The following is a 144,179-nucleotide window of genomic DNA, read 5'->3' as shown; positions in this document are numbered from 1 at the left end:
CTGTGTATATCTCTACTTGTATGAGAAGACTCATTCACTACAGTGATACATTCCACTGAGAATGTTACTCCTGTGCATAAACATGATAGACAAAAAGTTTGTTTATGGATGCAAATATTTCAAGTGCACATACCCATAGCTGAGAGAAAGAGGCAAATGAAAAACAGATTACTAAAGGTGTAAATGCTGTGAGGTATCTCAACTCCATTAATGTGCTACAGGAATTGGATTTCATGACTCTAAGTAGCTGTAAAAAACCTGCTAGCATATCTGTGGATTTGTTTGTCCTCCCTAAAACCCTCTAAAGAACACCACAGGGAACTGTACCATTGCAAGGCTCTGTCTTCATCCTCTTGAAACTCCATCTTGTGCAGATGTCCCTGGTACATAAGGCCAAGCATTTAGAAGCTGATGTCTTGACTGCTAACACTGCTAAATGCACAGAGGTTTACCATACCAGAGAAACCTCATCTTGTTCAGGAAATCCTCTGCGATGAATGGAGGCTGGGAGAGCGCTTATGTGTCTCCTGTTCCTGTGTTCTTCCCTAAGCATCCACTTAATACAGGACGATGTAGTAGGTGGACCTTTAGTCAGACCCAATAGGGCTGTTCTGGTGTTTTTAAACAAGCCCTTTTTATCATTGGGTATAGAGGCAGCCTAAGGCCTACTCAGCTGCAGATGTCTACTTTGCAGTGTCTAGAGTTACAGGAAATTAATCATACTCCTAAGAACCTTCTCTTTCTTTGAAAGTATCCCTGAGGTATTTTAGCAGCATGTGGAAGACTATTACTTTCTGCCTTCTGTGGAAATAAAGGGGAAAGAGTTAATATCAGAAGGGAGATATAGTTGCAGTCTCATTATTAATCTGCTCAAGCAGACTGCTTATCAGTTCATGACTGTGAACATGGGTATGAAATCTTCAGATGAATCCTCAATGTGTAGCCACACTTCAGTGGGCATCAGGTCTCTGAAATTTGTGTTAATGAGCTAAAACCAAGATTTCTGGCTGAGATGGGTGGCTTCTTATCTGAGCAATTTGTTGTCCTTTTTTTAATATACATATATGTATAGAATTATATACATACATATGTATAAATATATATAAACATCTGATTATTTTAAGAATAAAAAGTGTCATTGTGCTGAAATTGTCCTTCTTCCAGTAGCCACTGGGTGAACTTTGAAAACTTTGAGTTCTAGGATTTTGGAGTATGATGGGTGGGTTTTGCTTTAATCTCTCCAGAAAAATATATCCTGTTCTCTTGTTTGAGTTACTTTAAAACTTTGAACAAATCTCCATTTTACTCATGGATAAATAATGTCAATGATTTATGCAGGATGCTCACCATTTTTCCCCCCCCTGTTTCTCCTAGGGGTTTTAAAGACTTGAGTTTCAGAGGGGGGAAATGCTATTTTAAGTGCCACAGTTGTCACCTAAAGTGCTTGTCATTTCTGCTTGGGAGAGACTGCCCAATTAAGTCAGACCAGGCTGGTGTTGTCTCATGTTGTTTTGATTGATTACTGTTCTTCTTTTACTTAATTTCTTATGAGCTCTTTTCAGATCCAAATGTAAAACTCTTATTAGCAGAAAAGAGAGAGTTTTCCGAGTTGTTATAAAATAGCTTGTTACGCTAGTTAGGATACAAATCTCTGAGATAAGTGATACAGAAATTCACCCAGTATATGTACTTTTAAAAAAAACAATGATTTTTTATAAGATGACAATCAAAATTAATATAGCTGTATATGTTATTAAACTTTTGGCTACTATTTCCTTAACCTCGAGGATAACATTATATGAGCATTTTCAATAGGGTGACAGAGAGCTCAGGGGCATCAGTGGAAACACGCACAGTAGAAATAATTATACCTTCTATTTTTGTATTATAATGATTAGAATTTCATCAACATCCACAAGAAAATGAAATAAATGTGTCGATTTTATTTGAGAAAACACACAGTTGAGGAAAAATATATGCAGTATTACACAGTATCTATTTCTTTGTTTTTCTGCAGTCCCATAGTCTACAGATGAAACAAGCAAAGAATACTTGATTTTTGATCTGCATTGCGGATTTCGGAGCACTTTTTAACTCTTCATCTCATTTCAGGAGGCCTGAATCTGTTATGGATTATTTTACTTTAAGTCCACCATTTTCAGTTACTTCTTGTTTCCAGTGTTACAACAAATAGGAATATTTTGTTCTAGTTAGCTTTCCATAGTTTAAAATTAAAAAAAAATTAATAGTGAAAACATTCTTACAGAATCCATGGAAATTGAGGAGTGGATATTTTTATCTCTGTTTTATATATGGTGAAAAGTTAAATGATTTGCCAAGAATTCAAAGCCAATCATTGGAGGAATATTAGAACTTGGGACATTCTCACTCTGCAACCTGCCTGCGGTACTTGGTTGGTACTAAAAACATAGCAATTAAAAGTAAGCAGCTGACATTTTTGCATTGCAAAAGCTTTAAATATTCCATGGTAGCCTTGCAAGCCCATGTGCAACATGAGAACTTTCTAATTTATTGATGTAACTGGTCTTGCTTTTAGCTGGAGCTCTTACGTGTTGATATTTTCATTTGATCTTCTTCAGAAATCTTGGAGGCTCAAAGGTGAAACTCACAGTTATAACTTCATGGAAAAATAAGGGATTAAATTTGGATTTCGGTGGCTGGTGTGAAGTTCCAGGGAATAGAAGTAATGATTTTGGGGAAGGGAGTGCAGAGGTGTTCACAGGGAAATATTTAGGCAAGGGAGATCTTACCCAAGATCACAGTGTTAGCTGGAAGTGGATTTGAAATTCCTCTCTCTCTGTCCCATGCTCTAATAACGACTCTCTTCCCTTATGAAATGTGGCACTTGCATATTTTGCTGTAAAGAAAACAGCGCAGATAGATACATGTTAGCATGACGCTGACAGTGGCTGGCACGTTATATGCTGTAGAAACATCGTTATGCCATACTAGCTTGCAAAAGACCTGATGGTATTTAAAAGGTTTGCATTTGTATGTAGCAAGGGTAAAGCGATCAGCATAATAAAAATGCCTGTCCTCTTTATCTGTTGCATATATAGAGCTCTTGATTGATATGTAAATGCTACTTATGGGTATTCTGAATTGTCATGGTTGTTGGATAAATATATTAGCTTAACTAAATAATGGTCAGTGTAGACAAGACTGTGGTGGAAGAGAATAATGATGTGGGCAAGCCAACAACTACAGAAGTCTTCCCTGACCATGTCCAGCCTTCATCTGATCATCTACAAAGTTGGCTTTGAACAGGAGCTGGAAATTCTCAAAAACCTCAAAAAACCCTGACAGGAAAAAACTGAAACACAGGCCAAGTGACCTGAGTTAAAGAAAGGGGGTCAACTGTGAGATTTACCTCAGAGAGATATGTGGCCGAACATCTCAGCACATGCAGTTACAGAGTTTAATATGAGACAAAAATGCTTGATACCATGGCAGCCTTCGGTATGTACAGCGGTTTTCTTCCTGGAATCTCTGAGAGTCTCTCTTAATAAGCATCAGAAGTGCTACATTCTTAAGCTCTTTTTTTATTTCTCTTCATGTCAATGCAGTCTGAATCAGTGGTTGCCTTCACCTTCTACACTCTGTTCTTGGTAGCTCATTTGTTGTTGGGCCAAGTGCAAACATAGAGGCTCAATTCTGCTCCCTCATAAGCAACATTGTGGGCCAAACACTCTCTTCTCATTAGGACTTCTCGTACTTCTGTGGCTGCCAGCAGACTCCATCTTGGAGTGCCACCACCTCTGGCTTCATGTAGCGGAATACCTCTCCACATGCTTTTTTTCTCCTATGCTTTCTTTATTATTTTCAAGGCCAAACTTAAAACATTTTTTGTTTTCAATTGATGTTTTTTCATTTAGCCTTTGGCCCATGGTTGCATTACACTTTGCAAATAACAGTTCTGCTTTGTAATTACTACACTTTGCCTTCTCCAGCTGAGTTACCAGGGTGTGGAGGAGACATGGCCCAATTAGCTAAGTGCCACCAAAGACTTTGTATGGAGAAGCAATGTTTTTCTTTCCCAGCTGTATTATCATGGGTAATTTCAAGTCACTGTTGTTTCAATTCCTTCTTCCCAGTGCTTTCCTCTTTATTTATTTTTTGAAATCAGGAGTAGTTTTGAAACAGTGTTTGCTTGCAGATAGGTGTCCTTGTCCCTTACAACTCTGCAGCTGCCGCATGTGTTGCGTAGCTGTTCTTCATTACTCTAGATTGTGCGATTGTGATTGCCTGTGGTGAAATAAACTTGCTGCTCCTTGCAAATTAAGAGATTTGGCTGAGCTGGTTCCTGATAAAGAGCAGAGAGGGTAAAGAGTCAGTGCTAATTTGGAAATTTCACTGCATAGGAAGGGGCTGAGAAGTTGGGAGACAGACAGAATGTGTCTGCCTCTTCTCCAGGGTCTTCCTCTACTCACTCTCCTTTTTCCTCCTGCTCCTTCACAGACTCCTGAGATATAAGACATCCTATCTCTCACTCCATCCTCCTCTTTGGACCCACAGATCCTCCTCTGCATCTTCCTTGTTGCAGGTGTCTAGAAGACCCCACCAGTCCTTATTCATCTTACTGAGCCTGCTGAGATGTTAGAAAGATGGGGGTGATGGAGATGAGATAGAGCAGGATCTAGAGCTGGGCTTTGCTCTTAACATCAGGGCTGGGATGGATATCTGGAGATATTAAGGTTTTCTTCTCCTGCTGCCGTTTCTGCACAAGCTCATTGGTTTAAGACTTAATGGAGAAGCAATGGTCATGGGATATTGCTACCAAGATTAAAAAAAAAAAAGCTTTTAAAACTTGTATTTGTGTTTATTGGATGCTACATCAAGGTCATAGTTTAAATCTGAAATCTTTTGGTACATCTAGAAAAACAATATTTTCAGTAATTGTTAGCATGGCAGAGTATTTAACAACAGACACTCTTTAAAAGTGTCAAGAAGCACTTAAACATGGTCTTGTTAGTAAATTAATTTCTAAATATGACCTAGATTAAAAATAACAACACATAGTAGCAGAAAAGCAATGTAAAGCTAGTAGTGTGAGTATGCACCTAGAGTCAGTACCTTTTCTTTCAGTTCCCCTGATGTACTGAGGGGTTCACAAACACTACATATAATTACAGTCAGAGTGTTTGCTATTCCCCTCTGTTTAGGAATTTCCAACACAAATTCTTAAGGCAATGATAGTGTAAAATTTCCCATAGGCAAAAGCAAACTTAAAAAAAAAAAATCCACTTAAAATCTTCATACTTCTGATTGCTAGTAGATCTCTAAGCAAGAATTAAAAAAAAAGTTACCTTTAGGCAGATTTTTACTTTGTAAGATTTTGAAAATATTTTGGAAACTACTTTCAAGTGTATTAAAACCTTCAGAAAAGATAAAACAGACCTCACTTAACTGGCTAATTTTTTTTATTAAACATTAGCCTGGAAGAAAAGCAGCAGGATGTTTCACTTAGGGTACAGTCAGAAAAGTATTTGTTATCACAACCTATTTTTAAGAAGGCATTTCTTCCCTCTCCTCCTTTCTTACATGCTGAAACTGATTTAGGCAAAGACGGTTTACTTTTCATTCTAGCTGATGGTCCTTTGTTAGGTATCAGAAGAGATGAAACTTCTCAATCTTATAATGATTGACCACATATATTTTTCAGTAGTTGACTCATCTGTTGACAGACGAGTCCAGTGAGAGTACAAAATATATGGAGAGAAGACCAAATAACCCTCAGGGGGGATCAATAATACTCTGATGGACTCTTCACTTCCTGGCATCCATCGGGCATGGGTGGGTGGTGGAACTCCCTCTGGAGCTCACCAGTTCTTTTCTAGACACATCCCAGAGAAGTCTGCTGACTCCCGATACCATTTAGAACAGGGTGAATGTTTCCTTCAATATTCCTTTTAACTCTAAAACATACAGATTTTGACTTTAGGAATGTGTTTAATTTTCAACAATTACTGCCAGAGGAAAAAAAAATCTGGATTTACATAAATGTATATGTTTTCTTTTGACAAGGTAAAAAAAATCCAACTTTGACATATTTGGAAAATCCATGTATTAGAAAAATCGTATTTAATCCATAAATGAAACAAACCTCCTTCAAATAAATTTCTTTAAGTTATGCCTAATCAGAAGATGAAGGGAGAGGCTTGTCTCAGTAAATTCAGACATATCCACACTTTGAAATAAGTAGGATAAAACTCACTCTCCACTGTGGATGCCTGAAATTAGGTGAGATTAATTCTATCCCACTTGTTTGTACAATCAGGCCTTTTCTCTGCTTACATTGATTTCAGTCCTATTAAGGTATCATAAATAGTGTTTTTTTTGTAGCCTTTGACCTGCATTTTTTTGTGTTTCTCTCATAAGCTGAATAGGAGTTATCCAAGGAAAATGCTGTTCTGAAGAACTACGGGGTTCAATTAGGGAAAGCGGCAAATGCATTTCTGAGAATGATAATAGAAGCATAGAGTCATAGAATCATTTGGGTTGGAAAAGACCTTTAAGATCACTGAGTCCAACCATAAGCCTGACACTGCCAAGTCCACCACTAAACCATGTCCCTAAGTGCCACATCTACACGTCTTTTAAATACCTCCAGGGACGGTGACTCCACCACTTCCCTGGGCAGCCTGTTCCGATGCTTGACAACCCTTTTGGTGAAGAAATTTTTCTTAATATCCAGTCTAAACCTCCCCTGGTGCAACTTGAGGCCGTTTCCTCTTGTCCTATCACTTGCTACTTGGTATGTAATGTTTCTTTTCCATTGCTATGGGCTTCTGTCCTGCTTCCACAATTTGTATACCACCGAAGATCATTTTCAATGATTCATAACGAAGGAATCTACTTTAATGCTGAAAAGATACCATTTTTTTATCGTCAGCACACCGTAGTGTAGATTATGTAATTTAGAAGCATTTACTTCCTTTTGGGGGTCACAAAGGTAGGGGCTATTCATACTTTTGGGTTCTGAGAATTGAAATGGTTGTTAAAGTGCAGATAGGCTTCTTTGAAAACATTACAAAACTCCTCTTTTATCAGTAGAGAAAAGGACAATTTGAGTCACGTTATAAACACAAGGACGGCCGGTTATGTTGCTGCAGGTGGGAGAGAAGAACACGTGATATCTGAAGGCGAGAGCATAGCCTGGAGGTGTTTGAAGAAGGACAGGAGAGATGCAGGGTATGTTTCTGGTCTGTTGGGGCCTTGCTCAAAACACTTCGCCTTCTTGGAGAGGTACAGTTCACCCAAGTGTCTGTCTACATCTGTGCTAGTCACTAGTCTTTACAGATCAGTGGTACAGGCAGTACACAGAAACAGGCACCTCAAGAGGGATAGTTGCCATTAGGAGCAAATCACAGGACATTAGGAGAAATTTCTTTACTGAAAGAGTGGTCAGGCCTTGGAACAGGCTGCCCAGGGAAGTGGTGGAGTCACCATCCCTGGAAGTATTTAAAAGACGTGTGGATGAGGCCCTTAGGGACATGGTTTAGTGGGCATGGTGTGTTGGGTTGATGGTTGGACACGATGATCTTAAAGGTCTTTTCCAACCTTAATGATTCTATGATAAAAGAAAATGAATTTGTGTTCCTGTGCAGAACATAAATGGAAGGTTACCAGCTCTGTCTTGGAAACCTTAATTTTCTATACCTTGCTCTCTGCAAATCCATGTACACTCTGTGTATGTAGATTCCCAGCTGCTTTCCAGAATAATAGTTTTTCCTTTATTTTTGCTGTTTCAGCCTATTAATGAAAGCTTTTAGAACACCAATGAGTTCTCATTTTCTGGGGCACTTCTAATCTCAGAAATGAAAACTCAAAGTCTGTCTTGTGGTTATAAATCATATTGTTATTGTTATTATTCATTTTCTTATTATGATAGTATCTAGAAGCTACATTGGATCAGCATGTCTCTTGGGATAAACACTGTGCAGATCTTAACATGCTCAGAAAGGAAGAGTTTTTTATCCTTTAAGCAGTAAGAGTGTATAGCTGCTTATTTGCCTCCTTCCTTCCCTTTGTATTTATTCTGGAAAGCATGGGCTTCAATGAGATTTTCTACTCTTAAGTAATGCTCTTAAAATTACATCAGTCCCAAACTGATGGGCTATATTAATAGTGGAAGTGGGAACTCTGAGAAATCAAAATCTATTTTTTATGCAAATAGAATCCATTCAGCAGAAAATCCCCAAACTCAGCACTTTGCAGTAGCTCGATATTTTCTAAGTGCTTTGTAGGAATCTCGGAATTTTCTCCAGTGATGCCAAGTTCTTAATCCTGAGCAGTTTGACTCCTACTTGGTCGAGAAAATGTGGCAAAATGGGTTGTTTTGGTGCCGTTGTTTAGCTGGGTAGTTTGTTACAGCCTCCTGCATGCTCAATCACAGACCATGAATTTGTGAAGTCAGCAAATGCACTTAACGGCCATTTAGCTCACAGCGTAGAAACATCCTGTATAGGTCCAGCTGCCTCAGGTTTAGCCCTGTGTATTAAGATGGCTATTGCTTCAGCTTTCCCACAGTGTGTTTTACTGGGCTGGGTTGTAGCATGAGACAGCTTTGTTTCCAAATTCAGTTAATCTTAGGCTTAAAGCTAATCACAGAAAGGTCGGTCTGACACGAAGGGTGTATAGCCTGCTCTAATTCAGTGCTACAGGTACTGAACACATTAAAGGTGCATTCAAGACACCTTTTCATTCTGCCTGTGCCCAGAGTTGGGTGTGAACAGATGTCAGCTGGGTTAAATCATTTTAGTTTGGTCTCTGCAAATTCCCATGAAGAACACTAATTCTTTTGCAATATAGATAATTACCTGCATGATAATTACCTTATTTCCTACTTCAAAGACCCTGGTAGTTATTTTGGGGAGCAGGACACAGCTACACATGCCAATGAAATGAAAAGCTGCACTTGATCTCTTGGAGCAATGCTGGTTTTGTTGTCTGGTTTGTAAAGACCTATCCATCAGGAGGCTCTGAATTTAATGAGGGCTAGTATTAGAGATTAAAAAGCCAAAGTCATGCTGTTTGAATTATGTGTAAGTAGAACTGTGGAAGTTATTTCTAATTCATTGTTCACTTTCCTCTTATTTGGTGCTATTGGTTGGTGAAAACCAATCATTCATTAAATAAAGACACTGTGATTAGGAGCAGGATTCCTATGTAGCCATAATAAACATCATCATGGAAAATTTTACAAAACTAAAACCAAAAGCAAAGACCCAATAGAAGTGTTCAGCTCTCCACAAATTGAGGCTGTTTTTACAGGAAAGATTTTCTAGGCCTGATTTTTCTTTTATTTTCCCTACAGATGGGATTCCTGTCCCTAAGTTTAGTCATTTATAGTACAGACATGTCCCAGTGAGCAGGTCAGCCCAGATTGCCTTTATAGTTAATGGTAAGAAAGAGAGACTTTTAGGAGACAATTTATCAGACCCAATTTAAGTATCTTCTTTATAGTGACAGAAATCATCCTGTAGAGTCCACTGACTGCACTGACTAGATACCTCTTGACTTTTAAGGGAGCCTAGAGATTTCTCTGCCACTGACAGCTACTCTATAGGCTATTAAACTGAGACAAACGATCCCATCCGCATCATCTGCAACTCAGAGCAGAACTGGCCTGAGCAATGCCCATCTATCAATTCTTTTATGGACTACTTGGTTTATATTTTCTACAGATTTTGCCTCCAGCAAAGACTTTTAGGGAACAGAATCCATAAAAACTAGTACAATTCTTCTGAAGAGGAGTGGTGTTTTCTTCTAAAAAATACAAATTTCTTCTTATTCTCAGAAGCTTCTTATAAGGAGGTTATTAGTTTTTATCTGAGGAGGGTAAAATGGGCTGTTCTTTTATCTCCATAAAATAATCAGTTATTTCAAATGAAACCATGGCTTTCTTGGTGTGGAGGAACACTCAGCTACTGATTTCAGTGGAGACTGGAATTTTAACATTAAACTCACAGGACTGTATTGGAGGAATAACCTTTGCTCATAATCAGAAGTGGAAGAAGAATTCAGCTCACCTGACATTAGATATGCATAATGTAGACAACTGCAATTAAGTCAGACACCTCAGGCTCCTCTTATAGGCAATTGCTAGTGAAAGTGCATTTATACATTCACCTGATTTAAATGTACACTTTATAATGAGATGTGCATGGTTCTTCCATGGGCTGTTAAGGGAGTCCAGGTGGTTAGCTCGCAGGCAGAGACTACTGCACACCCACGTGGTCAGAGTGTTCTCAGCCGGAGCTTCCAATTGGTGTTTGTGGATGACCTACTGCAGGTCCAGGCACACAAATATTATTATTAACTGTAATACACCAATGATATCATAAGGGCCTTTAGCATAAGCTAATCAACATCTAAAATTTAAGGATCCCAACCATTTATTTCATTCAGGAAACTGCAGATTTCAAAAAAGTCTAGGAAATAGATGTAAACTCCTGCTCCAGATTTTACACCTTTGTTCTTCTCCTGTCTACATTTTCTGTCACCTGGCAAACTAAAAATCCCATACAATTCAGACTAAATAATTAAAGTGTAATTTAAATGACGCCTAGGATGTTCCAGCCCAACTCTAGCTAATCGTATATTCAAAGACAGAAGCAGAGTGACAGAGGCCAAGAAAATCCATTCGTCCATTATTGAAGGTAGTTTTTCTATCTGTGTTAGACTATCTCAAAGGATCTGGGATAAAATGATCACAGTCAGGACTGTTAAGGTTAATCCAAAGCTATTTCTAAGTCGAGGAAAACAAAATATTTTCTGCCATGTGTGATTGGCTGGCTGGCTTATATCTCATTTACAGTTAAATACATTCAAAGTAACTCAGAGAAGCAATACCAGGATAATGGCAAAATCCACATCCTTCCGCAGCAGTAGTGACAAAATTGTAGGAAGTGGCTGAAGGGTGTTTGATCCTTTTTTGAACTCTCGGGGCCTGCAGCAGACTTCACTCTTTGTGATTTTGGTCTTTTTTACTCAAGCCACATATGGTGTATTTGGGTGAATAGTGGGTAGTCCTGTAGCTATGAAACTCAACTGAGAGGTTATATTTTGTCATCTGTCTCATTTGAGCAGATTCATCTCCCACTCCTCAGAGAGGGGAGGAATCACCAAGCTGGTGTCCTTCTGGAGGTGGACATCTTCCTGTGAGGCCTGTGTGCCTTGGCACGTAAATAAAGTTCACTTTAGTGGGGTCAGGGAAAAGAGAAAAGAGATTTTGATTCAGGATATACCTAAGAGTTTGGCTGAGCTGTGAGTGACAAAAGTATAGGGCAAAACTGAGTGAAACAGGGCTCTACAGCTGGTTTTCCCTCATCACAAGGGAAAGTTCATCCCAAATGATTATTCTGGGATGATCAAAGCTACTTGTCTCTTATTTTGGAACTGGAAATACTGTCCTAAGAAAAGATATAACAAACTGTTCTGTTTCCACAAGACTATTTAGCTTTAACTAACTCGGTCCTTTTGATCAAAAAGAAAAACAGGAAAAAAAGAAACACTTTATCAGAAATTCTCAATAGTCTGCAAGTACTCACAGCAGTGTGGACATAGCGTGCCTCTTCCCACAGGGGAATGGAAAACCTTACATGGTCTCCCTTTTCCGCAGGACCAGCGTTAATGTGAAAAGGTTGAGATGATTGATCCATCAGTGTTTCCATCAAAAGCAAATTGAACCAGCCAGAGAAATAGGTCTCGAGGTGGGGAAATAAGTTGGAAAATCATATGACAGAGGTCTGAAGGCACACTTACTTGAAAAATGAATTGAGTTGTGCAGTGATTTCAGAGTGAAACTATGTGGTATGGGGAGGAACGGGTGATGAGGACAGACTTTGCTGTCCATCTCAAACCCATAATCTCTTGTGCAGTTTATAATCCTGTGTGTAAAAGATAAATTTCTGTTCAGTGAAATTCATCTCTTACTGTAGTGACATTTTTGCTGTTAAAGAAGGGGCAGTAAAATGCACTTCGTCCACATGCGGATCTTTGTATGAACTAGTGGACTTTCCTGTTATGTTTGTTGTTGGTTTTGTATTCAGGTAACTATAAACAGGTTTTCTTTTGTAATGTTTTTAAACTCAATCAAATGTTTCTTTTGCAGTAATGGAGAATTAGGAGAGCCCTCCAGTGGCCAAGCACAAGAAATCAACATTGCTCTGGCAGTGAGCCAAACAAGTCTAGAAACTAGGGGAAGAAGTATGTGCTACATATTTCAAAAGTAGTAACTTCCAGTCCTGTTAGGGATTACTTATGTCCTGCTTACATTGGTCCTTCGATCCAGAAGAATTCCATAGCACTTGAAAAACTCTCTGTCTATCCCTGAATGAAGTAGTATGTATTTATTCATTTGTCATTTCTGTCTAGGAAGGGCTATTTACATGAAGGGGAAAATACTTTAGGGATAAACTAAAAGGTTTTATATTTAATAACTTTACAGGAAATGAAAATGAAGAGAATATGGTCCTCACTGAAGTAATTCTTAGTATTCAGACTGCAATAACTGCAGAAAAATCTCTTCACGAAAAATAATTATTTCTTCATTAAATAGCCCCCAAAGGCAAAGTTGTAATGACCAGGTGCTTGTTGCATGCAATATTGCTGTAAATAATGATTCTGACGATTTTATTAGCTGGGGAAGGGAAGAAGTGCTGAAAAATAATACCTTTTCCAGGCATTAGTCTGCAGAGTTTGACATCCACTTATGATAACTGCCAGTTAGCAACATTGTGAATGGCTACGCTGATTGGAGGTAGGAGATTTTGAAAGGTTAATGAGGAGATTTGATGAGTCCGTAAGAGAAGCAGCACTTCCTTAGCAATAAGATGATAAGTTATCTTCTCTTTGAAATTGAGTGTGAGAGCATATGAATGACAAAATGTTTAATCAGGATGTTACATGTTTTCCCAAAACTCTTTGTTTAATATTCATTGGGGTGAGATGTGCAGTTTACCAAATACAAAACAGATTAACACATCATGGGAAAAGAAACCCATCTGTGCTGTCAAGTAGATTGGAAGTGCCACACTTCCCAGGATTAATTTTTTGCTGCACCTGTTATTAAAATATCTATCACAATATCAGCTGTTTTATTTTACTTGATGACAGTTACATGTATTTTATATCTATGCTGAAATAAATCTATTTTAATGTTGGTGCTTATTGCAGTCTTCAGCTGTTTTGCATTGAATTCTTGGGGACTCATCCTTGGCTTTTGTAAAAAACCACTGTAACCAATGCTGATGTAACCAGTTATAGATTGAGCTCTCCCTACCTAAACACTTGGTAAGAACAGAAAAACATTGTTTTTGAGGCTTTAAACTGTTTTCCAAGGTTTATTCTCACTTTGAAAGTTCTCACCCATAAAATGGACACAGTCAGTTTACAGGTGGCTCAAAATGTATGTTTCAGAATAACAAGATTCTATAAGCTTTATACAAGACCAATAAAATTCAAAGGAAAACATAATATTTGAACAAATATGTGTGCATTTCAACCAAAGCAGCACTTAAGTCCTAATTCAACAAATTATCTCTATTTACCAAGTCACTCAAACTCCTCCTTAATTGCTGAAGTCAGTGAAAGTTAAGTATGGGTTTAAAGTTAAGCAATGTTTAAGCACCAAAGAGCCCATCAATGAAACTGACTTTGAACAAGGAAACAACCTTAACCAAAGATCACATCCCCCAGCGATGGACATGCTTAGGAAAAAACCCAACAAAACTAATGATAAGCCTAATGCATATTTTTCAGTATTTTACAGTGTGTCACTATAATGTGAGTAGGGCATTTTTATTACACAAAATTTTAAGCTATGTGACCTGAATGATCTTAAAGCATTTTTCTGTTACATAGTGTGCAACAAGTGAGTATGATCACACCGACTACTTTTTTCAGAAACTGCTGTATGTGAGCGTGAGTGTGTGTGTGTGTACAGTAGAGTTCCCCAACACAATTCAGAGTACACAAGGCTCAATGAAATGGAGGTGTTTCTCTGCCTTCGCTGGAATTCTTCCCCATCAAACCATGTCTATGAACAGTAGTTAATATAATTTATCTTGTAAAGATGATAGCTTAATGTAGGCATTTTTGTTTCTGCTTTAAAACTGTGCTGCACTGCATGATTTGTCCTCTTCAATTTATACCTAACATGTATCTACAGCTCCAATATCCATCTCGGCTATGTGACGTGCCAGCAGGAGAGAGCTCTATCTAAAATACAAACGTATTTAGCCATCTCTGGGGCTGAATTACATCCTACTACATAGAATATCTGAGAGTTATGAATTTGAAGAAGGTATTTGTCTCCAAATTAAATGAATCACCATTCTCTGAAAGTGGCCATTTTCCTGGAGACTGTTAGAGAGCTTAGATACCTGTCTTAGTCTAGACACCCAAATTTCAGATGGCTGAAATTAGGTGAGATGAATCTCTCTGCTGCTATGGACCTCTCAAATATCCAGCCTATACTTACGCAAGACCTGAATTAACCTGTGGTACAGAATCGGAAATATTGGCCCTGGTAATAAAAAGGTCAAAGGATAGTGAGTCAAGCTAGGGAAGAGATCTGAAGATCGATTTGTTATCCCAGGAGGTATCCAAAATTATGTAGACAGCAAGGGTCACTGATTCCAGACACAGGCACAAACTAATGCTACAGAGATAATGTCCTTCCATCCATTCTGTTCTTCTGGGGCTGCAATCTCATACGGTAGCAGTTTGAAAGCACTTTGCAAATCACAAATCAGGGGGTCATTAGGTTCTTTTTCCTCAGTTATCTTGGCCCTAATATGATAATCCATTTTCATGCCTAATCATTCCAGCTTCTGTCTAGTGTGACTGGACCCTACCTCACTGTCTGTTACAGAATGATGCTCTGGAGAACTACTGTCTCACTTCTTGAAGTTGGCATGGCTGTTCATGATTTCTTCCACTTAATTTCCAGGCATTTTCTCTGGTGGTTGCTGACTCTCCTGGACTCCTTATAATATTCAGCTGGCTAGCAGAGAGATACAAATCTATTATACAATGTTTGCATTGTATTGGTTTCCTCTTGTAAATAATTACATTAAAATTAAGACATGGAATCTCTAAGCATAATGATATGTTGCTAACATTGTGATAGACCTATCATAACAGGACGTTTTTATTCTCATCTTTATTCTTTAATTTAAAATATTTTTGTTTGATCTCCCATGAAATGATAAGACAAAACTCATGGGAGTACAGTTGCCAAATGCTCTAGGGAGACAAGGTGCTGTGGGCCAGTGGGGAAGAGCTCAGCAAACAATTTGATCTTTGTTCTAGGCATCTGGAATGGGATTCACTTGACTAAATGCAGACATTTTACATCAGTCCAAGTTGTTATATGTTCCTCTTACAGACAGCAGAGATCTACTCACGGTATTGGATGGAGCTGAGGGCAAAATTAATCTCATCCTAACATAGGTGATTACAATAGATCAAGTGAATTGCATTACAAAAGTTCCTATTTCTTTTCATTGGCTGCAAAGGAAACCTAGGTCGATTGGCACCTCTGGAAACATCTGCATTGGTGATACCGTAAGAGATGTGACATGTCCAGAACTTGTTTCCTCTCTGAGAGGATGTTATAAGCATGACAGTTCAACCAAGAGAAGAAAATTGTCAGGAAAGCTTCATTTGCTCTACAAGGCTACTACTTGTACTACTCTTCGTTTGTTTGTGTTTTAGGAGGTTTCCCACATTTATGAAGGATTCAAGTTAGGTAACCCAAGGAATAAAAATCTATTACATAGGGTAAAGCCTAAGTAATAATAGTGAAAGACTCTCCCTTGTGACATGCTGATGGTGGACTTCGTCCCTTCTGTGGAAGGTCCAGTTTTTGCTCAGTCTAATATCCAGTAGCCTGGGAGGAGGTACATACTAGAAGACCAAGTGCTTATAAGAAAATTTGCTATTGTTGCTCCTTGTCGAGTTTGACAGTGGTGAGGCACTTGTGGGGATTTAGAGGAGCAGTGTGCACTGGTATTGTCCTGCTAGCTGGAATTCAGATTAAGTCTTCAAGACTATGTGCCCATGCATACGTATCTTCAAGTGAGATCTGATCAGCCCTTATAATCAATGGATATCTGAGGCTCTATTTGGTTGCTTAGATACAGGTGTCCCAGAACATTTGAGATGCTTGAGGACAAAATGCCTGGCCTCCAGCTGCTGCTTCAGAAGGGGTGGGTCTTCCCTAGGTCCTGTGTTTATCTGCCAGCTTCATGTGGCTATCTCAGATATGCTAGAGTATCTCACATGGTGCTGGACATGTATTTTTGGGCAGTTGAATCAAAATCTAGATCCTCCTTGGCTATAATGGCAGCTTAAATACCTCATGAAAAGCAGAGAGTGAAAGCAATCTGAATGTGAGAGCTGGCAACTCTGCAGTGTTTAAGTCTGCTACGAGTCCTGGGTTTTGCACCTGGGTTGTGCATAGGTGCCCCAAGGAGTACATAAGCCACTAGCCCAGAGTCTCAAAGCCAGACTGCTGATGCTTCTCAAAAAAACAGGCAAATACGAGTTGGATGGTTTAAAACTATGAGTTACAATACTGTAGCTACAAGGCTGTATGCTGGGCAATGAAGGCAAGACCCATAACCCAAAGAATTAATTCTCTTACTGCTTATGTTAAGGTTGCTTAAGATGCCCTAGTAATTAGATCATGGCAATTTGGAGCAGACTGGTTTTGTTGGTGGGCTAAATAATTTTCTGAAGCATCTGATTTTGGTCGTTGTCAGAGATGGAATACTGGGCAACATGTTCATATGTTATTTCTATCTTGTTCTCTGCTTTCTGAGCTATATGATGTTTCAAAGTCAGTTATCATGCAGAGTGTCTGTGTGTTTTCAGAGGAAATGGGGGATTGACTTCTGAACATTTTGTTACCCTCTAACTTTTCTTTCTGTGCTTCCTCCCAGCTTAAGACCATATGGGATGACTACTCGCATCTTCCCAGTGCTGACTGAAAGTCAGCACAGCGAAGCAGAGTGGAAGGCAGGGAGAGCAAAAGCTTGACTGGCATGGCCTGAATTAAGCCACAAGAAATCTTGTTGACTAATGTGTTGTAAGGAGGAGAGCAGGGCAAGACCCCTGATTCTATACATCTTGTTTGGCAATGATCCCGTTGTACTTAACAGAAAGAAAGTGGGATTAATGAGACACATGTCATTGCCATCATTTGTTCAGATGTGACTAATCCCCATTTTTTTTAAATTTTATTTGCTTACGCTGTAAACAGAGGACCGGGCCATTGCCAGGCATAAATAAATATATAAAATGGGTCCTTTGTGTTCTTGTATGTCTGTGAAGCACTGGCCCTGAATTTGACCTTGTATAAAATCACAGTTATTCTGGAATGAATGTTTCTGTGCTCTCATATGGTGGATGGTGTTCTGCACATTCATCCAAAACACCTCACTTTAAAAAAAATAACATTGGCAGTTTATGAGTGTGTCAAAGTTGGTTCTTTTGTGTGTTCTTATAATCTCCCTGCAATGTCTCATCATTTGTCTCATGTAACATGATTCACTTGTACAGGTTTTATAGCTGTAGAGAATGACAAGTGTATTAATGTGCTGAAAGAAATATATTAATGTGTAGCTACAAGCCATTTATTACTTACGCTGTTGAATCTTTTTACACCCACAGTAAATATTTTCTAACATCAATGAAGCTGCAAAGATTCATCACCACAGACCTGCATTTTTGAATTTTATCTTTGCTCACTACAGTCATACTTCTTTTCTAGCAATAAAGGATGTCTCCTGTTTCTAACAAATGAGTCTATCAACTGAAACAAAGATCTGTATTTATCTGTGTCTGATATTCCTCTCCACATACAACAATCTGCATCTCTGCACATTCTGTATAAATCTCAAGTACATGCAGTAAGGACCAGATTTTGATTAGAAGTGTAGTACTCAATTTCTTTAACAGTTTGCTCATGTAGCAGAGTATAAGTCATTGTGAGAAGCCATAGCATGGTGTGGCACAGAAGATAGCCATATATGACATTCCTCCGGTAGTTCTAGAGGTGTACTGTCTGTGAAGATCTTTAAGCTGTTGTCAATCTCTTTTGCTGCTTGAATTGTCTTGCTCCATATGGTATGAGGCTGTCCTGTTCCCACTCTGAAAATTGCCTTTACATTAATTGCTGGCATACCTGGAATGAGAAGGAAAGATAAATATTTTATGAGGTAATGGTCATGTTATCACTGCGTTTGAAAGTGCAGTCAGATCAGTTTTGCAGTGCATGTTAAGAAGAAGGGCCTTCAGGTTTATGGTCCAGAAGCCACTCTGGTAAATTAGTACCTTCCTTAAAATTGTGGTCTTGCATTCCTTACCTACCTGAATAGTCCCACTAACTTTAAAGTCAGATGCTGAAAGGTCATTGCAATAATTAAGGATTACTGGGGGACATTTTTCAAACAGAAAAAGGAGAGATGAGAAGAAACTTATTGTGCCATTTGAAACCCTCTTGCCTCATATTTAAAGGTAACAAAAATGTAGAGGTAGACAAATGCAGAGGTAGACACTAAACTCCAAACTAGAGCAGCTGGGCTGTATGAGCAATTAGTTGATGACACTGTATTTCTGCCATCAAGCTTAATTCTGCCTCTTGATTGTCCTCTAGGGATTGAAAGACTTCATTTCTACAAATAAGAGATATGTTTATTTCTCCTGTTCCTTCTCCTTCATCTTTCTCGCTGTCTGCCATTTTTCCATCAAAACCAGGGTAGGGAATCCTTTCTTTGAGTTTTTCCCTCACTGAGGATGTGATAAACATCACAAAGTGTTCATGGCGTTTCACATGAACCTGCATTGACTCCATAAGGGCCAGACAGAAGTGAGGTTCAACCAGAAGGCATTGTACTTGGCCTGCAGACCATAGCGCACTTGTGAATCAGTTATTTGGGTATGTAGCTGTCTTGCTCATCTCATGCTCCAAACACAGATCCATGACTGTGTTAACAGACCAATTTATAATGTTAGATGATAAGTATGGATGTGGATTTACTTGGATTAAAAGAAAGACACCTAAAGAGCCAATATTCAGACCGTGACTCCATGTGACACTTCCATATTGGTGAGGTAAAATCCTGAAAGCCAATGGAACTGAAGTAAAAAGGGTATTGGTGTAACCAGGTTGTTTGACGAATGATGTGCATTTCTTGTTCTAAGCTTTGTGTTACCAGAAGAGATGGGTGACTAGGGTGCCTGGAAACCATGACCTCTTCTCATCAATGGATAGGGAAATGGATGATAAAAGCATCACTGTGTGGGAAAAGAAGGTTGGATGAGGTACAATGGGCTTTTCTTTTTCTGAGGAAGGGAAATGAGAAGAGAACTGGTGGGTTTTTTCCTTTTTTTTTTCTTTTTTTTTTCTTTTTTTTTCAATACCCATCTTGGTCCATTGATTTTGTGGAGATTGAGTGTCTGAGGAGGAGAGGTCTCTCTAGCAGACATGACCAAGGAGCACTCAGCTGGTTCTAGAGGTACTGCCACCCCACACAAACACGTATGTTGGCTGCCTGAGTCTGCATAGAGCTGAGTTTTGGTGTTGCTGGTTAAAGAGCACAATGTCATCCTTGTTAGTCACTGTTAGTAGGGCAGACTAAAAGCTATCCTCTGGCTAATTCTACGGGTTGGGTTGAAGATTGAGAATCCAGCTGTGTAACAGTGGTGCAAGGGCCGGCATACAAAGATTTCCATTACCAGGGAATATTGTATCCCATTTATGAGCAGAGCTCATTCCTTTACTAGAAGAGCTGTAGGTCACTTTCCAATATCTCTTCTGCATAAGAAGCTTACTGAGCTGTGTATGTGCTTACATCTCTGTCTGTCTTGTTCACTTCCATAACATTGCACAGAATGTTCTTATATAGATCGGTTGTGCGTATGTCTTGCATACACACCCAAACAAAGCAATGAATACCACCACACAGGAACAAGCCCACTTTTAAGGTGGCAAAGTTTTTCTGCATGCCAAGTGCAATTGCTAGCTTTCTTTGGTTGCTTAGTAATTTTGAAGGCAGATCTCTGCTACCTACTGCCTGGCAGAATCTAGTGGTTATTTGTATCAAATGCATCATGGAGGGGTACTGCATCAGCAGAGAATCAGCAGTGTCAGCAGCTACAATATTTCTGCAATCTTTCATTTAATTGAATTTGCTTCTGTTATAAAGAGCAACATTTTCATATCAAATGAGTCAAATTGACGTGGTCAGGATTTGACTAGATCCAGCCAGAGGGAAACTTTCACTAAGCAGTTAATTGTACCCAGGGAAAGTTGCAAAAGTAGCTTTTCATCAAGAGGCTACAAAACTGGGAAGAGATTGTTAAACAGTGGTGCTAATTTGTGAACTGAGGAACAACAAATTATTTTCTTCATCTAGACTTACTCATAGACAATTTGTTCATCACTTCTATATTTATTTCTAGGGTGGGTTTTTTTGGTTGTTAAATATATGGAATGCAATAGTATTATATGTGCGATATGTACGGCTTCTGATTTTGTAAAGTTAGCTGAACTGAAAAGACGGAGGGAAGAATCAATTTAGATTTCAGATTTTCTAGCTCTTCTCACTGAAATGAAGAAACCATTCTCTTAATCCTGAAAAAATATTTAGTTTAATTCAGGGCTGTTGTTTCGGGTGTTAACCACTATAAAGAACGGTTTTGAAATTAAATCCAGCTTAGTGTTTGACTCTGTAATGTTTGAACCATTTGAAAAATCTTCAAGTGTTTATGCTGGAAAATACAGGGCAGCATTTAGGAAAGTGAAACATTTACCAAATTTAAAAGTAGTTAATTTTTTGAAACTGTCTTTCTTTTTGTAATTTGTTAATTGATGCATTCCTCCAGAAATTCAGGAAACTCTAGTGCCCAAAGCCTCCAGCCAAGTTTTTGATTCCAGTGTGGTAGGTGCTGTACAAATAGTGTGAGAAAATAGACAAGGCAGACAGTAGGTGAGAAATGAAGACTTTTGCCCAGGCTATGTGATTTTTGTCCTGCAGAGAGGCAGCAGAAGCAGGAAAAAAAAAAATCTTACCAGCATCCTGGACAAGTGCCCTACTCACTGATCAGTTCTGCCTCAATTGAAATGGCCACTGGGCTCGGCAATGCCATTGGGCATGTACAAATGCTGTCTTCTGAGCAGCTCTCATAGACATCACTGAGAGACTCTGCTTGAGGAACAAAAATAAATTTTCTGAACTCAACTGCACTATCAGGAAGAAACAAAGCAACTTAAAGTGTAGAATTGAAGATACTTTGAGGGACAGATGTCTGTGAATTGCTTAGAGGTTTAGAGCACCCTTTATCCCCCTCACTTGAAAGTTCCAGAAATAGGGTTTTCTCCTCAAAGCCCTGTTTAAAGACAACTAGTATGTTGGTCGCGGTCATGTTGTGTGAATGATGCTAAAGAAATTTTCTCTCCTGATTTTTGGGATTAGAGATGCGTGGGACAAAGAGATTTGGTGGTGTTAACAAGGGTCAATTCGTTGAAATGCAGATTTCTCAAGAAGGGTTGCAATTTTGGGAACATTCACTTGGGAAGGAGATCATGGCTCCAGAAAGAGAAACAGAGAGATGCATTCATTTGCCTCAGAATATCATGCTGCCTAGAGAGTTAGGACACTTGTTATTTTTGTGAGGTTTTACATATTTAAAACAGAAATACTCATCCCAAAACCACGATGGCACTCCTTCCCTCTCCCTGAATCTGAAAATGTTAAAAAATCTCCAGATTCCCGGATGGCAAAATAGCTTTCTGGCAGGTTCTCTCATCAGTGCATGTTGTTAATTTATTTGCCCTTTTAACCCAGTAATTTTTTCTTTCTTTGGATAACACAATTCTTTTGGTCCTCGAAGAGTAAAGAATTAAGCCCTTCAATCTTAGATGTGAGTAAAGGGAAAGCCCAGGCCATTGCAGGGTGGGAGATAGGTGTTACCAGAAGTTCTATACCATTGCTTTGAACTCAGTGTAAGCACCATGTCTGATCTAAAGCTGTGAACACAGACTGTAAACAGGAGTTCATTTCTGGATCCCTTTTTTTCTGTCAAAGCTTCTTTATTGTCCTTGCCTTCTGTTTCTGCATTCATCTCTGTTACTAGCATATATACTTATCTTGCTTTTCTCCCTTACAAGTCAGTTTTCTATTTGCTTCCTAAGATCCTTCTGAATCCGTGATCCTAGATGATCCTCCTTAGCAAGTTTTTGCCACTTTTCCATAAAGATTTCTTCATATCCTAATGTAGCAAGTCAGAAAGGCTGGTTAGGTCTAAGCTGCCCTCCAGCATGTCCCAGAGTGCAGAACTTCACCCAGCTCCTATTTTGCTGAGCTTTCATTTCCCAAAAGATGACCAACCATCTGGGCAGCTCCCTCCAAACTTCTCATCCTTCCCCTTCCCCAGACCCTTCTCATCCTGTTCCATAATGACCTCAGTTTGTCAAGCCCTTTGCTCTTCCCTCTGTCCCCACATCATGCTTTCCTTGCTTAGAGGCTCTTCCTCCTGCTTCCTGGATCGGTCTGGGTGCTCATCCTTTCTGAAATACTTGCTCCCTCCTACCACTGGAAAATGAGACCGTGACCTCTCTTTTCATCCTTGTCCCCTGGATGATCCGTCCTTCTCTCCAGAGCTCTACTCTGCTCTCTGTGCCTTGCCCTACTAAACTGTCCAGCCCATCCCACCTGCATGAGGGGCTGAAGGACGTGTTGCCTCTGTGCCTTGCTTTTCCCAGGCTGGGTTCCCAGGCTGGGTTCCCAACCCTTTTCTCAGTCTCCCCACTCTGCCTCTCCTCTGGGTTGTTATTCTAGATTCCTTTCTTCTGATCCCTCCTTTCTGTCAGACCATCTCCCTCATCCCAGCTTTTATTATTTCTCTTCTTTCTCAAGCCTGCTCAGGATCCAGTACTGCATCTACAGGACTGGGTCCCTTCTTCCCCCTCCCTGTCCAAGCATCTCTGCTCATCCTCGGTCCCACACAATAAAGGCAGGAATTGCTTTGCTTGACAAAAAGCCAGAGGAGTTATATTCATCTGATGGCTTTTCCTTTTCTCCCTGGCTCTAATTTGCAGCAAGTATTTTTGCAAAAGTGCTCATCCCCGAAGCTAACAATAAAACTGTCTCTGTGTGTGTGTGTGCGTGTGTGTGAGAGGGAGTGAGAAGAGGGAGGGAGAGAAAGCAATACAACAGTCTGGCAATGTGAGGCGGCATTGGAGAGCTGCTAGACCAGGGAAGCTGGCTAAGAGACGCAAGCCCCTTACTCTGGGCTCAGTGTGATCCCATTGGTTCCTGAGCTGCTGTTTTAAAGCAAAGAAGAGGTTGGAAGATTGAACTGCACAGCCAGACACAGACTCTCAGCCAAGTTGTCAGCACGCTGGGAGGAAGAGAGGCTCACACACACGAGATTGCAGGGTGTCCGCAGCTTGATGTTCATTTGTTTCCAGAAAGGAAGAAAGGAAAGGGGACAAAAAAAAAACAAACAGAAAAGGGGGAAGGAGCCTGATCCAGTCCAGCAGTCCCGGGGGCAATAATGGATGTGACCGTATCTCAGTTCATCTTAGAAGAATTTGATGTCAACTGCAGCCTCCTGGATCGTTTACAAGAGACTTTTTTAGAGAGTTCCTCTATCCCTTTCCTGGGCTTTGATGGTAGGAAGCATTACCTAGCACAGGGCTCAGAAGAGCTTTTTAAGTGCTAAGATTCGGTTTGCTTTGTGATGCAAAGGGTGTCGCTTTTGTGCTTTCTCAACTGCTTTTTTTTTTCCTTTTCTATCTCCTTTTTTAACACAAAAGGTCCGTACTGTAATGCCACAACTGATCAGATCGGGACCTGTTGGCCCAGAACCTCCGCGGGGGAACTAGTAGAGAGACCCTGCCCGGAGTTCTTCAATGGGATCAAATACAACACCACGAGTAAGTACAAACTCCTTTCCTTCTCCCACAGATCTGTTGTTGAGAAGGCACCAGGGGAGACCCAAAATATATTTTCTATTTTAAAAAAAAAAAAGTGTTGCCTGGGAATCAACATTTCCTCCACATTCCAGCCTGTATACTCAAAATTGCTGCCTGGAATTCCTGCAGATTTCTCAAAAGCACAGACTTTTGGACACTGATTCCTCTTTACTTAAGTGTATTTAGGTAGATCTGGGCAAAAATACCCTCTGCAATCTAAGGAGGGTATATTGTGCGTTGTGTGTTTGTTCATGTGTAGATATGTATAGCTGAATGTATTTGTAGCAGTGCTTCAGCCATTTAGATAACTGAAGATCCTTTGACTTGTGAAGTACTGAGTCTTAACACCTAAGAACTGTATTTTGAGAGGCTGTCTGTGTGAACGGGGAGAAACTGGGGTGGAAGTTGTATCTAACAAACAGAAGGCTGGGGTCTGGAATCTGTTTAGTAACTTCATCAGCGGTTGGCTTATGAGGCTGGGGTGGCTGCTTCATTACTGCAAGGGAAACAGTAAGGAATATTATGAGGCAAATAATATTCAGAGCAAGGGAGTATGGGGGCTCCCTAGAAATCTCTTGGAACTGATGCTTTACTCTTAGAGGTAAACAATCATGATGACTCACTAAAAATTTATTATTCATGCTGTCGGACCCAGGCACTCATTTCCTTTTCCTTATCTGTCAATACTGTTTGGACCTTTCATTAAGAGTTTTTAACATATTAGTTCCAAATATGTGTACCCACTTGTTTGTCACTCATTTTTTCAGGCTACTTAGTGTACTTTTGACTGTGGGGACATTTCATTCCATGTTTCACTCTGAACTGTTGCTCGGGTGTTAGTAGTCTAATTTTCAGGTAGCGTTAATTTTGTGGGGCTAGCATTCTCGATAAGTCCCATAAAACAATGACCCTGTCATCTTAGACCTTACTTTTTCACTTGTTGAAAGTGAATTTATTTTTTCCTGAGCTCTAGGTGTCAAGGGTTAGATAACTAGACAAAAGTTCTGTGTATTTGCTATGCAAAACAAAGCCCTCTTCCAATTTTGTTCTTAGGGACCAGTTTCTGTCATCCTTGACTTTGAGCAGAGTAAGGAGGTTACCTCAGAGAACTGAAAGATAATCCTCAAACCCTATATTCTCTGACCTGTGCTCTTTACAATAAAATAGGTAGGAACACGCAAAGGGCTGGGTTATGCTGTCTTTGATTATAACAGATAGTCCACTACCTTTACAGTCTCAGTTGAGATCAGAAGAAAATTTCTGAGAATTAAGGCAGCTCAGACAAGAGCAAGTGTATCAGAATGGACCCTAAAAGAACAGCCATAGAAAAGGTACCTCAAAGGACTATGGCTTTTTTTTTTTTTTCCATTTCCTTTTTTTGATGGAGGATGTCAGTATTTCCACTGCCTTATTTTTGTTTCTCCAAAAGGAAAGAGGGAAGGAGAAAAAAAAAAAAAGAAATGCATTATGGATGATTCGTTATTTATATCATAAACACAGTGGAGAGAATTTAAATGCTTTTTCTGTGCATAGAAGAAAAAAAATCTTGAATGCCTCATTTTATTTTGATAAACGCTCTTAATGCCTTCAGTAGTTCATCAATGACCTGATTTAAAGTTCTTCTCTGCTCCTCTCCTTCTCGATGGCGGCTAATGCTTGTATTACAGTGCTAATAAATTTTAAGTTCTTTGCTCTTAAAACAATGGCATGTTAATTAAATTAAAGAAAAGACTGATGAAAATATGTTATTAAATGCTGAAGGATTATTTTGTCATAGTCTGGGGAAATGGACATTTTTCTTCTTTCAACATAAAATGTGAGTAGTCACAATCAGAACATGTATGTCTGCAGGATTGATCGGTAGTGCATACTGGTGCCCAGATGTGGTAGCGTATGTAGCTTGCAAGAGACAACTAAACTACACTGAAGCCACTGTAGGTGGCTTTCAGTTGATCTTATACTCTTCCATGTGTGTAGTTCCTCCAAGTTGTGGCACAGAAAAGGAAGGGAAGGACTACACTGAGATTTGAGTCAACTTGTAAAATCAGTAGTTTCTTGGGAGGTAGTAGTTGGTGATTAAGGCTTGGGAAAGCAGTAGGACAGCAGGTTAAGATTCGAATACAGAGGTGCAATCTCTTTTGTGATTTGAAAGATGTGGCAACTAGTACATGCAGAACATGTCCCATGTTTGGGAAGGCCAAATACTGATACGGTCTGACTACTTTTACTTGCATGATTTCACCAAGTTAGTTTGTGGGCTGACTAGAGGGCCGTTTGTAGTGGGACTCAATGTGCTAAAATCCTAGGCTGTGCACCTCGTGTGGATAATAAAACAAGCACAGACAACTGATAAAAAATGAAAAACGGATCTTGCAAATTTCAGACGTGAATAATCCAGCTGCAAAGTGAAGGTTTGATCGGGAGATGGCTTGGATCAACATAAGATGTCTGGCTAGGACATGTAGTGTAGTTTTGTCCTGTTTTGTTTTGCATTTTGATGAGGCAAAGTGAGAAATGATGGTGTGTAATATTGTACTGAATTGTTTTTGAGAGCGAAATCAGACAAGTTTAGAAAAAGCACTGTGCAACACCTTTCTTTTACTAAGGGCTTATCCAGTTCTAGGTCTTAACTCAGCTATTTATTATACTGTCATGTATCCCGTGTTTGCGAGCTGCCACCTTTTAGGAACTATAGTGTATCTTTAGTTTGGTTTAGTATGCCTATGAGTATATTTCTTATTCTAATCTGTATAAAACTTTTGGATCAATTTCAGTAATTATGTTTTTTTTTAGAAATGAAGATCTCAAAGATTCCAAGTTCCTACCAGTTTCATAAAAGTAGCTCATCAGCTGGAGGGAATGACCCCATTAGCATTCCCCATAAACAAAAGCTTTTGCATTGTAGATACTAGAAAATCCGGACTTGCAAGTGCCCAGACTGTATGAAAATCTTATACCAGACGCAGTCAAGCACGAGACACTGATCCATGGCAAACCAGGCTGCCCAAGTTCTGGTACTCATGGGGCTATTTCTGTGCCTTGTTGTAGTCTGTGCACGTAGTGTATAGAATCCAAGACAAAATGCAACAAGCAGGTCGCTCCACAGATCAGCTCATCAAAGGCTTTGGATGGACCTACCCTGGCTTGTTATCCATCTTGTCAACCATCATGCTTTGATTGTCGCTCTGTCTAACTCAGAACCTCTTGAGTGCTCAGATGGGGAATGCTATCAAACCCTGCAATATGCCAGCAAAAGGGTATTTGAGTCAAAAAACTTAAGAACAAGAACCGGTGCATAAAAAATCCCCTTCTGTTTGCCACTATAGAATAAACTGTTTGCATAAAATATTTCCATTCTAACTGCAAAAAATTCCCGTGGTGATTTTGTGCATGTGTCTCTGTCTCTGTGTGTCTCTTGGGAACTGCTGAGTGACTCAGATAAGTTTCAGCTGGATTCGTAAAACAAAGTCTGTCAGTCTGTGAGTATTTTTCATCTCCGACACTTTGTTATTTTGGTGATTTTTTTTCTCCTTCTTTGTTTGGGAAATAAAGTCGTGCTGACAAATCAAGATCTGGTTACCCTGTAGTGTGATTTGTGGATATAGGCAAAATGTTCTTTGACCAAGGATCTGAAAATGATGCCATCCACTTACAACTTTGCAATTTTGCAGCAAAGCTTATGTATTATTCTCAAAGGGGAAAAAAAAAAAAGGGAAAAATGTATGTGTTGGTGCAGTGTGTGGCTGTGCACTTGTCTCTGCTTAGGATCTATATTTAGCTGAAGATGACAATATCATTGCTGCCCTCTAGATGTGTTTATACTTTGACAGTGTGAAGCTTTTATTCTTGTTTTAGGAAACAGATTAATTCACTTATTAGGATATCCTGAAGCTTGATTAATTCAGCAAATGGGCAATAATGAGACTCTCTTTGCTGCTTGCAAAAACGTGGTTGTACATGTAAGTACTTACAGCATGTTACAGGTTAAAGTATGTCTACTTCAGCTCTTTCCTTTCCCCAGAAATTGCCCTGTGTAATGAGGAAATCCAGGATTAGATATTCATCTGATGGACAGTAAATGTTGATTCTTGTAGCCTTAGCTGTCTGATTTGAGTTTGTCTACAACAGCCAGTGCAGCGGAGGGGTGTTCTATGGTGAGACCTGTCCATCAGGGGCTGGTCAGTTTGGTTTGTGCTGGTTGCAGGCAGGAGGTGGAAGCATTGGAAGGCCTCCGGCTTGCAGATTAAGACATACAAATCTAGGTATTTCCATGTAGGTATCATTAGGCAGCTAATTTAAGTATCTAAGCTGTAATACAAGTTAGTGGACCTCTAATTGATATAGGGGATGAAGCCTAGAGTGTTACTCAGCTCAACCTAAATGTACAGATCAGTTCAAGGAACCCATGCAGAAGTGCTAGTGCCATTTGATATGTCCAGGGGTGTCTTGCCTGGTATCTAGCTCCTGTTTCAGAGGGCCCAGGCCTTGTGTAGGTTTGTGTTTTATCATCTTCCAAGCCACATAGGTGTTGCAGATACTCTAAAACAAATGATACGATGTCTGTGTTTAGGCAGCTGAATTCATCCCTGGGTGTCTGTTGAGCTAAACTGAACCCACACCTGGGGATTGACATTAGGAGGGCAGACTGCTTTTGTGATCAACAGGAACAAAAGATCTCTATAGCTCTAACTCCCTTTCTGCAAATCCCCGCCTCTCTCTCTCAGTATAGGAAAGCTCTTTGACTGAGATAGCCACTTCAGATGAGTGTTTTGGGTATTGCAAAAAGCATCCTCATCTTCTCCAGGTTCTCTGCTTATGCAAACAGGCACATAAGCACTGCTAACCTTGCACTGGGGATTTGGTCCCTCAAGGGGGCCGCAGAGGGGGAGGTGCTGATCTCCTCTCTCTGGTGACCAGTGACAGGACAGGAGGAAATGGAATGAAGCTGCGTCAGGAGAAGTTCAGATTGGACATTAGGAGAAGGTTCTTCACCGAGAGGGTGGTCGGTCACTGGAATAGGCTCCCCAGGGAAGTGGTCACAGCACCAAGCCTGTCAGACTTCAAGGAGTGTCTGGACGATGCTCTTAGTCATATGGTTAATTTTAGGTAGTCCTGCGAGGAGCAGGGAGTTGGACTCGATAATCCTTATGGATCCCTTCCAACTTGAGATACTCTATGATTCTGTGATTCCTTGGTGGCCCTGTAAGCAGCTGCCTTGTTGAGAATGATTTGGAGAGGGTTGGTGACTTAGCAACTGGACTGTTGTTCACACGGATGGACGTGGGAGAAAGAGCCATTGGCACAGGTATCACAGTTGTATCTATTGACATGGCTTACTCCACACTGAAAGAAAAATTCCTGCAGTTCTTTGTTGTCTTATCTTGAACAGAGGCAAATAATCTTTTCTGTGTGTCGTGGTTTAACCTGGCAGGCAGCCAAAATACCACGCAGCCGCTCGCTCACTCCCCCCGCCCCCGCAGCGGGACGGGGAGAGAATCGGAAGGGTAAGAGTGAGAAAAACTCGTGGGTTGAGATAAAGACAGTTTAATAGAACAGAAAAGGGAGAATAATGATAATAAATAATGATAGAATATACAAAATGAGTGATGCACAATGCAATTGCTCACCACCCGCGCTGACCGATAACCAAGTAGCGATCGGTACTTCCTGGATCACCCCTACCCTTCATATACTGAGCATGATGTCACATGGTATGGAATACCCCATTGGCCAGCTGGGCTGGCTGTCCTGATTATGTTCCCTCCCATCTTGTGTACCTAGCTCAGTCAGTAGGCACGGGAGCTGTCCTTGGACTAGGAGGGCACTTAGCAACAACTGAAAACATCAGTGTGTTATCAAAATTCTCCTCATACTAAATCCAAAACACAGCACTAGGAAGAAATTTAACCCTATCCCAGCCGAAACCAGGACACTGTGTTAAGGGAAGGGTGAAGAAGTGAATTCATAGCTCTTCTGTTTTGCATGATCCCTCTTTTGAAAGGGGTTAAAGAGATGATTTAATTTTTAAAAGAGCAAAAGAGCTAATTTTCATAGGTTAAACAGCCATTCTTTTATCAAGATCTAACCTCTGCTGCCTTTCTTTCTGATTAATTATTGTTCAAAGTTCTTCTGGAGTGGTGGCTTCAGCTTGCATATAAAACATGAGCCTTGCTTGGAAATCGTTGGTCACAGAGTCTTGTTCATACTGTATGGGTAAGACCTGTCCTGATAATTACAGAAATGTGCACTTTTATAAGTGGCTAGCCTAGAGGCTCAATTAACATTTTCACTTGTGTTTTGTCTTGTGTATTTTAGTGTCTTGAGCACTTCTGTTGATCACATTAGCATGACTTACTTTTTCGTCAGAGGTTATTCTGGTTTAATTTCTAAAGGGTACGTTTTTGCAAGTCCCTTTATAAAAGACAGAGACCCTTTATGATCTGGTGGCCTTTCATCTTTATTGGAGAGAGAGAAATAAAATGCCCATCAACACAGCCTTGTAAGCACAAGTGGTGATTTCTAGAGGTACAGCTGGATGCAGTGAAGAGATGCAGCTGAGGTGTGGGCTGGGGAAAAGGACAAGGTGAGAGGAAGCCTGAGAGGCAGCAGATGCTAAGCAGTTCTGGTGCACTGCCATTTGGATTGAAGGGCTCTTTGTATATTTAAAACACATTTCTGAAAAAAGAGTTTCAAAGATCAAATACACAACTTTCTCTTTTTGCTAGGCAAGTGTGTTTTCAAACTCAGAAGAGTACTACGAAGCCCTAAAACTACTCCCACCTCATCCCTCTTCTGAAACCTTGTTAGATTTCCAGAGGCTTTTATTCCACTGGACTGTTTAAAGACAGAAGGAGATTTGGGGTAAGAAGAGATGTTTTGTAGCCAATTTTAATTATGAACTCACTACAAAAAGGCTGTAAAAAAAAAAAAGGACTCTGTAGTCTTGCAGAAGCCATGTTTTAACCATCCTGGGGTGACCAACACAATATTTGTCAGCTAGGGAGTCAAGAGCACATTAAATTTAAAGGAAGGAGACAGATGAGAAACCAAACAAACACGGCAGAGGAAAAAGAAGGCCGGAATTGGAATTCTGGGGGAGGGAATAAAACATAATTTTTAAGCTCATAAAGCTTCTCTCTGAGGAGATCAAATCTGCAGTTGATTAGGTCAGCTTGACTCCAATAGCACTGTATCCAGATTAAGATTTCAACCATCTTTGTTCATCTTCTCTTGCTAGTTTAGGTTAAATTCTTCCACGAATACAGCAGTGGAAGGCTCTTGATTTCAGTGCATGCACAGATGGGAGAGGCTTTACTTTTTTTTTCCTCAAGTTTTTCTTCTTTTTTTCTTTCTATTGTGAAGCATAATTTGTGGTAAGAGATCGCTCTGATTTTGCGGTGTGGAAAAAGAATGTTGAAAGCAATATTTAAAAGGAGGAATGAAAATAACCCATCTTTCTTGCTCCCACTACTATCATCCTGTGAAATGTGTGATTTCTTCATTGAGTGCAGAACAGAAGTTAATTGCGTGTAGTAAAATAAGAAGATGGTTAATGTTACTTCAGTCATGTTCAGGGACTTTTTCTCCAGCTAATTAAACGCTGATTAATATTTTTGTTCTTCACTTGTTATGTTATGAGGTGGCTTTGCTATGATCCTGTTGTGTCTGATTGGGATTCTCTTAAGCAGGCTTGACTTTTGAGGCAGACTTCACATATTTCCCAGAGCCAGGAATTGCTGCTGCCGTTCTGCACCAAGCCCATCTGATCCTCTGCCGAGGTCAATCAGACCTGACAGCAGTAGCAGGAGGCCCAGTCCCTTGCTTTGCCCTTCAGGGTGGCGACCCTGAACTTGTGGCAGAGGAGTCATCACCCAGGATTGCTGGGGAAAGAGCGATGACGGGTCTCTGAGCAAGCTCTGAACCTTGTGGCCGTCATGAGGGTCAGCAAACACAGGGTTGCCTACATTATTTTTGGAGGCTTCGTGACCCCTCTCTGAGGAAGCTGCACCATCCACTTCTCTGTCACTTGCATCAGATAGTGAGCTGTTGTCTAAGCTGACAGCAACTACCAGCTGGCAAACAGATGGACTGAGGTTCAATTTCTTCCCACAAGTTAGGAATTAGATGATACTTGCAAAATCGTGTGCTTCTGGGGCCACAGGAGGAGTGGAAGAGGGAATGGCTCAGGAACCTACGGGGAAGGGAAGGAATCAAATGCATTACAAAGAGAGACAAAGCAGGAAATCCTCATCTCACAATGTCAAAATGAGAGAAAAAATCCCACCCAGCTACATCTAGTGTGGGGACTCTTGTGGGTGTGGGATTTCTTGTCTTATTGTGCCGTATGACCTATTTTCCATCCAGCCAAGCTGTGGGAGGATGAGGTCTGAAACCCTGCTGGGGAAGGTGGAATCAGGCTGTTCCCTCCAGTCGCTGAACACTTGACACTGTCTGCGACTCACTGGGTTTCAGCCTCTATGTTTATTGTCACAAAACCTTAGGGAGAGTGTCACTGAAGGAATGGTCACCCGTAATTCCTCCTCTCAGCCACAGGGTGTCACTTAAAGTGCAGGTAAAGTAAGTGTCCACAGGCATCTGCACTGAGTCACTTGGGGGTGGAAATGATGGATGGGGTGAAAGAAAACTGGTGTGAATAGTGGTCCTGGACTTTGTCCTGCTATGGTTACTGACAGTGCTGCTTCTGCAGCTTCCCCATCCTGCTAGGTGGTAAAAGAGTCTCACTGAAGTGAACTGGGGACAAGGACACAGTGGAGGAGGATGGAGGATGTTCTGGAAGGAACCTTGCTGTCCCTGCCATTGTGGAGCACTTGCTTAAGAGCAGGTCACTGACTGAAGGTAGGTGGTTGGTGGTGGTTTCACCAGGGCTGCTCTGAAAGGCTAAAGGAAGGGAATCGCTAAGCTTTGTTCCCAAGATGATGTGTGTTATGTTAGAAGATGTGGAGCTATGCAAAGCATAATGTAACCATTCAGGGGTGAAGCATCTCCATCGAAGAAGCTTAAGCAGTCAACAAGAACCTGCATTTGGATGATACAGCGATCCCTCCTTGCTGTACACACCATATTCGTTGCTGTACTGCTTCCTATTACATCAACCTGATCTCTCCTGCCTGAGTGCTCTCTCCTGGCAGGTACTTTTAGATTCTCCCTGTGGACCCTCTGACAGATGCTCTAAGTGCTCCGGCTTAACAAGAATAACAAATAGGTATATTAACAGTGGGACAATACCTTCCTCAGCTGTGACTGCTGAACTTGCCTGTTGCTCATGGGAAGAGTGTTCTGCAGATCAGTAAATCCATTCACCGGATTTATGTTCTTTCTATTTTCCTCTGTGTTCTTCAGTGACATGGAAGTATCTTTGCTGTTCATGTAATGGTGAATCTTTGCAACTTCTGTGGCTTGGAAGAACAGTACTTCAAACTGTGTCCTGGTCCCAGTAAACTTCTCAGACTCTGAAAGTCATGCAAGACTTTGCTCACGTCAGCTGTCCTGTGAAAGGGAAACACTTAGTTTTGGACCCCAATATTCCTTATGACTTGACATCCAGGTTAGAATAGCCACTCTTAGTAGCTTGGGAAGGCAATGAGAAATATGCATTCCCATGGAAATTGGAGGGGAATGGATTTTTTGTAGATATTTTCCTTTTTCAGTGCTGTTTCATGCCCCTCAGATGTTATTCGTGGAGCTTGTAATTGGTAGCTCTTGGGACAAATTCATAAAATCAATAAAACTCGGATTGCTTTATGCTGACTTCTTTCTCTGCAGTGCTGGGAATAACAGAGAGCCAGATGCTGCTCCATATGAGACTTGTGCAGTGAGAAGCAATCCATTGAAGCAAATGATAAGAACAGAAACTCAGTGTTTAAAAAAAACAGAAAAAAACTCTCTGGGAAAACGGAAGAAGAAAGAACCATTCCCAATGCGGTTGCATTGTCCAAAACCTCTGGTGGTTGGAAAGCACTGGCCATAAAGTGACACAAGAATTAATGCAGTTCCTTATCCTCCTGAGTCAGCCAGGGAGCAAACAGAGATTTGGAAAACAGAAAATGTGTTATGGAAATGAGACAAACAAACAAAATAGGAAATTACTTTCCTAGTGTATCATCACCATTTTAACTAAACTTACATGTGAACTCCTAGTGATTCTTTTTCTCACTGCTAAGAATTTTAATTTAATTTAATTATTGTTGAATTATGCCAGTAATACCTGAAACATCAGCATTTGTGTATTCAAAAGTACATGATGAACAGTCATTACTTCTTGCAGAATCTCCAGGCTTGCCACATTGATTGCTGCTTTTCAACTAGAGCAGATAATGCAGAGTTTGGAAGCAGAGGGTTGTCATGGTTTAACTCCAGCCGGTAACTAAGCCCTACACAGCCGCTCCCTCACTCCCCCCCGGTGGGATGGGGGAGAGCATTGGAAGAGCAAAAGTAAGAAAATTTGTGGGTTGAGATAAGAACAGTTTAATAGGTAAAGCAAAAGCCGTGCACACAGGCAAAGCAAAACAAGGAATTCATTCACCACTTCCCACCGGCAGGCAGGTGTTCAGCCATCTCCAGGAAAGCAGGGCTCCATCACGCGTAACGGTGACTTGGGAAGACAAACGCTATTTGTGCTATTTTCAGCACAAATCCAGAACAGAGCCCCATCTAGCTACTGTGAAGAAAATTAACTCTATCCCAGCCAAAACCAGTACAAGATCCTAGTTTTTGTGCTGATCTTAATATACTTGACCAACTGAATGCTCTGAGCTCTGCTTGGAAACCAGTGGGGACAGCAGGTGTTTAGTTTCTGGAAATGGATTTCTAGGTATCGTAAACGGGGGACACCCTATTCCTTTCCAAGACAATAGAGTAAAAGGCAGGGGACGATGGGGGTGATGAAAAGCAGGAGCACTTCAGAGAGACATCACATGTTAGGCTTCCACAGAGAAAGCGCATAGCAGGTTCCTGCCTGGTAGGAGTTTCTTCTGTCCCAGGAGCTTGGGGAGAGCGGGGGGGAGAGAGAGACCCCTGACTTAGGAAACCCTTTTCTTCAAGGGCTTATGTTCCTGTTGTGCGAGCTCCTTGCCTCAGGATGTGGATGGTGACATCTGGGGTGGGAAGTTGCAGGGATTTGCACAGTTGTCCACCTGTCCTCTGAGTGGCATGGGACTGTGTGGGAGCCAGGTAACACTGCCACCCGCTCCCAAGACCTCTGTAGAATGGACTCCTTTCATTCTTCCTTGTCAATGCTTTGTACTAAAGAAAGCCAGGTTCCCACAGATCCACATTTGGTTCATTTTGGCCGTCGAATCTGATCTTCTGAATTTCCCACTTCATATAAACCTCATGTATAAACTCAACCACTTGCCCCATTATTGTGCCAATAATTAACAAATGTCTCCCTCTCGTTAGGCCTCTCTAAAAATGAACATTTCCACCTGTCAGCTGGCAGCACTGCGCCAAAGCTGACTGTGACTGAGGAAATCTTCTTTGCAGCACTGAAATAAGAAGGTTTTTTGTTTTGTTTTGTTTGAGAAGTGAGGGAACAAAGTACTATTTGGATCTGCCTTCTGTTTCAAAGCCTAAGTGTCAAAAAGGACAGGGATGGATCCAAATGCAGCTATGGTGGTGCGTTGCATTGCCCAGCCCAAGGGAGAGTGGCTGTAGCAGTATGAATGCTGAGTTTTGCTGCTGTTCTTATTCTTTCTTGAGGGAGAGCTAAAAGATTACCACCAAGGTCTTATCTTGTAGTTAAGTCATCCCTATCCACCTACAAACCCATTCTTAGCCTGGCCTTGTCTTTTTTGTCCTAATCTGTTCTTAACCCCTTCATCTCTCCTGTATTCACTGCACGTTTCTCCTGTAAAATAAATTCTGGCAACAATAATAAGAGTGGTTTTATTCTCACACTTTGATTTATACCTTCAGCAAATGCTGAGTGGAATAGAAGGGTCTGTGAGCTGAACAGGAGAGGCGAGTGTGTCAGAACAGCACAGGCATCACAGTAGTGTGTTTCAGTTTATAACGTCATGGGAGTATGTAAAACGCTCTCCTGTAACTAGAAATATGATAGATTGGATTCTTCAGCAAATGGGTGTAAAGTATTTCCTAGAGATTCCAATTTTACTGCTTCTCTGTTAGGTCTCAGCTGCAGATCCATGACTGAGTTACGGTGATTACATCAGCAGATGGACGAGCAGAGGTGGAACACCTGACCACGCTCGTTCCAATTACAGAGCCTCGAGAGAATTTGAGTTGTTATTTTTTCATCACTTCTTTGACTGGTTAGATAACTGCATGCCTCCTGTCTGCCTTCAGTGCATTACCTCTTCTAGGCTCTCTATCAAAACCCCAGTCCTGTTTTCCCATTCTCTGCAGTAACCTGACTAGGCACAAAAAGTACCGTGAATGGGGCTGACACATGAACAAGTCACTGATGCTCCGGGACCATATGGAAATTGACTGCGTGTGCATTCAGCTTCTGGTAAACCAGAGCTACAATTCACCTTCTGAAATCTCAAGGAAAGAAATTGATTTCACTGTGGTCAGTCAGTTATGTGTCCAAGTCCTTAAGTTCATGAGTAGCTTTGAAAACTTTACTCTGGTTTTACCAGTTTCTTCTGGAAACGACGTGTTTCTAGTGATTTTGAGTGCTGAGCTGAGGAAGTCCTGGCTTTGCGTGGTGAAAATAAACATGGTGTGGCAATATGACATATTGCAAATTGGACTAGATGACTCTACTGCTCCTTCTAGCAGCATTTCTATGGTTTTGTGATATCTCTACAGATTTCAAATGGATCTTTCAGTGGTTTCTATCATCAATCTTTTGTTCTTCATGGACACCTGTGACATGGCACTTAGTGGTGATGGGTTTTAGTTTCTAGGACACTTGAGCTGTAAGCAGAATATGAAGAATTTATATTACATGATGTGCAACACAGTGAGAATAGTCTTAGTCTCTTGTTTTGATTCCATATACCTATTGATGTGTAATTTTTCTGCACCATTTTACTTGTTTTAGTTCATCCTTTGCTTGCTTTTAGGGGAATCAAGTGAGATTCTCAGGGCACTGACCTTTGTCTAGTTGCCATGTTACCTTAATGAAAATCAGCTGGAAAAGGCAGGGCTAATTGCTTTGATTTAATACTGAAATGTTGATGACTCATTGATGGCTCATTCAGAAAAGCTATCTGCTCAAGGTAGAAGGACCAGATAAAAATAGCTTCTTATGAAGTTAAGAAGGTTAAGTGCTGGAAGTTTCAAATGTCTAGGTCCTGAGTGTTGCATACTGCTTGCTGGAAACTTGAACTCTGACTTTGGTATTCACATCCTTTTCTACCTTGGGGTAGGAGGAATAAACTTTCTGTTCAACTCTCAGAAGAGAGCACCAGTGACTTGGTTCAGATGTCCCCCTGACAAGTCTGGAGCTTGCATCCAAGCAGTGAGCTAAATGTCTGATGCAGGAGGCCCACCACACCTGAAAGATGATGCTTTCTGAGACCATCTGGAATGTGAAACATATGTGGAACAGTTCTCAGAAGTAGAAGATTTTTCATTTCACTGGGACGGACTGGCTTCCACTGCTAATTTATTCCTCTTCTGCAATTACAAAAGGTTGCAGGAAGAGGGGAAGTATGAGGGAAAAAAGGATAGAGGAAGAGCAGAGCATCAACCAAGCAGACTGGGAATGTAAAGAGAAGTTACTGGTTGAGGTGAAAGTGAGCAGAGAGACAGAGACCTTGTGCCTGGAGAAGAACATGAGTTAATGGTCGCTGCGGGAATGGGTGAGGGTGGAGTTCCTGCAGATGTTAGTGAATGGGTTAAGTGATTTAAAATGTAGAAATGCCATTGCGCAGGAGTGAGAGCTGGCAGTGTAGCATGGCAGGTTGTGCGGAGGTGAGAAGCAGCAACCAACTCCTAGACAATTAAGGAAAAATGTGAGGTTAGATGGAAAGATGGCATAATAGAACACAGGTGGGGAATGGCTCAGACGTTAGTGCTGACAAAGAATGCAGTGTGTGAACCCTGACAGAGGGATGGGGCAAACACGAGGAGACATGCAGAAAGCATTTGTGGGGAAGAACTGGAGTGCCATGCAAGCTGGCTGCCAGCTGTGAGACAACAAGCCAAAATCTGAGTTGCCATCCCAAAGAACAGCAGGTGAGAGAAGGGAAATGTTGGTTAAATACCAGATACAAAGAATAAGTGTGATACGTGCTGTACTGCATCCAAGGCAGGCAGCATAGAATAACAGACGCAATTACCAACAACGGTGCCACCAGAGTCTCTGAGCAAATTAAAACTCAACAGAAGAAAATGTCAGAGCCAACATATCTGTCTGGTAAATGAAAAGGTGATATGCAGCTTTATTTTTAGCATGTTTGGCCTAAGTACTTTCTCCCTTTCCATGCTCCTATGGGAAGAGATATTCATAGACTAGTTTCCTTCATGATCTTTTCTTGCCGTCTCCTCTCTGGCTTTCTTGTCCCCTGCATTGGTGGGCAGGCATGTGACAGGACCACAACCTCACATTAGAACCACTTTGGCTCTGACTATGTTGCCTTGAAAGAGCAGCTTTCAGTGGGAACGCAAAGACTTGCCTGACCACGGCTTGCATTGATCCGTCTGGGACATCACTAACGTGTGGGGTTGTTCTGGTACTCTGCTGCAGTCAAGAGACAGCGTTTGTGGTTGTGTCAGTTTGAAAGGGATAGGACTAGGGTAGTTTCATGCTGAATGCAGCTTGTGACTGTGAGAATAGACAGTACCTGAGACCTATTTCATACCCTTCAACTGACCTCAGGCAAGCTGCTTCAGTCTCCCGTCCTTCGGTCTTGCCCTTTGTAAAGTAACTTCGATAAGTCAGGAAATTCCAACTCTATAAAGACTTCTCTCCTGCTTTTTTGATTTAGAGTGCAAGAAGTTCCCTGGTAATATGTCACCTTTATTCCTCAGTGTCATTAATTTCTTTGGGGCTGAACAGGACTGTTTTGAGGACAGAATCTGTGTTTTGCAGTCCTTTATAAGAGTTTTCATACAATGACTTTCAGACGTACAAAGTGCTAATCAGGCAGTTGAATTTCAATATCTTAATATCGTTGTCTCCAGGACTGTTTCAGCAATAAAAATCTTCTATTCTCAGCATGAAAATGTGAACTGAATGGAAAGCATCCCTTTGCATGGTCTGGGAAAACTGAAGTTATTGTAATTAACATCTTCAGAGTTGCAAAAATATCCATGAGCTTGGGTATTTAATCTGTGTAAGGGATCGCTACAGTTACCAATATATTTCTGTGTTTAACCATGTTTTCACAGCTCATCTCTATCTCTTTATTTCCATGCCTTATTGTCTTGGTGCAGATCTGCTGGTCTGTAGCACCTGCAATTTTTCTGTGTGCCAAAGGAAATGCTTAGTTATCAAAATCACATTTATTCAGCTATTCGGTGCTCTTCTCTGCAATGCAGAGTTGTTTCCTAGGCTACATTTGCTAGTATAATATATATTCTGTTGTCAGATAACCCATCAAGTGGATTTTGCCTCATTTCTTGATCCAGTAAAGATAAATTATTGAACTGTCCAGCTTTATCAGTGGGGATTGTCTTCATTTTCCATAGGCTGTTTAGTTTTTCAAATATTTTTTTCAGAAAATACACTTCAAATACATCATGCAACATTGTAGCACAAATGAAGAAGAGGAAGTCAAACTCTCAGGCAATGATGTGAGAAAGACAATATGTTAGAAGAAAACAGCCTTTGATGAGGCTCTGCATTGCCTTTTCGTGCTAAAACCAAAGTAACGGTATATTGATTCTCTGAAGGCTTATTGCCTGTTTGGTATCAGCCCCATGAACGCAGTTGCAACTTGTCTGTCTGTGAGCAGTGCAGGTGGGTGATGCAGTGTCGCTAGGGTCTGGGCAGCCCACAAGCGTAAGAAATAAACTGGTAGTGAAACCAGTAGCTTAACTCTAGGTTAAAGAAAGTGCAGAATCAGGGCTTGTACTTGAGTAAGTAGTAGAAGGAGAAACAAAGCTATTGTCAGGACAAGGGGGGAGAGAAAAGAAAAGAAAACTAGAAAAGGGGAAGGATTACTTTTTTACTGTGCATTGTGGGGCTTTGATGCATCAGTGGGTCTGACATAGCCTAATACAGAAGCTGACGATCCTGTCTCTAACTGTTCAGCCCATGCCCTAGCTCACAGACACTAATCTGTTTACGAGTCAGCTTCTGGTTTGCTGCAGTTTACAGCAGGTATTTGCTATAAATCAGTGTCTTTTGAGTGCCTCTAGTTAATGGTCATCTCAACTCTCTGTGCTCTGGGACAAGACAGCTGGAGCCAGTCAGTTTTACAGTTGCAATTCTTATTCGTGAATGGGTGTCATTAACTTTCCCCTCTGTTCAACCTTCACAGCTATTTCCATTGCCAGCAATGATTGAGATGAGCTAATTACACAGATTATGCAATTTTGCTGTACATAATACATATAATTTTGTAATGAAGGAGTAGTCTATGCAGAAACAGTTCACATAAACCTGTGTTTGACTAGAAGGGTCTGGCAGGAAGCTTTGCAAGAGAAACTTTGCATAAAAGAGTTAAATAAGAGTCAGATCATTGATAGGGAAAAAGATCTTGAGACATTTCTGTGTTCTTTTGGAAGAAAGTGCTAATATATCCACAAAAATATTTTTTAATAAGTAAGTTTCAGCTCCAGTATTAGCAATGTCCTGAATGCTTAAATGAATCTCACGAATGCATGCAAATGTAAATGATCCTTTGCAGTTTTAGAAGAATTTATTTCATTTTTTTGCAAGATCAGGCAAAAGATTTTGTTTGTTTGTTGTGATGTCGTGGTTTGTTGTCGTGGTGTTGTTTGTTTGTTGAATTATTTTTTTGTTTGCTTCTTCCTGTATGGACCAGATTATTGATGATTATTGATACTAAAAGTTACCTTCATTTTTCTTGCACTGTTGTGGTGCCTAGGGACCAGATCTCTTTTTGGTAGGATCTAAACAAATTCTGGAAAATATGTGCTGCCCCAGGCAACTACTAGGAGGCTCTAGAAGGCCAGAAAGTGTGAGAGAGGAAAGAGGAGATGTATTGGGTTTACATAGCAAGGTTGTGACAGCAGGGGGGCTGCAGGAGTGGCTTCTGTGAGAAGAGGCCAGGGGCTGCCCCCATGTCAGACAGAGCTAGTTTCAGCTCTTTTTTAATTAAATTGTCTTTATCTCGACCCACGAGTTTTTCGTCTTATTTTATGCACCCTGTCCTGATGAGGAGAGGCAGAGAACGAGTGGTCTGGTGGACACCTGGCAGCCAGCCAAGGTCAACCCACCACAGGAGGATATGAAATAAATAGAGAAAAATTAATGCTGACTTTTTTTTTCAAAATTCTTAAAGCTTGGAAATATGGTTATGGGGACTGAATGCTACAGAGCACAGGCTGTTGTCCTAGGGAAGTGCTTCCAGTAAGATAAACTGAAGCAGTTGAATGGAATTTGCAGATTAAAATTTCTATGCAGTCTACCCAAGTTGACTTAATTTTTAGTGACATATCCTACCTTGAATATTTCTCTGAAGAACTGTGCAAGGGGATAGGTTTACTCTGCAGTCAGAGGTGTGATTGAAGTTGTTGACTGTTAGAGATGCACCTAGTGTAGCTTGAGTTAGTACTAATAGCATCAATGCTGTAACAGTTTCTGACGCTCTAGCCCAGCTAGGACTAAAAGGCAGAGATGTCAATGCTTGGGTATGCTACTGCAGTCTCACTGCCCTGTTTGTCTTGATTGTGTTCCCATCACTTCTCTGTAAATACTCCCTACAGCCATGATCCTCATATAGCTGTTTTGGTGATCTCTGGCTGTATTTTAAGCCAGGTGTAAATGTTTTAAATTCAACACATGGTCTAAATACACTAACTGGTTTTCGGTCGCAGAAAAGAATGAGGATTCAGTGTGCTGACTGAAAGACATTTTTATCTCGTAACAGCTTAGTGAAGTCACATGGAGAAATTCTCTCTGCCTGCAGTACATATCCTTTCCCAAAATAGACACCAGACTAAACTGACTCGTTATTTTTACCTGAAGTTCTAGGTTGGTTGTCTTACTTCAAAAGATTTCAAAACTGATCTTTTTTCATTGAAAGAAACTCACTGTTCTGTAGTAATTATCTTCATTCCCTACAAATATTTTTAAACTTTCGGGGAGTTTCTGATATCATGCCCTATTTAACATGGTCCTTAAAATTCCACAGGCCTGTGAAAGCTGAATGTGTGTTTCTACCTTCTCTAACTTAGCTCCAAAGACGAGGCTCTCAGTTTTCAGACAGTCTGGTGCCATCAGCTGATTGTCAAGGAACTATACCATGACACCTCAGGCTTTCATTCACTAACTGCTCTCCATTCAACAGATCTTGATGGAATTCTGTTTCCACTGTTTCAGCAGCATTTGTGAATCCATCTCCCTCACAGTTATCACATGAGAAATTGTCTTTTTACACTGCTGTTTCACAGGACATTGGAAAGGGCAGATAGTGAAGCTCTTGCTCTTCAGCATTTTTTTTTCCCTTTAACTAAGTGCCTAAAGGCATTCTGAATGTCGCTAAAGGAACCAGCACTGACGTATAACTGCATGAACTGCTTACTTCTGTTGATCCAGATGTTTCATCTGGTTACAGAATGAAGAAGTGTTTAGAAAGCTGCAACAGTTAAGGATGTGTTAGTGCTACTATATGGCTCACAAAATCCTTCTACAAATGTATGTGTAACTCAGTGTTTAAGTTCTGAGATCAGCTGTTTTGACTGATCATGAACAACAGTATTCCAGGATGGAAAAATGTGTAAGTGGAAAAGGGACTAGTGAAAAAGCAGTAAAAAGGGTAAGGTAGAAAGATCTAAAGGAGGATTTGTAAACTGGCTGTAGTCACATGTAATCAAGCAGCATTCTTTGAAGTCTAAAGCATCCTGTGAATAGTTTTCATAAATTATTTTCAATACTAAGGTAACAGAGGCACTTGAAGTAATTGATGTATGCGTACTGCATTGTAAATCTATTTAAACAGAGATAATGAGCTATATTCTTCTCTTAGACTAAACTAAATCCCAAGTAATTCTCTGAAGCTAAATGTTTCTTCCAATCATGTTCTGGATGTACAATCATGTACAGCTAATTATAGCAATTAACTGAATTTCACAGATGATGACTAGAAGAACTGTTACATGACGTATGTTGCATCTTCTTCATGTTTCAAAAATAATGAGAACAAATTTTAGTTAACATTGTACTCTCATTAGAAAGTCTGCTAACCTTCTTGTATTGATTGATGCAAAGATAAATTCTTGTGCACAGGAAAGGAAAAGACATTTTATCCTAAACTCTTCATGTGTAATTACAAAAAGAATCTTCTATCTATATAAAGATTTAGATTCTATTTTAAGAGGAGAAGAGTTAAAGGGTAGTGCATTGAATTATCTCATTTTACACGATATAATTAAGATCAGATAGCTGAGAAGAAAAAAATTCTTGGTAATGATTTCCGTTAAAAAATCTTTAATGGGAACTCCTCCAGGACATTGTAACTGTGTAAGTGACAGTAAAGTTGTCTTATACTCACTGACGTTTCATTTGGGAAGTGTTATGCAGCAAATCTCTCTTTGTAAGTTACAGCAGGTGAAATGAAGGTTCATCTGTGAACTTCCTAATCTGCTTTTTTGTTATGGATGGGTTGAGCCTGGCTTTTATATGAGTTTCAGGAGCACTTACGTAAAAGCCATCCTTCCCTTGGTGTGCTCGCTGTGATCATCGCTTCTTTGGGAATGCAGGTTTGTTCCATGCTGTGTGGGTTTGATGGAGGCTAATGGCAACTCTGTCCTGAAACAACTGTGTTCGTTATTAGCTGTGATTTGTGACTGGTTTTTTCGTTATGCTATTTGCAGTCTTCTCACTGTCTGGCTTGGATCCTGCACCCTACCTCCAGTTTCTTCTTCTTATACTGTTTCTCCATAACCTTAGCTCATAGAAACTTAGGAAAGGTGCTGTTTTCAATTTCATGTGAGTACATCTTACAGCACAATCAGGGCCTGGGTCTCTGACTGAGGCTTCTGCTACTGTAACTGAAGTCAGTGCTGTACAAAACCTCAAGATGCCACTTCAGAAGAAAGAATCTAATTCAGAAGACTCAGAATGTTCTTTTGTGGGTATTAATTTGTCACTACTCCTGCAAAAACCATGGAGGGATCAAAGTCCAGATTCAGGAATTATTAACTTCTCTTCTGCAGCTATGGCTTGCTTCATGTTCTGTATGCACCCTAGGTGACCCTCCCATATCACGCCCTTCCTGAAAGATGGTACAATTCCATTTAGATTTTATTACTCTAGAATTCTTCTAGGCTCCATGCTAGAAAACTGTAGCATTGTACTTGCTGAACCACAAGATCCAAAATAAATTCTTTTCTGGACCATATACATAAGGTGGGATTTATCCCACTGAATTTTAGCCATCTCTGAATGATGAGTAATCTAAGCCTGTCATCTCAATAACATTTCTGATCAACAGAGAAAGATGCATAGACCAAATTACCCTCTGGACATGCCCATCTTTAGTAATAACCCAAGAAGGTTCCACATCTGTACTGCTTCTATGATTAAAAGAAAGTGCATGAGGAAAGCCTGTTTACCTTAGCTTGAGGATGGAAAGATTGTTTGAATGGGCTCTTAAAGCCATCACTGCAATGCAAGCAAAAGGGGGAGCTCAAAGAATTCTTTAGGCGTAGTTTGTGACAGCTAATTAGACAGCCTTGCCAGACTGGCTGAGATGCTAGAACAGCTAATTAGAACTTAGCACTATGGATCTTTGTACCACATTTTGTTACTTTTTAAAAAACTTTGTTCCTTTTCTTTATTCCTCTCCTTCTATCTTGTCTAGAGATAAAGTCTGATGCACATATGGAATTATATGCCTTCAGGGGTGGCAAATGCATTACTGAAGGAAAAACTGCACGTCTTCCAGAAGGTCTTTGCCATTTTGCATTACTCTGTGAAATGGAGATGGTAGAGCAGTTGGAAATAGACTGGGTCTCCCTATTGCAGTATTTTAAAATAAAATTCATAGAGTAAAAATGGAAAGAAACACAGTGTTAGAGCTTAATAGAACAGCACTTACTTAGTCTCTTGAGGCACTGGGCCAGGATGAACATTTCCAGTGGAAACTGTAAGTGACGGCTTATTTTTCTTGCAGAAGAGGCTTCAGGATTTGGATGCTCATTTGTGCAGAGGTTTTATGTTGCACTGCAGATTTTTTTCCTGTGCACATTAAATTAAAAGTATGTTAAAACTGTCAAGCTAACATTCTTTTCAACAGTATTATGTAGCTTTTCTGTACCCCAATCATAATGTGCACATGAAGGTTGTATTGCTATAAATGTAATTGCAAAGGCAATCAAAGTTTCACCCTAAATTTAAAAAAAAAAAAAAAGTATAGAAGTTACGTTTTAATTCATCTATCAAAGAAAACAAGCCTAATATCACCTTTTACACATTTGATATATAAGCCAGTAGCTCATTGTTATTTGGCAGATGAAGTCAAAGCTGTGTTGCTTTGAAAAGTGTTACAAATTTAAGACACCTTTTCTTGCACCTTGGATTCTTTGAAGTCCAATGCAGTTTGTCTGCCCATTTATACATCTCTTTTTTTTTTTTTTTCCCTTCCCCCTTCCTTCCTTCTACAACACAGTTGTTCATGGCAAACTTGGGATTTAAGATTTTATGGTTTGGTGCCATGCAGAACATGAATTAAGCAGTCCTCACTTGAATACCCAATGGTTAAATAGTGCACACTCAATTTGCTCACCGGGGGTTAATTCTGTGGTTGAAATGGAAATGGCACTGTGGATAAATCTGCCTCGGTGTAAGAAATGTAATGTATGAATACTCAGTAATGTGTTTCTTTTCATAAGGCAAAATCTATTACCAAAGAAGGTAGTAAGTGTCTAAATGGGAGAGTCTCATCTAAATGGAAGTGAATGATGAGCACTAAACACTTCTCCTAGGTGAATGAGCCTTTTCAAACATATTTTACTTGATCTTGTTGCTCTCTTTGTTGAAAGGAAATGGTAAAACTCTTTAAAGACACTTTTCTTCTTCTATTTCTCACTGTATTTTCTAAAAATCCTCTTCTTGCAGTCTCACTGTAAACAACCAGTCTTAGTGCCCATCTTCCATGCCTGCATGACAGGAAATCTGCAACTATTTAAAGAGCAAGCAAATTCAGCTACTGAATGATAGGAACTTTCTACAGCATCCTACCGTATGGTCCTTTGTACAGTTATCGGTATTGAACTGGAAATCTTATGTGTGCTGAACCATCCCCAACTCTTTTACCCTCTTTGAAACACCTAGAGCATTTTCCTCCACCTCGAGTTCTTGGCTGATGTCCTTGCTGGATGCATCGTTTGTTTGGGGTTGGTGCTAGGGTAAGACTGCCTTGCTTTCCTCTCACCTCTTTCTTTCAATCTTTTGTTTCCCCAGTGCCTCATTCATGCTTATATTGTCCTTTGGGAACCACACTAGGCTCTGCAGACTGATCTGCATTAAAAAAAACAAAAACAAACAAACAAACAAAAAGCAAAAAAACCCAAAGCCTACACATGCCCCATTTTTATTGGTTATTTTCAGTCTGGATCCAATTGATGGTGTTTCTTCAGAATCCCTGGAGCCAGTGTTTACCACCTTCCTGGGGAACATAAACCTGTGGCTGATGAAACCAAGAGATTTGAGTTCTGAAAGACTCAATTCTAGAACTAAAGAGACAACCTTCATACTCAGTTTCAGAAAAAGGAAAAAAGTGAAATATAGGGAAAGGTTTTCTTTATCGTTAATATAGTCACCTTTCCTTCTTGGTTAGAAGAAGGAAATCTTCAGCAATCACAGAAGTGGAAGGGGAGTTTTAGCTTTCTGGGACAAGGGTCTGATGGCTTGGAAACAAGCACAGACAAGCCTGGGCTATAGTATACATTTATAGTATACACCCGCCAGTCTCTTGCAGGACTGGAGAAATTGAAGAATAATAATTATAACCAGAAATAAAATTTACAAAGATGGCCTGAAAGTGAAGAATTAAAGGTATCAACAGTATGACTTTAAAGCAAACTAACTAATGTCATTCCAGACTGGTACAGAGTAAGAGGAACTTGCTTGGAAACGAATGAATGTTGAGGAAAAACCTGAGCTGAGTTGAAACAATGAGAAGTGTAAGCAAGAAGTCTGTAGAATATTATGGGGGCTGATTTGTCTTTTTTTGTACTGGAAGGAGAGTTGTATCACCAGCATAAGATTAATGTCCTGTATGTAAAGCAGTGTATGTAACTGTTGAGAACTGGATGTGCAGCATTTGCAAGATGTGCAATGTTTTGTGCCAGCATGAAATGAATTAGTCTTTCCATCCACTTCGTTATAGTCATGGAACTATGTGGCGAATTAATCAGAAGGAATAGTGTTCTTTGCCAGCTTCCGTAGTACCAGTTTTGGACACAGAGTATCACCAACCTTCACTTTTCAGACACTTCAGTACCTGCAGGTGACACATAACTGACTCTGGGAAGTTTGCATAGTGGTACCTGTTACATGGTTCTCTTCTTCTGAGCTAATTCCAGTGGTTATCAAGGACCCACAGCAGCACCTGTTTAGAGAGCATCTTCTCTTCCACCACAGGTTTGGGAGAACAATTTCTGTTCTCGCTGTACACAAATCCATACCCCTGTTTACTGCAGCAGTTCCCAAAACTTCCATTGCCATGGAGTCTCTGTTGCCTTTTGGCACTAAAAGGCTGCCCAGATGCTTCTCTATTACCTTGACTGGTGCTGGGAGAGAAATACAAGGACATCTTTTCTACAAGAGTAGCCATGGTCTTTCCCTGAGGCCGGCTTCCACCAGAAGGTAGTTTGCATTCAGGGAATTGAATGCACTATACTATTATAAGGATGGCACTTGGCCTGGTTTGAAATCCTGACCCTTTTCATGGTAGGGCTTTATGAAGAGTGTTACAGACAGCAATGACATCGCATGTATATGGGTCTTAAAAAGGTGTATGTGATGATGGTGAAGCTGCCACACCACGTTTGGCAGGCTATGGTGAACCCGAAACCAATGGTTCAGAGGTGGCCTACTAATCATTCCTAGTTGAAATGAGCTCAGGCTCTTAAGATTCATCAGAGAGCTTAGCCAAGAAATGAAGCTGCTGAAATGCTTTTCTTAGACTGTCACAGCATGTGCTGACAGCACCCATTATATGCTATAAAATTAGAAGAGATTTTAAAATCCCCTTTCTCCCTCCCATGCCATTTCAAACCCCCAAAGAGACAATAATTATCAGGTGATAAGAAAGCACCTTCCCACATAACAGCAGGTTTTCCAAATGAGTGATGCATTGTATTAATCAGGTTATGTCAGGGGAACAGCCTCTTTTCCTCTTTTCCACCTGCCTGAGCTTTTGCAGATTATTCATGCTCTTCCTGGCCAACATGTGATCACTCAACTCCTTGTGCACAGGGGGTTTCTTCTGAGGAGAAAGATCACTTGTGTGCGAGCTGGGAGATGTCTTGGGAAGCTGGACTGAAACAGAGACAAAAGGAGCACTGCAGACAGTCCCGTCGTGCACTCAGAGTGCCAAATGCATATCTCTGATCTGCCTTTTCTGATTCATAAGGTGGTGTGTGCATGAAAGCAACCCTCACAGAACAATATAGTTCTTCACAGTTCCCTCTCAAAATTAATCTCGTACTTTTTCACTTCCTTTTTGATATCATTTGCAAACCAAATTTCCTGGTATCTGTCCAGTACTAGAATGTATTAGATGAAATATTATTTCTCTCAGGTTTCTGATCTCACTTAAAGTTTTGACACATGCTGTCGTAGAGGAAAGGATTGGCACATGATCCATGTTTCATGCTACATTTTGGGAAAGCATGCAAATGCAGCAGTGTTTACAGCAATGGAAGCAGTAGTATAAAGCGTAGGAAGGGGAGCCCTGGGTGGTTTAAACAGTTGGTGGACTTCAAATTCAGGCTCTAACAAGTGAGGTACGTTAGCAGTGTAGCACATAGCATATCTACAAAGTCAGCTAATGCCTGCCACCCTTCTTACCAGATAAAACATCTTTGGACACAGTGTTCTCCATAGCAGTGCTGTGCTTGGTTTATATGTTATTTATTCAATAAACCTTTGGCAATAGTTTCAAGGATGGGAAGAGAAAAACTGATAGACAGGGAGGCAAAACTGGAGCTCAAGCCCAGTGCTCTTTAAGGTAATTTCTTTAATGAATGTTTCCTGTTCCTCATTGTGGCTGTGTAAGAAAGAAGATCTGAACTGAGTGTTGCTTTTCTCCTGGCAAGTGTTTTCATGCAGTTGTTTTTAAACCTTATCCTGCTCCCCAATGGGAGGAGGAGGGTATTTATAGGGAGAGACAATCAACAGAAAGTATAGTGCTATTATTAATTGTAATAGGACTTTAAGACTTAGAATTACTGTTGTATTTCCCTGTATCTGCAGGGACTTTACTTTCTCATCTCAAACAAACATAATCTGTGATGGCTTAAAGAAGCTATTTATAACCTGTCACATCAGCAGTCATCTCCATAATCAAAATTCAGGCTCTTGGTGTTGTTGAATATTTTGCTCATCCTGTAAAATAGTATGATTATGGGGGATTTTGTATTAAGAAGAATCAAGTTGACTTCACAGAAATGGGGAGAACTTGCCCATTCTTATCCCCTTTTTGGAGTTACATTTTTAGAAGGAGAATTGTGGTTCCACAAAATGGGCTCATATCTGCCAAGAAGCATCTGGAATTTTTACGCTCTTATATCAGGTTTAGTTATGAAAGCTGGCAGACGTGACTTTGGCAAGTGGTCATCTCGTGCTTGCAGTCTGTTTTTTTTTTTTTTTTTTTTGTTGTTGTCTTGTAGATGGTCTGTTTCTTCCCTGAACTCCCCTGCTTAGGCTTAAGGAAGACACGGTGCTTTTTGGCGACCAAACACAGCATAAGCTGACAGTAGCGTATGTTGTGTTTTTGTCCAGACATCCTAAGACATGCAAGTGTGACAGGATCTGTCTGAATCATCCTGTAAGACTGTAATTTTCTAAAAGGCAATGATTTTTATAAAATGCTAGATCTATGATCTGGACAGGAGTTTGACATGAAAAAAACAACCAACAAAATAAATCCCTGTAAATCCGAACAACTGTTCTCGTTCCTGATGGATGTTACTGTGGTATAGACAAAACCCCAGTGCTGACTCTGTGATAATCAGGTTTTGTAGATCCTCTTGACCTTTTAGCAAGACTCATTCCCTGTGTAGTGTGAGATATCTTTCCTTGTGTTCCTGGGTTGCTCTTATTTTCTGAGGACCTTTGTCTCTCCTGTGTGCTGCTTTCCTCTCACAGCCTCTGCTATTGAACTGGACATTTCATCTGAATTCCATTTCAAACAGTATTTGAATCTTACCAGGCAAATATCACATGAATGGGCCCATTTTGGAATCCAGTCCCATCCCTAGCCACCACCTCCTTCTTTTCTCAACCACCTTTCTCATTATTTTTACAGAGCTCTTAACTGGGACCAGGTCAGGATTCCTGGTGGACATTGACTTTATGCTCCATCATGAACCATTCATACAGCTGCTGTGCTTTGCTTACGTGATTGCAACTCAGATTTCATAAGGTCACCAAATTCCTGAATAAATTCCAGGCAGTGAAGGCTCTGTGAGAAGAACATTGCTCCCCGCATTCCCACTTACCTCAGCAGAAATTAAACTAGAGGGAGGCTGCACACTGGGACTCATTTACCTTAACAGACTGTACAAATTGTCTTCTTGAGTCAGCTGTCCTAGGAGAACTCCAGCTTCGGGCTCCTTCCTCCTCTCTCCCACTATTGTGTTAATCAGATCATAGTGCTGTTCAATTCCACTGTGCTTTACTATGGGTAATAAAGTACAGTTACACCTCTCATTGTCATTGCCACCTCTCTGTGCGTTCAGTAATTATGGCAAGTGACTAATTGAATTCTGAATTTCAACTAAGAGGCAATTACTATAAAGATCAAACATCATTATCAGCTGGTGCCCTGACAGCTTTCCAGAAGGGGGTTAGGCAGGGAGCTTCATAGCTCTGTGCTCTCCTAGTCTGTCAGGCTGAGAAACAAACTGTGCTTCAGCCCTGGGTAATGACTTTCCACCTCCAGACTTAGTGCTTCGCAGAAACTCACTGCCACTGCAGAACGATGGGAGAATTAATGACCTGTTGGACTAACCAGCAGTGAGAACCTTTTCTTAGACTACACCTTTCTTACTCATGTGGTTTTTAGGTATCTACATAGGTGGATGTTCTCACGTGTTCTGGGCCATAGAAGCTTTCCTAGCAATTTGTGCATGATTCCTATGAACATTAGTTGGATGATAGCCTATGTTTCTTAAAACAGTGACACCATCCAGACTCAAGTGGGGGAAATCTTTAAAATAGACATAGGAGTGGTTGTTCAACATCAAATTACAGGCCCATCCAGGCCAATATTTTGTTTAGCCCAGACACCTAAATTTAGTTGTCTATATGAAGGTGCTTGTATGTGCTCTGGGTGATTAAGTTCCCCCTATTGTCAATCGAGATGTAGTCAGTGGAAGAACAATTCAGTTCCATGAAGTAAACGGCCACTGATCAGCTGAATCTCAGTCTCGACTGTGCTGCCTGCAATCACTAGGGGTCAATTCAATTGCTTAAACTTAAGAATCTATCACTATTTGGATGCCCTAGATTGAGTAGATGCCATGGACATCATGGGCCATCTCAAATAGTACGAGATGTTTGTCTAGCAGCATGTACATTATAACCTTAACTTACATATGAGCATCTGCATCATGACATCAGAATTTATATGTCTTAATCTTGAGCTCAATTTCATCTGTAGGGAGGAGTATAAAGATAGGGCAACCATGAAGAAAGATTGCTCTTGGGTGCTCTTTTAGTTTCCAGCAATCCAAGTTTCTGTGACTTTCTGAACTAGAGGTGATGTCTGTGCATGTTAAATGAGTGACAAATGTCTGGTCTTTCTTGTGGATGCTACTTGGCCTTTCAGCAAAGATTAATTTGAATAGGTGTGTGTGTAAGTGGTAAGCCCAGCATGAGTTTCAGATTTTTCTCTCACAACAGGTTTTTTGGGAGTCAAATTCCGGTTTCTGTTCAGCTGGAATGAAGAGGTTCAGTATTTTTTTGCCTTTTTTGCCCTTTTTTTTTTTTTTCATGTGCTGACAACCAGGTGAAAGGAAAAGGTGATAACCTGAGGAATAGTTCAATACAGGTTGCTTCATAATCTCCCTCTTTTATCTTTCTGCTTAAAGATACATGCAGGTCTGAGTTGAAAACCATTGGGTTCTATGTGCATTCACGTTTGCGTATGTGCTGTCTCAGGGAATTAGCTGCAAAGTGCAAATAGCCTGGGAGGTTGCAAATTCACCCTGCATCTTCATGTCAAGTTCAGCACAGTAACACAATACAGAAGAAAGTAACCTCCGTTTGTTTCAAAACGATGAACTTTGCAGGCTATCGCAAGGTACACTTTTAATTTCAGGTAATACCGCACTTTTTGACAGATGCTGAAAAGGAGGGATTATTTTCCTTTTTGCCCTTCCTTAGTGCTTTTGACACATGTGGCCCAAACTCTGTCATGTCAATCAGTATGAGGAAAAAAACTGTGCACTTGCATGTTTGTGAAAGCAGCATTAACTGAGCATTTATCAAATGGTAGTGAGCCTGTTCACTTGTCTGTCTCTCCCTGTCTTCTTGACGTTCCCTGAGCTGTTTCTGTAACAGAATGGTCCTGGCATTTCAAAACAAGAGTTTTCTTAATCACAAGCCATGAAATAGTTTCCTAAGGAAATTAATAGTTTATAGGGATAACAATTACAGATATGAATAATAATTCTGTTTTGTTGAATGATTAATAGAAGGGTTACAACAGGAGCTGTAAGGAGATGTGACAAAGAAAGCAGCTTCCAGGATAATTCCCCAATCATCCGTCTAAGCAGTGATCATTTTGGGAAAGGGCAACCATTTGGGGATTCCCTGCCACTGTCCACACCTCAATCCTGAAACAGTTTAAAATGAAGCTGTAAAGCAACAGAATGTGCATTGTCAAAGAGGTGTATTTTATGGAACAGTTTTTGTTAACCCTGGAGAAAAGAGCAAAAAATATTGCAAGAAATCGTGTTTTTATTTCCTGAGGAGAACTGTGTGGGGTTGACTTACAAGGGATTGGAAAGTCAAAAAGAATGTCTACTTTCTTTTGTGTATAGTTATTAACAAGTATTTCATTGAACAAAATTAAAAAGAGCCACTTTCTTGACAGCCCTGCGCAATTTAGTCTATGGGATCTTTCTTAAGGTTCTGAAATGGCAATGCTTGCTGCCAGGCAGCCCCAACCTAGGACAAGAGTGACCTGCTGAGCACAGTGGAGATACATCAGAATCAGAAACTCTGGATTGAGACCTACTTACGTCAGTAATGGGAGTGTGGAGAAAAGAGGTAGGGACACAGAGGCCAGACTGTGGGTCCTGGAATCAGCTGTTGTTAAGAAGGTGAAAGCATAGCCCAAGATCTAGCCACAGCTCAGCAGTGAGGCGCGTCTCAGAAATGAGAAACAAGGGAACAGCTGGCTGGCCCAGGAAGGAGATGCACGTAGGATCCAGGTCTCAGTACAGTTTGCAGTGGACAGGGCAACACACCAGGTAGGTTCCTAGCCAACCTGTCTAGAAGGCAGCCAGGGGTTGCCTGGAGAAGATTTAATAAAGGTTGATTCTTGGACCTCAGCATTTAGGTGAAAAATAGGAGATGGAGAAAGAGGTACAGACAAACAGAACTGTATACCTCAGATGCCCTTTTATACTCCTATAGTCCAGGAAGCATTAAACCTGCTCAGCTTGTCTAAGGAAAGTTGGGTTCAGAAGTGCTGTATACGTGGGTGAGAGGATCTGTGTAAGAGCGGGCACAAAGGTGTGGGCAAGACTATAACCTTTATCCAGATGCCTAATGGAATAGGCCTTAGGCTAGAAATCTAGAGAAATGTTTTTCTAAACTGGGAAGTCTGAAGAACTTCTAAACTTCTAAAAGGTTCTGTTCCTGCCTTTGCTTTTGACATGTTATATGACCTGGGTGAATCACTTGAGCTTTTTAGCAGATAGGAAATCAATACAGAAAGTGAGCATAATTAGACTGCTTGAGCTTCTCATAAAGCATTTTAGGACTTCTTGGCAAAGGAAAACAATAGAAAGCTGGGCAAAGTTTCTTACGTTTTTGAAAGGCTGGAGACACATCAGGTTGGTGAGCTAGACAGAGCTGAGGTCAGAAATATTTATTTTTCTAGGCGAACGTTTCTTGCCTGAAGTATTATTTATCTGCCTTCCAAGACTCTCTTATAGGTGCATTATAATTCTACATAAATGTCAAAAAAAACCCAACCATGACATCGAAAAAAACTTCTCTTTGCACAAAGCTTGGCTTTCAGGATGATGTTGGCAGATGTACAAAGTAATAAGCATTGGTTGGATAACCGTTCTTTCCTCTCCGTATTTTTGTCTGAATGTCCCTCATTCAGAAATAAAGTATGTGGAGAGAGATTTTTCTTTTCAGTCTCATGGACGTCTGACTGCTGTTACAATTATACCACTGTCACTTATGATTTCTAGAAATAGCAAGCAGTGTACTGGTGCATTGTGAATCCTACCTGGCTCTAGCTTGTCACTGCAACAATCAGAAGAAACCCACTGAATAGGAAGGATGGCACATGAATAAATAATTTATAGCCCCATGATTCAGTCCCTATTTTTAGATGCTTGGTGTTTTTCTGAGACTTTGAAAAAGGGCTAAGAATAGTATATACATGAAGTGACATATCCTTTATGCAACACAGGTTTTTTCTGTCTCATTTAATCTGAATCCTGTGAAATCTGAGTAGCCAATCTAAGGAATTTGTATACGCAGTTCCTGTTGGATTTACTGGGGATCATGACTGATAAGTACCCAAGAGAAAAATTTTTGCTTAACACCAAGCAAAATGTCGTATTTTGAACATTAAATGAATAAAAATTATTTGGAGGAGACACGGGGAGAATCTTGCAATATCCCAGTGATTAGGACACTCTGAAAGGAAGGAATCCATTGAATCGGGTTCAAGTTCCTCTTGAAGTCCAACAGTGGAAGGACCAGGTAATAGTACTCCATGTTGTGAGTAACTTACGGGCTACAATGTTCAACACTGGAATGGTTTGGTTTGGTTTACTCCTGTGTTCTTTGAAGTTTTCAAAAATTTTTCTTTTTGGGGGGTAAAACCTGGGCCCAATTTACCAGACTTAACAAGTGATTCTCATTGCCCCAAAACTGTGTATTTCAAAAATCATTTATTCAATTCAGAAAATGTCATCCAGCTTTAGGCCTGGCACTGAGACAAGACAGGTTTTCTCCACTGTCTCCTCTGATTTTAAAGGCCAGCATTTCACAGAACCTATTTTAATGTTGCATACCTAAGGAAAAACCTCATTTGTTCGTGCTTGCTTTCCATTGGCAAACTTAGTATAAATACCTTCATGTTGGAGGCACCATTGACTCGTTGCTATACAGCCTGCTTTGCTGTGCCCTGAAGTCAGTGTAGGAAAGGACTGGTAAGATGTGCTGAACAAGGCTAGTTGCAAGTTGGTATTCTAAAATTACAAGGTTGAACTCTGCCTGTGGTAAATATGCAGGTCTAACCTCCCCTGAAAAGGAAGGCAAGTTATTCAGCTTGGTCAGAGGGCAATACAGAGGCAAAAAGAGTTTAATAGTTGTCTTAAAAAGGAGGAAAACCAAAGTCATTTAGGATATCAGCAAAAAAAATCCCAGTGGAGAGATTTAACAGACTGTCTGAAATAGTTTTACAAAGCAATTACTAGAAATTCCTGGGGCTTACGCTTTTTAATCTGGACTGAACAAATCCTGTTGGTAGGGAGGTGGACGACATGACCCACTGTACTCTTTCAGTTGTTTGCTGCATCTGTGATTCTCTGAGATTGCCATAGTCACTGCTAACTCCACTTTCCAAAACTTTGCACTTTCCAGGGAGTTTGTTCAGTGGGGGTTCTGGTTTTCTGGTTGATGGACTCTTCATTTCAGCTTGGCTGACAGCTAACATGGATCAGCAAGCTGTCAAAGCAGTCAGATACCCTTAGCTGTGCGCAGCTCAGAACTTAAGAGACTGTGTTTTATTTATTTATTCATTTGCCTATTTATTGCCTTCACTCCAGTAGCAGATGAATTTGCCTCATTATTATAAGGCCACTCTGTGTGCATGGGATCCAGGACGAAAGGCATAAGTAGTTGGAGAAGGCAGATTTCCATTTTAATAATGACTGGAAGTGTAACTTTGTCAGAAAGCCATCTACATGAGACACAGCAAGATGACTAAAATCTTTTTCAAAACCACCTTAGTTCCAGTTGTCAAGGACAAGATCCATTACAGTAGTGCTTGCATGCAGTGTCTGGAATTGTCTTTCACCCACTAATGACTGGACGGATGTGGTTAACTTCCTGCTGAGAATTACATCCACTTATCTTTACCTTGTGCTCCTGTCTCTTGGTTGTTTCATGCTTCTAATGGACTTCTACTGACTAAATACAAACCTGCCACCAGGCCAATCTATACAGATTGAGTTAACACTACCTAAAAGGCTTTATATTCTTCAACAGGGTCAATAAAAAAAAAAAATTTAAAAAATGTCACTCATCAAAAACTCCTCTTTGCATCTTCCATCTGGAAATGCAATATCATCTGCTGTTGGAAATGAAATTAGGGTCAAGGTTTTACCTCTCAAACTGATGGAAAACATTGAACCTAGGCTGTGTTTTAAAGTTGTTCCAGGGCATAATAGTGTCCTCTTAATCAGAGAATCATGGGATGGTTGCAGCTGAAAGGGACCTCTGGAGGTCATCTGATCCAACCCCCCTGCTCAAGCAGGGCCACCCAGAGCCAGTTGCCCAGGACCGTGTCCAGACGGCTTGTGAATATCTCCAAGGACGGAGACTCCACAACCTCCCTGGGCAACCTATTCCAGTGCTTAGTCACCCTCACAGTAAAAATGTGTTTCCCGATGTTCAGATGGAACGTCCTGTGTTTCAGTTTGTGCTGATTGCCTCTGGTCCTGTCACGGGGCACCACTGAAAAGAGCCTGGCTCCATCCTCATTGCACACTCCCTTCACGTATTTATATACACTAATAAGATCCTCCCCCGAGCCTTCTCTTTTCCAGGCTGAACTGTCCCAGCTCTCTCAGCCTTTCCTCATATGTGAGGTGCTTCAGCCCCTTAATCATCCTTGTGGCCCTCCATTGAGCTCTCTCCAGTATGTCCATGTGTCTCTTGTACTGGTGATCCCAGAACTGGACACAGTACTCCAGAGGTGGCCTCCCCAGTGCTGAGTAGAGGGGAAGGATCATGTCCCTTGACCTGATGGCAATGCTTTACCTAATGCAGCAAGTTTTCCCAGAACTAGTCTTGTGATACTGGTACTGAGTGGCAGGGATGCTGAAGAGGATTATGGGCAAAGCTGTAAACAGAGTTTGGATGTCTCCCCCCTTATCAAACACCAGCTATCCTTCAAAATGAACAAATAAAGTCTGCTTTGCAGCAAGGGCGCACTTCTGGCTCCTGTTCAACCTGGTGTCCACCAGGACACCCAGGTCTTTTTCTGCAAAGCTGCTTTCCAACTGGGTGACCCCCAGCATATACTGGTGCATGGGGTTGTTCTTTCCCAGGTGCAGGACTTTGCACTTCCCCTTGCTGGACTTCATGAGGTTCCCCTCAGCCCATTTCTCCAGGCTTTCAAGGTCCCTCTGGATGACCCTCTGGCATTACCAGCCACTCCTCCCAGTTTGGTATCATAGAATAGTTTGGGTTGGAAGGGACCTTTAAAGGTCATCTAGTCCAAGCCTCCTGCCATGGACAGGGACATCTTCAACTAGATCAGGTTGCTCAGAGCCCCCTCCAACCTCACCTTGAATGTTTCCAGGGATGGGGCATCTACCACCTCTCTGGGCAACCTGTGCCAGTGTTTCACCACCGTCATCGTAAAAAATTTCTTCCTTAGATCTAGTCTAAATCTCCCCTCTTTTAGTTTAAAACCATTCCCCCTTGTCCTGTCGCAACAGGCCCTGCTAAAAAGTTTGTCCCCATATTTCTTATAAAGCCCCTTTAAGTACTGAAAGGCTGCAATAAGGTCTCCCTGAAGCCTTCTTTTCTCCAGGCTGAACAACCCCAACTCTCTCAGCCTTTCTTCATAGAAGAGGTGCTCCATCCCTCCGACCATCTTCGTGGCCCTCCTCTGGACGTGCTCCAACAGGTCCATGTCTTTCTTGTGCTGAGGGCTCCAGAACTGGACACAATACTGCAGGTGGGGTCTCACCAGAGTAGAGTAGAGGGGCAGAATCCCCTCCCTCGACCTGCTGGCCATGCTTCTTTTGATGCAGCCCAGGAGATGGTTGGCCTTCTGGGCTGCGAGCGCACATTGCCAGCTCATGTCCAGCTTTTCATCCACCAGTACCCCCAAGTCCTTCTCGGCAGGGCTGCTCTCAATCCCTTCATCCCCCAGCCTGTACTGATACCAGGGGGGTTGCCCCGACCCAGGTGCCTTGCACTTGGCCTTGTTGAACCTCATGAGGTTCACATGGGCCCACTTCTCGAACTTGGCCACGTCCCTCTGGGTGGCATCCCATCCTTCAGGTGTGTCAACTGCACCACTCAGCTTGGTGTCATCTGCAAACTTGCTGAGGGTGCACTCGATCCCACTGTCTATGTCACTGATGAAGATACTAAACAGTACTCGTGCCAGTACGGACCCCTGCGGGACACCACTTGTCACCAATCTCCATCTAGACATTGAGCCATTGACCACCACCCTCTGGATGTGACCATCCAACCAATTCCTCATTCACCAAATAGTCCACCTATCAAATCCATACCTCACCAGTTTAGAGAGAAGGATGTTGTGGGGAACCATGTCAAAGGCCTTTCCATGTCCACTGATGTAGTCACTCCATCACAGAAGGCCACTAGGTTGGTCAGGCAGGACTTGCCCTTGGTGGAGCCATGCTGGCTGTCTCGAATCACCTCCCTGTCCTCCATGTGCCTTAGCATAGCTTCCAGGAGGATCTGTTCCATGATCTTCCCAGGCACAGAGGTGAGGCTGATAGGTCAGTAGTTCCCAGGGTCCTCCTTTCTACCCTTTTTAAAAATGGGTGCAATGTTTCCCTTTTTCCAGTCACCAGGGCCTTCACCTGACTGCCATGACTTTTCAATATCATGGAGAGTGGCTTGGCAACTACAATAGCCAATTCCCTCAGGACTCTGGGATGCATCTCATCAGGTCCCATAGACTTCTGTATGTTCAGGTTCCTCAGGTGGTCACGAACCTGATCTTCTCTTACAGTGGGAGGGACTTTGCTCCCTCAGTCCCCGTCTTGCGGTCCATCCACTCGAGAGGTGTGGGAAGAGAGGTTGCCAGTGAAGATTGAGGCAAAAAAGTTTTTGAGTACCTTAGCCTTCTCCTCGTCCATTGTTACCAGTTTGCCAGTCTTGTTCATCAGGGGGGGTACGCTTTCTTTGACCTTCCTTTCTGGCTGACATACCTATAGAAATCCTTATTATTATTCTTTGTCCCTTGCCAAGTTCAGCTCCAGCCGAGCCTTGGCCTTCCTGACCCCATCCCTACACAACCGGGCAACATCCCTATACTCTTCCCAGGATACCTGTCCCTGCTTCCACTGCCCGTGCATTTCCTTCTTGCCCTTTAGTTTGAGCAGCAGATCTCAACTCAGCCATGCCAGTCTCTTGCCTTCCTTTGCTGATTTCTTACAGCTGGGGATCGAGAGCTCTTGTGCTCCATGGAAAGCGTCCTTAAAGATCTGCCAGCTGTTCTGCTCCCTTGTCACTGGGGGCAGTTTCCCCGGGGGTCCTATTGACTAACTCCTGGAACAGCTGGAAGTTTGCTTTCCTAGAATTCAGGGTCCTGACTTTACTCTTCGCCCGACCCATATCCCTCAGGACTGCGAACTCCACCAGTGCGTGATCACTGCAGCCCAGGCTGCCTCCAATCTTGACGTCACTGATTAGCTCACTTGTGTTGATGACCAACAGGTCCAGTATCGCATCCCCTCCGGTAGGGCTATCTATTACCTGGCTTAAGAAGTTATCCTCAATGCATTCCAGGAGGATTGGATCTGGATTGCCTACAGCTTGCCGTGCTACTTTTCCAGCAGATGTTGGGGTGGTTGAATCTTCATGTAAGCACTTGCAGTTTTGAAGCAGTGAGTTACATTGGATACTAAGACTTATCACAGTCATCCAAATTCAGTGGTTTCTAAATAGCAGAAAAATCAGTTGGGGTGACAAATATTGACTGTTGCTGCTCCATTTGCTGGTTAGACACAGCACTGAGGTCTTCTTAGGTGAGTCTCTAGCAGCATTGTTAATAAAGTGTAACATGTTGGGGAGGAATTCATTTTGCATGAGTTTAGATGGCTGAAAGTCACACTTCTGTTCTGGGATAAACGTCCCTGAGCTTATTTGTGAAAAACTGCTCACATCCCATGCAAGTTTTCCCAGAACTAGTCTTGTGATACTGGTACTGAGTGGCAGGGATGCTGAAGAGGATTATGGGCAAAGCTGTAAACAGAGTTTGGATGTCTCCCCCCTTATCAAACACCAGCTATCCTTCAAAATGAACAAATAAAGTCTGCAGGCTTCTCTCATGTCCTTCCATGTCAAATCAAAATCATTATCCATCATTATTGGTGTGTGGGCTGTTTGGGGATACATTGCTCCCATTTGGGTTGATCAGCTTCTCTTTATTTAAACAACAGATATCCTGGGGTTTCTTAAAAATCTTGTTTGCCCCCAAAACAGACAGAGTTGTGATTATCATGCTCAGTTTTTGGATAAATGCAACACTGTATTTTTCTTCTCCATTCAAGGAGCTTTTGATCTCCATCTTGGAATTTCTCACTTGCTTTTAAATTATTATACTCCACTAAGAAAAAATCAAGTTCTATATAGTAGTATGTGTGTGTATGTGGGTATGCATATACAAACATATATAAGTGAGACATTCCTGTAGTTATTTGATTGTTTCTCTGACGTTATTCAGAGAAGAACCATAAAAAAATAGACTGAGCTGGGCACACCTTTCCCAAAAGCTGGAGCGAGGGAGATTTGGCACCATACTGCTACCTACAGTACCCTCACCACACTGCTCATTCCTGAACACTCACCAACAGGAGGTCATTTCTGAAGACCCTGTGAAATCTGCAGTGATACAAGTTCCCTGCTCACTGGCTCTTAAGGACTATTTAATCTAAGAGCGAACAGTGACACATTGCTAACAAAGACTTTATGAAGTGGGTTGGAACAGTGTTGTTCGCCAGGTCTTTTCAGCAAGCATTGCTTTTACAACAGCTTTGTACTTTGAAGATTTGCTGTTCTTGCTGTGGGTCGCTGGTTGTAAGGAATAGGGCTTCCCAGTTCTATTCCTGCCGATGCTTTGTTACAGTCATGCTCAGATCTCTTACCTACCTTTTTATCATGTGATACAAAGTTTTTCAGAAACGGAGATCCCTTTTACATCACCTTAGAGCCCATGAGAACTGCAAATGTTGGTACTTCTACTGTCTTTGTGTATGTGTAGCTATATTGTGTATGGAGCTGAAATGTTGGCTGGTGTGTAGCATCAAGGTCTGGCACTGGGCTGTCAAAACAGCAGCCACCACTACAGAGCAGGAGCGGTAGTGGAAGGTATTGCAGTACGCTGTCTGAGGGGCTCTAATTGCTGCATTTGAGTCTGGGAATACTGCCATTGCTGTCATCGGCTTTATTGATAGAATATGACTATGATCAGCATGACTGAATCATGCCTTAGAGGAAATATTAAAATGAATATGTTATAATGGCTGGCCTGGAGGGGATGAAATATGTTTTCTGGAAGTTAGCAACCTGAGTGACAGTCTGAGCACTACTGGATATTTCTTTCTATTCAGGGAGTTCCCTTTTACCTCTTGCCTGGCCCCATGGTTAAGCAGAAGCAATCAAGTGCCACAAATGTTGCTAATAATCTACAGCAAAAGGAAATCAACATTTTCAAAGTCAAAGAAGAGGCCATAAACTGAAGCATAGAAATGAATATTGGATGATATGTCAAAAGCTATGTGTATAATGGCTGTGTGTTGCCTGTGTCATCATGAGTCATCTACTGCTTATTATTCATTTGCATGAAGATTAAATCTGCTTGTCCGGTTGTATTATATGAGTGCAAGTGCACACAGAGCTCAAATAACTGCAAGTTATAACCACCAAAAATCTCTTTATTTTGTGTATCTATTCTTTAGAATGAAATCAGTGAGGAAGGAGAAATTATAAGAAGAGAAAGTATACTGAGTTCTTCAGTATGCCATTTGTCTAAGGAAATGAAAATTGGCACAGGTTTGTTTTTTTTTTTTTAAACTAGGAAAAAAAGAAATAGTGCTAATAGCTCTCATTAGCTATTGTTGCCCTAGAAAGATCATGTAACTGTTCTTTTCTTCCTGGGTGTTCATTGTTTGTTTCTACAGTGGAGTTCTCCATCATGACTCTTCCATTTTCTCCTTATTTTTCATGACAATCATTAAGAAAAACTGAACTTAATCCAGCCTCTTTCTGTACACAGTGCTTTAAAGCAAAGGGCAAGAATGCTTCCAGCACAAAGCACATTAATCCCAGTTCTCACTAGAAAACCAGGTGAGAAGGAATATTCTTCAGCATGTTCAATCACCAAAGAGATTATAGAAGTCTCTTGGTAAGATCACTGACTCTTGGTTTCCCTCTCCTCTTCCTTTACATACTCTAAAGCTGGGGGACAAACATCTTCCATTGCTGTCTTTCGTAGAACCAATGTATCTGTCATCTTTTTGGCATCTCTTTGCTGCTTTGATGACTGCTACAACTCTGCATGTCCCAGTGACTCAGCCTGTCTCCGAGTCCAGTGTCTGTTATTTCTTCATCTTCTCTGTGCTCCTTTTGACAGTAAGTAGGGATGCTATGAAGCAGCTGTTTGCTGCTATGAAAAAGAGTAAGGTGATTATTTGAAGTTGCCATTATTTTATCCAGGGTCTTCTGTGCAGAGATATACAAGAACACACAGGAAGTTCAGCACATGCCAGATGTGACTGACTGTCTGTGAACGCGGTGAGCATCTGTCCGGTGCATATGCGATTGGTCCAGTGTCCCCAAGAAATGCTGGACTCGCTTACTATATGTCATGGGATTCATCTGCGCATGAACAAGACCTGCTTCTAGATGCCTACAGTGAGGCTCTTACTCTCTAATGTTACCTCACTCACTAAATCAGATATTTCTCCTTTAAAGCACTGGGTAAAAGATCTGTATTTTGTTATTAAAATAGATATATGAAAATACATTCAGTATGATTGGAAACTTGTTTCCATGTGGCTATTAGAACTAATGCTGTAAGGCATTTGGAGGAAAGAAAGAAGACCTTTGCTTTGGGGTATAAATTACTTATGACTACTAGAGTTTGGAATGAGATTCCCAGAAGTCAGATCTACTTGCTGCTTTTGTTTCCGAGAAGCGGCCGATACTGGAGGAGATTCTGGACTAGAGAAATTCAGAGTGTGATTTTATCCTCCTCTTGTTCAAATACTCATCATGTAAGAGTCTGGTGTGACAGCTCATAAACCCAGATCACTGTTTCTCAAAGAACTGCTTTGATGTGGGTGTTGTACAGGATTCCTGCATTTGCACTGAAAGAGAGCTCAGAGGCACATTTTATGGCTCCTAGTATTCTACGTGGAGGGGTTACACATCAAAATGGAGGTGGAAATGGATGGCATTTGTTACACTCAATCTTGCTTTGCTGGTCATGATCTGTTCTCTAATAATTCTTTTGGACAAGAAACATGAGACACACATTTATCCTTGTGAAAAGAAGGTTTTAATGAGCAGGGAAGATGTAGTGCAGGAGACAGAGGCATCGTGGCCTGCTAAGGTAGAATACATGGTTTGTGATGGTTCACAGTTCGGCCACGGTCATTTTCAGGAAGTCGTGTACACGGGTTTTGCTTCTGTTTCTGTACCTGTAAAATGGAAACAACAATGAGAAGAGCAGAGGAAGAAGCTAGTGCGGATGGGGAGAGCACTCCTAATATTTGCTTTCTTTTTCAACTAAGACAAATCTTTGAAGGGAGCCTTGGGGTCAAAGAGGCCTTCTTTCCCTAGTTTTGACATGCCCCCTCTCTTTCACCCAACTTCAAGCTATTCTTGTTTTCTGTCAATTTCTCATATCGATAAGTCAGAAAAAGAAGAGTGGTTTTCCTTTTGCATGGATAAATAAGTCCTTGATTCAAATGCACCTTTCCCTCTCAGGTACTTATGTAGACCCAGTTGGACGTTCTAAGAGTCTCATAGTGTTGATCATGTTTGTGGTCTCCACACCCAAGCTGGAAAGATATGGTGAGGGAAAGGAAGAGTCGGAATGAATAAAACAAGGATTTCTTATGAGCACTATCCTGGAAGTGGGATTCAATATCCAACTAAGCACCAAAACTTCCCACGCAGTGTCTGGAGAGTCAGATGTTTGCTACAGAGACTCAAAATCAGCAACCATTCTGCACAGAGAGCTTCAGCACTGGCAAAAAGGAGGGGCCAAATACAAGGGCTTTCAGGGATGTAACCACCTGAATCTCACTCAGACCTGGTCTCAGAGGAAGGGGGTAGAAGATGCCCTGAGACATATTTAGCTTGGGTTGTTGAATAATAATAAACAGAGCAGTGAGGAAAGAAGTCTAATCGCCTGTTTACCCTTCAGGGGAAAATTGCACAAAAAAATTGCACAGAAAATGGCAGTTTATACCCGATTCTCCAGTAAGAAAGAGAGGGAAGTATGTGAATTTGCCTGTAAACTAGTGACAGAAATGGAAACTGAGGTCCATAACCTTTAGCATAGGTTTCTGTAGTTGACCCAAATGTTAATAGTCATTTTATTTTATTTTATTTGGCCTTGTCATTTCAAGAAGAAACAGTGAAAAAGTGCAAATAGACAATAGCAGTATGAAATTCAGTGATCTGTATGGATATGGTGTAATCTGAAGCATCTAGGTGAACTGTTCCTTGTTGATTTCCATGTGGACTTTCCTTCTTTGTAGGAAAAAAGCACCTTTTCAAAAGTCTACCTTTTTCAACGGCTGTTGTCAACAGCACTTTTAGAAATGTTCAATCTGATGCTTTTATTTGACATCTTATTTTCCTGATGGCTGGGTGCTGAACTAGCACTGAATGACCATGGCAAAGGCCCAAGAAGAAATTGGGTAAAAGGCAGCAAGAACATCATGAAGAGTTCATTAGGAAGTTGTTTATGTGTATCCTTTGGGGATCTTTCTGAATTTCCTGTTTTATTTTAATTCTCTTGTTTCTAAGACACAGTTCAAAATAAGCATGGAAAAAACCTATTGCTTGGGATTGGATGTGCTTTTGATGGGTGGAGGAAGGTAGTTTGTGCAGCAAAACTGTGTAGTTTTCTTTGAGTTCCTTGTGATTAAGAGAAGTGCTGGCCAGAAATTGAACTCCCCTCCTCGCCCCCAATATTACTTCACACGGTTCCCAGAGCTCCTCAGGGTGACGTTGCAATTGGACATGAAATCTCTCTGCTTCAGTAAAGTAATTAGTGATTTTCACTCGCATTCTGGGAGATCTTGGAAAAAGATCTGAAGTAGTTTCATTTTCACAGAGGATGGGTGAACACATCCTCTAACCTAGGTGTATGGATTTCTGAAATCTGTTCAGAGACATTCTTGTGTGGCATCCCCAGCCTGCCTGCCCCAGGGTTGGGAGATGTGGTTTTCTTGCTCCTTTTTCAGGTTCTTTGCAGAAGTTTTACCAATACTGTTGTTGCATAGGAAGACTCTAGAAAATCAGTATCTCCAGGAATGTTGCTTCTAGTTTACAGTGGGATAAATGGGAGGGGACTAGAGCAATAACTTTACCATACACATACCATTCTCCTAGATAGAGCACTAAAGACCTAAACTTTTCTGCCCATTTCTGAATACATCATTTAATTGCTTTTTAAAAGACTATACTAACATTAAGCTTTTTCTTGCAAGGCTCTTCTCGTACTTTTGCTGTCTTCTGAACCCATGTGCTGCAAGAAAACATTATCAATAATTATCTTTAAATATTTGTTGTCTATAGATGTGTTTATGTCCTTTATTTCTCCTCTTCCCTTCTCACCAGGCTGTTCTAGTCCTCATGGAGGTGGGATAAGTTGATTTGCCTTGTGAATAATCTCTTCTGTAACCTTTTCTTAAATCTGTGAAATTGTTAGGCTGTTTAAGGTCCAGCACAGAGTATTCATCTCTCTTTTATTTTGGTCCGTACCAGGAAATGCCTACAGAGAATGCCTGGGCAATGGGACATGGGCTTCCAAGATAAACTACTCTCAGTGCGAGCCTATTCTGGATGACAAGGTCTGTATTTTTCCCTTCATTCTTCTCAATGACATTTTTCAGCATACATGAATGCAAAGCTAAGCTTAAGGTTAACATACTAATTTGGGACTTCTGAGATGGATTCCATTTCTGTCTCTGTAACAAATCCTCTCTGTGAATTCAGGCAAATCACTTATCCTCTCTCCATATCCCCTACTCACATGGTTTTTAAAAAAGGATGCTTTATTACACTCTGTCCCTGATGATGTATGTTTATACAGATCCTTCTTAGCTTAGTTCAGAGCCTACGGCTGCTACAGTAAATGTTAGTAATAATAACAATAAGATCAAAAGCTTCTTTGGCACTGAAAAATAAGCTTTCACCAGCTGATTCAACCCTGTACCTGTCAGTTCTGAGGTCTCATCAACAACTGGCCTTTCGGGATCTCAATGTCATTTTTCCTTCAGCAAATAGTACAGGGACAGCAGCAGAAAAATACATATAAAGCAGACTTGGGTCCCAGCTGTCTTTAAAAGATTGAGCCAGTCTTGCATTATATAGGAGTTTACAGAATGAAATTAGCATATAGGGATAAGCTCCTTCAGAAAGGCTGCAAGCAATTATGCAAAGTCCTTTTCTTGTCAAATATCTCAGCTTTTCTTGGAGGTATCATAGACATTCACCCTCACACAGTTTAAACTTTCAAGCCTTTCATGCCATGTTCTCTTCCTCTTCCTCCTGTTTTGAGTGCTATGATGGGACACAAGCACACAAAGGCTTTGTGCTGTCTCTCTGACAGGGGTGACTTTCCCCTCTAAGAATCAGGGTGGAGCCCAGCAGGTCAGGGCTGTTTATGTTTTGGGGTTCATTCCCCTCATTCTGTCATTAGAGTTGTGCCATGCCAGTTGTAAAAGAGATGTGGAAGACAAGATCTCACCTGCTGAGGGCTGCTTGCAGAGCTAATCCGGATTTAGTACTCGGGAACTATCTGGGCTAGTGCTGTACCCAGAACAGTCATGATGTGCTTTGGCTGTGGCCCAGCATCCATCCTGTAAGATCCATGTTGTTGCTGAATGTGGGCTTTGACAAGTGAATCAGAAAACAGGTAACTACGCACCAGCTGCTGAGGAGTGCCTGCTCTTACTCACTGGCTAGGTAATTTGGTGGTAGCCCACCGCCTTCCCCCACCTCCATTTGCTAAAGGCTTCTAGAAAGCAAGAAAAAATGTTCCAGTACATGACTGCCTTCCAGAGGGACTGATACACGTTCAGGGTGGTCCAGCATAGTGGAGAGGCTCCCATAGCAATTTAAGCTGATCTAAGGACAACACCAGTGCAGCCCCTCCTTACGTTTCTTTCCCACTTAAAATGAGAAACTAACTTTTTGCTAGGTCATTTTTTCGGATGAATCGGTTCCCTAAACCATCTTCTTGCATTACTGCAGGAGTGCTGGGGCCAGCACAAGCAAGGGGAGTGAAAGCCTGGCTGGTGTTGAGGGGAACAGCAGACCGTGGTAGCAGACCATCTCTGACTGAAATGGATTTGCACTTCTGTGGAACCACCCTCTTAAAAATGAGCAAGAGGGGGTGTGTGTAGCAGCCAGTGCTGATTTAGAGAATGGGGAACAGAGCTGGGTGAAGACTGAAAATCTTTGATGTGTTTAGCTGGTATGGGAAACCTGAGCTGATAGTAGCACTCTGCTGTACCAACTCAGGAAAATGCTGCTGTATTTTAATGACACTCTTTATGTGTTTGTCTGCATGACTTGAACAGTTGCTATCTCTGCACAAATACAGAGGAGTTTTATTTGAAGACACTGGAGAAGTGTTGTGACTAGAGGGCAGGATTATTTCCTTTACTCTGTTTTTGCTTTTAAAAACTTTGCAGCTATGGTGATAGCTTAAAAAATTCTTAAATAGCATGTTCCTTAAACAGATGAAAGTGCAAATGTTCCCCCACCATTGTTTGCAAAAGCTTAAAAACTCATTTATTAGTTCTTTAAAGATTTGTGACAAGCTTTGCAAATATTAATATTTGTGAATATTTTTGAAATCTTTACATAATGCTCAGTGTTACAGATGGATACTTGGGTTGCTTTGTGATCTCAAAAAAAAAAAAAAAAGAAAAATCCCCATGGATTTCCGTAATCCTCCATTTTGATTAAAGGTAAGATGCAAGCACACATGTGAGTCTATTGTTATTTATTGACTGATCCTAGCAGATGCTAAGCATCAGCCAGGCGGTACGCCCTGTGTTTCGTGTTTATTTTTAATACAGAAAACAACACTACTTTCAAGAAAACAACACTACTTTAGCCAGAGTGCTAAAAGATTACATGGTTTGACTTCAAATGCAGTGATTGACATATGGGACAAGAACAGGATTTTTCAAAATCAACCCCATGTCCAGTGCTACATGCTTTATGACAGAGTGTTGTTAATGTAGCAAGGGAAATTTTGGATTTTTTCGGCTGTAGGTCAATCTTAGGAGGCATAAGCTCCTGCAACACACATTCACTGGATTACGTTAATACATCATTGCTTTACTTATGGTCAAGACCTGTGGCAGTAGCTGATAAAACTGTGCTCTGGGACTGCTTTGCTCCTAGATTCCCACTTTGTCTGGGATCTAGTTGCCTGCATGTAGTTACGCAATGTAGTTTAAAATGTCCCAGGGTTCTCCGTGCATCTGGCAGGTGTGACACAGGCCTTCTGGAATACCCGTGTCCTGCAGCAGCAGCAATTGGAGGTCAGTCACCAGGACCAAGTAGGAAGCACAGAGCCTCCTGCGTGCACCTCGAGGGGCACTAGATGCCTCTGAGTGCGTAACTGCTTCAGATATTGGTTCAGATTTTGGATAGATACCCAAATGTAGTTGTCCTAGCGTCAGACTGAATCCCATCCTCTGAACAATCAGTTAGCTCCTTCTCCAGGCACAGGAGTCAGGTACAGAAATCATTTTGATCCAACTGGCTGTTTGATGGCATAATGTGTGACAAATGGAAAGCTTCTACTCAGCCCGCAAGCTCCTGTGTCAAAGGGACCTTTGCTGCATCTGGCACAAATCTGTGCTCTTGTTAGAAGACAAATGAGAGTCTCAGGCAGCAAAAAATACATCTTAGCCTCCAAAAAGAGCTATAAATTAGGAACTTTGGTCTTGTCTATGTGGCCTATGGCAGCTGGATGTGAATTTGGTTCTGCTAATATTTTGAGGTGGCTTCAAGCTGTGTAGCTGAGTTAGCACCATGCTGGGCTTCAGTTAATGTATCCTGCTTAGGAGCACAGTCACATTAGCCACAGCTATCCAGCTTCCAGCTGGCTCAGAACAGGAAAGCAGTGAACTCAGAGGCATCTTGGATGACAAAGATATTTCCCAGTTGCTTCTGAAAGTCTTTGGAGAGGAGATACAGTGTCTTTAAACTCTACTGTTGATGAGATCATCCTGGCAACAGGAAGAAACCTAAAGTGACTGAACTGGGAATGGAGTGCAGAGCCTCGCAGGAAGACGTGCTGTAAACACTGGCAGGACCTGTCAGGAAGTTCTGTTAGAGGGAGAAAGATCCTTGTCATCTGGAGAGCGAAGAGTGCTGTCATTAGGCGGTTATTAGTTCAAATCATTAGCTGATTTGGTTTGGACAGGTTAGCAGTCACGTCCTAGCTAAAGCAAAGGAAAAAGTCCTCTAGACAGAATGACTCCATCATTAGCCTGAAATCTGGCTGCAGGGAGCCCAGTGTGCCTTAGATTTGCAAAGCTGGTGCAAGGAGAGACATAAAGCTGTGCTTCCTCGGTTTACCTGGTAGAAGGTGGCTGGAAGATGACTCTTCACTGTCTGATGTAACAGGCTTGTCATGCATAAGGTACGGCATGGAAGAGGACTCCAGTGATGTGACCTGCTGTGGTCTGGAGAGCAAGGCTAACAGAGTTAGACCAACAGACCGTCTCTTTTTCTATCTCCTTTCTAATGTAATGACCCTCCTCCTAAGCCTGAATAGGATTTAAATCTGCATTTTAGTGGAGTGAAACGTTGTCCTGGAAGCCGAGGAATATTGGGTAACAGTAGAAGGTTGTTACCATTTTAAATGTATCAGTCTTCAAGAGGGTGAGACAGAAAAGAGTTATGCAAGTATTTTACATGAACGGAGCTTTGGCCAACACATGACTGATTCTGGGCACGTGTTTTTCAGCCCTGAAGGTGTTGTCTCCAATTCTACCAGAGATGCAGATTGCATGTAGGCTGGTGGAAAGTGATCTTGCCACCCTGTCAGCTTAGTTTTTCATAGGCACCAAGGCAGTTCTTGTTTCTGTGATATTTGAATTTGCCTTCAGGAAACCTTGTTAGTGTCAGCAAGAGAAAAAATAAAAGTCGTGCCTGTTTTTCCTTCAACATCAGTGCGTCAAAGAGGACCTTAACTATGTTTTTTTCCGATTAATTTTCTCGTGTTTTGAGCCATACCTTCTTAAAACTTGAGTGAAGTTGAAATAGTGGTTAGGAGTCAAAGGAGGGAGCTGAAGGGTCAGATTCAAAGAGCAGGATCCTTGGTCTGGGAAAAACATTGTCATCTCCTAGAAGATTTCTAGCACTACATGAGCAGTTCTGGACGATGCTCTTAGTCATATGGTTTAGTTTTAGGTAGTCCTGCGAGAAGCAGGGAGTTGGACTCAATGATCCTTATGGGTCCCTTCCAACTTGAGATATTCTATGATTCTATGATTCCATGAATTAAGTGGGAAAGTAAATAAGCAAGGCAGTTTGCCAGGGCACTCGCTGAACTGTACAACATTGCATTTCAGGTAGGCACGTCAGTTCAAGTGTGTTTTCCTCCCCTTTAGGTGTCCCCGTGACTTAAGGATAAATAAAGCTCAGTGTGGAATTCAGATCTTGTGGTTTTTTGTTTTTCTTCCTCAAGGCTATTCAGAAAATGGGCCTGTGCACAGGGAAGTTTATTTTAGGGGATTTTATAACAGACTTAAAAATACCTTGCATGGTTGAGTTCTGTCCAGAAACAGCACATTACTCCATGGGCTGAAGATATAGGCAGATTTCATCCTGAAAATGATTCCAAGGGGGCATGCTCTCTCTGTGGCAAAGTGCTGAAAGATGCTATCTTCACAGAACAATGGAACAGATTAACTACAGCTGCTGGTTGTAATTTCATCCAAACATTCACTGACAAATTCCTTTGACTGGAATAAAATGTTAAGGGAAATTATTAGAAAAAATGAAACAAAGGAAGTTCAACCAGAATTAGAAAACTGATGCCATTTGTAGGATTTTACTTCAATTTTTTTATCACAAGGGAGGAATTTTAGGTGGTTAGTTTTCAAAGGTCTCGGTCTTCTGGAGGAGGACAACATCCCAAAGTCATCAGAAAGATCTGCTTAACCTGAAAAGAAACAAACACCAAAGCTGATAAATAAATAAATCTCATTTTTCAGGGGGTTTTATTCTTTAAGTAGCAAACCTCTGTCAATTTTTAACCAGCTTCAGTATTTATCTGAATAGTGTTTTTCTACTTCTTCCTATCCATCAGGCAAAGAGAGGAGATGTTTCTCTTTCTCTGAAGCCAGCAGCAGCCCACCAATAAAGAATGTTCCAGTTATTTCAAGGTCAAAATTTGGTCACATCACTAAATTCACTGATTTAGGTGGGAGCACTTTTGTACTTAATTTTTTGTTTACAGGATCAAGAACCTACCAATAATCTCAGCATACTAGGAAATAGACACTAATACATTAGGTTACGCCACATACTTGGGTCGCTGCTAAAAACAACAGGATCTCTGGTTCGTCAGGCTCTCTCAAACCTGAAAGAGCATTTTCCAGCTCTTTCAGTCTGCATTGGTTCTGCCCTCAGTTTGAAAGATAAGCATCGTAGCTTGCAAGGAATGTACCTCAGAGAAAAATCTGCCTGTATGGAAAGGGCTTATTATTTACTCTTACTGACAACTGATTCATTTTTGTATGAAAACCAAACCATTTGAGTAGGAAAGTAGCATAACCTGGCTCATTAAGACCATGAAGTTCCCTAACAAAATAATGTTTTATAACTTTTGAAACTGTGAGAAGTTGTGTCTTTGGTAGCTTTGTCACCCTAAAACGACAAAGTTTTAAAATAGCATAATAATGAAAATAAGAAATCCCGAGGAAATTACAGAAAAAAAGCGGAAAACCTTTGCTGAGATTTGTAAGAAACTATGGAAATATCCCAAATGGAAATGAAACCAAGCCTGTACTTCTGTGCCTGGGCAGCATGTTTGGCTTATACATAGGCATCAGCCCTGGGCCTATTATATCATTTTGAAGTCGACAAAAGTAATTACTGTTTCCTAAACTGATTAACTGTTCCTTAATGTCAGTGCTTAGAGAGTCATGCTGATTTAATCGTGTTATCTCTTTACCTCCAGAGGAAGTATGCGCTCCATTACAAGATTGCTCTCATCATAAACTACCTGGGGCACTGTATATCAGTAGGGGCCCTTATAGTTGCCTTTATGCTTTTCTTGTGCTTGAGGTGAGTAATCTGTTTGCATGCTTCTAACTTGGTTGGGTGTGTGACACTTACCGGGTTACTCAAGCCCACTAATAACACTGTCCAGGTTGTGTATGTCTTGAAAAATGGTCATGGCTTTTACACTCCCAAGCATGTACATGGTTTTATTGACTGATGTATTAAATGAGCTGTAATGGTGGCTTCCGAGTGTAGGACCTAAAGCCTATTTGTATTCAGGAAGAGAACTGTGCATGGCTTATTGATGCAGAAAAAAATTCAGTGAACACAGAGTACTTCATTAAGGGAAGCTGGGATTTGACTGTGTCAAGTTGCAAGTTTTGGGGGCAAGTTTTCTTTTTTATAAGGCAGTGCATGATAACATAAGGCATTTTGCATTCCCTGACAGATAATGCCCAGATCTAGACCAAAGGAGATGGAATGAAATCTTTCCATTTTGCTTTGGGTTAATTTCAATTTTTCTTCCGTTAAAGAACTTAGAAGTTTTCTTAAATAACAAGAGGAACATCTTTAGAGGAGCTTTATCCCCACCAGTGCTCATGAAATGGTGAACACGAATCAATGAAATGGCGAAGAAAGACTTCCCTTCCCTGGTTCAGTGGTACAGAAGGTCAAATGGATATGTCACTGAAGGAAAGTCTGTGAAGAAGAGTTAGGGCTACAGGGAGAAGAGAAAGGGCAGGAGGAAAGGAAACTTAGTGGAAAGTAATAGGTAGATGTGCATCAGCCATCACATGTATTGTATGTACGCAGCCTGAGTTACAGGAATATATTTTAATAGGAGTGGCCTGGTTGGATATTTCTGTATTATTTGTTGGATTACCTGACTGGTATTTCTCTACTATTTGTGCTGTCTTGTCTAGGAGCGTGCAACCTGAACTTAGAACCAACTGCACTAAGTGCTGTGCAATGATAATCCTTGAGAAAAATCTTATGCTAGTAGCAGAGGAGAAACAGGTGGAGGACTCCCCCACTGGATTACAACATGAGGACTGGCAGTGACCTAAGTGAAAGAATTACTGCTTTCCTAGAGTGGAGCATCCCTACAAAGTCTTATGCTAAGTCTTCCTCTTGAGCATTCCTAACAAGAGGGTCTTTCATATTAACAGCAGGAATCTTCTTTCACCCCAGCATCTAGAAACAGAATAATCTATGCTAATGGGAAGGAAAAAAAGCTTAAAACATTCAATGGGAATATTTATGGTGCATCAGTTTAAACTTCCATTTCAACCTTTTTACTGTGCGTATAATGCTAATTCCCATAGTGTTGGAGACCTGAATTAATTTACAATGCGAATTATTCATTGTAACTATATTCCCTGCTTCGATGCTGAATCTTTTATAATGCTTGAGTAAATAACACAAAAACAATTAGATAATATGGTAGGAATGTATCCAGCTTCTAAAACAGAAGATCTCTTTTAAATTGTTCTTCTGGTATTTAAACTTTGACTTTAAGATTTAAATTTTGCAGTCAACTTCAGCATTAAAAATGACTGCAGCAATTAAGTACTTCCCTGTACATGCCGTGAATTAAGATAGTCCATCTTTTCAAATTCCCACTGTATCATGCAAAAAAAATCTAGTGTCCAGCCAGCGTTAACCAGCATGAGGCTATCTCAGTGTCTGTAGAGTTACACCTGGTTTCAAAAATTCTAAAGATGCTCCAGTGAAGGCAGTCCAGATTCATATTGCATTACACATTTTCCCTACACAAATTCTAGGTTATGCACATCATCATCATACTTAACCTCTTCAAGAGAAATCAGTTTTGATAATTGAGTCCTATTATTTGGGACTTTTTTTCCTGTTTTAGTTTGGATGGAAGAAGGCATCTACTAATTGGGTGAAATGAGAGAATTTAGATAATTCCTGGCTAAAAAAACAATAGAAGACCCTGAAGGCTAGGTCTGATAGTCCCACATCTTGGCCCAGAGGAGAAATCTATCAGTTCCTTATTCCTTCCCCACTCCACCCATCTACCTCACTCATGAGTGCCTGCTGAGAGTGAAGGTAGAGGAGACCTCTGGGAAGGCTCAAGTTCTGTGACTGCTCCATATTTTTATGCTTCTCACCCATCACCCTCTTGATTTTCCTTTGTTCTGACAGTGCAGATGGAGTCCCAAAGGCAGTCCTGTCTGAAGGAAGAGACTGGAGCACACCTGCTGTGTTGGAACATAACTGCTAGGAAGGCTGTGGGATCTCTCATACTGGAGATTTTAAGAGCAGGTTAAATATCTGGTTGGCATGGCAAAGAGTATTGCTTTGATGATCAACTAGTGAGATGGGTGTTCTGCTTTTGGAGATGAGCTTCACCATTACTGTTGCTGTCCCAACCCAGGTAGCTGCTGCATTGATGGGAAGCTTAGTCCTCAGTTGTGCTGAAGTGGGAAGGGGAAAGAACTGGATCTAGTCCCTATTCTTCCAAATTTATCTTATGTCATCTTGTCCCCAGTTCCTGTCTTTCTCAGTTCCTTATGCAACCCTCTGTCCTCCATTCACAACCCACCCTCCATGCCAGTAGCAATGTTCTACTGTCCTAAACTCTAAGGAACCATACACCAAAAGATATTTTGAGGGTCAGAAAGCTCAGATGTAGCAGCAAGTAATGAAATCATCTGCCATCTGTGTTTGTGTTGCCAAGAGATCCCAACACAACTGAGAAGGGAGTAGAACTCAGCCAGGAACTCCCTTTTACTGCGAAAACCTATTCCAGCCTTGTTTTCTCCAGTTCTGTCACATACGAACCAGTCCTTCTTTCTTGGCTGTGCAATGAAAAATAAGTCAGTAAACATTTCATTTAGCACCTAAATAGTGAAAAGTGAAGCCCAACTTATGGGAGAGGACTTGATATTTGTTGGCATGCTGACTGAATGGGAATGAGTCATTGAGATAGCTCCTAAAGATCTAAGTCAAGGATGGTTCCTCAAGGTCTAAATGTAGGTGGTCTTAAAAGCGAGCCATGCTGTCTTTACAACGCAAAACAAAACAAGCACACAAAAAGAAATATGCTGAGAAGGAAAAATGAGGAATTTGTGCATAAACCAAATGTGCTATGGAGCTGCATTCATCTCCAGTGCAGGCTCTAGAGAGATGTGCTCAGGGCACTTCACAGGGCACTGTTAGATGTGCTACTGCTGTGAATCTCATAGTCTGTGTGTTCGCATTAATAATAAAGGTTGATCCATCCCTCAGGTGCACACAGGCAGTTCCCACGGCTCTGTGGGATGATATGGCTCTCATCGTCCCATGTAATCACATTCTCACACTAGTAAAGCAGAAATTTTCCATGGGAGGAATCCTGCTATCAGTAATACCAATCAAGCTGAAGAAAAAAAAAAATCAAAAGGATTAAAGCACTTTTTCTTTTGTTCTTTTGAATCATATTTTTCCTTTACTGTTGCTGATGATGCAGAAACCCAAATTGCTTTGTCCTGGCTTTTTCCTTCTTAGTGTGCTGTTATACCAGCCTCTGAGGTGGAACAAGAGTCCTTTGTAAAACTCCTGACTTGTTATTAAACAATGTGCTGGCAATGGCCAGCAGTGACCTGACTAGATTCAATCAGAAGATGTTTTATTTGTGCAGTAGTGACCAAAGAAGAAGTATGGGAAGACAGGTATTTGTTCTGGGAAACATCTAAGTCCCTGATGAGTTTTGAATCCAATAAAGAAGGATGGTGCTGAAGGGAAGATAGGCTGAAGATTAAAAATGACATGTCTTTCTGCACAGATTGCTGGATAAGGACAGCTGTAAAAAAACCAAATCCACAAACATTGGCATAACATCTGTTGTCACTTGTATAGTGGTAATGAAAGCAAGTTGAGGTTTTGAGGGAACCTTTGCTTTCCTGTTGCCCCTAAATTTACCTCTTTTTGTATCCCCTTTAAAACACCTGATTTTTTTTTTCTCATAGGTCTGAAGCAGTGTCCCCTTTCTTTCTCGTGATTGCAGCCAGATTTCCTGAATCTCACATATTTTTTCTCCCAAAAGACTGAAACATTTTTTTCTTGAAACAACATAGTCACTTTTTTTTTTCTTTTTTTCTTCCCCCCCGCCCCCAACCATCTCCCGGGGTTTAGGAGAGAAAGATCTACTTTCCTTTATCCTCCCCTGTTCCAAGCTCCTTTGAACTGCCTCTGGATCTTCAGTCTGGCATGTAGTTGGTGAGACTGCTGCTGCAGGCCTCTGTTAGTAAGAATGGAAGAGTTTGATTAAATGATTTGTAGACACCTGTAAGAAGAAATGTAGAGCATCCATACAGAGCAGGTTTCATAGAGCAAAGTGGTCTGACACCTATCAGAGCCTAGATACTGAGGATATATCAAGTGGGTAGGTGATTGCACAGTTAGTACTGGTTTGCACTAAAAGTCATGCGGTCTCTGATGTGATTGGAGCAGAGCAGACTCCAGATCTAAGGCACAGTCCTCCCAGACATACCTTTCTGTCGTGGAGCAAAGGGAGAAAGAGCAAGTCCCAGGACAGGGCATCAACTGACTGAATTCATGAGTTCATGTCAGTGCTCCATTTTCCCCTTCATCTCCCGGCTTTCCACCTAGCCTACTTAAGTCTATTCCATCTGCCACTTAGAATAGCAGAGCCTTAAATAATGATTCAGCACATGGCCTTTTTTAAACTTCATCATAAATACCAGTAACTGCAGACCATGTGTTTGGTGGATGCAATGGCTGTAGATTTGGAGACAGCACTCTGTCCCATAGTAAAGTAACAGTAATAGTCCATAGTAAGGTTCTCAAAGCAAGGCAGGAATGAAGACGATGGAGCTCTGTAGATAAGCACATACGCAATGAGATGGTCGTCGTTGAATACAAAACATCTGAAGTGCCTGTACTGCCTGAAATCACGTGAAGTGTCTCTTCTCATGAACTCAGATAAAGGACAGAAACACATTTCCTATTGATTAACCTTAGGGCAATGTCTTTGCTTCCCACTGCCTTTACTCACCCCCCTCTCACCTCCTATCTGTATGACTTGTTCTTTTAGACTCTTTGTATAGAGCCTACCTAGCACAAAAACCACAGAAGAGAGCAAGGCCTTCCTGAAGTCCTGGAATAATACCAGTAATTAAAAGTGTGCCCAGAGAGCTATATTCTTAAAATGTGGAAGGTTTCATAAGCTGCATCTGAAATAGCGATATTGTAGCCTCGAAATATGAAGGCTGGCAAGGAGTGTTATTGCTGGCTATAACTGTTGGATAAACATTAGAAACTGAAGAGCTACTTACAGTCAAGGACAATGTCAGTGCAAGAAGAAATGGGTATAGGAGCGCTACAGATAGACTTGGGAGCGGATATTAGAGGATGATTTCCAACCCACAGAGCAGAGGGGTCCAGGAGCAATGTAGTGGAGGAGAAATTTAACTTGGATTTAAACTAGAGTTTCAGGAATTTAGGAAGGACTTTTACTCAATGACTTTCTTGATCTGGGGTTTGGAGGATCAGGAGGCCACTTCCTATCCTGTGCTTGAGATATGTTCCTAGTGGTATATTTCTGTCATTGCCAAGATTTTAGCCGTGAGGCAGTGTTTTGGGAGATGGACACTAACTTGTTTAAATTCTGGTAATAGAACTGCTCTGTGCAAGATTAGATCTATGTTGACTGAGTAGCTAAAACTTGTCTGTGCTCAGTTCTCCTTTTGATGATGATGGAATGTTTTTAGGAACAGTAGAGCAAGCCTTGCAACTTTTCCAAGGTTTCAGAGGAAGGAAGAAAGTAAAGTTTTGTCTTTACAGTTTGGATATGAATCATGCTCAGGAGTGCAATTTACTTCAAAAAAGAACATGCCCTGAGTCATCTCTGGGAAGGACAATCAGAGATGTTTTCAAGCCTAGATGTTTAGTTACCCACTACAAATGCACCTGCAGGTGTTCAAGTACTAAATGGTTCAATTTCAGTTTTCATCCAGGGAATTGCACATCTACATCCCTCACTAACTCCACCGTAGTTGTTCAGCACCCAGCCACTTTCTCTTCTGTCTAATCTAAAAGATGAATACCGCTGCTTCACATTACTCTGCCAAGTAAAACACAAGAGAGGTGGAAAATCCCTGATTTGCCCTAAATGGGGAAATCCCTAAATGGGGCATGTGCACTCCTGCTAGGATGTGAACTGCCTCTGCGTGTTATGGAAACAGCTGCTTCCTGGGGGAGGTGCCCAGGTTGAACCTCTGGAAACATTTCCACACGCACAGTGAGCATCGTGAGGCTAACGAATTCAGACCAAGCACAGGAATGAATATTTGGAAGGAGCAGGCTATGAATGATCCTATATGGTCTTTCCTAATTTCCTGGCCAAATACTCAAAAATAATTAAATATTTCACACCATGTTTTGGTGGAAATGAGGCCAAGGAGCGTGTGAACAGCCGCATCAGTGCCTCAAACTTTCCTCCTTGGTTTATCCACACATTATCTGCAAAGGTAGATAATTTAATAAACATTGCTAATTGTATAATTGTATTAAAAGCAAAAAAACATAACCCCTGAATTCCCTAGCTGGTCATTTAAATTAATTTTCTTTCAGATTTTTTTTTAATAATCCCACAGGGGGATTATGAATGAGGACATGCTGTGCTCTCTTACATTTCCCAAACAGTAGCTGTAAGCCAGATCAACCACTATCAGCTTTCAGTGTCTGGCTTCTGAAGTCCTAACTCTAATTTGTGCAATCCAGCTGCAATGGTCACTTTTCATAGAAAACATTCACCCTTCCACAGTCTGGACTGAAAACTACAACCTGTGTCAACAGGGCAATATCTTAGATAAACCCAGAGGGCTGTAGCCACATACTGTGCCCCTGCTACTCTAAAGCTAGTTTGTTATGGGGTACTAAAACCTGAGCTGCAAGGTAGCTTCTGCTAAAAAGATACTTTACAGCCCCGTTTCCTGTTTGGTTCAAAAATGACTGACATCTGACCTCCATTCAGCAAAGCAAATTAAAGCAGATTCCTAAATCTTTTTTCAACCAGCTAAACCACAAGCACATGCTGTACTAAATGAAGTCATCTGTATCTGACTTTGTCATTCCTGTGAAAATAACAGCGGAATTTTCTCCAGTGAAAGAGCTGATTGCACAGTCAAGATTGGAACCATATTCTTAGACTGGAATATCCAGTGACTGGGTTTCAATTAGCCCATATTTAACCACATAGTTCTCAGGGGCAACATTCCTCTTTGTGCACTGACTAGGAACAGAGCACAGGCTGATGTAGTGTCCTATAGTTATCCATACTGTTCATTGTCAGCATGCTCACGGGTAGTTTGCAGAGGGCCATTTTTGACCCCTTTTCACCACGCTACACAGCCAGACAGTGCTGGGCACAGACACTGACAATGAGCACAGTCAGTCTGGTCCTGCCCTGGGGCTGTCCTGCCTGTGGTCCTGTTCCGTTGGCTGCATCCTTTCAACCCTAGGAGCATCAGTGCTTTAAGCCTTTGAGTCTAAAGCAGGTAGAATACCCTGTGTCCTGTGATTAAAAATTGGCTTGAAGGCAGGAGAAAGAAGCTTTGGAAAAGGCTTAGTGGAGCACAGATGGATCTACAATGGATTTGTTTTTAGGGTCTACGTACATCCTAAACACTAATGGAAGCTGCTGCTTCTCCTCTTCACCTGAGCATTTCACCCCTGTCCTCGAAATAAAGCTTGTATTCTCTTCCAGGGTTTCGTTCTTCCCTTGCAACTGCCCCTTGCATTTCCTGTGGGAATATTTATATTTCCCCAGGCAACTGCCACCAAGAAGCTCATTTTCCCTGCCAACCTCTCCAGCTGCTTTTCCCATCTGTAAGCATTAGTACAGAATATATGCAGTGATTGAACATGAGCATGCAGAGGAAACCATGAGGACCTCAGGGGAGGCCTCCATGTGGATGAAAGCAAACAGGCCATGACAGGCACAGAGCCTGGGAAATAACTTGCTGCTAGGTATTCTTCCCACTCCATGCCATTTATGGCTTGTCCGTGAGCTTTGCCTGCCCTAGGAAAGACTAAAGGGGAAAAATATTTTTTTAAGTATTGTCCATAATTCTCCTTCCTGCTTGTTCAACAGTCATGGAATGGGAAGGACTCCAGCAAAGTGCTCTCAGATTTCTCCTGCCAACTGTTTTCAGACAGACTTTGGGGCAGCTGTCTTAATTAAACATCATTATTAATGGAATACTACATGAATTAATAGAAGGTTTCCAAGCTACTTTAATAAAGTTATCATTTGCAATTATTTTCATGCAGGTGATTCAACTAATTCAGCTAACTTTCGACTAGCTGGCACATTATTATAATTGCTAATGTTAATTCTTTGTGTCATGCTTTGAATCAGAAAATAGTAGCTCTGCACGTCCCAGAGGAAAAATACAGCTGTATGGATAGAGTGAGAAAAAAACCCATGAATCAACAGAAAGGCTACTTTGAGTTTTACCAGTGCTATTTTAGAAACCCTTTTATAGATCTCCATTTCTGAATCAGTGAGGCCACCTGTACAGAAAGAGTTGATCAGATTTTCTGCCTTTTCAGATCTCAGCATTTCCCAAGTCAAAAGAATGGATTTTCTAATTCTCTGCTTTCTGTATCCAACCATACAATTAAGGTCATTTGACGGAAATAATTAGCAGAGTGTGCTTTCTTTACCAACAATCAGAAACTCTTTCTGCCCACCTCTGATACAGGCTGCAGTCAACTGCTGGAGAATTTTGCTTTTTTTTTCATTTGCTGCTATTTTTCCTGATGTGGAAGCCCAGTTAAGACACCCTGCACACCAAGCCGGTCAGGATGCCGGTGGTATGATATTGAGTCAGGGAATGACATTTGGGCTTGAAACATGGACTGTTCTCAAATCAAATAAAGAGGACATTATGTGTAATTTCCCACCATACACCTGGCTTTTGATTTACTAATTAGGAAGGCCAAAGAGAAGTATGTTTGCTTTCACCTTAATTGCTTCCTTGTGTCTAACCTGCTGTAGAGCTGAAGCTAATGCTTTTATGGGGCTCTCTGTGTGTGCAGTGACTGGGAGGCATGTGCTCCCGGATCATCTTATCCGGTTTTGGCCAGCACAGCCAGAGACATACTCTGGGATTCTCAACTCAACTGGAACACACGCATTTTCCTGTACCATTGTCCCCAAATTCCTGTAAATATAAAACAAGATACTTCATAACTCAGTCTCCCGTGAAAATACGCTGTCGCTTGCTACACTCTTCTACCCAAAGCTTCACATCATTAGCCTTGAGGCAAGTGGCTGTACTCTGAACAATGACTCCTGGAAAAACGTCCTGCCTGCCTGACATGAGGACACCTCTGCCCAAGCCAACAGGAGAAGTGGCACGGCAGCAGGACTCTCGTGCAGCAGGCCCTCAGCAGAAACTCTCGCCTTGTCAGAAGCAGTCGTCTGGGGATCACTCAATAGGGGGCAAAGCACTGGTTCTTAAGAAATCATGAGGAGCCAATAAATCCTTTCACTTACAGAGCCGAGATGCTTCCAGTGGCAGTATCTTTTCTCTCTCCAAGTCAGAAACTGTAAGTCCTTCTTTTCTCTCCTTTTCAAGGAAATCCTTTTCCTTCTGCCCATTCCTTCACTCAGTGTGACATACACCGCTTGCATGTGCCTGTCTGATACTACTTGCTGTATTTCAGGGGAATATTTCAGGCCCAAAATCTGCTGTCTGGCACAGCCAGAAGTGAAATTGCTGCATGAACTGTGCTACTGCAAGAGTACATGTTGGAGATATAGATACACTACCAACCACTCCTCCCAGCTTGCTCCCACAGCCCACAGGACTTTCCTGCTGTCTAGTTCCAGGCTCTTTCTATCCCTCCTCTCTGCAACTCCCCAAGGACAGGAGGGAATGTAGTTGTGAGGAAATGCCTCCTCATCCAGCCCTTGGGAGGGGACAGGCAGGCAGAGAAGAGGAACCAACATAGGCAAACGTACTTTACCGTAAATAACAGCTTATGAGCTCTTCATTCCATCATGTTAGCAGAATAAGCCATGGCCTGACCCCGGTGAACATAAACCACAAAAGGAGTTCAGTGACTTCTGTGAGGAGTTGGGGCCGCCAGTGGGGTGATTTAATGTGATTAAACGTGGTCTCTGAATCAGGAATATCTTAAAACCTCTGACTGCCAGAAGCAAGGAGGTAAGAGCAAGGAACAACTAACAGTCTACCTCTCCTGTTTCCCATACTGTTTCTCAAATTGTCTTTTGCTGATCACCACTGGGGACTGAGTCACAGCCTAATGGCTCATTGGTCTGTCTGAATATGGAAGTTCTTATGTCTTTGTGTTGTGGCCTCAATCTTCAAGTCTGTTCTGACTGAATTGCTACAACCTCTTTTCTTATTCCTTCCGTCCTTGGACCCATGCACCAGGGAAGAGTTAGAGGAAGAGTCCAGCCAAGGCCTTGATGGACACTTTTTGTCTGAAAAGGATCAGGGCAGGAAACAAATACAGGAAAAGGCTCTTTAATGGAAGCCTGTAGGCTCAGTCCATGGTGTCTTGTGATGTGCCAGCCTTGAGGCTCTCTGGGATGGTGACTTGTGCTGCTGTTCTTGGAAGTTGGGCTACACTTGCACCATTCAATCCACATCAAGGGTTGTAAAACAAGTGGAAATGGCATAAACAATGTTATCTGACATGAAGATGAATATGAAACCTTCTATCATCTGATCTTTTAGGCTAGGGGACTTTAAATGGCTCTGTAACTCACAATTTCTGCCTAGCAATGCTGTAATTGTGTCTGAAGCAGCAGTTCAGCACCCAGTCCCCTCATCTCCCATTTCTCCTCTCTCTCACATGATCTCTCCTTGCTCTCTTGAGAAGGTAACTTTCTGCTGTCTGTGCTCTCATTTTTCTGATGTTGTCACTGCCACACTCTCCAAATTGTGATATCTCCCTACTGAGGTAAGAATAACCCTAAATTTCTTAGCTTCTGAGTTGTGAGGGAATGCATTCATGCCAATCACTGCGACTCTAGGAAAGCTCAATTCACGAACTTATAATACAGCTCAATGTGTTTCAAATTCCACCTCCTGCCATATATAATGTGATGTGAATTCAGTGCTGCCTATGAGGGCAGTTATTGCTGTTTCTGGAGCACAGACTTGCTTACTTTTTCACTCCACAGAGTGAAGGCAATAATTAATCAAGGTGAAAGGAACTGTAGAGCTCATTGTCACAGAAGACTGTTATGACTGTTTAACAAGTTTTCAAAAAGGGACAGGTCATTGTCATGAATAACAGGAGTATTTAAATTTAAATTAAGGCTTATAAATTTAAGCTAGCTTCTATCTACCAAGCGCCAGGAAAAGACCTGTGGAGGAAAAATTACCCCTATGAGTATTATGAGTTTCTTCCCCAGGCTTTGAGATGAGTGAATATGACAAGGTCAGCTTTGTCCTTTCACCAAACATTAGCTGTGCTGCAGGTCTCCTATTACTCACTAGCTTTGTTGCCCAATTTGGGGCATGTCCTCCATTCACTGTCCACCTCAGATTCCAGTCTGGCTAGACAGATAAACTGTGTGCACAGGGTTAGCTCCTGAGGCCAGCAGAACAGTCTCATGTGAATAGTGCCTGAAAGGAGGGGACCCTCATCTCAGTCAGTATCCCTCTAGATGCTTTACCCAAACTAAATTATGACGATAACATTCACCAGCAGTGCCTGTAAATGAGAGCAGCTTTCTCAGGTGGCTGGCAAGAGATCTTTCCCTTGTTACATCAATTGACTTAGCTGCCGTCCTCCACTGCTGTGCCCTGCAGCACTGTATTAACCCTGCTGTTTCTCCCTCCCCAGGATGAACCTGACACAGTTATTTCTCAAGCTTTTCCTGCCCTTGGCTATGAATTGCATTACTGTCACTGTGATTTCTGTGCTAGTAGTAGTTAGGAGACAGAAACAAACAGAAACCACGTGCTCTGGGCTCTCTACAAACAAAAACAAACTTAGAGTCCCCAGTTGGGACTCTTACTAAAAGAAAAGGAAAGGGAAAAATAAAAAAAGGGAAAAGGTTAAAACCATTCTGTGTCTGGGGTCACGTCACTGCCTGAGCCGTTGAGAAACTCTGTGGCACTTTCAGACGTGTGTTTCTCAGCCTGACTATACCGGTGTTTCCATTAAAACCCTAACAGCTATTAACACCAGCAGAGTAGTGGCCCAGACGTCACAAAAGCAAATCCTGCCCCTCACCTGTTTGTGCTGCTTTGCCAAGGCAGTAGTGTGGTGCGGAATGTGACTGGGAGAGACTGCAGCTGGAAAAGCAAAATGCTTGTCTTACAGCCTCTTCTTCATTGCTCTGTTAGCCCCAAAGACATGAAGCTTTTTAGCAGGTGAAAGCATCTACTTGCCATCCAAGCCACACACAGAGTGTCTTAGAAAGGGAATGAGGCCATGGTACAAGGTTGCTGATACCCAAAGTATGGCTTTTACTAAAAAAGGTTGTGGGACATGGGAACCAACTGTCCCTGCTTCATGTCCAAAGCATTATTTGACAAGGCTTCAGGCATCATTTTGGTAAATTCCAGCTGCTGGTCACATTTATACTTTACTTAATTTTACACCAGGAACACATCTTCCCTCAGCACATGTGGCTTTTTTTAAACAAGGAGAGTTTTGATCATAATTATCTGTAGAGCCTGGGAGTTGCCAGCACAGACCAGACCCTCTTGCTCTGGATCCTGAACACACATCTCAAAGTTTGCCTCTGTCCCAAGCATTTTACAATCCAAACAAAAGTCAATGATGAGATGCAGGCAGATGGGCAAAGAAGACAAAACACTATGACCAAGAAGCAGTAAGGAGGGCAAAGATCATGCATCCCGTAGATGCTGAGATTGTCTTTATATTCCAAGCCGCAGAAGAGAATGTGATTTTAATGACTAGGTTCCTACTGTGGGGAAAGCTCTTTTTCAGAACTGAACCAAAAAGTCTACAACTATTTCTTTGATCCTATTTGCCTCTGCAGCCAGTCCAATGTTCTACTGTAAGTCTGTGGGATTAAGGTTTCTTCCAGCCAGATGTAGTCATATTCCAGCATATGGGATGATTATACTACATCTAAATGGAGGCATGCAGCAAGGATTTTTTTTTTTCCACTCCTTTATCTTCTCTTTGTCAAAAAATACATTCAGGTGGCAAGGGTGCTGGATCTGTTTTGTTGTTAGAGCTCTCAAAAGCAATTAATTTCGTGCCAGTAACTCTACAGTTTGACCTGAATTTCCTCAGTTTCTAGTCCCCTGCCTCCCTCTCCCCTTAGAAGCAATGTTTCAAACTCCTTCCTTAAGCTGCTAATCCTTAACCTGAAGGGCGTGAATAAAACATCTAGATGAACAGCAGCCGCAGGACACTTATGTGCAGAACGATCAACAGAGAACAGACCTTAATAGCATGTTTCAAAGTCTGTCTGGAGCCAGATGGGTTCCTGGGGTTCAGCATGAAAGGCAGTAGGTGTTGGTTGCCTAGTTTCTTTGAAAGCCTAACCGTCAACCTTTGCCTTTTGTTAGAAGTGAAATTTTCAAAGTGAGACATGTCTCTGACAGATCCCCTGCTAGCACAGGTTGCACTGGGAGCAACGCTTTTGGGTTTTGTAGCCTAAATAAAAGTGAATAGATCTGAGCAGCTGGAGATTTGTTTTCCAAATTGACTCCAGTCGTGAGTCACTGAGGCTCTCAAAACCAAATACCAATTTCATACCTGGAGCCTGAGTTGTTAAACTCAAAAGCTATTTTGACATCGACTTAGTAGGGTTATACCTTTGAGCATCTTTCTGTAAGTTGCAGTATCTCATATGTGGGAGGTCTTCTATTTGTTTTTTTGCTGGATTGCTGTGAAATCTTTGAGAGAATTATGAGGCTGAAGGACATAATAGAATTGCTTCTGGCCCTAAAACTGACTAATTGAGTCCTAGGAAAAGTGCAATAAGTGTTTTATGATAGCAAAATACTGTTTGTTAGTAAGAAGGCTGACTTGTTTGTCATGCAAGAGACCTGAAGCAACAGCAAAGTTGGCTACTGGATTGTGCCTTCTCATTTTGCTGTCAGTGGGATGAACTACAGTCAGCTGCAGTTGAGCAGATTTGAGAACACCGCTTTCTGTGTTTGTCCAATGTTATTTGACAGCTTCCTTTGCAAGCAGGGAGCCTGATACAGCAAATGCAGAATCCTAACCTGATGATGCTGGGAAATGCACTGGCTATTTGAACCCCCGTGGAAGTGATTTTAGTAACTGGAGTGTTTTGTGTTTAGCTGAGAAAAGAACATTTAATTGCAAAACTGCAACTTGGCACCCACCTTCCTTTACCGTTTCACAAAGAATGAGAAGACAAATGATCTCATCTCAGGTGACTGAATGAGTAACTTTCTGTCTAGCTTCAGTGATACTTCGGTTACTGGCATCAGCATCATGCACTGGCTGCCTCCTGGAGCCATTTTCAGCAGCAAACACTATTTAAGATGTCCCCTCTTTTGTTTTATGGCACTGTGTCCCAACTCATTGTAGTTCATATTTTACATTGTGCTCATATTTTACACTGCATCTGAAAGGGGGCTGAGAAAGGACTAAAACCAGACACATATTTTCTGATGAAGGAGAATACGCAGCTCTACCTTGAGAAAGCTTGGTATAGCCAACTGAGCTCAGGACTGGAAATCAGGCGGTCCATGCTCTCCTATCGCATTAATGGGTCTGAAAACTTTGAACTTCACACAGGCGAGCGTGTTCAAGAGACTGACCGAATGTAAACTATTCCAGTTTTGCCACTCCAGAGCCGATATTTGTCACCAAATCTCCTTCTGTGAACAATGCAACAGACTCCAGTGCAGGCTTGTTGTTTAGGGGCTTATCAATTCTAGTTGACATTATAATAGAGCTGATGGGATGGGGTGGAGGGGAGCAAAAATGATAACCAAGGGTGAAATGACCATTTGAATATTTGGGTCTTTCCTGTTTCACTTGCTTGAATTGATTACTCTCAAAGAAAGCTCCTCATGTTATCAAGACAAATTGTTCTACATGGCTTTGCAAAAGTTACGCTGTGTGGTTTCTGGAAGAAAGGTGTATAGCAAGGAAAAGAAGCACAGATTTTGCCATCCTTCTGTTGCTGTTTTATATCTATGTCATTTATTTGTGTTGTGACTACACTGCAAAATCCAAGTTTTGTCTTTGGCACTGGCTGTGCAATTTACCCTGAGAGCCAGAGAATGGGACCCGACCCAGATATGCTTACTGGTAAAGGTATAGACTGTTATTGCTGACCCATTGGACAGACAAACCTCCTGTTTCGTAGTGTAAGAGAGGTAATGGAGGGGGATAAACCATGAGGAATTTTGCAAGTGAACAGAATTAGCTTGTTTATTTGATATAGTCATTAATGTGTATGTGTATATATTCATTATATATGATGATTTAGATTTATTTCCCTGTTTAGGAGTATCAGATGCCTGCGGAATATTATCCACTGGAACTTGATCACCACATTCATCCTGAGGAATGTGATGTGGTTTCTGCTTCAAATGATAGACCACAACATACATGAAAGCAATGAAGTAAGTGCTTGGAGGTAGCATGTCTCTGCCATGTAGTTTGGGGGCAGGCAGGGATGCTGAATTTGTTCAACTGATAGAAATATCGCAAAGGGCACCTATCCACATGCTCAGAGTGACTTTCTTGTAATTTCAAAAAGATGAAGTACGTGAGCTTAGATCTGCTAAATTTTCATTTATTTCCTCATTACTGAATATCAAAGGGGATTTTTAAAGTAAAAATCCTTCCCAAATGCTTCTCTCTTATCTTCATCGACCATAGATACTTTCCAAATTTATATACTGTGAGACACAGTATTGTGCGAGAGACTAAATTTGGTGTTCTTAAACATTTTTGACTGAGCCTTTTGCAGTGGTGTGCATTCATTCCAGAGGGTACCATCTCCCTGAACAGGGTACAGAAATAATTGATTTGGCTGTTGAGGCTTTGAGTCAACTACTTTGTCTGATGACAGTGGGCACCGTGCTGTCTGGACTTAGTGGGACTCCCAATAAAATAAGAAATAGGGCCTGAAACAGTACAATTTTTGCTTGTTGATACCTTTGTGCGGTTTTTTTACAAAATTCCATTTTTCTGCTAATCCCTTCTTCACCGTGCTGGCCTTGAGGATGAACTTCTGTGGTATGGGCTACATCCAGCAGCAACTCCTTGTCACTGCAAGGGAAGGATCATTCCTCCAGGGACCCGAACGCTTCGCTCCAGCTCCTGCTGCTTCTTTTACAGTAGCTCTGTTCCTTTTCTTGATCCCTTAGGGAGGACTGAACCCTTGGAGACTGAACTCACTAAACTGGTGGAGAACTAACCTAGCTAACAAAAAAGCAAGGAAGAGTTTTTTGCTGGCATAGTGATCTAAGTCAGCTTTCTGATGGATGATTGAGAATCAGAGCCAGTTCAAGGGACCGGACAGATCCACACAGTAAAACACGGGAAGGCAGAAGGGGGCAAGAAGTGGGGCATCTTCTTTGCATGGCATTGAGCACTCTTGAGAAATGTAGTGTGTCACCATGCTCCCATTTCTCTTACTTTCCATGTAATTTCATGTTCGTTCATGTCGTGGTTTAACCCCAGCCGGCCACTGAGCACCACGCAGCCACTCGCTCACCCCTCCGCCGGGTGGGATGGGGGAGAGAATCAGAAGAGTAAAAGTGAGAAAACTCGTGGGTTGAGATAAAGACAGTTTAATAGGTGAAGCAAAAGCCGCGCACACAAGCAAAGCAAAACAAGGAGTTCATTCACCGCTTCCCACCGGCAGGCAGGTGTTCAGCCATCGCCAGGAAAGCAGGGCTCCATCACGCGTAACGGTGACTTGGGAAGACAAACGCCATCACTCCGAATGCCCCCCCTCCTTCTTCTTCACCCAGCCTTATATGCTGAGCATGACTTCATATGGTATGGAATAGCCCATTGGCCAGCTGGGCCAGGCGTCCCAGCCATGCTCCCTTCCCGCCCCCCGCGCACCTGGCAGGGGACGGGGAGATGAAAAGTCCTTGACTAGCGTAAACAATTCCTAGCAACAACCAAAACATCAGTGTGTCATCAACATTATTCTCATACAACATCCAAAACACAGCACTATACCAGTTAATAGGAAGAAAATCAACTCCATCCCAGCCAAAACCAGGACAGTATCCACCCCTTATTCCATACCATTTACATCATGCTCAGGTCCCACACTATCCAATACATTCTCATTACCCACCATCCCCCTTCCCATCCTTTGATATAATACACAGATATCATTCCCTTAGTCTATGGACCACCCCTGTGAAATGTCCATAAAATATCCATAAATATCCACAAAATGTCCACTGCGTTCATTTAGTCCATGACTTTGGGTTCCATCTGTTATGGTGGTCACTCAGGTCAGCAGAGGTGGTGTGTTGCGTGGAGTTACTGGGCATCAAAGCTGGCTCAGGTCGGGTCACTGCCGCGCTTGTGCTGCTTCTTGTAAAGCTTGTCCTCCATTGGCTCAGGTGGTTCCTGCTATAGTAATTCCTATAACATGCAACTCGAATCATGGGTTACAACAATTTAAAGGTATATCCATTACAATCTCCACCCCTGGTCCCTTTGGGCCAGACCATAGGGTTTAACATTGCAATGAATTCCTCCCCTTGTCCTGCTCCGGCTTGGACTTATCTGCAGACTGCAGTCCCTTAGGGGTGTACCTGCTCCAAGTGGAGCCTTACCCAAGGCTGCAATCTCTCCCCTGTCATGGGCTTATCCACGGCCACATGCTTTGAGGTGCTCCAGCATGACCTCATGCACAGCCACTGACGCTTCAAGGTGTACCTGCTGCAGCATGGACTTATCCACAGCCACAGATGCTTCGAGGTGTACCTTCTCCAGCGTGGACTTATCCTTAGGCCACAATCCCTTCAGAGGTATACCTGCTGCGGCACGGACATAATCACGGCCACAGACGTTTCAAGATGTACCTGCTTGGGCATGGGCTTATCCACGGTCACAGACGCCTCGGGGTGTCCTGCTCCCGTGTGGACTCAGCCACAGGTCACTGTCCCTTCGACTCGAGTTCTCACTGGAGTTCCAGCCTGTCCAGCACAGAAGCAGCAGCGATGCCCTGGCCATCTGTCAGCCCAGGCGCCTCCCCATTGCTGTTATCAAATGTTCCCAGGCACAGCACAGTGAGGTGATCAGCAGTGCAGCAGCACAGCAAGCAGCGAAAGCAAAAAGCAGCCACTAACGAGCACTAGACTCTAGTATACAGTGAGGCAAGCAAGCCCCATGGCAAGCACAGAGCCTGCCAGTTAATAGCTAAACAGCAGTAACAGCTATAAATTCAATCTAGCACATTCCAATCAAACCTGTCGTTATCTCGAACCCTTCGAGCCCCACGTTGGGCGCCAAAAAGGACTGTCGTGGTTTAACCCCAGCCGGCCACTGAGCACCACGCAGCCGCTCGCTCACCCCCCCGCCGGGTGGGATGGGGGAGAGAATCAGAAGGGTAAAAGTGAGAGAACTCGTGGGTTGAGATAAAGACAGTTTAATAGGGAAAGCAAAAGCCGCGCACGCAAGCAAAGCAAACCAAGGAATTCATTCACCACTTCCCATCGGCAGGCAGGTGTTCAGCCATCGCCAGGAAAGCAGGGCTCCATCACGCGTAACGGTGACTTGGGAAGACAAATGCCATCACTCCAAACGCCCCCTCTCCTTCTTCTTCACCCAGCCTTATATGCTGAGCATGACATCATATGGTATGGAATAGCCTATTGGCCAGCTGGGCCAGCCGTCCCAGCCATGCTCCCTCCCCGCCCCCCGCGCACCTGGCAGGGGACGGGGAGATGAAAAGTCCTTGACTAGCGTAAACAATACCTCGCAACAACCAAAACATCAGTGTGTCATCAACATTATTCTCATACTACATCCAAAACACAGCACTATACCAGTTAATAGGAAGAAAATCAACTCCATCCCAGCCAAAACCAGGACAGTTCAAGTAACTCCCAACTGCAGACACTGGTTTGAGTGAGGACATTGAATCAGTCCCCAGGCATTGCAATGCCTCCCCCCATTTGGTAATCAAGCAGCCCCAATAATACGAGGAATTTGGAGTGGATTAAAATCATCCACTCCAAAAGAAAGAGCATTTCTCTTGATTTTCCTGGGGAATAGTTCCTTTTGATAATCCCTTGGCAGAGGTTCTTACTGTTCTCATTCCCATTGTAATGTTCTTGTAGTGGCATATTCTCCTTTTAGGGTGGTCCCCTGATATTTACCTCCATGATCAAGAAAAACTTAACAGTGTGCTACAAAAACACATGCACATACATACAAACACACCCTCTTCATACTCTCTCTCTTTGGAAAGCAGGTGGACTAAAGTGCCTATGGAATATGAGCTGGATCCATAGCTGACATCAGTCAATGTGGCTCCACTCACGTAGGAACTGATCCTGTAGAAATTGAAAACCACCCCAGGAGCCTGGATATCCATTCATTTTAATGTCAGCTGGGCCCTCATCATCCTTGGTTAACTTTTCAAATGTAAGATTTGACATCTGAACTTTAATCGCATACTTTGGGAAAACAAATAGAAAAGTTATTAGTACCTAGATGAAGAAGTCATGAAGATGATGAAGATTCTAAATTTTTTGAGACATCTATGCATAACTCTGTATTATTATTTAAGCAGATGCTCCTTTGAGAAGCTGTAGCTTCTATTAATTCACTGGTTGCTTTGTCTGTGTTCCTGACATTTTCAGGCTACAGAAGATGATGGTATATGATCTTTATTGTTGACAATTTTATGCTGCATGATTTACTTTCATGACAAAACTGCAAATCTTAATACAGATTTTTACAGTTATTTAGGAAAAATCAGTTGGAGTCAGGCACTCAAATGCCTTTTAAAATGTGACCACAATGTGCCAAGGAAAATATAAACCTGCAAATATAAGGGCAGATGCTCAGTTTTCATTAACTCATCTTTTCTCTGCAGAACACTGCAGTCTTTTTGGGAAGGTGCTTTATGTAAGCTTAGCGATAACTTTGTTACATTCTTATTGTGGTATAAGTCAGAATCAAAATAACACCACTGAAATCAATGGGAGCAACATCATTTATGCCAGCTAATGATGTGATGTCTTCTGTGCTGATCAGTAATAATGCAGTTATAGAAGCATCAAGGACTTAACGTGGAAACATTTTGCATGAAGTTATAGTGCTTATGTTAATAAATCAAGAAGGGGAATTGCTGAAGATATCTGGAGCCTAATGGTGGGTACATATGGGGATCAAGAATCCTCAGTCAAATAAATGACATAGTATAAATTAATGAGTTCTGCTAATTGGGTTTATTATTTAATAATAATAAATCCACAATTCCAAAAGGAATTGCTCAAAATTCATTTTATTCTAGTTTCCTATGGAAATGATGCAGAGGGAGATCTCACCACCATCGTGTGTATTTGTCTGTATCTGTCCTAGTATCTTCCCAACCCACTGGCCAATTCCACTCAGTTCTGACACAGGAACAATAGGCTCAGATAAAATTATTTTTTAGAATTCTTGTGAAAATGGGCGGCTGTGGAGAGGACAAAAACTGTACATGTTGCAACTGAGAGAGAGAGGGAAACAAGAGTCTAGACGTTATATCAGAGAATTTGCATGAGACTGAGGCCACAGGGAAAGGTTTAATTCATGCTTATACCTTTGAAAAATCGAATGTGAGACTTAGAGTCTTTGGAAACCTAGTCTTACTAGTTTGGGGGTCAGTCAGGAATGGAGCCAAAGTATTTGTTTGGTGTTAGCCAAAAACAGGGTTTTTTTTTTCGTTTGTGGTTTTATTATCCTTCGCTCAGGCCAAAAGGAGAAAAAAAGAAAATTTCATTTGGTTTAAACAAAACTTTGAAAACAAAATATTTCATCTTCTTCAGAATTGTTTTGTTTTTTAATCCTATTTTAAAGATGAAGCCAAACTAAATTTCAAATCTTAATGAAGTAATACGGAAATGAAAGCTTTAACTCATCCAAAAGATGTCTTCTGTTTATTTCAGCTCGATAAACGAAGTGATCACAACTTGTGAATAGGCTATCATTTTGTAACTGTGTTTCTTGTCCAATAAATTCCTAGTCCACAGAATTTTGCTGGGTTTGATAGTGCATCTGCTGCTCTGTTGACTGCCTAGAGATCATCAATACCTCATGCATATGAAGTCTGAAATAAAATTAACTGAGGGTCAAAAGTTTCAAATACTTTAGCAGAGTTAATTAAAAGGCTGGAGAATGGTGAAACCAAAATGACATCAATGATACCAGCTAACATAGGTAATTAATGTCATGCTTCAGGGAATATGCTGAATGCCTGCTTGGTCAGAAAGAAATTTTCCCAGACTTCTGTGTGTAGCACTATGGAAATTACCATCAGCAGTTACTTGTGATTTATTGATGTGATGTTACCATCTGCCTTTTTATAGCTAATTGTGTATTCCACAGCTGTGCTCTCACTGCACAGCCATTAGGAGAAGATGCCTTTACTGATACGCTGAGCCTGACCAAAAATTCCTGTTGAAGCTATGGCAAAATTCAGAGGTGATGTGTGTAGTGATGTGACTTACAGACTGAAGCACTAATGGCAGGAATAGAGGGGATGAAGTAGCTGGTAAAAACATATCTTTAAAATAAATCTCTTTTTTCTAAATGTCAGTGATGCTCCTTCCCTTCAGTGGAAAAGAAGCAAGACTGTGACATTAACTTCTACCTTATATTTTCTTTGAATGGGGCTCAGCTGGTGGGTTATACTGCCTAAGATATGCTTAGACTCTTATGTCATCTTTGGATATGACCCTAGGCTATGGCTGTACCTCTCTGAAAGATCATCTGTAGTCAAATGACCTGCCTCCTTTTGTCTTCTTTCCACTCGGCTGCTTCTTAAACTTCTCCCAGACTGCTTGTGTGGGTGTGCTTTATGGCATGTTAACTTTCCAGATATGCTCAGGTACAGGAGATCCTACATGTTGTGGTCAAAGCCAAGACTCAGCAGAAAGTCACAGACATAGCTGTGAGATCCCCACAGGACCTAAGATATTCTGATTTCAAGTCAGGTATAAATCTGCATTCCATGAGTGAATTCTACCATTGATTTTTAAGGGAATAACAAGATATAGAATTTTTTAAATGTTCTCACCATGATTTTAAAATGTTCTTTTCTGTTTCCTTTCCAGCCCTGGTGTCGATGTATTACCACTGTCTACAATTATTTTGTGGTGACCAACTTCTTCTGGATGTTTGTGGAAGGCTGCTACTTACACACTGCTATAGTGATGACTTATTCCACAGATAAGCTGCGGAAATGGGTCTTTCTCTTCATAGGATGGTGTAAGTGCCTTGTGTGTTTAAAATGGTGTTACGTGGTACCTGGCATTAAAGTGATAAGGACAAGAGCAGCAGGAATAAACTTTAAAAATCCCACTGTGGTGAAATCTGACATTCAATCCTAACTGTCAGAACAACATGAGATCAGGTTTAGTTCTTCACTGTGGTGATGACATAAAGCTAATAGGTTATTGCTGGATTTATCTTCTTCATTTTGATCCTCAGGCACCTGGTGTTAAGGAAAGAAAGAGAACTCCCAGGCTTAGCATTTTGGGAATGCAGCAGTTCATACCATGCCCCTTTCACTTTGATCAGCAAAGCAGTGATCACAATCCCTTAGACTGCTGCTCAACACGGCATGAAGCAGAAAAGGCACTGTCCACTGTGGACCACTCAGTCTCAAGATACAGATGAGACACTTCTAAGCGAGGAGCTGACTAGAAAAGAAGCCTAATTATCTGCCAGTCCAACCTTACAGCTGTCTTTTGGACTGCTGAGGGGTTTCTTCCCAGAAAACAGCCCTTAACAAAGAGTCACAAGTCACCTTTGTACAATCCTCGTGGCCACTCAAAGACAGAAAAATAGCTCATTGCATGCTGTTACCTTCCTTCTACTGTGTCAGCCTGGGCCAGAGCAAAGGATGCTCCTTTTCCCTAGCTGCATCAATATAGGCTGGTCTATAAGTACGGGCTGGGAACCGACTGTCAGAGTAGCAGTCCTGCTGAGAAGGATGTTGGGCTTGCAGTGGATGCAGGCTGGGTATGAGCCATCAATGCCTTTTCATCATAAATGAAGTAAAACACATACTGTGTGGCCAGAAGATTCAGGGAAGTTACTAATACTTTCTACTCAGCTTTGGTAAGGCTGCCTTTGGAATACTGTGGTCAGTTTGGGGTCTCTTAGGTCAAAGGGGATGTGGAAAAACTGGAGATTATCCAGTAGAAGGCTGTCAATATGATCAGGGATCTAGAGGACATGACCTGTGAAGTAAGGCTGAAGGAGCTGACCCTGTTTAATCTGGCAAAGAGGATGCTAAGGAGGGATCTGTTAGGTACCAAGAATGATTTGGAGGATAGTTACAAAGATGATGGAACCAAAGTCTTCTTGGTAGTAGCAGATGTTATAAGAAGGGACAATGAACACAAATTGCAGACTAGGAGATTCCAGCTGGACATTAAGAAAACAGAAAATTTACCAAAAAGGTAGTGCAATACTGGAACAGATGACTTAGAAGCTGTGGATTCTCTGACCCTGGAGGTATTGAAAATTCAACAAAGCTAAGCCCTGGCTGAGGTGAGCTAGTGTTGATAGTTGGGCTTTGAGCAGGAGATTGGACTGGATACCTTCAGAGGTCCTTTCCAACCAATATATCCATGATGTGAACTTGGCCAGGAGAGGTTTGGCAAGACAAGCCCCGTGCGGGCAGCTTGTTCGCTTGAATGCAAAATCTGAGGTCAAACAGAACTAGTGAATTTGGCAGTTCTTTTCTGTTGAAAGAAGAAAGGTGGAAAAAAGTCACAAATATTTTCTTTTCTGAAAGTAGAATGACATTTTGTTCAGAAATACCTCTTCCTCTCAGAATTGAGCAGAAGTAATTGAATTGCAGTTCTGAAGGCAGAAACAGCCTTTAAAACAAAATATGTCATTCAATCCAAAATCAAATGGGAGGAAAGAGAAGTTGTAGTAGAAGGAAAATGTTTATGTGGGGAATTGATTCAATTTTCTTTTTCAGTCTTTTTCAGTTCTGTCACCAAACTGGAAAATCAGCTGCTCACACAGCTCTCACAGACCCCCTGACTGGTTTGATCCCTAGTATGTTCCCTCCCTACCTCTCTCAGAGCCCTCTGGGTCTCTGATTACTAATGTAGAAGTGGTGTGAGCTGAATATACCTTTCCTTTCACCCTTTTGGGTGCTTTCTGTCTCTGCTTTGCCTTCCCATACACAATCTTTTACCATCCTCATTCTTAAATCCCTATTCTTTGCTTCACAAGGAAAAGTAAGATGTTTTCCTCCAGGAGAAAGGACATGGCACATTTTGTCTGTTCAGGCTTATCAAGAACATGGGGGAAACAAGTGCACCGGACCCTGTGAGTCAATAGTGAACAAGATGGAAGACAACACAATCACTTGCAGGGCACAAGAGCCACCAGGGGTGGTGGTGCAGGAGATCAGAGCTTCACTATACTTCTTGCTGAGGTTAAAGATGACCACTTAGCAATTCAATCCCTTCCCTACTGTGTTGTGGTTCTTTCCACTGTGCTTCATCTCTTTAAAGCCTCCATTTCCCACAGAAGAGGCAACAAATGGGAGGTTAAAAGGCAGTGTTAGATACGAGGCTGTGCTGACTCCTACATGAGGGTTTAAGTCATGTTAAGTCATGAATTCACCTTAGAGTAGCAGTGATTTCAGAGGGATGTGAACCTGGAGGTTGGAATGAGGCATGGAGATGGAGAGGTTTGTCTTGTTCTTTGGTTTTGCCTGAATTGACAGGTTAAAGGTGAAGGGGAAATGGAGACAGGAAACTCTCCTCCTCCAATTTTGGCATCAATCCAGTCTTTGCTCAGGGATTGGCTGCGTGAAAAAGTTCCTGTTTCCCCCAGGGAGGTCTGTGCCAAAAGGCCAGCTCCACTTACTCTTCCTCATCTCATGACTGAGGTGATTTGAGACAGCCAGCATGGTGATTCAAGACAGCCAGCATGGCTTCACCAAGGGCAAGTCCTGCCTGGCCAACCTAGTGGCCTTCTGTGATGAAGCGACTACATCAGTGGACATGGGAAGGGTTACAGATGTCATCTATCTGGACCTCTGTAAGGCCTTTGACATGGTCTCCCACAACATCCTTTTCTCTAAATCAGAGAGGTATGGATTTGATGGGTGGACTGTCCGATGGGTGAGGAATTGGTTGGATAGCCACATGCAGAGGGTAGTGGTCAATGGCTCAATGTCCAGATGGAGATCAGTGACGAGTGGCATCCTGCAGGGGTCCATATTGGGACCGGTACTGTTTAATAGCTTCATCAATGACATAGACAATGGGATCAAGTGCACCCTCAGCAAGTTTGCAGATGACACCAAGCTGAGTGGTGCGGTTGACACGCCTCATGAGGTTCAACAAGGCCAAGTGCAAGGTCCTGCACCTGGGTCGGGGCAACCCCCAGTATCAGTACCGGCTGGGGGATGAAAGGATTGAGAGCAGCCCTGTCTAGAAGGACTTGGGGGTACTGGTGGGTGAAAAACTGGACATGAGCCAGCAATGTGTGCTCGCAGGCCAGAAGGCCAACCGTCTCCTGGGCTGCATCAAAAGAAGCATGGCCAGCAGGTCGAGGGAGGGGATTCTGCTCCTCTGCTCTGGTGAGACCCCATCTGCAGTATTGTGTCCAGCTCTGGAGCCCTCAGCACAGGAAAGACATGGACCTGTTGGAACGGGTCCAGAGGAGGGCCACAAAAATGATCAGGGGGATGGAACACCTCTCCTATGAAGAAAGGCTGAGAGAGTTGGGGTTGTTCAGCCTGGAGAAAAGAAGGCTTCAGGGAGACCTTATTGCAGCCTTTCAGTACTTAAAGGGGGCTTGTAAGAAAGATGGGGACAGACTTTTTAGCAGGGCCTGTTGCGACAGGACAAGGGGGAATGGTTTTAAACTAAAAGAGGGGAGATTTAGACTAGATCTAAGGAAGAAATTTTTTACGATGAGGGTGATGAAACACTGGCACAGGTTGCCCAGAGAGGTGGTAGATGCCCCATCCCTGGAAACATTCAAGGTCAGGTTGGAGGGGGCTCTGAGCAACCTGATCTAGTTGAAGATGTCCCTGTCCATGGCAGGGGGCTTGGACTAGATGACCTTTAAAGGTCCCTTCCAATCCAAACGATTCTATGATTCCATGATCTCCAGTTTCCTGCTGCAGCAAATCCCCCTGAAACCAGCTGGACTCTGAAGGCCTAACACAAAACAAGCACAAGGGCAAGGCTCTGGGCATGAGACTGCTATAATATAGAATAGAATTGGAAAGCAGAGGATATGGCACTGCAGGGACATTAAGTGTACAAATACACATCACCTACTGCAATGAGGTTGCACGCCCAAGGAGCACTACCGTAGCACCTTCTGGGTATAATTGAGAAAGCAAGCCCTGTACCCATCATAGGTAGAATGATACATATAAAGTTAAGAATAGCTGGATCCTTTAGAAAGGGCAAACACTGAATGAATTCTGACGTTGCAAGCTATCAAGAGATTCTTTCTCATAATCCTGTTTCACAGGGAAGACTCAATTAAAAAAAATGTTGAAAATTTGAAAACGAGCTTCATCCAAAGAGCCCAATAAGTTCACAAGCTTCTTGCTGGGAAAGAAGCCTGGGAAATAAAAATCTGAACACCCACCTCCAAGTGATCAGCTTTGCTGTATCAACTGCAGGAAAATGAAAAGGGACCAAAATCGCCTTTAAGGCAGCCAGAATTGTTCTGATCACTTATATAGAAATATAGGTATATATTTGTGTTCGTTAATTATTTTATTAACTTTTCTTACTGGTACTAGAGTTTTCTCTTTTTGAGGTGATTTTTTTTATATATACATAAAGAGGTCTTAGTAATTGTGATGTCTCAAGTATACCAGGATAGGACCACTTGTATCTAGAGTCTTCCAGTTCATTACCAAGACTTTTCTCACACAAATCTGAATCTACATCTGTATCATCCATCCATCCATAAGTTGTGATTAACTCCTGATTTTTTGCTATTGCAGGTATTCCTTGCCCAATCATCATTGCCTGGGCCATTGGCAAACTATATTATGAAAATGAACAGTAAGTAATGTTAACATTTGTGTTTATGTGGCTCTCTAAGAAATGCCTGCAGGCTGAACTGGTAATTTAGTAATAAGGCTGATTGATAGGCAAGAGGAAAGGTCACATCACCTCCATCCAAATCCAGACCATCTCAAATTTCAGAGCACTACTTGAGTCAATTCCTGAAACTACCTTTCCCAAATATCCTTGGCCAAGCCCTGAAGCTCTCATTTGATAGCTTTATACATGATTTACAGTCAGGTTAATCTCCTTCAACGGGAGTTTTGCTTGAGTAAGACCTTGGTAAAAACTACAGTTGAGTGCTGAAGAATTTAGCCTTCTGGGTGTGCAGAATTCAGTTGACAGTCTGCCAAAAATTGTCTTATGGATGGAATTTTTGCATTTCTGTTTCCGGCTTTTCCAATTGGAAGCAGTTAGTGCATTAAATTGAAAAATACGGGAGATAAAGAGGCATCTGTGTTTTGGGAATTTTTCTCCCAAACATCGATACTGGTCAGATATAGCTCAGCTTGTACTTTTCAACTAGTGTTTGGATCAATGTCTATTATCTGTTACAGCCCCCTTCCCTAACCTTAAAAAAATTATTTTCTCCATGAATCTGTTTTTCATATGACCACATGGTTGTCTGTCAGTAGCGCATGTGATTAAATGTAAGTGTCTACCTTGTAGGTGTCTGCATCTGCACTAATCTGTGGTCTCTCATGATCAGCGGTGATCAGTAAAAAAGTGATCAGTAAATGCATTCTGGGGTGCATTTCATCTCATCTGGAAGAGATGTCCAAAGTGGGTTGCATGAATTAGACTTACATGCACTATTTCTCCTGACTGTAAGGGAGATGGATAGGATGACTGGCTGAGCTTTAGGCATCCATGCTGAAGCCATGGGAGGAATTCTGTTATGCACTACTAATTTCCTATCCTCTGCTCCCCACAAACTTTTGAACCCTTGACCAATCTCTCTTCTGTAGCTTTAAGGGTGACTTTGAAAGTGATAATCTAATTCCCAGGAGTTACACATATTGGCAATCAGACAGATACCCTTTCACGGAGGAAGAAGTTTTGTGTGATTCCATCCCTGCCTACGATAATCATACAGGAGAATTCATACTGTAGTCTCAAAACGGCAAGAAGTTGGAACCTGTTCCTTGGGTGTCCAAGTGAATTAGCCCTGGGAGATAACCTCTGATTACCACATGTCCCTAATTTCTGTAACCACAGACCTTCTTGTTTCTGAATGGGTCGAGGATCACAACATTCTGGGTCTGCTTCACGGTCAGGTTCCTCGTAGTTGTTACCTTGCGCAAGCCAGGGCAGCATGGCAGCTGTCTCACTGTGCTGAAATAGGACTTTCAGCTCTAGAACTAGGGCTGAAAGAACTAGTCAGCGTAAACAGCACAAAACAAAATAACCAAATCTTGTGTCTTGAAACCTGCCGAGGCTTTAATAATGGCGATGCACATTAAACATTCCTATTTTGAGTGGGTTCAACACCAAGGTTTGAACACCTCATTTTGGAAGACGGCTCATCACTCCCAAAAGAAATAATGGAAAGTAGGACCCCTGATAGAAACATGCCACAACAACTGGGATTGCACTGCGCACGAGGTGGATAGATGGAGAAACCACTGCATCATCTGTTACCGCTGCCTCCTTTCACCGTCTTTGTACACCTGCAAAGTGAATGTGAAAGAATCTCCCCTTGATGTACCATGGATATGAAGAAAGACATGACATGTTTACATAGGTATGTGTACCACCTTTCACCAGCGAAGGTGTAACTGGCCCAGATCCTGCGCAACAGAAGAAAGGGGGATACAAAATACTGTCAGGAGGGCAAGAAAGACAAAGTGATCCTATCTGGTATGCAGAATATCTAGGCTGTTCCTGTTGAGTCTCTAGGCTCAAGCTCCCTGCCTTGGGTGGATTATCAACTGGAGCTTGTGCTTTTAAATCCATGTCATGGAGAAACCTGTACACTCTACCTCATGTGCATAATTTGCCTCACATGCTTACTGAGAAGGGAGGCACCAGGTTACTCTTGGTTGACCCAGACAATTAAACCTAATGTCTTGGGATGTTTTCACCTTTCTGTCTTTAATGCTGGTGTTTGCCTTGGAGTGAAGCATTCACATACATCCTCACTGCACATCATAGCTATTCCAAATGTTTTGTGCATTGAGAAAGTGCAGAATTTGGCTTGTGCTCACCATAGTGTGGGGTGTAATGGCCTGGAGCCTCAGTGTTGTGCTTGCTTATTGTCAGTGACGGGGCCAAGATTCATGTACCATACTCTGCTTGAGAAATAAAGACTGGATGCTTCAATAGTGCCATTCCTTCGATCTAGCACACGCACCCAGGCAGACAGGCAGAGCTCTCCTAAATGAAGAGCTGATAAGGTCATTAAGCTGTAAGGCAAAGGCTATTAAATGAAATCTGTTTTTTGCATTTGTAGTAATGTCATATGCAGAGGAGACTCAGTAAAGTAAATGAACCGAAGCAAAACAAGAGATGAATAACTTGCTGAGGGCCTGTCAATTGTCATAAATATTCAGTCATCTTCTCAAGCATTAAAGCATGTGATATTTCAGATAGCCCCTGCTCACTGCCTCCCAGGCTGAGGAAAGGAGAAGATTCTGCTAAACAGTCAAACTGAAGCACATGTAGGAATGCACCTCTGGTACATGTGTGTCAGATGTGCAGATGTGTGTATTTAACTTACCTATGGTTATTCTCCCCTCCACTCTGTCAGCCATTGGGACAGTTTAGACTAAACTTTTTGGCATTTACAAAATTTTTTCTCTGCGCTGGGATGATATAGAAATCATGCCTTTAATTTGAATTCTGTAAGTGTGTGCAAATATAGACAGATAAGATAAAACTAATCCCTGGCTTTGAGAAATAAGTGCTGTCAGGATACTGGAGCATCTCTCATGCAAGGAGAGGCTGAGAAGTTTGGGAGTGTTTACCGTGGAGAGGAGAGGGATCACGGGGATCTTATCAATGTCTATAAATATCTTATAGGAGGGTATGAAGAAGGTGGAACCAGACACTTCTTAGTGGTGACCAGTGACAAGAGGCAGTGGCACAAACTGAAACACATGAAATTCCATCTGAACATCAGGAAACACCTTTTTACTGTGGGGGTGGTAGAACACAAGAGGTTGACCAGGGAAATTGTGGAGTGTTTATCCTTGGAGCTACTCAAAAGCCAACTGGGCACACCTCTGAGAAACCTGCTTCAGCTGACTCTGCTTTGAGCAAGGGGGTGGACTAGACAATCTCCAGAGGCCCCTGCCAACCTCAGCTATTTTGTGAAAACCAGCTGATCTCCTCAGTCAGCCTAGCTGTTATGCTCTATTTATCTTGACCACTGGGGAAATCATAGAATCATAGAATCATTAAGGTTGGAAAAGACCTCTAAGATCATCGAGTCCAACCATCAACCCAACACCACCATGCCCACTACACCATGTCCCTAAGCGCCTCATCTACATGTCTTTTAAATACCTCCAGGGATGGTGACTCCACCACTTCCCTGGGCAGCCTGTTCCAAGGCCTGACCACTCTTTCAGTAAAGAAATTTCTCCTAATGTCCAATCTAAACCCCCCTTGGCGCAACTTGAGGCCATTTCCTCTTGTCCTATCGCTTGTTACTTGGGAGAAGAGACCAACCCCCACCTCGCTACAACCTCCTTTCAGGTAGTTGTAGAGCGCGATGAGGTCTCCCCTCAGCCTCCTCTTCTCCAGACTAAACAACCGCAGTTCCTTCAGCTGCTCCTCATCAGACTTGTGCTCCAGGCCCTTCACCAGCTTCGTTGCTCTTCTCTGGACACGCTCCAGCACCTCAAGGTCCTTCTTGTAGTGAGGGACCCAAAACTGAACACAGGATTCGAGGTGCGGCCTCACCAGTGCCGAGTACAGGGGCACGATCACCTCCCTGCTCCTGCTGGCCACACTGTTTCTGATACAGGCCAGGATGCCGTTGGCCTTCTTGGCCACCTGGGCACACTGCCGGCTCATGTTCAGCCGGCTGTTGACCAGCACCCCCAGGTCCTTTTCCTCTGGGCAGCTTTCCAGCCACTCTTCCCCAACCCTGCAGCGTTGCCTGGGGTTGTTGTGGCCGAAGTGCAGGACCCGGCACTTGGCCTTGTTGAACCTCATACAGTTGGCCTCAACCCATCGATCCAGCCTGTCCAGGTCCCTCTGCAGAGCCTTCCTACCCTCCAGCAGATCAACACTCCCGCCCAGCTTGGTGTCATTGGATTTAAAGTAAGGGTTAAGATGACAGGCAGAAAAGTTTGCAATATCTCAGCTAAGGTCCCAGTTTGACTGTAAATATGAAATACAGCTAATCAAATGCAGACATATGTAATGTCACTGGCAAATCATGTGTTATTGCCCCATGAGGTCGGACCTAGCAAACTGGATATATGGGGAAAACATGTACTATTCTGCTGCTTCCAAAACTGTTCGGATATCTCAGTGGACAGCCCAAAATTCAGGACAAAATGGGAATCTCCTTCATCTGAGTATGCATTTCAACTACTTAAGTTGTTTGGGGGTTGAACTAGGGGGTCAAGTTATGTAGCTCATAATAATTTAAAAGCTCAAAATCGCGCACAGGAAGAATGTTAAGAAAATGTTTCAACCAACTTCTTAATTTTTTCATTTTTGTACTTACTAGAGACCATGTTCTGCATAGTGAGGCAAATATAATTGGTACTGTGGCAGATATCCTGTCTGGGGTTTAGCAGTTCTTTAGCAAAATCTGACAACTCTGAAGAAAGTACTGTTAAGTCTCAATAAAAAAACCACACAAATGATTAAGAATTATTGTAGTAATTTCATTGATGGACAGTTGGTAAGGGGAAGAACATTTAGTAAGATCTAATTAACAATAATGATAATGGTGGTTTTTGTTATATAAAGAACTATCAGAGAACCATGAAGAATATTAATTAGTGATATTCAATAGAATTGTGTTTACATATCTGAGTCTAATCAGAACTGTCTTCCTAAATTGTCTTCTTCAATATTCAGGGAGTGTTTGTTTATTCTTTCAGAGGTTAAAAAAAAAAATAAAAAAAAGAGAAAAAAGAAGAAAATGGCTTTTATTTCACACAGATGGAATTAAAATTCCAAGTAATTTTCAGTGGTTTAGGTTTCTCTTTTTGGTTTTAAAGAAATATGCAGTGCTGATTTTATTGCAGAAATAATGGGTTATGTTGGATTTAAAGTAAGGGTTAAGATGACAGGCAGAAAAGTTTGCAATACCTCAGCTAAGGTCCCAGTTTGACTGTAAATATGAAATATAGCTAATCAAATGCAGACATATGTAATGTCACTGGCAAATATCTGTCGTCTCACCCTTACTTGCCTGATTTAATGGGTATATTAGAAATGTTTAGATTACAATGTAACAGATCTGTTTTATAGCCTAATGAGATGAACACCATCCTAGAAAAGGTGCTTTTTTTTTCTCCACTAACTACAAAAGGAACCTGGAGCATCAAGCTCCCCTGTAGATGCCTGTGTTGTAGAAGTGTACCATTGGCCACAACCTTGTTTCCTCAAATCGTGTGAAAGTGTGTGATGCTTCACTCAATGCAACCTTGGTCTAATACTGGGCTTCAGATAATAAATATCAGCATTTTGCTCTTCAGTATGGTCTTACAGTTAAGCAATATTTAAATTCCAGAGAGCAATGAGCAGCCTTTGCCCTGGAACCTCATTTGTGCTCAACCAGCTCTCTCCAATTCTCTGCTGACTTTTTCTAGCCCACTAAGTTCTGCCATATGCCTCAGTCTGCTTCTTATTAGTCCTTCTGCTAGATTCCTCTGCTAGAACAGCCAACTTTGCAGAAACTCCTTTTCTAATGGCTCTTGTTTCTCTAAGTTTCAGGCAATATATAATAGTTCTCCCAAAATGCCCTTCAAAAACCTCTCTCAAATGTAGGTCTTGCAAGTTTTGGAGAGTTGTGTTTCCTGCCTTGGCATATCTTGTAATTCATTTTTCTTTATATCTTTCCATCTCAGTAACAAAAAATCAAAAATATCAGTTTCATTCATTTAAGGCTGCCCTGGGGATTCTTCTTGGATGATAACTTGGCTGGAGGAAGTAACTTATTCCAAGTCTTGCTCTCATCACCAAATTTTGGAAGATTAGTTGCAAAATTATCACTTTACACTAATTTGCAGTCAGTGCACCAGGGAATAACAGACATGTTTTATATTTATAAAATATTCAAAGCTCTCTCATTCGTTTGGAACTTAAAAGATGTAGAAATTGAATCAAGAAAAGGCAAACAATTCTGTGATACTGAATTGTGTTCCTGGATACCTGCTGCATATCTCAAAGATTTCTGTGCAGTCAGTTCAGTAAGAGCATTTTGCAATGGGCAAACAGCTCTTTCTGATTCAGCAAGCAACACGTTTTGGAGAAAGGCTTTGGGAGCATTATGTGATTCAAAAGAATTCCATCTGAACCATAGCTTTCCTTATCTCAGTTTATTTGCTTGGAACTCATGAGGTCATGTCTTACAGACTGCAACCTCTTTGAGGCAACAAGTATTATTTCTTGCATGCTTGTAAAAGTGCAAATCTGCACCGGTCTCCATGGTCTCCTTGGCTCAGGAATTACCCTTGTTTTTATGTCTCCAGTGGCACTAAGCTTATCTTTTGTCACAAGGCGAACACAGGGAAGGCATAATTTTTGCTGTGTAAACTTGTTATGTGGTATCCACAAAAGGGAAGAAAACTCTCAGATTCTTGAACTCCAAAATCTACTTCCTAAGGGATCTGGAGCTCCAATGACCTAAACCTTAAGGCATCATGATAGCAAAGTTGACTCTGCTTGGTGGAACCAGGATCCAGAGCGTGTGGCTGTATCTGTAATATTAAATTAGCTGGGCCTGGAATCATTCTTGGGGGTGGAGTCCAAATAGCATGGAGAAGTCCACATCCATATTATTAAACCCTCTTGGCCTCCAAATCAGGGTAGCTGCAATCAGCAGACTATTGGGAATGTCCTCTGGCTCATGCTAGCTCCAGGTTTGTTCCCCAGGAATAGTTTTGGAGTTGGCTATTGTTTGGCTTGGGCCAAAACTGCACCAAGGAAAATGTAATAGTGTAAATGATTGAATCCAGACCTGAGCCCGGTTTCTGATTCATTTGCTGACATAAATATAACTGATTTATTACTCTCAGCTAAGAGAATGAAGTGAACATCAGTATAGGTTGCTGTGAAATCACAGGCTTAGTCTGTTGTATAACACAGCAGGGAGAAAAACACTTGTAATTCGCGGAAGTGAAAGTCAAGCCAGCACTCAGTCACACACGACACATCCAGGCTCTCTGCTAGTTTGAGGCCCTTCCGTTTACCTGAGGTTTCACTTAACCTGAGTTGATTTCCCTTTGGTGATGTTGGATCAGGTATTTGCTAGCTTCAAATGATGTCTCTGTACTGTGTGCTGGATTTAGAGGTCACCAGCTTGGTTCAAAGCCAATGGGATGAACGCCTTATTCATCCAGTACGTTATTTAGACAGCATTTCCATTCAACTTGAGACATATTTGCTGTAAGTAACAGCTCTTTCTTTATGGAGCACTGCATTAGGTAACAGATTTTTTTTCCTTACATGGAATATTTCTTTCATCCCTTTTTCAGACCCAGCAGGACACATCTTCTGCATCCTCCTTATATCAGGTTCTCACATTTCTTGGAAATACTTACATGAGCAATAGTCAAAAATATAGTGGGAACAGGAACGGTCTAATGGGAGGAGAAAATGGGGCTCAGATCTGTGTCCAAACAAAAGGTGGCTTTGTAGCAGAAAACTCGATCACTTGCCGATCATGTACGTGATTAAACAACTCAGGGAATAAGGGAACATCTGTCTATGGTGTCCTTGATATTACAATGTAAAAAAAGTGCACTCTTTATAAATTATTTTCTTATTTGTTTTGTTTCTTACAGATGCTGGTTTGGAAAAGAGCCAGGGAAATATATCGACTACATATATCAAGGACCAGTGATTCTTGTTCTTCTGGTAAGCATGTATGTGGGTGGAAGGACACTGCCATCTCCCATTGAGGGATAATTTGATAGGCATCTGTGATGTTCCACATCTACTTTTATGTAAAATAAGACACAAACAAGGTCAAACGTCTTCAGCTGTTCTCTGAAGTTGCCACAGTAGCTAAAGTGCAAGTCAGAATTGCAGTGATTTGGTTTTGGCTGTTTCCTTGACCTTAGGCCATTCTTTCCTCCTCCTTCTGTAATGCTCTTTGCCTTCCTTTGTACAACGTTTTGAGATGTGGGAAGGAAAAATGTTCAAAACCAGGAGGTATGTTACAATATCTGCTCATCCACTTGAGGCTCTTGAGAAGTAGGGCAATTCTGTCATGCACGTTGATTAGAAAAATGTGGTAATCATGGTAAGGAATTGCATCTCCTTGTACAGTCATCTACATCCCCGTCATTGCTGTGTGTTTGTTTGTTAGCTTTCCTGTTGTTAAGTTTCCTTTTCAGTGCCGCCTACAGTTAACAGGCTGTTTATCTGTTTACCCAACACTGTCTCTCCTGTGCCAACGAACAGTAGGCAGAGGAAGAAGGAAGCTCATTCTTCAACAATTTTGAACCTTCAACTAAAGTGCAGTGATGCTTTCCCAGAAAATACTGGGTGTGGATGGAAAAGATCAATGCTATTAGAAAGGACTGCGCTGAAAAACCCGATTCTACTCTTCCACTCCTTTGCGGGAAAAGCCACCTAGGAAGAAGGCAAATGTCCTAATAGAGAATTCACAGGGCTCAGTGGGGCCCCCTCTCTTAGGGAACCAAGACTTAGTATAGCTGTCCCTTATGCCACTCCAACACCCATGGAGAAGGTGCAAATGCTCCAGAATAGGCAGCCACTGCCAGCTTTTTCAAGGCTAAGAAGCCTTGCGCTCTCACCTTGTCAGTTCTATGCCTTTCATGTGATTCAGCATGAAAAAAGCTTCTCTGTTGCCTAGGAAGCCAGCTACTAATCTGAATGTTTCCTAACCTGAAATCAGGAGAGTTAATTTCTGTGTTAATTGTTAAGATGCAGCAGACAGATCATATTGTGCGTAGCTGAAAAGAGAAAAAAACGTAGTAGGAGTCTGTTTTTATGTAAAAATTCTTTTCTTTATGTTCTAAGGAGAGAAATACAATCGGTGTGATATACACGATATAATTGTGTGTCACTAAGGGAGCCATCCCAAAAACACAAGCAGCCTCACAGTAAATTGACTCACTGATATAAAGACTAACTCACAAACAAATCCTATTTAGACAACACAAGGTAGCAGGTTTGCAATATTCTGCATTTAGTGTTTTCACATCATTGCCTAGAAGTCTGTGAATCTACCATAACCCCTTTAGTCAACAAGGTCTGTAAAATCCTTGGATAGAATCTCTGGCAGATACCATAGGTAGCTTAGAGTCATGAAAATTGCTTTATTCTCCCCAGAACAGCACTTTCTATTTAAAGACCCCAAACAGGCACAGAAAATGGAGGTACACTTGGAGGCTGCCTCTTTATATACAGGTCACTATATCTGCCTCTAATTTAGAGCAGCCTTGAGACCCCTCTAAACTGAGCCAGTAACTATACTGCCCTGAACTGACATAGTGTATTGAACTTTTCTATATTGGCCTGCACTTGCGCTCTAATTAAACCGTTAATGAGATAACAACAATAATTGCACTGAGGGGTGGAAAGCAGCTGATATAATTTAGAGAAGTAACATAAGGGCAAGCCCTTCCTTCCTTCCCCTTATGGTTGCTCACATCAGAAAGCATTGCTGGTGAGGAAAAGAGCTCTCTGGATATATAGTCTAAAAGGCAAATCTGAAAACTCCTGTTACAATACACTCCTGAAGGCTAAAATGTGTCCCCTCTCCTTATTTTTTTAAACTGACAGTTGAGTCTCATGTTTATAATTAAAATACACAACGCCACAGTGTGTTAAAGCAACTTGACAGGCTCATTTTTTGATCCTTACGTGCATAAAATCAAATCGTATATAATGACTCAAGCGTCACTTATTATTATTGGAGTTACTGACCCTTTCAAGGGTGCCGTGAGAAATGCTGGATTAAGAGCACTGAAGTTTGACGTCTAACATGTACTCAGGGCAACACAGTACGCCTCTGCCTTAACACAGATGGGGACAAAGTGCTGCTTTCCTCTTCTCTCCAGTGAACAATAGTCACCAGAAATGGAAGACACAAAGATTTCAACAATAGTACGACTCTCTGACCTCTTTAAGTCACAGCTAATGAGTTGGATTTGAACTGACTAATTTGAACTAATGAAGAATTAAAATGTTCAACTGAAGTTCATGTTTTATGAAAGAACATACAGGACAATTCTGTGAGAGTATTATCCCAGTGTACCGCTGGAAAGATAGAGAGACATGAATGTTACTAAAAGAAATTAATGTTATTTCCAAAAAAGGGCTCACACTAAAAGCCTAAAATCTCCATCAAATTACAGTTCCTGTCCACACGTGAGCACTCAGACTGTGGCAGTTAAAATTGGTTCCACCCACTTTAGTTAGTTAAGAGCCAAGTGCCCAGTATACAGCTCAGCTAAGTTCTGGTTACCTGTTAGATAAAGGTAGCGTCCTTACGTGTTCAAGAGGCATCATTACACCAGCCAGGGGCAATATGATTCAAGTGCTCTTGTTGCTAAATATTCTTAATTCTGGAGGGCTAAAACCTCCTTCTAAAGATGCCAAGTCTCTTTAAAAGATAGGAGGATTTTATCTGTCAAAAATTATTTCCACTGTTTTTTATTTTTCATTTCCTTGCCTCTGTGCATTGAACTGCAGCAGCACAAGGTAGCATAACACCAAGAAACAGGTCATGCAAAAGTTCTGAGCTTCACTGGGAAAAGCAGACTGGTCAAAAATAAAGCTCTTTGGTCATGGTCCTCAAGTCCACCCTTAAACCATATTATTCTCTGTTATATCTCAGGGTACAAAAACTTTGAACAATGCAGTAGAGAAATTTGCTTGATTGCTTTCCTACTTGTCTTTAGAAAAAACTTGAACATTGATTTGGGCTGAAAACAGGGAAACCGTTTCAGAGACAATTTCAGAGACAATTTCAGAGGCAAAGGAAATTGGATATAAATGCTGATCCTGAATATTGGGTGAGACACCTGTATTTTTATTGACAAAAAATGTAAGGGAGAAAATGTAGGTAATCATCCTTCTATGTTTCATTCCTCAATGTATTTTGGCTTGAACATATCCCAGGAGAGATCTAACCATCCAGTACAGGATGCTTCGAAATTCAATTTCTGATAGCAATAGAAAAATACACTCTCTTAGGTATTTTCTCTTCAAATTAGAGGGTTTTTTAATTCTGGTATTTTTCCTCAGAGTGGCATAACCAAGTTTTAATCATACATTCCCCTCTGAAGGTAAAGAAAGGGCAAAGAGTTGGAAATACATGCCAGGGAACTGAATTTCAGCCTGATTTTATTAAGAAAAATACATTTTCTATGTGCAATTTTAAATGTAATCCCTGTCAAAGAACTGATGAACCATGAAAACACAGCAACAACAGAGGACGAACCTCAGAAAATAGGTACCAGAGGCAGTTAACTGAACTGCTTTTTTTCCTCAGTACCTGCTGTTGCGAACTGACCCCAGATGTGAACTGCTCTGCAATATATCTCAGAGCTAAAATTGTATTAAATTTTCAGTTTTTCAAACAGGCAGATCAAGTATTTAGGTTTTTTTCAAACCTTACGTTCAGCTTTAGTAGATTTTTTTCCCTTGTGCTTGAAAACTGAACAGTTTTCTAACCTCTGCTTTTTGGGTCTCGTTGAAAATAATTCACGACAATCAATTAACTGCTGGCGTAAGGGGGTATATGAGCAGATAGGAAGACCTGGAGTTCACTTCTGTCTCTGCCTTCATCAGCTATTTACTTTTGAACAAGTTAGATTGCTGCTCTAGGTCTCAGTTTCCCCAGCTATAAAGCAAGCTTAATGATACTTAACTTCCTTTGTAAAATGCTTTGAGATCCCTGGATGACAAGTGCTGTAGAAGAGTAAGAAGATGGGCTCATCCTTATTGCCATGTGGAATTTTGCTCAGGAGACAGCTGACACGTGTACTGAAGTGGTCTTTATGATGTGCTAATCAGTAACGATGTAGCATTTTTGTGGTGGCAAGATCGAAGCTTGCCCCAGTACTCAAGGTGTACCACACAAATGGATTTTTATAGCAGCATCCTGTTCTCTGTTTTATTTTCTTTTTCTTTCTCAGTAATTTCAAACATTTTTTGTTTCCTTTCTTGAGTACCACCGGGAGCTGAGATGAAGTTTTCAGGGAGCTAGCTAATGTGATTCCAACATTTCTTTTGTGAATGAAAATACCCAGAGCTCATAACTCTTCATGTAAAGTTAAGATTGCTTTACTTCCCCATTGTGTTACCTTTATATCATGTGATTTCATGTGCCTTGTTATTGCCTGGTCACTTCGTATTGTGAGTCCCTACACAGCTCTTTGCAATCAGCTTTTATTTTTGCTATCCTGAGTAGCTTAGTGTCACTAAAAATCTGTCAGCCTGCTCTTCATTCCCTTTTATAGATCACTAAGGTCTATGTAAAACAGCATAGATCTACCAGTAACCTCTCTCCGTTGAGAAAACAGACTATATACATATATTCCTACCCTTCCTTTCTTCTATTTCTATGCACAATGCTCTTCCCTCCAAACCTCTAACAGCCAAATTTCTATAGGAGCCTTTGGAGAAACAAATTTGAATTCCTTTCAGGAACCTGAGTAGACTATGAGCTGGATCTCCCTTGTCCCCATGCTGACTCTTTCAGAGGACTTCACAAACCATGTAATTCTTCCCCTTTGCACCTTATTTCTACACTGGTTTGCTGATTAATTTAGTTTTCCTATTGATTTTTAAAAATTTCCTTCTCTCTACAGATTCCCAATTCTTCCACTGCTACCAAGGTTGTGGTTCATGACCTGCTAACTGTTGATATCCCTGAGTTTTTCTTACAAGACATTTATCATAATTTTCACTGATTTGCAAGCATGCTGTCATAGCTACACATAGGATAAAGATAATGTTCTAATTTGATTACAGTCCATCCAGAATTTATCTTCAATTCTGCCATCATTGTTATTACTGACTTCCTGTGGAGTCAATAGTGTCAAAAAAGGTGTCCAATACCACGTACACTCCTACAATGTCTCTTTCTTTCTATAATTTCTAATTCTATTTGTGAGATGTTCCACAACCAATAAGAAACTCATATGACCAGCAGCAGTTGCCCAGAAAACTTTCTCCAAAATTAATCCTGTCAAGTCTTGCTCATACTATCCAGATGGGAAATCGCATTTCATCAGCGAGTTGCTGGATGATTCCTCTTTGGAAGAAGACTCTCTCTCGAGTCTTCTCTTGTGGTTCTTACTGTCAACACATGGCAACTTGAACCTGCCCAGCCTGAGGAACTGCCAGGTGAATTATTCACAGCAGTATGCCCATGCTTTACACTGTCATGTCATCTTGGTCGTCTTCGATGTGCTGGTGTGATGAGTTGGTTGTCAAGGGGCTATCACTCCCTCTAGGCAAGAACTTTCTGTGTGCCATTGTTATTTTTGCAAGGGTATGTGTTTACTGGTGTTGCAACATTCAGTCTGTTCCTGGCTTTTCAGGTGAAATAGTTGGAGAGAAGCCCTGTTGAGTCACATGTGACTAGAGACCCCCTGGTAGTTGACTTGCAGTGTGTTTCTTTAACAAAGCTTTTTGAATACAAGATGTTTCAGGAGAGACAGAAGGACCAGCACAGTAGTAAGAGGGTCACAGATGGGGTTGTAAGGTTTGAAAAGAGACTGTGGACATGGTCATGCATGATGCAGGGCTCTAGTGGGGAAATGATGTGATCTCAACTAGGACTGGAGTTGTGTTTGAACTTGGGTTTAGGTGACAATGTGGGCAAAGACAAGGGTCTGTGTGCTGGTGTGTAACACAGACATTAGGTAACGAAGGTGTCTGTTCGTTTCCCACTCTCTCCCTTCCCCACCAAAGCACGACTCCATCCTGTACAATCTTCAGGATGTGTGTAGTCCTTCTCTGCTTGCCTGAAGAATTGCTTTCACTGCTTCCCTAGGGAGTCTCTTCCACAGTCTCCCTGTTCATGACCATCCACCACATTATGCTTTGCTCTTCTTAATCACATCTCATTATTCCTGATCAGATAGCATTTTCCAGCACTTTGCTGTATGCCAAAAGGAGTCACTGTGGTGCCTGTGACCTTTGAGAGGGAAACTTTTGAGATAAAAGGCCCTGTCTGAGAATTATGTCAGGACAGTATGATAGAACAATTAAAACGAGGCATTAATAAACTGGCAAACTATTCATTTGAGGTCAGGATGACAGTATATAATGCTCCAGCTAAAATGACTGCTCTGATGCCAATTTGGGTTGCTTAATCCTGGGATGGATTTTACCACATTGCATGAAAATGCAAAGTCTAAATAGAATAATATTTATATTTCCTGGGAGTGAAGAGGAGCAAACATTCTAGGAAGCACAGAAGTACAAGCCTTCTGTAAAGCATAAAATAGGAAGCCCAGCAGAAATGAGCAAAATAAATGCTAGTTGCCCATTAAACTCTCAAAAGAGAAGAAGAGCTTAATGACTTCCCATTTAAACTCCTGAGCTTAAGGAAAACTGCAAAGAGGCCTTCACACTCAGAGCTCCGTCTTTTGTGCATCTTGGAATATTTTGGCTATCTCATCTCACTAACAATGGAGTTTGGTTTTTATGACAGAAAATTTTTATGACCAAAATCTTTCACTGAAAAGTTTCTTTTGGTTCAAAGGAGCTTCTGGGTTTGTATGTTCAGATTTTAATTGATCAGTGCCAAAACAGGTGGTCTAAATGCTTTTTGGATCATTGGCTTATAACTCCATTTTGGAGCTCTGAATTTTCATCCCAATTTAGAAATGGAAACACTAAACCTCCAAAGCCCTGGCAAGATATGAAAACTACTTCTTTCCCATCTGTAGTTGGAGAGGGTCTTGTTCCAGCAATAAGGGTATTCTTGGCACATCATAAATAAAAGTAAGATAGTAAGAAATAAGCTGTTTTATTTTGTCTTCAAGACCTTACCTTTGGATTAATTTTATCTATCAATAAATATCAAGGGAAAAATCCTTAGTTCTATTTTCTGTTATGAAGCAGAAAACATGTATAAACAGAAATGAATAAAAATATCAAGTGAGATTAAAAATAAATAAAAGGGATGCACTGCCTGTCATCATTACTTCTCCATTCATCAGTCTCCATTTATGGAACTGATGTGTGGGTTTTGTTAGAGCTGTCCAGTTCTGAGAGAAATTAATTTGTTGACACAGAGCTCCAATAATAACAAGAAAGTCCTTGACAAATAATTGTGTACTTTGCTAGATACAGTACAGAGGCTCTTTTCTAGGAAAACTCACTTTGCAGTAGTAAGATCTTTCTTCCTTTGAAATGCTACTATATATATATAATGAATAAACACCAGAGGCTTTATCTTCTTTGCTTGTAAATCAGAATCAATCTGGTAGTCACTAGAACTGTATGGATTCTCTCCAGCTGAGAAAATAGCTCCATTTTCCTTTAAAAGACTTCAGCTTTTGCAAGCTTTTTGCAGCAGCCTGTTCCCTGTTTGATTCCCAGATTGTGTCTTCTGTCCTGAATGAACTCAAGCTATCATCCCTGTGAGCTGTGGTGTCAGGCCCAGTGTGGACAAATGGACAATAAAAATCCATCTGATTATAGGTGAAAATTTATTTTCAGATTAGATCTCTTTGAGTGCTACTAAAAGTTCCTACTGAGCCAAATGTCTTTCTGAAATGGAGGAGTGTTCTTTTAAAATAAATCATTAAAATTTAACACACTGAAATGTGTTTCTAGTAGGCAAACCCAGAAACAAGTATTTTGATGTTACCACATTTGCATCTTTTGCTTTGGAATTTTTTGCTTGCCAAGTTCTGCCTTTGAGAGATTACCCTATTCAAGTCTTAAAGATCTCCCAGAGAAACCTTAATGGAGACAAAAGGGAACCCTTGATTGGTGCCTCAAAACATTTTTTAAGCTTTCATATAATATAATGTCACAGATCCTCAGTAGATACAGCCACATCCATTCAGTTTAAGCTCAGGTGGGATACCCTGGACAATCTGAAGATCACTGGATGATTTGTGGGCAACTGGTTCAAGTCCAAGCACTATTTATCCAAAACCACTCATTTAAAATAAGTCAAATGAGGCACTGTTGAAAAGTGCCTGTTTCTCTTCACTGAATATAAATAGAGCCTGGGATAACCAGCTTCCTAGAAGTAATCTAAAACGAAATTATGCCCTTCCAACTCAGCTCCTTATGCTTTTACTCCTCTTATCCTCACTGTGTGATGGAATCGCTTTATAGGCAAGGCCAAGTCACTTCACTTTTTTCTTTTAGGTAGCTAATCTAGTATGGGAAAGAATTAGGTTTTTTTTTTCCTGAAAAAGCCTGTGGGATGGAGGCAATAAGAGGAGCTTTGTGCGTAACAAGCCAAAGGCTGCACTCATGTCCTGTCCCGGTGCAGTAGTGACAGCAGTGGAAAGTAGCCCTGTGAGAAAGTGGAAAACCAAGATTTGAAAGAGCTGCATACATTATTCATAGATTCTAAAGCCAGAGGGAGATGTGAATGATTTTTCTAACCTTACTTTATCCATGAAACAGTCCATAGGATTCTCCTCACTTGATGATCCTCTTTGCGTCCCAGCCATCATCTCTTGGGCTGATATATATGACTCACTTTTCCAGTACCTTCCAGCCAGCCCAGGATGCTCTACTTCCCCCTGTCCCATTTACCAGCCTTTTTAAAAAAACAAGACTCTGGTTTACAGGGAAAGACAGACCAAATTTTGATGTTATTTTTTTCCGCCCTCCTTCTCTTGGAATGTGTTTCTCTTTGCTTTTCAGGCAAATTTATTTTCTTTTCAAATTTTCCTCTCTCCTCCTCATGAACTGCTGAAGTGTAGTACCCACTGACACTGGGTGTTGTAAAGATGAAAGCAAGAGGAAATTGAGTTAATGGATTAGACCCATTCAGAGAGGAAAAGCTCATTGAGGCACAGAGATGAGTCTCTAATGCCTGTCTCAAAAAGTCCTCAGAGTTGCCTGTTGCTGAAAGCTAGGGCTCTGTACTTAGATGGTGTCATTGAGTATTTGTCCTCACGCTCTTTCTTTACACATCAGGGTATGCAGGGTGATCAGATGACTGGGTGTCAGGTCTGACATTTGTCCTTAGGTGACTACCAGCGCTTTGACGGGCATTTTAAATTAATTTATTAAACATTAACAAAGTGTAATTGTGTGAGTAAATGTCAGGTCTGGAGTTCAGACCAGTTTAAATGGGACCATCCCTAAGAATCCAGACGAGTTTGGATCCAGGTTTGCTATTTACAGAGCAGCCATTTATGAGGAGCAGAACAGGAAATCAAACTCCCAGGTCTGAGATTGTTTCCGCAGTTAGGTAAGGTGGAACTTGGGATCAGTGTTTCTGGAGCCTTGGGTGAGCAGTGGGACAGATTTTCTGTAAATGACAGTTATTACTGCAGCACCAAAGTGCCAAATGGGTTAAGGCAGCCAACCATTAACCAAAGAAGTCGTCTTGTGTTCCTTCGTGCTTTTCCAAAAATCAGTGTGGCTTTGTATTCATAGCTGTTCCACTGGGAAAGATTAAGACTATCAAGGTAGGATTTATTTAATCTAACTCAGAGGAGAGATCTTTTTGCCTACACATAGGTGCATAGTACCTTTTCAGATGCTCTGTCAGCCCCACATGGGTCTGGCGGAGAGGATACAGATCCTCTGGAAAGCCCATGCCGTTCTAAGTAGTAGTTTCAGGTCAGGCAGGATACACCATTGGCACCAAAAATGGCTCTCAGTGACTGTGTTTAGGCAACTAAATGCAGCCCTGTAATACAGCCCTATAATATATGCCCTCCCAACAGGTCCGTCTATGCAAATCACATAAAGAGGTGCTTCAAAGTGGGGAGAGTCATCTCATGCTGAAGTAAACATCTCAAATAGACAGGAGGAACTATAATGTAAAAGTAGCTATTTTCCTCCATCGGTTGTTAAAGGAACTGGTGATAACTAGCTCGGGGTAGATATCTACCTTAGGGCTGTGTACAAGACTACTCGGTTTTACTGCAAGCGTGAGACCTAAAGCATCCTCTCCAGCGTTTGAAAGATTGCACAGCAAAGGCGAACGTTGGGAGAAAGATGGAAGGAAAACAGTATAACAATAAGATGTTTGCAAGACCATCCACCTTGTTGACAAGTATGTGACTACAAACATTAATGGAAGAGGCAGGGTGACAGTCACTCTGAAATGCAGACTTGAGATTACTGAATACGTCCTCAGGCGGATTTTAGTGTTTTAGTGTCTTCAGACCCACAGGCTTGAACACTGCCCATGTGACTAAGGATATGCAGCGTATTCAATGCAAGAACTAGGAAGAGGACTCAGGATGAGTGGTCTACGCCCCTGTTCTGGCCTCAGTGTTCCTCTCTCCTAGAAAATGTTATAGAATCATAGAATCATAGAATCATTAAGATTGGAAAAGACCTCTAAGATCATCGAGTCCAACCGTCAACCCAACACACCATGCCCACTAAACCATGTCCCTAAGCGCCTCATCTACACGTCTTTTAAATACTTCCAGGGATGGTGACTCCACCACTTCCCTGGGCAGCCTGTTCCAAGGCCTGACCACTCTTTCAGTAAAGAAATTTCTCCTAATGTCCAGCCTAAACCTCCTTTGGCACAACTTGAGGCCATTTCCTCTTGTCCTATCGCTTGTTACGTGGGAGAAGAGACCAGCACCCAAATAGAAATATATAGAAATGATGTCCCTAGCAGGCTTTCCTCTGACACCTGGGCAGCTTGTTAAAAGTGACCATCAATGTATCTGCCTTCCTGTTGCTGCTGTAGACAGCTGTGGTCTCTTATCAGCCCTGTGTCACATGTACCAGTGCCGCCCATAGGCCTTAGCTGGGCAGAAGTGCCTCGATGGTACTGTGGTCTGTGCTTGGGGAGCTGAATTGTCCCCCTGAATGTGGCCTCCATTGGGATGCTCAGCTTTTGGTGGTAACCAACACACAGTGACTTCCGCTGAGACAATCAGTATTAATGCTTCCAATCAGATGAGCAAGCCAGCTGTCACCAGGGATCTGTGCAAACATACATGAAAATCTAGGTGAGAAGTATTAATACATTCTTTCTGTATGTCATCATTGTTTTCTTTCTGCAAACCTTGGATGGGGGAGCTTAGGGGAAAAAGTGGGAGCATGAAAAACTGATTTATATAGAATAAGAGTATTTCTAGTGAAGTAACTCCCAAACTTTTCAGCTAGTAATTCTCCTTCTGGACTGATGAATCACACTTCTGCAATTTAATTTCAGAGAAGATCAAAATCTCTAATTTTTCTGATGCAGCCTGTGGCAATTTGAATTTCCAGTTCCCTGCTGTCACATCAAAGTAGGACTCATGAAACTCAAAATGCTTTCTCCAGTCCAGTTCATCATGTTAATCCCATGTGATTAGTCTTTTGGAACTTGCCCTTGCCTAAGAGTCTATAATTCCATCTGGCACCTTCCATTATGACTGCAAAAGTGGCAAGTTTTAGATCGGTACCTTTTTTGCATCCTCGATAGAAGTAACCCAAACCTGGCTCTGAGCTGACGAAGAACCTCAAGATTTGGTAGCAGAATTTCAGAGGCAGAAGTTTTCTTTCTATGGGTGAAGAACACCCCCACCCCCCGCAGTAGACACTGCACGAACATTTCTTTTTCTGGTATTGAGGAACGGTGCAATCACCAAAGTGAGGAGTTTAAGATTCAAGTCAAACGAGTGATATGAAGCAGTTTTTGTCTCTGATAGAGTGAGAACCAGTTGACTTCAAGCTCTTAAGTATGACAAAGGCAATTCTAGCAAGAACAAGTATACAAACTGCACTGTTTTATTTATTTCTTATACTCCCTAAGGCCCTGCTCTGCTAAGAAAATAATTTCAAAAAGTGTCACATGTTAACTCCTAGAGCAGCATTTTTGTATCTCACATAATAAGTGTTTAATATACATAATTCCCAATGCTGCCAGTGTCTATTCAGGTGCTTATTGCACCATTTGTTATAAACCATGTTACAGTAACCGCAGGGGATGATATGATGGATGCCAAGATACTGTAATCATTGAAATATAGCACATTGCACGGAAAAAAAAAAAGAGCATAATTTGAGAACACCTTTAAATTGGCAGCTCTGCTACAGCTTTAATAAAAAGTTGGAAGTCAATCACAGAATTGTTCCATTCATAGACCGCAAAATGCCAGGAGCCCTGGGACTCTCGAAATGCATGTGAGAGAAATATCTTCTCACAAGCTTAAGTTGTGACCTCAGCCATCCTGAGATAACAATTCTGTACTTCTGACAGTGTACATTGCCGACGATTTTGAGACAGATCAGTATGTTGTAAGCTACCCTACTTTAAGTGTTGAAAGCAACCCAAAACTTGCTCCTAGGTGCCAAATCTTTCTGCTGATCACAGTCTACAAATCAGAATCTTCTTTTCATTTTTTTTTTTAGTTTACTTTTTCCTTACATAAGGAAACTTATGTAAGAAACTCGCTAGCAGATGCTACAACAACAGTAATTACAGCAAATCTCAATTCTCAGTGGTGAGATTGTAACAGAAATAATAATTACCCAGTTCAGCAGATTAAAAAGGGAAGTGGTAAAACCATCATCTCACCTTTAAAGACAGTGCAAAAAAATAGGCATTTTTCAGGTATGATTCATCTGCTCCATTTTAAATGTCTCATGTGGAATGCAATGTATAGCCTCTACCGAATACAAAGGGGGTCCAGTGTGACTAGCTCACATTCAGATCTCTGCAATGCAGTCTGTACTTTGGGTCTGGGGAGCCCTGCCTAACCATTACAGCCTCCTGTGGAACGGGAGGATGGTTTCAAACGCCTGCCCTATCAGCTCAGCACAGTGCTGCCAAATACTCTACGCAGGGAGCCTTGGATGAGCTGAGCCAGAGACAGATGCAAATAGCCAAACAAATCCCACCCTTAGATCCTTGTGGCACCCAGGAAAGGAGTAAAAGGGAGTAAAAATAAATTCCTTGCTGGGACCATTAATTTTCTACTCCATTTTCATTGCTGTTTTGAAAACATTAATAGCTGTTGGATATTTGCTGCATAATCTGATATTTCTGGTAAACTGCTGAGTCTGTTGCAACCAATGGTAAAACCATGAGGCTGTTTTCAATCAGACTGGAACTGCAAATTGTGCCTTGTAAGGTGTGTCACATCCTTTAAGCCATTATTTGACTCACTGGTCTCATTTTTCCTCTCTCTTCCTTCTTTTCCAGATAAATTTTGTATTTCTATTTAACATAGTTAGGATTTTAATGACAAAGCTGAGAGCTTCAACCACTTCAGAAACAATACAGTACAGGTAAGTCAGCTGGTGCTTCTTGCTACTTGTGACGTTAACAAAGAACTGCCTTGCCTGCCCTGTCCTTGTCCCATTGTTGTGGTTCAAGCCGGCAGGCAGCTGAACACCACACAGCCATTCACTCTCTCCCTCTCAGTGGGATGGGGGAGAGAATCAGAAAAAAGGTAAAACTCATGGGTTGAGATAAGGGCAATTTAATAAGACAGAAAAGGAAGGGAAAATAATAATAACAATCAAAGAATATACAAAACAAGTGATGCACAGTGCAATTGCTCACTACCTGCTGACCAATGCCCAGCCAGTTCCCGATCAGCGGCCGTGCCCCGCCAGCCAGTTCCCCCCAGTTTTTTTGTTCAGCATGACATCATATGGTATGGAATATCCCTTTGGCCAGTTTGGGTCAGCTGTTTTGGTTGTGTCCCCTCCCAGCTTTTGTGCACCTCCAGCCTCCTTGCTGGCAGGGCAGTATAAGAAGCTGAAAAGTCCTTGACCTAGCGTAAGCACTGCTCAGTAACAATTAAAACATCAGCGTGTAATCAACATTATTCTCATCCTAAATCCAAAACACAGTACTATATCAGCTACTAGGAAGAAAATTAACCCTATCCCAGTCGAAACCAGGACACCCATCTTTGTCTTTCCAGATGCCACTGTTGATCTCAGAGGGTGTCTGTCTTGCCCCTTGAGCGCATACAGTTAGGTACACAGTATTTATTTTTGCAGGTTAACCATAAAAGCATGCCTGCTTTTTTTCTGTCCACTCCATTTCAATATCCAAACAGTGCAAACAGCCTAGGCTTACAGGCACAGAGACACGTGCACTGCTGCAGCCACCAGCCTCTTTACCTCCTTCAGGCTTGCTCATGCCCCAACACACACGTGAAATTTCCCCCTTCCAATGAAATCTGAAGGGTTCAGTTTCAACTCAGGATGGGAACTTTCCCAATTCCTATATGTACACAAACATATGTATTGTATCATATAAATATGTCATAACTCCTTTCACTGATGACTAGACCATTCATTCAGCTAATCTGGAGAATCAGTGAAAAAGTGTTCAGTCCCTACTAGGTTGCTTCTCTGTCCCAGTCTCTAGCTTTTATTGCAGAACAATACAATATCAAGACTTCCCAATAAATCATGTGCGTATGCATATTAAGATCCTTCTTCATACTAATATCCTAGCAAAGTCAGAAGTAAAAGAAGAACAGAGCCTGGGCCAAAACATTCATATCATACCTGTAATCAATCATCATTGTTGATTATTACTGTGCACATAAATGTATTTACAGTAGGGTTTAATGTTCTTTTTAAAGCGTAGGGTATGGGAATTAAGAGCGATTGTGCCTCCTCCTTTCAGCTGGTACCAGCATTAGTGTAATCACTCAATGGGTTGCATCACGGAACTGATCCGAAACTAGTCATTACCCTTACATGGGGTGGCCTCTCAGGTGGATCTCTTTCCTGAGCTGTCTGGCTGTGCAACCTCACAAGCACTAGTATGGCAGAAAGGAGAAGACAGGAATGTTCAGCCCAGGACAGCAGGGGGGCCTGGCCCCTTCTGGCAGCAGTGTGGACTTACATCAGCCTAAACAGTCCAAAAGCAAATTCTTAGAGATCAGGAGATGCTGACTGCCCTTCCTCTCTTACCATTTGCAGTATCTTGCAAGATGTTTGGAGCATTTACGGACAGAGAGGTCCTCACACTGGGAAGTAGCACAGGTTTTGTGGAGTAAGATTGGTCACAATCCTCTAAATCATTTCTAGATAAAAGCTGAGGCTTGAATCTTGATGTCCTCAAATCAGCCTGCTCTTGACTTTGGAGGCAGTTTTGCTCAGTAATGAGGTTTTGTTGTTTTGCCTGATTCCTTCCTTTTATTCCCGTCTGAGGTTTGGGGACAAATGTGAAGTTAATGCAGTGGTCTGATTTTCTTGTTCAGACTCTTCTCTGCACATTTCCTGAGAAATGAAGGGGAAAAATACCCCTTTTTCATGCTCAAACCTCCTGCCATAAAACTAAAACTAGCTTGAAAAAACTCTGTTTCAAATCTCAGTACCTTTTTATCCCTTCCACAGTTTGCAGGGAGCATTAGAGATACCAGATTCTGAGGCAATCTAAAATAACTGCCTTCATCCTTGAAGAGATGACGGTGATCTTATCCTCACTACAAGCTCTATGAGGGAATCTTCTTTTTCACAACCTAAATAGAAAGCCATATAATTCCAGGAAAGCCTGGGGCAAGTCTTGCTGCTCTAAAGCTGAGTACTCCAAACATTTGTTAAGCGAGTATTAAATGATGTGGCAGCTACTTTGTTAAGACTGTCACGCTATCCTGACACTGGCAATGTTTTTGTGCTCCCCTGCCTGCCTACCTGCCTGTCTTTATCTGCCTCTTATGGCATTATACAGAGATTTATACAGACTTTTAGCAAAATGGCAGTCTTCTGTGTTTGTACAGTATCTAGCACAATTTCTGTTCTGCAGCTGACATCCCAAGACACTATTATAGCACCAATAAAGATTAGCCCCTAATAATTCTGTTAATAATCACTTATGCTTTATTGTGCACCACCTGCTTGTTTATTATTTATAAGACAGCCCGAAGCAATTGAGTTAAGTGTGCAGGTATTGCAGAGAGAGAGAAAGCATTTACGCTCCAGACAGAATCAAAAGATGGGCGTAGAGCAGGTCTCATAGGCACAGCATTCCTGCCCTGGTCAGCAGCTAAATTGTGCACTTATCGCATCTCCCTGAGGTATACAAAATCACTCATCAAATCTGCGGAGAATCTCAAGGCTTCAGCCTAATGCAAGCCTCATTGATAGGACAGAAACTGTCTGGAGGAAGAAGAGGGAGCAAGGGAAGGATATAGAAAAGGTTCCCATTTGTCCCCTGGAGTTCAGAGTGTGGGGACAAACAGCTGGATTCAAAGGCAAAGGCTTTCCCAGAACATGTTTCTCCAAGTGGTCAGGCACTGGTCGGAAAGTGTTAACTGGCAAACTCTCCTGTGGCTTCACAACCCAAAGTGGAGGCTGTCACTCTTTCCCTGCTCCCCCGCTAAACTCTATCGAGCCTTTCGGACATGCAGTCAGGCTCCCTCTTAAATATCCTTTCCTGAGCCCTAAGAAACTTGTGTTCTTCATTGCCTTAGGACCCTAGGAGCCTCCATCTTGGGTTATACAATAAGCTGGTCACGAACCTTGGGACTGTTACTGTGCAGGCAGGCTGAGAAGTGTCTAAAACTTGGATGTCCTCCTGGGAAAAAGCTCAAATTACTTGGCTATTGTGCAAATATAGGCTTCCAGTGCTATCCTCAGCGTGTGCTCTAGCAGCATGCCTCGAGAGACGGAGGTACCCAGAGGGAGTACTTGTGTTCCCTAACTCCATTCACTCATGGTAGACACCGGACAAAAGTTGACATGTGAATTTCTCTCTTAAAATGCTTCTTTCCCCCAGTGACTGTACATATTGGACATGAGCAGACATGTCTTAGGCCGTCCTTTTGTTTTCTTCTCACGCTGTTTGACATGTGCAGGTGCTGAACTGTCTTAAGAAGGCACCGACGTTCCCTCTCCAGCCGATGTAGGTACTTCAGTTCCCTCTGAATTGCTCTGAGAGTCATCCCCTCTCTCCACTAAAGGAGTGATTTGTTTGGACTCGTCAGTCTACAGTGGTTCAGATAACAATTGTTCTTTCTTGTGTTCACTTGTGTTTTCTGTTTCCTGCCCACAGGAAGGCAGTCAAGGCAACGTTAGTTCTTCTGCCACTGCTAGGCATCACCTATATGCTTTTCTTTGTCAATCCTGGTGAAGATGACATTTCCCAGATTGTCTTCATCTATTTCAATTCCTTCCTGCAGTCTTTTCAGGTAAGAAAGCAAGTTTACAGCTGGTATCAGCTACTGCTGAAAGGATCCTCAGTGCTTTTCAGCCATAAAACTTACAGCAATGAAGTCCATGATAGAAATATTAGTTGAAAATAGCTCAGCTTTGTTCATGCTTACATAATAGATATATAAGCATGTCGTATGGAGTGGAGATCTCCTCTCCAGTGTGTACTGGAGGGATTCATCTCCCTTAGCATCAGCACTATGTTCAGTCTATAACTACAGCTCCTCACCTGGGCTCCATCTAAAGTCAATGGAGAGAGAGATGATGTTTCTATCCTAAAATGCCTGAGAGAGGATCATGAATCACCCTCCCGAGGTACCCCTCTGTTCACAGAGCACACAGTGAGCTGAGATTTAGACTAGGTGTTGCTAAACAAAGGGAAACAACTCCTACCTACTGGGCTCGCTTGATTAAGACATTAGCTACATTGCCCAGCCTCTCACTCCAGCTCTCCTGCAGCGGTGCATGCAATCAGCCATCAGACCATACCAACTGAGAACTGATACCCTATCTCCTCCCTCCTCTGAATTTAATAGGAATTCTGCCAGGATGTAAAAGGCAGTGGAACATGAGTAATTGCCCCAGCTTTCTGGATTTGGCACAAAACCAAACGTGACTGAAGACCTTGAATGGTGTTTAGCCACACATTTCTGCTTAGGTGTGTCCTACAGCTTTACCTCTGCTTAAAGACCTTCTTGAACTAGGGTGGAACTGTTTGACGCTAATGTTTTACCTCTGATATCTTCAGGAACAAGCATTCTGATACCCAGGTTATCAATACAAATATGCAGCACACACCTGTCAAGCCAAATCTAGGGTTATGGATTACAAAAGTTTTGAGCTTTGGATTACTGTTTTTACTGATTGCATGTTTCACTTTGAAACACAGAGCATCCCACCAGAAATCGCAACTGAATATCCAAAATGAAAAATGTCCTTTTCAATCTATGAACAAAGGAACTTTAGCCTTTACCAGTGAACCAATCCACATTTTTCATTCCCTAAAAGTAATTGTATTTTTTATCTGCTGATGCTCAATGTCTCAAAAAATGCTACACTGCTTATTTTATTGTTAGTATTATGAAGACATATGTAAGAAAGCAAGCACAGGGAATCTCTCCTTTATGGTGACAATAATTACAGTCCATTGCTGAAAGCAAAATGGGTAGGATTCCGCTCACAGGTTTAGAGATGAAAGTGTCATCATGTTGTCATCTGAGCTTCCATTATAGTCATTGCAATCTTTGCAGTCATTACAGGGGTCTAGTCACTGCTGTCAATGGATTCCACAGAGCGATTCAGCTCAGATGAATGTAAGCAACTTGATGACACATTTGCTCACACAAGACCATCTAAGACCATTTGACACCCCCCTGTAAGCGTCTGAGATCTGCATAGAGCTGGCAGGCATGGCATAGCACCTGTGGGAGGTCTGTGCCACTTTGGGGAGGCAGCTGGAAGCTGTAGATATGCTTTAGCACAGCTGAAGTGGCAATCTATCAGTGGAAGAGCTGTCTAGATTCTAGCTCTCATGGCTCTCATGGCTCACCTGTGAACTGCAAGACACTTAGTATTTTCTTGTGAAGTTGTAGGGTAAAGATTTCATCTGTCTGGAAGTGGGTGATCTCAACAAGATTATGTTTTTGCTCAGGATGATCCCAGGATAAAGCTCAGTCTCCGATTCTGTGTGTTAAAATACTTACCTAATAATTGACTGCTTTCTATTCTTTCCAGGGTTTCTTTGTGTCGGTATTTTACTGCTTCTTGAATGGTGAGGTAAGTAGTGTCCCCTGCTGTCAGTGTAATTAATTCTCGGGAGGTGGAACCTACTTAAATGCCTGATTATAGGGACATGAGGTGTTTTTACATGGGGTCATAGTCCCGTCAGTCTGTTGCTCTTGCAGAAGTTCCTGTTAATGTGCATCTGAATTTCCCAGCCCTCTTTGTAGATGTTCTTTGTTCACAAGGCTTTATCAAATTCAGTTTATTATCTGGGAAGTCAGGGAAGAGGAAAAGAAGTCTTCTCAGATTATCAAATTATTGTTCTTCATTTTAAAACTTCTTTGAAGTTTGTCATTAATTGCAAATATGATTTCTGGGCATACATGAGCATTACCTCTGAGCCAGGCTCTTGTTAAGGATATGCTGCAGGTGACCCATTCATACAGTGGGATTGCCATGCTGAGTTGAGCGAGTTAGTTTTTCTGCGTGGATACCTATCTCTGAGTGATCAATACCTGTTGCATTCAGAAAAGAGGGTTGGGAACAGGGTCGGTGGTGTTCCTCAGAATTAATTTTAGGTACCGCTACTCAAGCAAGAAATGTTTCACTAATATCCCTCAGTGTTTGACTTACACCCCAAAGTGTGAGAGATTTTTCTGCTGCTTACACTGCCAGTGTCTCATTTACCTGCAATTGTTCAGTTAAAATTTGGGTCTCTGCAGAAATTAATTCAATGTTTTAATTATTCGTGCTGTATCAGTATATATTTTGTTTGTGCTGCTGCTTAATTTCACTGTGGGCTCCCTGTGTGGCACTATGAGAAAGAATGGGCATGTCTTCTCACCCAGCTGCTCTGCATTTCCTATGCCTCAGCCAATGAAGCACCAGTTGTTGGTGTTTTTTTTTTTTTTGCTTTTCTTCATTTTCCTCTTCTTCATTAATTCTGAGGTGATGTTAACAGAAGCAACACTGCTTTCTCAGGTTAGGCACATGCTACTTTTATATACTGGCAGCAGAGTGTTCTCAGTTCTCTTTCCAACTTCCCTTCAATAAATTCTGACCACTCTGCCTCTTAGTAAATAGGGTGGTGAAATCTTCCCTAAAAAGTGCAGACACCTTAACTGTGTGACTACTGTTGTCTCAAAACCTTGCCATATATCTGAGTTGCTTTGTGACCATACTTTTTTTTTTTGAGAGCCACTGTGCTGCACAATCTGATGAGGTTAAAGGCACCAGAAGTCTATCCCTTCAGTAGCACTTGTCATATTCATCAAGTTTACACTGTTAATGCAGCAGGAGAATCTTCCATGTAGACAGCAGGTTTTTTTTCTGTCTTTTTTTTCTTCTTTTTTTTTTTCACTGGTGCCAGAGTGAACATCAGGGGCTGGAACCTGGGCCTCACGATTTCATAGTCAGTCAGGACTTTGTATCACCCTAGTGCACTTCCATTTTGTGCACTTGGGCTAGGACCAGTTGGCTGTTCATACTAGGCTTTCGCTCTTTTGGCTGTTCTGTGATTCTTTCAGTTGTTTTGTGGTGGGAGAAATACCTCCTTCACTACAGCAATCTGAAGTTCTTTGTCCAAGGCCATGAGCCAACTTCCCATCTCCTGTAACTTAAATGAATTCAGACATAATCAGGCTTGTTGAAAGGCGGATGATTCACCTCATGTACCTCTTCTATGTCTTGATAACAATCTACTAGCAGATCTGGAATGATTTCTATAACAGTGATTTTCTCAGCTATATGACACTACTATTACAGTTTGAATGGGCATTTCTGTAGGAGTCGGTAATCTTCATTCATTTCCCTAAACATCGGTATCTAGTGCCACTTGAGAGGCTATAGAGTATCTGAGGTATCCACATGGGTCTACCAGATATGATACAGGATCTATAGAAGATTCACACCTTCTGACTAGGAAGTGGGAAGCCAAGTGGGATACAATGGGGCTTCTCAAATGGCACAAGCTCTCTATGTCACTAATTCCAGCCAGTCAATACAATCTTTTTCTCATCAGCTTAGCCTACAACAGACACCTCCATTTGCTCACCTGAACAACTCTAGTCTTCACTGGCAGTATGGACTATCTCTCCACTGACTATAATGCATATCTAGACACTCCACTCACCTGTAGACACCTACAAATAGCTGGATTTGTGAGCAAAATCTTCCCTGTAGCCATATGGTTACATCTAATGTGCAACTTCCACTTGACTGGCAAAACCATGGCAACTCTGTAACTACTTCTTTGAGATACAACATCTGTCTAAACCCCCCAAATATTGCAGCATTTTCTACTTCAAAACTATGAAAGGACTTTGGACTCATCTTAAGGTACTGTGGGAATGTTTTTGAAGTATCATAAAGGTTTTAAAGGATGGAATTTCCTGCTCTGTTCTAGCTCTAGTTCTGCACAGCTTTAGGAAAAAACCTGTATTTCTTAGTGCATGTGAACAGCATCACATCAGAAGTACAGAAGTACCAAAATATCATTTGCATTCTCCTGACATTAGTTGCTCTCAGAGAGGCATCCCTTCTAGAAGTGGTGATGAAGGTAATGCCACTCAATCCACATGAGGTACCAGCACTCTTAGTGAAATCCACAGCAGATTTTTCTCTAAAAGAGGGAAATAGCCTGTAAGTAGTAGCCTTTCAGTAGCCTGAAATCTTTATAAATATCACTGAAGCCTTGTTGAATTATTATCTCTTCAGTGAGTCTGATATTCCTGTCTCTGTGATAGATGGGCTGATGACTTGCTAGCTCAGAAGGTTTTAAATACTTCAGGTTTTCCAGTTATGACAGAGTTGGATTCTTTAAATGCATGTAATAGTCTTTAACAGGTTATTCATCCCACATAGTGCCAGGCCTGCTCTGAATGATGACACAAGCAAAAAGGCTAGCAAATCCATTAATTTAAAGCTTTAATAATGCTGTGATCTCAGCTGCATCTCTACCATTTCATATTTGATACAGATGCCACTAGGTACTTATAAACTTCCAATAACTGTCTGTAGTAAAGCTCAAACAATATGGATCGCAGATGAAAGTTATCAAAGTTTCTGTCTTTTTGTCAGTGTTCTATCTGTGAAGTTTGGCAAATGAAGAGTTTTTTCTCTGTGACGTCTTGTAGTCTCCCTTGATTTAAACAGGCATGTCCTTATGACTTAGAGTGTTTATCTTCCTATGAGCTCTTTTACCCCAGATCAGAGAAGTTACACAGCTGTGCTGCTTGAATAGCTCTGATGTTCTAGTGGAGAAGGCAGCGCCTCCAGCACTTTAACTGAAGATGGCACCTTGGTAATGCAAGATATCACCATAAAAAGTTTTGGTCCTGATTTTGCAGTGATTTGGTCTGACAGTTCAGCAGTGGGATCACTGAAAGGAAAAAGTGAAGCTATTAAATTGCAGTCCATGCAAACATCTCCCTTTCCCTCATTTCCACAACACACAATGTTTCACATAGATCTTGGACTAACATTGTTGTCTGCAGTGAGAATTAAGTCAATGAGCCGGATCTTGAGAAAGTGTGTATCATTCAGGCCCTTCTACTGGAGATATGATCCTTCAGATTTTGAATATGAATGTCTTTCCAAGCCAACACATTATAGACAACTTATTCCAGTGAACCTAAGGAGAAGCAGCAGTTTAGATACAAAGTTGACAGTTTAGATACAAAAATTATGTTTATTGCTTGTGAAAAGTTCTGAAACTGTTTTGAACAAACTGTGTGTGCCATGGATGGGCATGAGAGGCCATTGGCACTTGACTCATATTAATTTGTCTAGAGACTTTATGGAAAAAAATTGGTATTTTTTGGACACAGAGAAAATCTACTAGCACTAGAGGGCAAAAATATTCAAATTTCATTTAATCTGAGTGGTAAAGAGCATCTCTGGACTTCCAAGAAAATTGAAGATGAGAGGTTTCTGAGAATTTAAGATGTTATGAAAAATGGCACAATGAAAAATATGTATGCATTTATGTTAAATGCTACTGAAAAAGAATGAATGTAGGTTGTGAACTTCTTTTTCAATGACTGCAAAAATCAAGATGCTGCTCAATTTTTTCTATCAACTCACAGATCACAAGACTGAATTTAATTTCACATAACACTGGATTAAAAAGCAAAAGTTTAAGATGGAGTTTTTTGGAACAAGGACAGATACAATGGCTTGAAACTGTGCTGAAGAGAATGCATTTCCACAAAACTCCTGGTGGACAATTTTTATTGCAGTTCACTAAAAAATCTTTAGGTTTTTTTAGTTGACAAAATTTATTCTACCTAGATCAGTTTGCTTATAACAAGATAATAATGTGTAATCAGGGATATGCTTTCATGGTATCTCATCCTTATGTAAGTTTGGATGAGAGTATAGATCCATAGAAACCACTAAATTGTCTCTTCAGCCTCTGTAGTGCAAGCTGATGAATTCAATCCAGTAACTGAGCTTGATAGCATGTGTTTAATTAAAGCCTGTCTTTCAAAAGGGTATCTGGTGTGGGATTCATCTGATTTTTCTGACAATGATCTTGAGAACTGAAAGTTGGATAAAAACATCACTATCCTAACAAGGTCGCAGCCAGACCTGAAACTGAAAAAAGGCTCAGTGAAGGCTATAGTCTTTAGGCATATGTAGAGTAGCCTTATAACTGTGTGCATGATATGAAACCCAGGAAGGATATTCATTATAGTTTCAGTACCAAAGAGGCTCACTGTTATTAGGCCAATGAAGACAGTTGTCACCTTTGGCTTTTGATAGGAGAGCATCAAGGGAAGACAACAGAAGGCAGTAGTGACACTCACTAGCACTGTAATCACTCTTTGTTGATCTCTAGGCTCACAGCTCACTTAGGGGTTCTTCATACTTTTGTCTCCAGGGTCTTCTTTCAGTTCTTTAGTATACACCTTCTGCTCACAGGCAGATGGGTACAGCATTCCCAGCATTCTGCTCTTTCTTTGACTGATTCCAGATAAAGCATCTTTAAAGGAAGATGGAACTTCCCTCCAGTTACCTTTCTAGTATGATATCTACCTTCTCAGCCAGACCTCCTTGCTAGTAATGTTTTTCTCCTGGGAGAAAATAAAGTATTTCAGAGAGGGAAAGAGTACATTTACAGTGTCTTTCTGTATGGTTGTGTAGCTTTAGCCTTGTGGCTGCTGTTTGTTGGAGTCTGGAGGGGAGGAGGTCAGATCTCAGATGCTGCAAGCATCCCCCAGAGAAGGAGATTAAATATTTCCAGCCAGCCACTGGTAAACTTCCAGAGGAATGAGAACTTCACTGACAGGCCTGGCTCCACTCCTGCTACCTCAACAAAGGCATGATGGAAACAAGAGGATAATGGGGGAAGGATTCCTGCCTCCAGAGAATACTTATCTTTGTTATTAGGTGCTTCATGTCATTTCCAATAACCACTAGTGCTGATCCCTCAAGAGACTTCTGTGATCCTTGGAAACCTTACCAACCATAATGGGAGATAATAACACAGCTGTTCCATAGCAGGGTGCTTGTGAATGAAAGTGATGGTGTGTGAGAATGACCCAAATTTATAAAGTGATAGTGCTTTATGAAGGGCTAGGCAGAGAAGAGCAGTCTCCACTATCAAACTGAATGAAGGAAACAAGGGAAATCCTAATTAACCATGATGAAAAAAAGTCATAGTGAGGGTGTTTAAGCACTAGAAGAAAGGCCCAGAGGTGTTTTGAGATCTCTGTCCTGGGATGTATTCAAAATGACTGAGCAAGGCCCTGACATAATTTCAAAACTGGATATCATTTCTACGCTGGACTTGCTTTGATCATGGCATTGGACCAGTGGCTTTCTGAGGTCCCTTCCAACCTTAATTATTCTATAATTCATGAATCCTATGTCCATAATAAGGTGGCTGTCCTTGATTTCTAACCATGTCCTGAAGGAATACATAACTAGCAAGGCCTGAGTCCAAAATCATCCTGCAAAGCATGACTTCTCAGCTCAAGCAGGCCTCAGATTCTAGTATTATCATGTCAATATCGATAATCAACTATGAATTAACATTTAAAATGGAAAGCAATTAGCTGACTTAGAGAAACCATAACCAGAGAGGAATAGAACAGGTCACTTCATTAGATGGCACTGTAAATTATTCTCACAACAAGGTGCAAGGCAAGGATAAATATGTTTCATTTTTTTGTGTTGACTCTTTACCCAGGCACCATCTGTCTCTCAAAATCTATTAAGCTCCAAGTGGCTTACTTTGATCTGATCATCTTGGGAGGCTATTCATTATAATTGCCAGCTATGAATCACCACCTAAATGGTTAGTCATCCACCTGCCCATCAATCTAAGCAGACTTCACATTAATCATTCTGAACCCAAAGGACATGCATTAAGTGTTCCTTCAAATCACTGAATAAATATGAATATGGGGGTGGACTAGAGGGCTAAAGTTTAATTCCACCTCCCATAATGATTGGTTTCTGACCAAAGGTGCCCAACAGTGTGAGTATGAGTACTCCTTCTAAATGTCCCTGAGGATGCCTGGTCAATATAGAGTCAACTGGAGGGATCAAACCTTTCCTTTGGGACCATCAGGCAGCAGTTCATTGCAGGACTGCAGTCTCCTCAGTACCCATCTCCCACTCCCAGATGTGTTCTTGTAGAAAGTCACCTTCATTGCTGTGACTCCAGTAGGTCTCTTCAGACTGGGGTCCTGCCAGAGAGAGAAAAATGAGAAGTCCAGGCATGGTAAAAGGTAGCAACTGGTCTGAGGGTCCTTCCCCACCTCATCTTTCTTTTCACTCACCGCTGCTATTGAGCACTCCACAACAAAATCACAGAGGCTTGGGGTGGGCTGACTGCATTCATGGCCTCCCTCTCTAGTGGTTAGTTCTGGTCCTTCTTCTCCCAGAAGAAAGGAGCAGCATTTGCTTCCACCCCAAAATGTGTGGCAAATCTTTATAACTAGTCAGAACTGTTCTAGCTTCTTGAACAGTTATATATGATAACAAAATTGCACTGTTGTGATCTTAGAAATAAAACTCCAACATCCCAGTCTGGCAGGTGCTGCAAAACTATTCACCTGTAACCGGGTTGTATGGAATTGCTGCCAAAGACTCTGGTAAAAAAATGAATTGCAGACCAGTTAAGCAGGCTAATTTTTTTAGGGAGAAAAAGAAACTTAACAATGTTACATAAAATAGTGGTGTGATGTAGGCTATTTGGGGGAAAAAAAGTTCCACCTGAGCTACATTTTTGTAAGATTACATTTATTGCCATGTTTCCTTTGGGCCTTGCAATTGTTTTGACTACATCTCTTCCCTACCTTAGGAGGATTAAACACTGATAATGGCATCTTTATAGAGATATTTAGTTTAATTTTTTGTCTAGTGATAACACGGCCATCTTTGGCCAGAGAGTTTGGCTTTACTGGGAGCCTTGTAAAGCCATACCAATAGGGTGAGAGGTGGCTGTAGGACATAGGTATAGTTGCTCAGTGATACACTTTATTTACAAAAAATAGATGAAGACTCACTCCTATCTCTCTGAGAGCGTTAGCAGGTGAGCATTCCTCATCTGCAGATCCCCAGGTCTCTCAGTCCGGTGGGCTCTGTGCTTAGGCCATTCTGTTTCTTTGCTTCCATTCAGGACTGCACTTAATCCTTCCAAGGATCTGGAGAGGCTTGGCCCGTAGGTTTCTTCACAACATTTACTATTAAATCGAGCATTTACTGATCCTCCTCCCCTGGGGGCCACCCTAACCCTTTGGAAAACTTTCAAGGTATCATGTAAGGTATCACCTTACTTTACACTATTATGTAATGGATGGGATTTATCCCCTTAACATTAGACATTTAATACATACACATATGCAGTTGAGCTGATCACCCTCAACTCCCTTTATAGGCAATGATTCACACAGATGAGGGTAGAATCTGACCTATTTTAGTTGACTCTTTTTCATGAACTGCTGCCAATACCTTATGGCCTTTCCTATGTCTCTGCTGGATACAGAGAGAGGCCAGGGCTTCAGAAACTTCATGGAAGTGGATTACATTACAGAGTGAGACGCAGTGAGACCAGTGTCTTGAAATTCTGCATAGCCAGTTCCCTTTTGCTGATCTGGACATTGCTTGAAAGTCCCTCTTGCTCATCTGTAGCTTACAATAAAATTGAATAAATCTTCATCAACTTTTCCACAATTTGCACCGCCGTTCATAACCAAAGATGTTTAAAGTTCAGAGTTATTCTCCAGTTACCTCCAACTGCAGCACAGGGATCTGAAACATGGTACAAAGGTGCTTAAGTGTAGTGGAACTTGATGAATTCATCACTGAAACCTATTTTCATAGAGCAAAAATCGGTCTGTTTCAAAGGCCATGAGATCTATACAAACCTTTTTCATTTATTTCATTTGGCTTTGGAACAGGTTTTCTGGGAGTAAAAAGTTGCACATGAGCAAAGCAAGAACTTAATTAGGGTTATAGAATCATAGACTACTGATCACCGTGTTTATTCTACAGTCAGAGAGTACCTGTTGTCCCTCTGCCCCTCACTTGTTAACACTTCCATGTGAGGGATGTTCTCTGGGGACAGAGTATGGCGGCATCCCAATAGTCTTACTTCCAGCTTCCATTACCACGACAGCTCATTTAATCCTACTCTTCTTATCAGACCCTTCCTTTTTACCTACGTTACTACTATTATATTTTAGTATTTCATCGAGAAGCCCCAAGTGAATGGGCCCTTGTTCTAAGCACTGTGTGAACGGATCAAGCTTTCTTCCTCTCTGCTAATAAGACATGACGTTTCTTCCAAAAACTGATTTTTAATCATAGAATCATAGAATCATAGAATTATTAAGGTTGGAAAAGACCTCTAAGATCATCGAGTCCAACCATCAACCCAACACCACCATGCCCACTACACCATGTCCCTAAGGGCCTCATCTACACGTCTTTTAAATACTTCCAGGGATGGTGACTCCACCACTTCCCTGGGCAGCCTGTTCCAAGGCCTGACCACTCTTTCAGTAAAGAAATTTCTCCTAATGTCCAGCCTAAACCTCCCTTGGCGCAACTTGAGGCCATTTCCTCTCGTCCTATCGCTGTTACTTCGGAGAAGAGACCAACCCTCACCTCACTACAACCTCCTTTCAGGTAGTTGTAGAGCGCGATGAGGTCTCCCCTCAGCCTCCTCTTCTCCAGGCTAAACAGTCCCAGTTCCCTCAGCCGCTCCTCATAAGACTTGTGCTCCAGGCCCTTCACCAGCTTCGTTGCCCTCCTCTGGACACGCTCCAGCACCTCCATGTCCTTCTTGTAGTGAGGGGCCCAGAACTGAACACAGGATTCGAGGTGCGACCTCACCAGTGCCGAGTACAGGGGCACGATCACCTCCCTGCTCCTGCTGGCCACACTATTTCTGATACAGGCCAGGATGCCGTTGGCCTTCTTGGCCACCTGGGCACACTGCCGGCTCATGTTCAGCCGGCTGTCAACCAGCACCCCCAGGTCCTTTTCCTCCGGGCAGTTTTCCAGCCACTCTTCTCTAAAGGGTCTTTCTTCAGCTCATTTCTAATTGATGGCTGCAAGAAATTAGCCAGCAGCCACTGTCTAGCACAAGTAATACAAAGCTGATGTCTGTTTTATCAAAAGCAAACTTTCTCTGCATGTTTTCATCCTTCTCTCCATCTCTTTCATTCTTTTTGTTGTTGTTCTTCTGAGGAGGAGCAGTTTATGAACAGATGTGATTCTTAGTGATTTTCAGATGTGATCTGAAAGTTTGAGAACTCCTCAGTTAGGTGATCCAATCAGGAAAGAAAAACTATCACCCACTGACTTCTCTCCATCCCATCACCTGAATTCTTTCTCTTGACTGTTCTAAAGCAATCCTGCTGAGAGCAGTGCCCACACTCTGTGGGCACAAATACGCTGGTAAATCTGATCTGACCACATATTCAGAAACTGTGATTATTCACAGTAGGCAAAAGCCAAAGAGCTGAAAAGAGTAATATTAAAAGAGTAACTGTTTGCAAGAAAAAGACAGACCATGGGTCAGCACAGAGAACTGAGCTCTCTGCTCAGCAGCACGGATAAATTTTGTCATCTCAGGCAGCTAAAGTTACATAGAGGTGAAGCTGATAATTTGTATTCCCAAGCCTCTCTGTTAATCTTTAACCACTGATGATAGCCTGTAGAATCTTTGGGTTATTACAGGCAAGTGCTGTTAGTTTCAGGTCATAGACGTGCTAATGCTGATTCTAGGACATGGTACTGACTCTACAAATGCTTAACAGATAGAGGTAGTTGCTCTCATGGAGATTAACAACCAGGTTTGAAGTTGCTATTTTGCTTTATCTTTTTCTATTACTCTTCCGCTGTGTAATAGCTTTTTTGGTGTCTTTTTTAACATGTTATTATAGCAGTCACAGCCGGTTTTCTTTTTTTCTTTTTTTCTGACCTAAAGTTAAGCTAGCATTTTGTTCCTGAGTTCAATTGTAAGAGGCAAATTTGAGTTTAACCTTTTCTGCTTGCGCTCTGGTCACATCCTAATTGCAGTGAATTATTCTGTCATTAAGAAATGCTTTGCACTCACCCCTGTAAGTGCAGAGTCTATTTCCATGTGCCCAGTCCATTAGAAATGGCTCCAGCTGTACCAGACGACAGCATTTTTGTTACTACTTTTTATCCTTTCCCACAGCTTGTAAGCAAACCATATCATAAAAACCATTTGGACAACTGCTTGTTTAGACTCACGTCTTTATTCCCAGATGACTCTTTTTGACTTGATTGGTTTGAAGCGCAAATGATAAATCTAATCTGGCTTCACTGGCTGAGTAAGTATCTGTTCACACAAGTTGCTCAGAAACACAAAAAGCCCTCCAGGTGACTCCCCGTTTTCATGACCCAAGGAAATGCTGCCGTAGGAGTACCTGGGGTACATGAATTCACAGGACTGCCAGTCTGCTATTAATGTCTTTAGTAAGACTGTGCTGTACACAGAGATTCATTCTCTGCTTTTGCACCAGAGATGAAGAAATTCACCTCTCTGAAGGACTCAAGTGGATCACAGGCTCCCCATACAAGGGTGAATTTAGCTCCACCAGAAAGGGGAAAAAACTTTTTCTAATATCTCAGCATTTGGTGACATCTGGGGAGAAATGAGCATTCGAGAGGCAATATTCCTCTGCAGATCAAATCCCATGTTCTTCATGGGACAATTTCCCACGACAATGGTTACCCCTCTGACACTTTACAGTAGTTACTTATACCATTTGCCTTAGGTGCCCAACATTTAGCTAAGCTGGTTTTGTACTCAGAGGAGCAAGATGGAGCAAGGACTTATTCATTCCACATATCTAAGTCACCTCCTTAGGGGGATCATCTCACTTTCTCCATTGTCTATATTTAAAGCATAAATAATTGGCCAAGACTAGGTATCAAGCTTTCAGATGAGATGCATCCCCCCTTGTATGTACTCTGGCACATGTATTTGCCTTTTGGGTGTATATTATACGCAGCCTTAAATCCAGAACCAGACATAAGTATCCCTTGGCCACTCCAGGTAGAACCATGATAGGTTTGCAAACAGTGGGCATCCAGGAAAGTACACCACCATGACACATCTTCTTTCCACTGTTTCTCATGTTTTAACAGAAGGGTTCAGTTTGATGAGACAGTGAAAGTCAGCAGTCCAGGCTGGCTTCTACTGTAGTAGCATACAGCTGTGTCAGCCCATCCTGACTCTGGCTATCTCATATAACCATCTGATTTAACTCATTTTGTAAACTGACCATTCCAGCTTCTGGCTTTGAGTCTTCTATGTCAATGATTTGGCAGGAATTGATTACAGTCTATGTTAGGAGTATCTCAAGCTTTCCATCCCATTGTGTTTGAGGCTAGGGTTCCTGGCACCTGTCTTTCTCTTGCTTATATACAATACATTTGAGCTAGAGCTCTGGGCTCTCTCTTTGGTTCATGCAACAAAATATACACTTAAAGTTCAAGATTCACCTGGCCTAAGCATCTGCTTGAGGATGACCTTCTGTTGACTGCAGAGTAGCTCTCTACTGCCTATACAAGATACTCACAGGCATTAGGTCAGGTGTGTCTGTTTTGTAGCCACCAATGTTTAGTTAGATGATCTGTGATTCCCCTTCATATACAAGAGAAGCAGAAGCAACTACAGGGCCTGTGATAGTCTCTCTAAGACCTCCATCTCGAGAGCTTAATTCAATTGCATAAGCTTAGGCATTTATTGCCATTTGAAGTGCTCTGGGGTATTTAAGACATCAGATATGAGATACGAGATATGTGAAACCCATGCTTTTCCCAGAGTGCAGTACCCCGGAGAACATCAAGTGAACTAGATGCCCATGTTTAGGCAGCTGAATCAAGCCCTGCATGTTTCACTGGCTTGACACGTATCATCATTTGTCTCAGAGCTGTCTAGTGTCCCTTTACAGAGGACACCTGAGTATTTTAAGTGTGCATGCTCTTTCCTTTTTTTTCACCAGGTCCGTTCTGCTGCCAGGAAAAGATGGCACCGCTGGCAAGACCATCACTCCCTCCGAGTGCGTGTGGCACGTGCCATGTCTATCCCCACCTCTCCGACACGAATCAGCTTCCATAGCATCAAACAGACCGCAGCCGTGTGATATGCCCTGCACATACACGAACCACCTGGTGGCCTTCAGGGTTCTTCTTTCTTCACTCTCCCCAAGTCCCTTTCTTCAGACTTTCTTCCTTTATTCTGCACTGCTCTCTTTCGCAATGAGGTGCCCATCATATTTTTGTGGACTCTCGTCTCCCATATTCATGATGCTGCTTTAAGGCAACCAGGCAAAAGCCTCTTGGAGTAGGTGGTGGCGAAACAGATTCAAAGAAGAAAGAGATTCAACAGTGACTGGACCCTGTGGAAGCTCACAATACAAAGTCTGAAACAGCACACTGGCAGGAACAGTCAATTTTTTTCTCCTTTCTTTTTTTTTGTGTTTCCTTTCCGTATTGTGGTGAACAAAGACTATTTTTAACATACTGCCCATCTCACCCTGTACATTGATTCCTAATGATTTCAACAGTTTGGTGTATAGATAGCCCATGTCTTTCTTGGTTCTTTGTAAAAATTTCTTCTCTGCAGAACTGTCATTTGAGAACATGTGGCAGCAAGAAAAAGAGCATCTGAAAAGTGGTGTGAAAAATCAGAATTTATCTACCTTCCTCATTTCTCCCTTTGATAGACTGGGAGTTGGCCGGGACATCGCTGGACTGTTTAATGCAGGGCACTTTGCCTTGCAAGAACCATGCCCTGTTCATACACAAAATTTTGAAAAGGACAGCAATATCTCTAGACAGCTCTATAAAATATCCTTATTCCTCTTAGCCCCACACTTTCAATACAATGTAAGTAGCCTTTGGAAAGTCTTTGGTTTTTTTCAGCTAAGAGGATTGAGGTAGGGAAGGACAACAGAACATGTTTTCTGGGTTTAAAAAATATAAAAGGGAAGCGCTGTAAAAATAATAATGAGAAGAGGATGTTTGCATTATGAGGATAGTGCTACATGCTGCACAAAGATTATCTATTGAGCATTTTGAACTAGAGCAGATGTATCTACTAGGCTTTTTATGTGATGTTCAAAAATACTGTATATTTTCAATAATAAACAGTACTCTGGGTTGGTTTCAATAAAACCAGGCATCATTTTCTTTACTCTGGAAAGGAAGAGGACACTTATCTTGAGAGTGTTTCTGGATCTAAGATCAGGGAAAAAAAATCCTGTTTGATAATGAGCCAATAAGAAAAACTTCATGATAAAATCTGAGAAAGAGGGCATTTAAATGCAAGATGAATTGTCTCCCTTCTCAGCTCATGGTGTTACACTGGATCCCTGTCCCTCTGCACTGCCCTTCCCTCCATTGGGCTTTGCAACAGCAGAAAAAAAAAAGCAAGTTGTGTAATTTATTTTCCGTCACCTTTATCTCACCAGTGCTGGAGTAATTTGCTCTTTCCACTTTAGCATGTTTATTCTGAAATTTCTTCACATGTTTTAGAGGACTTTGCAGCACAAGCTGGATTTAAATCTCCAGATTTAAATTGGTGTCTGTCTAGTTTTCAGGACTACACAGGGCTGGAAAATATCTTGGAAGACACTAATGTTAATCCCCTGCTTTTGGAGGCATCCTGTCCTAACAGCTTGATCACATTCAACTTGGAGCTGATTGGCAATGCACAGCAAATTTAAATTAATATATTAAAATTTTGTAACTTTTCCCCCTCCCAACTCTCATTTGGATTCATGTGCCTCAATGAGATAACAGAGGGAGGAGGGAGAAGGGAGATTTAAAATTCTGTCTGGTTAGACCTATCGTCTCTGCCAAAGAGGAGGAGCAGGGAAGAGTCTTCACATAGCCTTCCATGTGGCATGCCAGCTAGCGTGATAGATCCCAGTGCGGCAGAGATACAAATAAGACTGGAAATGTGCCTGCCTATGCCACTCACTGCTGTCAATGCCCTGAGTTCTGCAAAGTGATGCAAACCATCTTCATGGTAGCTGCGAAACAAAAGTGTCTGATGAGAGAGGACTGTGTCAGTCTTTTATTCATTGTATGCATCACAATAGCGATGCACAGCCTCCTGGCATTTTGTGTTTGAAGGGACAGATATGTCTACAGGTTAGAAATACGTGGATTGAGTACCTCTGTGTTTGCTCTATCTCTAGGCCAGTCTGGGATGAAAAAGGGATTTGCAATACAGCAGATACTGTCAGAAATTGCAGGTTATTGTTGCTACCAGGAGTGTATTTTCACAAAACATAAAATCCTTTTTCCAATTAGTATTTGTCCAAAGCAGAGAGATTTTCAGTCCTTCCAGCATTGGACCCTGTTTCAAGCCAGCATGGCGGACATACACCGTTAATGGGATGATGCTTGTGTTAATTTTGAAGTGATTGCCATGCTAACACATACACTACCCCTACTTGTTTTGCCATGGAAGCTTTCTGAAGTCTGTCGTGCCTGAGGTACTGACAGCCAGGGCCCGTGTTCTCTAGAGCACTATGATTCAAGCTTGAATTTCTACTGTCAGCCTTGTAAGAGCAAGGATTCAGACCATCCCTGCAAGAGCAATAAAAAAATATTTTGAGGGTGGCTTTTTTTTTGTGTTCTCAGAGAGTGCAGAGCTGGGGAGAATGATGGAGATAGATAGGTGTGTAACTGTGAACACAGCGTATCTGGGGGGGGGGTCATAAAGGCCAAGATTTGAGAAAAAAAGGTAGCGTCTAGGTTATATCAAGCAAAGTCCTAGGGGGTGACTGCTTTGTGGCAGCTAGTGGAAGGAATATCATTTACACCAGCTGAGGGTTTCCTATCTGAGATTGGATACATGGGGCTCAATCCAAAGGTCTTCACATTATATACAGTGATCTCTAGGTTTTCTGCACATGGCTGCCCTGTAGCCAACCTATGACTAGTTTGTAGGCTGCCTAACCTTTCAGTGGGCACCAAACCCTCCTGGTTGGCAACAAGAAGTGGAATAACTGTGTCCTGGAGCTCATGTTCTGGTTCCACTGAAGCCACAAGCTGAGGTGCATGATCTGTGGGCTCTCTGCATTTGCAAGGTGGTCACCGTCACTTTTCTAGGCATACGTTTCAAGCCTTTGGAAGAACTCTTGCTGGTGTCAGTAGAATTGATGTCAGGCTCACATTTGCCCTCTCACTATCCCTTTCTGGTTCCCAATAAACAGGCAATTCCTATCTTTCCCTTTCTGTCCTCCACATCAAGGACCAGGCAGACCATAGGGCAATCAAGATCTCCTGATGAAAGCTGCCATAGAAACAGGGAGTGGAAAGTAGTCTCCATGGAAATAGTGCTTTGAAGGCTGTTTCTCTTTCCCCCAATCTGTCAACTGATCAATACAATCTTATTGCTTCCTTAAGTTCACCTGTCTGCCTGTATCCTTCGTTTGGTTTTATTAGGTAAGATCCTACTCCATACCATAATTATGAGTCAGCATAGCCCATGTTAGCTGTGAAACCAACCTGCCCTTCACATTTTGGGGTTGAAGAGCTAGGATTCCTCCTGAGTTTTCCTCACTGCTGTGGACATGCACCCACCTCTAAAGTACAAGTGCAATGCAGCAACACAACAACACTTTCACTGGACTGGTTTCTTTCCCCTATAGTGGGGTATTTTCTTTTTCTTAAAAGACACAAAACACAACTTTGTGGGCACAGCTGCATCTGTCCTTGGAGTGCGTAGCCAGAGTGACTCACTATTATCCTTGTGCTGTGAAGCCTGCCCTTTGTCAGACAGGGCTTCGCTAGTACTGTAGGGAAGGGATCATCTGAGTCATGAGTGTCTCCATGACACCTAGCACCATACAGTTCTGAGCCACAACTGGAGTCTCAGCGACAGTATAAATAACCAGGGTGACTGTCACTGGAAGGGGGGCTTGTCCTGTAAATGGAGCAAAAGTACAATCTGGGCACGGATACTATTCTTCCAAAGACCATTCCAGTGGGACTCACTTGACTTTATGTAGCTCTTCCCAAGTCTCAGCTGGAGCTAGTTCCTTCTGTGATCATTGGAGAACTGCTCAATACAGTCAATGGAGTCCAAGGTATGAATCATCTGATCCTAAAGTAGATGTCTACAATAGGGCAGGGGAATTGCACCCAACACCTATTTTGTCCCTTGACTGTAAAGGCCACCTGAGTTACTGGCTTTTGTAGAGACAGATACAGTGCAAAATTTGGTAGGCTGAATTCCACACCAGTGACATGG

General features: G+C 41.6%; 1 protein-coding gene across 1 annotated transcript; it reads left to right on the top strand.

Annotated features, from left to right (window-relative positions):
• Positions 1-23,398: 23,398 nt before the first annotated feature.
• On the top strand, positions 23,399-141,088 carry CRHR2 (corticotropin releasing hormone receptor 2). The gene is made up of 12 exons (XM_075144284.1): positions 23,399-23,710; positions 23,855-23,974; positions 66,501-66,586; positions 72,952-73,058; positions 88,483-88,600; positions 95,282-95,435; positions 100,177-100,237; positions 108,214-108,286; positions 121,719-121,804; positions 125,538-125,673; positions 127,430-127,471; positions 139,915-141,088. Exons 1-12 carry the CDS (start codon positions 23,593-23,595, stop codon positions 140,053-140,055), a joined length of 1,242 nt encoding a protein of 413 aa, XP_075000385.1. The 5' UTR covers positions 23,399-23,592; the 3' UTR covers positions 140,056-141,088.
• The last annotated feature ends 3,091 nt before the right edge of the window (positions 141,089-144,179 follow it).

Source organism: Calonectris borealis, chromosome 2 (assembly GCF_964195595.1).
Source record: "Calonectris borealis chromosome 2, bCalBor7.hap1.2, whole genome shotgun sequence".
In the NCBI taxonomy this organism is placed as follows: Eukaryota; Metazoa; Chordata; class Aves; order Procellariiformes; family Procellariidae; genus Calonectris; species Calonectris borealis.
Note: the sequence above shows the minus strand (reverse complement) of the source record. Positions and strands in the feature narration are given on the sequence as shown.

Coding starts and splice junctions, on each gene's coding strand:
- CRHR2 (XM_075144284.1), top strand. CDS start 23,593: ATGGATGTGACCGTATCTCAGTTCATCTTAGAAGAATTTGATGTCAAC. Junction 23,975..66,500: donor GATCAAATACAACACCACGA/GTAAGTACAAAC, acceptor GGTCCGTACCAG/GAAATGCCTACAGAGAATGC. Junction 100,238..108,213: donor CTATATTATGAAAATGAACA/GTAAGTAATGTT, acceptor TGTTTCTTACAG/ATGCTGGTTTGGAAAAGAGC.